General features: G+C 44.2%; 1 protein-coding gene across 1 annotated transcript; it reads right to left on the bottom strand.

Annotated features, from left to right (window-relative positions):
* Positions 1–41,716: 41,716 nt before the first annotated feature.
* Positions 41,717–121,652, bottom strand: EFHB (EF-hand domain family member B). The gene is made up of 13 exons (XM_077268883.1): positions 121,504–121,652; positions 96,898–96,960; positions 93,376–93,519; positions 93,018–93,198; positions 81,274–81,384; positions 75,786–75,915; positions 69,787–69,870; positions 61,923–61,990; positions 51,555–51,709; positions 48,308–48,494; positions 45,415–45,573; positions 45,066–45,247; positions 41,717–42,077 (listed from the first exon to the last, which is right to left on the bottom strand). The coding sequence occupies exons 1-13, from the start codon at positions 121,579–121,581 to the stop codon at positions 41,910–41,912; spliced, it is 1,710 nt and encodes a 569-aa protein (XP_077124998.1). The 5' UTR covers positions 121,582–121,652; the 3' UTR covers positions 41,717–41,909.
* Positions 121,653–137,498: the final 15,846 nt, after the last annotated feature.

The following is a 137,498-nucleotide window of genomic DNA, read 5'->3' on the forward strand; positions in this document are numbered from 1 at the left end:
GCCATCATAAGCATGAGCATCCCACTAATGCATCTGCTGAAGCAAAGTTTGATGCACATTAAGGAGCAGGCGTCTGCAGCCGAAGAGGAGGGAAGCCTTGATGACAGTCAGCCATTGTCAGCTCAGGGAACTCTCCTGGACGAGGTGGCAGATGAAGAGGAGGAGGACGAGGATGATGAGGATGAATATTCTTGGGAGGAGGATGCTTCTCAGGGGGCAATAGAAACTGGTGGCGTTGCAAGGTCAGGTACAGGGTTTTTGCGGGACACAAGTGATGTTGATTTGCAAGAAAGTGCTCCTCAACCCAGCTCAAGCAGTGAATTGAAACCTGGAACATTGGCCCACATGTCTGAGAATGCCTTGTGTATCCTAAAAAGGGACCCTCGCATTATCAAAATGATGACCGATGACGATTACTGGTTGGCCTGCCTCCTGGATCCATGATATAAAGGAAAATTACAAAATATCATGCCACATGAGAACCTTGAGCAAATATTGGCTACCAAACAAGCAACTCTTGTAGACTGTTTGGTTCAGGCATTCCCAGCACACAGCGGCGGTGATGGTTCTCACACGAGCCATAGTGGGCAACATGGCAGAGGTGTTAGAGGTGCACCAATCTGAAGTGGCGTTGGACAGAGGGGTTTTATGACCAGGTTGTGGAGTGATTTTGCAACAACCGCTGACACGACAGGTACTGCTGCATCGATTCAAAGTGACAGGAGACAGCATTTGTCCAGTATGGTTACGAACTACTTTTCCGCCCTTATCGATGTTCTCCCTCACAGGTCATTCCCCTTTGATTACTGGGCATCTAAAATAGACACCTGGCCTGAATTGGCAGAATATGCATTACAGGAGCTTGCATGCCCTGCTGCTAGTGTGCTATCAGAAAGAGTATTCAGTGCTGCTGGTTCAATACTGACCAAAAAAAGGACACGTCTGGCTACTCGAAATGTTGATGATCTAACTTTCATTAAAATGAACCAATCATGGATTTCTAATTATGTAGCCCCACCTTCCCCTGCTGACAAGTAGCTTGCCTGAAAAATGTCTTGCTTTTGGCCTCCTCTTACTGACTTCTCCAATTCATCCATTTGCAGCTGCTGAATGTCCACCATAGGCCATTTTTATACCTCCCTAAATGGGCTGACTCCCCCCACAGGGCTGTGGTCACCACCTGGCGCAAGCACCCGTGCGAGTGAAGTTTGCCTGGACAGGTGGGTGTGCCCACTCTTGGGCGACGGCACTGGCACTGGGTCCCTCATAGTACTATGAAGTGTCTCTGACGGTGGTGGTGCACAACCAACGTCAGACACACCGTCGTAATATGAGGGGCCCTGTGCCAGTACCGCCGCCCACGAGAGAGTGTTACCCCCCAGCTCGAACAGTGCTCTACCACTTGCAATACTTACCTCTCCCTGCTCCACCACTGTGTAGTCGGTGCTGTTAAATCCTTCAATGGCACTGCCAATACAAATTTGTTGAAATGATAGATGATAGTTTAAATATACAGGGGCCCAGGCCTCCATTTAGACCAGTTAATACTTTGCGCCTACTACCACTGTCTGCTAATCAGCAGAGGAGCCCACCCCTGTACCTAGTTATGCCACCTGGTTATTTCTGAAAACATTTTGGCAGACATTTTGCCTATTTTATTATTAGGGCCTACTCACTGTGTCAGCCACTCCTTACAATTGTCCGCTGAACAAAGCAATGCCGCCAGTTTAGTCCTGTTACCAATTTTGAACTGCTTTTAGCCTACTTACTTATTTGGGCCTACTAACTGTGTCAGCCTCTCCTTACAGTTGTCCTCCACTGAACAAAGCAATGCCGCCTGGTTAGTCCTGTTACCAATTTTGAATTGCATTTAGCCTACTTACTTATTTGGGCCTACTCACTGTCAGCCACTCCTTACAATTGTCGTCCGCTGAACAAAGCAACGCCGCCAGTTTAGTCCTGTTACCAATTTTGAACTGCTTTTAGCCTACTTGCTTATTTGGGCCTACTAACTGTGTCAGCCACTCCTTACAATTGTCCGCTGAACAAAGCAACGCTGCCAGTTTAGTCCTGTTACCAATTTTGAATTGCATTTAGCCTACTTACTTATTTTGGCCTACTCACGGTGTCTGCCTCTCCTTACAGTTGTCCTCCACTGAACAAAGCAATGCCGCCTGGTTAGTCCTGTTAACAATTTTGATTTGCATTTAGCCTACTTACTTATTTGGGCCTACTCACTGTGTCAGCCACTCCTTACAATTGTCCTCCGCTGAACAAAGCAATGCAGCCAGTTTAGTCCTGTTACCAATTTTGAACTGCTTTTAGCCTACTTGCTTATTTGGGCCTACTAACTGTGTCAGCCACTCCTTACAATTGTCCTCCGCTGAACAAAGCAACGCCACCAGTTTAGTCCTGTTACCAATTTTGAACTGCTTTTAGCCTAATTACTTATTTGGGCCTACTCACTGTGTCTGCCTCTCCTTACAGTTGTCCTCCGCTGAACAAAGCAATTCCGCCTGGTTAGTCCTGTTACCAATTTTGAATTGCATTTAGCCTACTTACTTATTTGGGCCTACTCACTGTGTCAGCCACTCCTTACAATTGTCCTCCGCTGAAAAAAGCAACGCCGCCAGTTTAGTCCTGTTACCAATTTTGAACTGCTTTTAGCCTACTTACTTATTTGGGCCTACTCACTGTGTCTGCCACTCCTTACAGTTGTTCTCCGCTGAACAAAGCAATGCCACCTGGTTAGTCCTGTTACCAATTTTGAATTGCATTTAGCCTACTTGCTTATTTGGGCCTACTAACTGTCAGCCACTCCTTACAATTGTCCTCCGCTGAACAAAGTAATGCCGCCAGTTTAGTCCTGTTACCAATTTTGAACTGCTTTTAGCCTACTTACTTATTTGGGCCTACTCACTGTGTCAGCCTCTCATTACAGTTGTCCTCCGGAGAACAAAGCAATGCCGTCTGGTTAGTCCTGTTACCAATTTTGAACTGCTTTTAGCCTACCTACTTATTTGGGCCTACTCACTGTGTCAGCCTCTCATTATAGTTGTACTCCGCTGGACAAAGCAATGCCGCCTGTTTAGTCCTGTTACCAATTTTGAACTGCTTTTAGCCTACTTACTTATTTGGGCCTACTCACTGTGTCAGCCACTTCTTACAATTGTCCTCCGCTGAACAAAGCAACGCCACCAGTTTAGTCCTGTTACCACATTTGAACTGCTTTTAGCCTACTTGCTTATTTGGGCCTACTCACTGTGTCAGCCACTCCTTACAATTGTCCACCGCTGAACAAAGCAACGCCGCCAGTTTAGTCCTGTTACCAATTTTGAATTGTATTTAGTCTACTTACTTATTTGGGCCTACTCACTGTGTCAGCCTCTCATTACAGTTGTCCTCCGCTGAACAAAGCAATGCTGCCTGGTTAGTCCTGTTACCAATTTTCAACTGCTTTTAGCCTACTTGCTTATTTGGGCCTACTCACTGTCAGCCTCTCATTACAGTTGTCCTCCCCTGAACAAAGCAACGCCGCCAGTTTAGTCCTGTTACCACATTTGAACTGCATTTAGCTCACTTTATTATTTGGGCCTATATCTGTGTTTCCTCCTCATCCTGCCCATTGCCCAGGCACTGCTAGATGAGTCTGCTGGTACATTGACCCAGACCACTACATTCCCCTTGCACTCTACACAGCCAGAATCTGACCCTGCTGAAAGTCAGGTTCCCCTTCCCACATACTATACCACCTTACACGGGGACAAAGAGGAAGGTGCAGATGAAAGTGCAGGTTCCTTCATCAGGTGGCAGGCATACTCATTGGCGACGTCACTGGCACAGGGCCCCTCATAGTACACAAAAGTGTCTCTGCCGGTGGGAGGCGCCACCCCCCGTCAAACACACCACCATACTATGAGGGGCCCTGTGCCAGTGCCAATGTCAATGAGTGGGCCCCCACTGCTTGCTAAGGATCACAGCACTTCCGAAGTTGAAATACTTACCTCTGCCTGCTCCACCTCCGTGAGGTATTCCGCGTTTCCTGGGCCCACGAAAAACTTGAGCCAGCCCTACGCCCCCACAACTTTAGCCAAATGACCCCACGTTTTCAATGCCTAACTATTATTATAAAGTAAATTAAGATTGACAAGCTTCAGTAATAAGAATTGATGTTTTTGGCATTAAAATGGGCACTGTAGGTATTTTCCTGTCCTCCACTCTCTGCCGACTTTGATTCCCCATTGACTTGCATTGGGTTTCGTGTTTCAGTTGGCCCCCGACTTTACGCAATAATCGGCCGATTTCACCCGACCCGACTTTTGACAAAGTCGGGTTTCGCGAAACCCGGCTCGATCCTAAAAAAGTAAAAGTCGCTCAACTCTAGTTATGATACCTTTTAATGGCTAACAAAAAAAAATAAATGATGTTACAAAGCAAGCTTTCAGGACTTCTTAGGTCCCTTCCTCAGGAAGGGATATCATGCCAGAGGAAGGGACCAAAGAAGTCTTGAAAGCTTGCATTGTAACATCATTTATTTTATTTTTGTTAGCCATTAAAAGGTATCATAACTACAAGATTATCTTGTTTTTCACACTGAGAGCATTATTTTTTCAACTGGCTAATACGGAACCAAACCCCTTTTTTTTCTTTAAGGCGTAATGTAGTGACATTATCGTGCCTGCTGACTCACAGGGGTAGGCTGAATGGTAGATGATGGAGCCCTTGGCTCTCTAATCCATCAATCTACTCAACAGCATCTGCGACCTGAGAATGTAGATACCTCTGAAATTGTGATGACAGGAAGAGGGGAGGGGCCCAGTGCCAAGCGGCAGTGTGGGCTGCTTGCGTATCATGCTGTAAAGCGCTCTCTGTGGTTGACATTTGATTATGCAGTGAGTCTATGAATCTACAGATGGTTCAATCGAAATTCCAAAAAGGCAGGTTTCAGACAGAAATACTGACCAAGCCATGACAAATGTAGTTTAAATGGACATTGTGCTTTTTTTCTGCAGCATCCATCTTTTCAAATGGGAGCAAATACTTTGTAGGCTACATTCTGGTGTCGACCTTACATCGATTGAGGAAAGTTTGACATACAGTGCCTTGTGAAAGTATTCGCCCTCCTGGAACTTTTCAACCTTTTCCCACATATCATGCTTCAAACATATGGATACCAAATGTAAATTTTTGGTGAAAAATCAACAAGTGGAACACAATTGTTAAGTTGAACGAAATTTATTTGTTATTTAAAATTTTTGTGGATATTCAAAAACTGAAAAGTGGGGCGCGCAATATTATTCAGCCCCTTTAACTTAATACTTTGTTGTGCCACCTTTTGCTGCGATTACAGCTGCAAGTCACTTGGGGTATGTCTCTATCAGTTCTGTACATCGAGAGACTGAAATTCGTGCCCATTCTTCCTTGGCATACAGCTAGAGCTCATAGAGATTTGATGGAGATCATTTGTGAACAACAGTTTTCAGCTCTTTTCACAGATTCTTGATTGGATTGAGGTCTGGACTTTAACTTGGCCATTCTAACACCTGGATACATTTGTGAACCATTCCACTGTAGATTTTTCTTTATGCTTGGGATCATTGTCTTGTTGGAAGTCAAATCTCCATCCCAGTCTCAGGTCTTTTGCAGACTCCAACAGGTTTTCTTCAAGAAAGGTCCGGTATTTGGCTCTATCCATCTTCCCATCAATTTTAACCATTTTCCCTGTCCCTGCTGAAGAAAAGCAGGCTCAAACCATGATGCTGCCACCACCATGTGTGACAGTGGGGATGGTGTTCAGGGAGATGAGCTGTGTTGCCTTTATGCCAAACATGTAGTTTGGCATTGTTGCCAAATAGTTCGATTTTGGTTTCATCTGACCAGAGCACCTTCTTCCACATGTTTGGTGTGTCTCCCAGGTGGCTTGTTGCAAACTTTAAATGACACTTTTTATGGATATCTTTGAGAAATGGTTTTCTTCTTGCCACTCTTCCATAAAGGCCAGATTTGTGCATTGTACGACTGATTGTTGTCCAATGGACAGACTGTCCCACCTCATCTGTAGATCTCTGCAGTTCATCCAGAGTGATCATGGGCCTCTTGGCTGCAGCTCTGATCAGTCTTCTCCTTGTTTGAGATAAAAGTTAAGAGGGACGGCTGGGTCTTGGTCGATTTGCAGTGGTATGATACTCCTTCCATTACAATATGATTGCTTGCACAGTGTTCCTTGGGATGTTTAAAGTTTTGGGAATCATTTTGTATCCAAATCCGGCTTTAAACTTCTCCACAACAGTATCACAGACCTGTGTTGTGAAATTGGATTCTGGGCTCCCCCGGTGGCCACTTGTGGAATTGAACTTGTGTGCATCATCCCCTCTGTTCACCTGCTCCTATCAGGATGTGGGAGTCGCTATATAACCTTGCTCCTCTGTCAGTTTCTTGCCGGTCAACAATGTAATCAGAAGCCTTCTGTGCTTGTTCCTGCTACTAGACAACTCCCAGCTAAGTTGGACTTTTGTCCTTGTGTGTTTTTGCATTTTGCTCCTGTTCACAGCTGCTGTTTCGTTACTGTGTCTGGAAAGCTCTTGTGATCGGAAATTGCCACTCTGGTGTTATGAGTTAATGCTAGAGTCTTAAAGGAATTTCTGGATGGTGTTTTGATAGGGTTTTCTGCTGACCATGAAAGTGTCCTTTCTGTCTTCCTGCTATCTAGAAAGCGGACCTCGATTTTGCTAAACCTATTTTCATACTACGTTTGTCATTTCATCTAAAATCACCGCCAATATATGTGGGGGCCTCTGTCTGCCTTTTGGGAAAATTTCTCTAGAGGTGAGCCAGGACTGTCTTTTCCTCTGCTAGGATTAGGTAGTTCTCCGGCTGGCGCTGGGCATCTAGGGTTAAAAAACGTAGGCATGCTACCCGGCCACTTCTAGTTGTGCGGCAGGTTTAGTTCATGGTCAGTATAGTTTCCATCTTCCAAGAGCTAGTTCTCATATATGCTGGGCTATGTTCTCTCGCCATTGAGAATCATGACAGTTTGACCGGCCCAAAAAAGGGTTAAATTTCTGGCTGAGAAAGGAGAGAAAAAAGAAGTCTGCTACAATTTTTTTTTTTTTTTTCCTCTAGTTCTGAGTGTGCTCTTAATTGAATCACTTGCTAGTCTGCCTATACTGCAGCCTTCCTCTCTTTCTCTCCTTCTAATCCTTGAATGGCTCTGTGTTCACCTGTTTCAAATGGATCTTCAGAGTGTAGCTACAGGTTTGAATAATCTCGCCACAAAGGTACAAAATTTGCAAGATTTTGTTGTTCATGCACCTATGTCTGAGCCTAGAATTCCTTTGCCTGAATTCTTCTCGGGGAATAGATCTCACTTTCAAAATTTTAAAAATAATTGCAAATTGTTTTTGTCCCTGAAGTCTCGCTCTGCCGGAGACCCTGCACAGCAGGTCAGGATTGTAATTTCCTTGCTCCGGGGCGACCCTCAAGACTGGGCTTTTGCATTGGCACCAGGGGATCCTGCGTTGCTCAATGTGGATGCGTTTTTTCTGGCCTTGGGGTTGCTTTATGAGGAACCTCATTTAGAGCTTCAGGCGGAAAAGGCCTTGATGTCCTTGTCTCAGGGGCAAGATGAAGCTGAAATATACTGCCAAAAATTCCGCAAATGGTCTGTGCTTACTCAGTGGAATGAGTGCGCCCTGGCGGCGATTTTCAGAGAAGGTCTCTCTGATGCCATTAAGGATGTTATGGTGGGGTTCCCTGTGCCTGCGAGTCTGAATGAGTCCATGACGATGGCTATTCAGATCGATAGGCGTCTGCGGGAGCGCAAACCTGTGCACCATTTGGCGGTGTCTACTGAGAAAACGCCAGAAAATATGCAATGTGATAGAATTCTGTCCAGAAGCGAGCGGCAGAATTTTAGACGAAAAAATGGGTTGTGCTTCTATTGTGGTGATTCAACTCATGTTATATCAGCATGCTTTAAGCGTACTAAGAAGCCTGACAAGTCTGTTTCAATTAGCACTTTACAGTCTAAGTTTATTCTATCTGTGACCCTGATTTGTTCTTTGTCATCTATTACCGCGGACGCCTATGTCGACTCTGGCGCTGCTTTGAGTCTTATGGATTGGTCCTTTGCCAAACGCTGTGGGTATGATTTGGAGCCACTGGAGGCTCCGATACCTCTGAAAGGGATTGACTCCACCCCATTGGCTAGTAATAAACCACAATACTGGACACAAGTGACTATGCGTGTTAATCCGGATCACCAGGAGGTTATTCGCTTTCTGGTGCTGTATAATCTACATGATGTTTTGGTGCTGGGATTGCCATGGCTGCAATCTCATAACCCAGTCCTCGACTGGAGAGCTATGTCTGTGTTAAGCTGGGGATGTAAAGGAACTCATGGGGACGTACCTTTGGTTTCCATTTCATCATCTATTCCCTCTGAGATTCCTGAATTCTTGTCTGACTTTCGTGACGTTTTTGAAGAACCCAAGGTTGGTTCACTACCTCCGCACCGGGAGTGCGATTGTGCCATAGACTTGATTCCGGGTAGTAAATACCCTAAGGGTCGTTTATTTAATCTGTCTGTGCCTGAACACGCTGCTATGCGAGAATATATAAAGGAGTCCTTGGAAAAGGGACATATTCGTCCTTCGTCATCTCCCTTAGGAGCCGGTTTTTTCTTTGTGTCTAAGAAAGACGGCTCTTTGAGGCCGTGTATTGATTATCGACTTTTGAATAAAATCACGGTTAAATATCAATATCCGTTACCACTGCTTACTGATTTGTTTGCTCGTATAAAGGGGGCCAAGTGGTTCTCTAAGATTGATCTCCGTGGGGCGTATAATTTGGTGCGAATCAAGCAGGGGGATGAGTGGAAAACCGCATTTAATACGCCCGAGGGCCATTTTGAGTATTTGGTGATGCCTTTTGGTCTTTAAAATGCCCCTTCAGTCTTCCAGTCCTTTATGCATGACATTTTCCGCGATTATTTGGATAAATTTATGATTGTGTATCTGGATGATATTCTGATTTTTTCGGATGACTGGGACTCTCATGTCCAGCAGGTCAGGAGGGTTTTTCAGGTTTTGCGGTCTAATTCCTTGTGTGTGAAGGGTTCTAAGTGTGTTTTTGGGGTTCAAAAGATTTCTTTCTTGGGATACATTTTTTCCCCCTCTTCCATCGAGATGGATCCTGTCAAGGTTCAGGCTATTGGTGATTGGACGCAACCCTCTTCTCTTAAGAGTCTTCAGAAATTTTTGGGCTTTGCTAACTTTTATCGTCGATTTATTGCTGGTTTTTCTGATGTTGTGAGACCATTGACTGATTTGACTAAGAAGGGTGCTGATGTTGCTGATTGGTCCCCTGATGCTGTGGAGGCCTTTCGGGAGCTCAAGCGCCGCTTTTCTTCCGCCCCAGTGTTGCGTCAGCCTGATGTTGCTCTTCCTTTTCAGGTTGAGGTCGACGCTTCTGAAATCGGAGCTGGGGCGGTGTTGTCGCAGAGAAGTTCCGACTGCTCCGTGATGAGACCTTGTGCTTTTTTTTCCCGTAAATTTTCGCCCGCCGAGCGGAATTATGATATTGGGAATCGGGAGCTTTTGGCCATGAAGTGGGCTTTTGAGGAGTGGCGTCACTGGCTTGAGGGGGCCAGACATCAGGTGGTGGTATTGACTGACCACAAAAATTTAATTTACCTTGAGTCTGCCAGGCGCCTGAATCCTAGACAGGCGCGCTGGTCGTTGTTTTTCTCTCGGTTTAATTTTGTGGTGTCGTACCTACCGGGTTCTAAGAATGTTAAGGCGGATGCCCTTTCTAGGAGTTTTGAGCCTGACTCCCCTGGTAATTCTGAGCCCACAGGTATCCTTAAAGATGGAGTGATATTGTCTGCCGTTTCTCCAGACCTGCGGCGGGCCTTGCAGGAGTTTCAGGCGGATAGACCTGATCGTTGCCCACCTGGTAGACTGTTTGTTCCTGATGATTGGACCAGTAGAGTCATCTCTGAGGTTCATTCTTCTGCGTTGGCAGGTCATCCTGGAATCTTTGGTACCAGGGATTTGGTGGCAAGGTCCTTCTGGTGGCCTTCCCTGTCACGAGATGTGCGAGGCTTTGTGCAGTCTTGTGACGTTTGTGCTCGGGCCAAGCCTTGTTGTTCTCGGGCTAGTGGATTGTTGTTGCCCTTGCCTATCCCGAAGAGGCCTTGGACGCACATCTCGATGGATTTTATTTCGGATCTGCCTGTTTCTCAGAAGATGTCTGTCATCTGGGTGGTGTGTGACCGTTTCTCTAAGATGGTCCATCTGGTTCCCTTGCCTAAGTTGCCTTCTTCTTCCGAGTTGGTTCCTCTGTTTTTTCAAAATGTTGTTCGTTTGCATGGTATTCCTGAGAATATCGTTTCTGACAGAGGGACCCAATTCGTGTCTAGATTTTGGCGGGCATTCTGTGCTAGGATGGGCATAGATTTGTCTTTTTCGTCTGCTTTCCATCCTCAGACTAATGGCCAGACCGAGCGGACTAATCAGACCTTGGAGACATATTTGAGGTGTTTTGTGTCTGCGGATCAGGATGATTGGGTTGCTTTTTTGCCTTTGGCGGAGTTCGCCCTCAATAATCTGGCCAGCTCTGCCACCTTGGTGTCCCCGTTTTTCTGTAATTTGGGGTTTCATCCTCGATTTTCCTCCGGTCAAGTGGAATCTTCGGATTGTCCTGGAGTGGATGCTGTGGTGGAGAGGTTGCATCAGATTTGGGGGCAGGTGGTGGACAATTTGAAGTTGTCCCAGGAGAAGACTCAGCTTTTTGCCAACCGCCGTCGTCGTGTTGGTCCTCGGCTTTGTGTTGGGGACTTGGTGTGGTTGTCTTCTCGTTTTGTCCCTATGAGGGTTTCTTCTCCTAAGTTTAAGCCTCGGTTCATCGGCCCGTACAAGATATTGGAGATTCTTAACCCTGTGTCCTTCCGTTTGGACCTCCCTGCATCCTTTTCTATTCATAATGTTTTTCATCGGTCATTGTTGCGCAGGTATGAGGTACCGGTTGTGCCTTCCGTTGAGCCTCCTGCTCCGGTGTTGGTTGAGGGTGAGTTGGAGTACGTTGTGGAAAAGATCTTAGACTCTCGTGTTTCCAGACGGAGACTCCAGTATCTGGTCAAATGGAAGGGATACGGTCAGGAGGATAATTCTTGGGTCACTGCCTCTGATGTTCATGCCTCCGATCTTGTCCGTGCCTTTCATAGGGCTCATCCTGATCGCCCTGGTGGTTCTGGTGAGGGTTCGGTGCCCCCTCCTTGAGGGGGGGGTACTGTTGTGAAATTGGATTCTGGGCTCCCCCGGTGGCCACTTGTGGAATTGAACTTGTGTGCATCATCCCCTCTGTTCACCTGCTCCTATCAGGATGTGGGAGTCGCTATATAACCTTGCTCCTCTGTCAGTTTCTTGCCGGTCAACAATGTAATCAGAAGCCTTCTGTGCTTGTTCCTGCTACTAGACAACTCCCAGCTAAGTTGGACTTTTGTCCTTGTGTGTTTTTGCATTTTGCTCCTGTTCACAGCTGCTGTTTCGTTACTGTGTCTGGAAAGCTCTTGTGATCGGAAATTGCCACTCTGGTGTTATGAGTTAATGCTAGAGTCTTAAAGGAATTTCTGGATGGTGTTTTGATAGGGTTTTCTGCTGACCATGAAAGTGTCCTTTCTGTCTTCCTGCTATCTAGAAAGCGGACCTCGATTTTGCTAAACCTATTTTCATACTACGTTTGTCATTTCATCTAAAATCACCGCCAATATATGTGGGGGCCTCTGTCTGCCTTTTGGGAAAATTTCTCTAGAGGTGAGCCAGGACTGTCTTTTCCTCTGCTAGGATTAGGTAGTTCTCCGGCTGGCGCTGGGCATCTAGGGTTAAAAAACGTAGGCATGCTACCCGGCCACTTCTAGTTGTGCGGCAGGTTTAGTTCATGGTCAGTATAGTTTCCATCTTCCAAGAGCTAGTTCTCATATATGCTGGGCTATGTTCTCTCGCCATTGAGAATCATGACAGACCTGCCTGTTGTGTTCCTTGATCTTCATGATGCTCTCTGTGCTTCAAACAGAACCCTGAGACTATCACAGAGCAGGTGCATTTATGTGGAGACTTGATTACACACAGGTGGATTATATTTATTATCATTAGGCATTTAGGACAACATTGGATCATTCAGAGATCCACAATGAACTTCTGGAGTGAGTTTGCTGCACTGAAAGTAAAGGGGCCGAATAATATTTAATAATATATAATAATATTGCACGCCCTACTTTTCAGTTTTTGAATTACCACAAAAATTTAAAATAAGCAATACATTTCGTTCAACTTCACAATTGTGTTCCACTTGTGGTTAATTCTTCACCAAAAATTTACATTTGGTATCTTTATGTTTGAAGCATGATATGTGGGAAAAGGTTGAAAAGTTCCAGGGGGCCGAATACTTTCGCAAGGCACTGTAGTTAGATCATAACGGCATACATAAGGGTCTAGTGAGTTTCTATGAAATCAAAACTAGATCTCCATACAACCCAATGCCTCTTGCGTCTATAATTCAAATACTAAGGTACGGATCTGTGATACCAGCATCATTGAAATTGCATTTTCTTTTAAACTGCATGAAAAAGTAACATTTTTCTAATGTTAACAAACTTGGTAAACACAAAAATAAGTAAATTTATGATATGCCTAGATATACTGGTGAGCCATAAATACTCAGCCACAAATTATCCTCATATATAGGTCACAGAAAACTCATGTGCTGTTCTGAGTACTCATGTATTAACCCATGCTGCAGAAATCCGCATTAAATTTCACATAAAGTATTACAGGAAACCGTACGTGGATAATCCATCCACTCAGGTGTGATACATATTCCTGACTTAGTTCTACTAAGTTGCTTTTAAGAATAAACTAAATTATTGATTTCTATGTTATGTATTATACATTACTTATAAAGGTTATGGGACTTTGCAGCTTTTTAAATGAAACAAGAAACTATGAAAGTCAGGAATTGTGTCGTTGGTGGGTTTTTTCCCTTGGATGTCATTATTTATGGCAATTTTGTCAATGTTGTCATTTCAAATTTGGCTTGTCATTAAAAATACATATCTTTTTAATGGCTTCATAAGAACCAGTCATGTGTCACCGATGACGTTATCTGTCTCCGAAAACAATGGCAGTGCAGGTGGTTGGAAAGATCCACCTGCTCTTTATTAAAAACAAACAAGAATTGAATACAGGCGCTTGCTACACGCCGGACAAATATGACTAATATTCCATAGTGTTGACAGGAGAAAAAAGAATGGGGCAAAATAGACACATGCTGCTCTATTATAACCTGTACGATGCCTGCTCTACTCTTTCTGCTCCAAATAAAAGGTATGGTTCCTGGGATTTAGCTATTTCTAGAAAGTATGAATACATTAGTTAAAAGGTTTCCTGGATATATTGCAGCTGTTACAATGCTATCATTGACTATTGTAATCCTTAGGTTCTACATATGGGTTCTGAGTCTGACTTATCCTATAATGAATGTTACTAAATGCATCATCATAATCCTCTGGTGCCCCCATCTGGTCAATATGGAGAACGTACCAACCAGTTCAACATCTATAAATGAATCAATTGGCTGTATAATTTTATAGCCAAAATTATGAAAATATATTTCTTAGAGCACATTGGATTTTACAGTTATTTCAACAGAGCTGCACATTTTTATGCATAGCCCACAAAAGTTCAATTTGTTGTCCTACATAACATAAAGTGGAAGATTAAACATACTGATGCCGAGAAGGAGAAGAAAAGTTAAATATTGTTACCGGACTTGATGGCATTCATTTGTTGCAGCGGCTGAGGAAGATTATCAAAACTTGTTAGTGAGGATGAAGGACACAATTTATGGATTCTTAAAAAAATAAATAAATAAGTTATGCTTTATTACTACGGGGAACCAGTCAGCGGCTACACCCATGCAGTTTTGCCCTGATAATGCTCTCTTATCTCTGTCCTGAGCACAACCCCTACTCAGAGTTCTTGATTGATGGTTGTAGCATTCAGCTAGGAGCCTGCTACAACCATCGAGCAGGAGCAGAAGTGCAGGGTTGTGCAGCGTTCACTACAGAGATGGGAGACGTAGCACTTTTGCAGTTGTGACCACCTCCTGTGCATTTGTGGCCGCCACCTCCTGTGCACTTGTGACCACCTCTTGCGCACTTGTGGCCACCTCCTGCGCACTTGTGACAAGTGACCACCTCCTGTGCACTTGTGGCCACCTCCTGTGCACTTGTGGCCACCTTCTGTGCACTTGTGGCCACCTCCTGTGCACTTGTGGCCACCTCCTGCGCACTTGTGGCCACCTCCTGCGCACTTGTGGCCACCTCCTGTGCACTTGTGGCCACCTCCTGTGCACTTGTGGCCACCTCCTGTGCACTTGTGGCCACCTCCTGCACACTTGTGGCCACCTCCTGCGCACTTGTGGCCACCTCCTGTGCACTTGTGGCCACCTCCTGTGCACTTGTGGCCACCTCCTGCGCACTTGTGGCCACCTCCTGTGCACTTGTGGCCTCCTCCTGTGCACTTGCAGAAACAGAAACACAAGTTCATTGCAAGAGCCATGTTGTGACTATACACAATTATGTGTAGGCAAGTCTCTAAATCTGTAATCTATCCTCGTTATCTCGCATCTACCTTTTATATCCCTTTGTACAACTTATAGGCATATCAAACCTTCCGACTTTAAAGGGTAAGAAAGAGGGACATATATTACAGTGTGCTAAGCCGTAGCAACTTCTTTTGTACATTAGGCCATAACCCTAACCTTGCCCAGTTTCTTAACTAGGGCTTTTCATGGGCACTAGAGAGAGAAAGGGGTGAGATTTAGAGGGAGACAGTGGGTGGCTGTAGTTTTTGGTGGGTATTAGAGACACTGCTGGGAATTAGAGGGAGAACCAGGATAAAAGGGGATCTTGGTGGGGATTAGAGGAATAAACTGGTTGCCAGGGGATCTTGGTGAGGATTAAAGGGGAACATTGGGTGACAGGGCTCTTGAATAGAGGAACGGCCATTCAAAAACTGATTTCCCTGAAGCATCTACGGGAACAAAGCACAGGAAGGCAAGATATTCATGAGGTCCGAAACCTCCCTGTAAAGTTGCTAACAATACAAAACAATTGACCTGTACAGCCAGCTCAGTCCTTCAAAACAGTCAATTTTCAATGACAGCTGAGCTATAAGGACGAAACAAGGACTTTCCACACTTCCTCTGCTTTTTTCCGCTACCTCGGCAGAGCGGTCTAATCTCACTGCTGACACTAGACTGAATTATAACAGGAGGTAAGATGTTGCCACCTGCTGGACAAAATAATTATCTCTCCTGCCAAACAGGCTGATGTTGCTGAAGTTTGCTGTGCCCCACCTCCTCTTCCCTCCATGCTGCCAGGAGCCACATGAATTTGGGACATCCAACCAACCTCACAGGAAAGTGGGACAGCTCACCAAATTCAGGACAGTCCTGCTGGATTAGGGTCAGATGGAAGGTATGGAGAAAACTGAAATGATGTACTATTAATAAGAACTGTGTGGACTGGTGGTGTGGGTGATAAGAGGGAAGCACCAGGGAACAATTAAATAAGCAACACTCCATACTATACTTTAGACTGTGTGCACACATTGCAGATTTGGTGCGTTTTTGTTGCGTTTTTTTCTGAACGGATTTGTAACAAAACCTAAAGCAAAACCCAATGCCAGCAAAGTGAGCGAGAAACCTGGTGTCCTGCACACTGAGTATTTTTAACTTGCTGATTTGGTGCAGAAAATAATATGCAGCATGTCAATTCTTTGTACGTTTTTGCTCTGCGTTTCTCACCCATTGAATGCACTGAACAAAAAGCTGGGAAAATGCACCAAAAAAGCAAAGTTTTTGAGGCTGGGTTTTCCTACTAAGAGATGCAAAAATGGTGCAGAGATTTCTGCAATCAAATACTCAAAGTGTGCACATACCCTAAGGGTTCGATTGGAGATATGTGCATTCGGAAACCCCTACTTCATGCGACAAAAAGGTCTACTCTACCGGTGTTGGGTAGAGCTGTGGCACTGGCGGTCATATGCTTGGTGTGCCTGTCTCAGGCCTTTACATAATCAGGCTTAATGTGGTTAGTATTAAAAGATAGAACCCCTTCACCCCCGGAGCTTTTTTCGTTTTCGTTTTTCCCCTCCTTCCCAGAGCCATAACTTTTTTTAATTTTCCGTCAATATGGCCATGTGAGGGCTTATTTTTTGCGGGACAAGATGTACTTTTGAACAACATCATTGGTTTTACCATGCCGTGTAACAGAAAACGGGGAAAAAAAATTCCAAGTGCGATGAAATTGCAAAAAAGTGCAATCTCACACTTGTTTTTTGTTTGGCTTTTTTGCTAGGTTCATCAAATGCTAAAACTAACCTGCCATTATAATTCTCCAGGTCATTACGAGTTCATAGACACCAAACTTGACTAGGTTCTCTTTTATCTAGGTAGTAAAAAAAAATTCCAAAGTTTGCTAAAAAAAAAAAAAATGCGCCATTTTCCGATACCCGTAGCGTCTCCAATTTTCGTGATCTGGGGTCAGGTGAGGGCTTATTTTTTGTGTGCCGAGCTGACGTTTTTAATGATATAATTTTGGTGCAGATACGTTCTTTTGATCGCCCGTTATTGCATTTTAATGCAATGCTGCGGCGACCAAAAAAACATAATTTTGGCATTTTTATTTTTTTCTTGCTACGCCATTTAGCAATCAGGTTAATCCTTTGTTTTTATTGATAGATTGGCCGATTCTGAATGCGGCGATACCAAATATGTGTAGGTTTGATTTTTTTTTATTGTTTTATTTTGATTGGGGCGAAAGGAGGGTGATTTGAACTTTTATATATTTTTTATTTTTTTTATATTTTTAAACACTTTTTTTTTTATTTTGGCATGCTTCAGAAGCATGCACTACACGATCGCCTCTGCTACATAGAGGTGAAGCACAGATCACCTCTATGTAGCAGAAATGCAGGGTTGCTTTGAATGCCAACCACAGGGTGGCGCTCAAAGCAATCGGCCATCAACAACCATAGAGGTCTCAAGGAGACCTCTGGTTGTTATGGCAATGCACCGATGACCCCCGATCATGTGACGGGTGTCAGCGGTGCGAGCATCTCTGGCCGCGCGGCCGGGAGCGCTAGTTAAATGCCGCTGTCAGTGTTTGACAGCGGCATTTAACTAGTTAATGGGCGCGGGCGGATCGCGATTCCGCTCGCGCTCATTGCGCGCACATGTCAGCTGTACAAAACAGCTGACATGTCGCGGCTTTGGGTGGGCTCACCGCCGGAGCCCACCTCAAAGCGGGGGCTCTGCCAGCTGATGTACTATTCCGTCAGCTGGCAGAAAGGGGTTAAAGGAAAAAGAAAAAGGTCACCTCACCCATTGATCGTCCCATGAATAAGAACCACAAGGTTCGAAACGCGTCTGCTTATTCTTACTGATCCCTGGGCTAGTGACATTTATGCTGTATGCTACTATGCTGTTTTTAAAGAATTTGCTTCAAGAAATTATGGATTTTATTGGACAAAAAGAGATGGAGTACCTCTTTGAGGGGATATTAAGAGTTACAAACATGACCCCTTAAAAAGGAACCGTGTAGTATAGATATGTAATGTTAAGTCAAAGAATTTGTACAGAGTGGTCAGTATAAGATGGATGTAAATGAGACTAAACCAAAAGGGAACACCATACTAGCAAGGAAGAAAAGAAAGTATTAAGCCTATAAATATTAAAATATGCAAAATCTTTATTAGAAAATCCCCAAAAAATATTCAAAGATAAAGGACACATAAATGCAAACAGCAGTAGATAAAGTGAGAGCAGGAGAGGACGATATATACATATATGTTCAAAGTGCAAAGATATTTAAAAAATGGCACAGTCTAAATAAATATATTATGAGGTAATCTAATCCAAAGTAAGTGTAATAAAGGAGCCGTGAAGGAGAAAAGAGGTATAAATGCAAATGCAAAACACTGTATTCAGGGTCGGTCTGGCCCACCAGGACACCGGTGAAATGCCTGGTGGGCCCCAGAGAGAAGGAGGAAGAAGGAAAAAAAATTTAGGGACGTGGGCCCTTTAAAACTGCAGTAGACAGAGGCATGCGCGGGCATGTGCACGCAGTCCTGACCCACCGCAACGACCAGGGCCAGCGGCACCACCCAATGAGCACAGGTAAGCGCTGGGGGCCCCTGGGCGAAAGGGGGGTGGGACACATGCTATGGAGTCTGTGAGTCGGGGGAGCCCGGTGCCAGCGCTGGCATCGGGGGCCCCCCTCTAATGCTCACCTCTCCTAGTTCCCGGCAGCTGTAGTATCTTCAGTGCCCTCTGACTCTCTGTCCTGAGCATTGCAGAGCTGGGAGAGACGCTGAGTGTACAGGTCCTATGGTGGGAACGGCTGAGGTGAGTATTTGATTTTTCTTTTTAATGTATGCAGCATTACATTGGGTGCATAATACTGTACGGAGGAACATGGGGCCCATAATACTGTATCTAGTAGCATGGGGCCCATAATGCTGTATGGAGGGGCATGCAGCCTATAATACTGTATCTAGTAGCATGGGGCCCATAATGCTGTATGGAGGGGCATGCGGCCTATAATACTGTATGGAGGAACATGGGGCCCATAATACTGTATCTAGTAGCATGGGGCCCATAATGCTGTATGGAGGGGCATGCGGCCTATAATACTGTATGGAGGAGCATGGGGCTCATAATACTGTATGGAGGAGCATGAGGCCCATAATACTGTATGGAAGAGCATGGGGCCCATAATACTGTATGGAGGAGCATTACATGGGGCTCATAATACTGTATGGAGGATCATGGGGCCCATGATGTGCTGTATGGAGGGACATTATATGGGGCCCATGATGTACTGTGTGGAGGAACATTACATGGGGCCCATAATGTGCTGTGTGGAGGAGCAACCAGGGACACTGAACCTGATCATTGCTTGAAAAAGACCCTTGGTAGTTCAAAACATAGAGTATTGTTTATTTGAGAGTCACCTTTCTATTATTTGACATTATATGGGGCCCATGATGTACTATATGGAGGGGCTTTAAATGGGGCCCGTGATGTACTGTGTGGAGAAACATTACATGGGGCAAAAGATGCACTGTGTGGAGAAACATTACATGGGGCCCATGATGTCCTGTGTGGAGAAACATTACATGGGGCCCATGACGTACTGTGTGGAGAAACATTACATGGGGCCCATGATGTACTGTGTGGAGAAACATTACATGGGGCCCATGACGTACTGTGTGGAGAAACATTACATGGGGCCCATGATGTACTGTGTGAAGAAACATTACATGGGGCCCATGATGTACTGTGTGGAGAAACATTACATGGGGCCCATGATGTCCTGTGTGGAGAAACATTACATGGGGCCCATGATGTACTGTGTGGAGAAACATTACATGGGGCCCATGATGTACTGTGTGGAAAAACATTACATGGGGCCAATGATGTACTGTGTGGAGAAACACTACATGGGGCCCATGATGTACTGTGTGGAGAAACAATACATGGGGCCCATGATGTACTGTGTGGAGAAACATTACATGGGGCCCATGATGTCCTGTGTGGAGAAACATTACATGGGGCCCATGATGTACTGTGTGGAGAAACATTACATGGGGCCCATGATGTACTGTGTGGAGAAACATTACATGGGGCCCATGATGTACTGTGTGGAGAAACATTACATGGGGCCCAAGATGTCCTGTGTGGAGAAACATTACATGGGGCCCATGATGTCCTGTGTGGAGAAACATTACATGGGGCCCATGATGTACTGTGTGGAGGAGCAACCAGGTGATACTGAACCTGATCATTGCTTGAAAAAGAACCTTAGTTGTTCAAAACATAGAGTATGGTTTATTTGAGAGTCACCTTTCTATTATATGACATATGGGGCCCATGATGTACTATATGGAGGGGCATTAAATGGGGCCCATGATGTACTGTGTGGAGAAACATTACATGGGGGCCCATGATGTCCTGTGTCGAGAAACATTACATGGGGCCCATGATGTACTGTGTGGAGAAACATTACATGGGGCCCATGATGTACTGTGTGGAGGAACATTACATGGGGCCCATGATGTGCTGTATGGAGGGACATTATATGGGGCCCGTGATGTGCTGTATGGAGGGACATTTTATGGGGCCCATGATGTACTGTGTGGAGAAACATTACATGGGGCCCATGATGCCCTGTTTGGAGAAACATTACATGGGACCCATGATGTACTGTGTGGAGAAACATTAGATGGGGCCCATGATGTACTGTGTGGGGGAACATTACATGGGGCCCATGATGTGCTATATGGAGGCACATTATATGGGGCCCGTGATGTGCTCTATGGAGGGACATTTTATGGGGCCCATGATGTACTGTGTGGAGAAGCATTACATGGGGCCCATGATGTACTGTGTGGAGAAACATTACATGGGGCCCATGATGTACTATGTGGAGGAACATTACATGGGGCCCATGATGTGCTGTATGGTGGGACATTATATGGGGCCCGTGATGTGCTGTACAGAGGGACATTACATGGTGCCCATGATGTACTGTGTGGAGAAACATTACATGGGGCCCATGGTGTGCTGTGTGGAGAAACATTTTATGGGGCCCATGGTGTGCTGTGTGGAGGAGCAAACAGGGACACTGAACCTGATCATTGCTTGAAAAAGACCCTTAGTAGTTCAAAAAATAGAGTATTGTTTATTTGGGAGTCACCTTTCTATTATATGATTATTTATGAAGAAATTGAATGCTATTAACACAAGCCATACCCTGAAGAGAGGGTAGTGAACTCTAACACGGACTTTAACATTGTGCTGACCACATTGTGGCATATGACTGTGCTCCTGTTACAAAGTGTGTTGGGTGACATACTGATTGCTTCTTCGCATCCCCTGGTAGTTGGGAGAGTATCCTGCTGAATATTGTGGCCTAGTAGTTACAAAGAGCCCCATTTACTTCAATTTTATAAATTCTGATAAATTGTACTGTATTTTGCCAGGAAAAATGTAGAAATGTGTACCATCTTTATTACAAAATTCCAAGGACTCGAAAGCAATCATGGGGTTAAAGGTTTATAAAAAGTATTAAGCTCTAGATCATTCTTATAAAACTTTTATCAACTGAACATCTGTATTTTCAAGAACTGACTTCTCTGTAATAGGGTCTTGTGGTCTGGTGTAAGTAGCATGGATAAAAAGGAAAATATTGAAAAAGTGTGTTGGAATAAAGATTAAATCAACAGATGACTACATATACTGGCGGAATCAGCCACTTTTCAGTTTATTTATTGTAGACATGTAATGAATCAATCTGAAAGCATTAGATCAGATCTCATAAAAGTTATTGTATCTGTCACCGATCTATTTAACAACCTCAATTCATTAAATGAAATAGCCCATGAAAGTGATTATAATGGAAGAAAACTAGCAAACAAGAAATATACTGACAAAGCACAATGCAAATTTACCATTGAAAAAAATCACAGTGACATTTTTTATATCCTACATTATACAGTATATATACACTAAATCCACATCGTATTGAAGACTCTTCAACCCTACTGTATCCCTGAATGCCTCTAATTAGATATAGAGGTATACAGAGGTTTTCTGTCAGATCCCATACAAATCTGAGAGATAAAATCATATTAGTGATTTTGGATAAGTACTTTCTCATATATAGCACCTTACGGAGCACTTTACATCAGCACACTTATTACACAGTATGGAGCTGTATGGGACTTCATTTGCCAATGCAACCTATTTACATAAGGAATTAAGGAAATATTCTCATTAACGACGGAGTAATCCATACATGTCTGCAATGCAAATAACACTTTAAAGAGTCATTTATTGCAGCAAACTGCAGTAAAAAGAAAAATAACTTATTCTAGAATGTAGGTATGTGTCAGTCCCATTGGCACGGGTTATTCATTCAGTCCTATTGGCACAGGTGTATACAACCCAGCCCCTCACCAGGAAGTCTGCCTTTACTATCATTAGTGAAAGAATGGCTCGTTCTGAAGAGCTCACTGAATTTGAGAGTAGTATTCAGTTCATGAAATTTCTTCCCTCCTAAATATTCCACAATCAATTGTGAGTGGTGTTATTTAGAGGTGAGCGGGTCAATCCAGTTAGAGTCGAATTTAATGAAATTTGCAGTTTCACTCTAATTTGAACATTTTGAGATTCGACTCCTGGTTTCCAAAGAAAACTTGCCCAGCACAATGTCCCACACTGTTGAAGTATGAGAAAGTAGGAAAACATTATTTTGCAATAGTATTCTCGAAGAAATGAAATTACAAAATTGGGAGAGTTCCACAATTTATTTTCTTCTACGATATTATTGGACTTTCTATAAATTCATTGCTGAGCACCATCAAAAGTGAACGGTATAACTTGTTTTTATAGAGTGTCGATATTTTTTCTTTCTATTGGATTTACATCATTTTCTTTTGCCCAGCCAGCCTCCGAATAATGTCCTGCAGCTATGACATCTTAACTGAACCAGCTGTGGTCACCAGTTCTCAGTGGAGAACAATTTGTAGGTCAGTCGTTTTCCATCTTCAGTGTCATTGGGCAAGTCTCTCTCTCCTGTAGAGTGTAAGCTTTTGTGCTTAACGGGTTTCTCTTTTTTATTTCTCCAGTAGAGTGTAAGCCCTTATGGTCAGCAATGTCCTCTCTTTCTCACTCTGTCTTGTAAAGTGTAAGCTCTTATGGTTAGCTGGGTTCTCTCTCTCCTTTCCACCACATGTATTTTCTGAGCAATTCCAAACTTTCCAGTATTTAAATTTGAGAACATTTATTCACAGTAAATTACATTTCTTGGGAAAATTTAGCTGTCAACAAATTCGATTTCAAAAGATCAGCTCATATCTAGTGTTATTGAAAATTGGAAGCATTAAAAAAACACAGAAACTCAGGCATGCAGTGGAAGACCAGTGACCACGTAAAGTTACAGAACAGGGTCATCCACTGCTGAGGCACATAGTGCTTGAAAGTCTCTGCCGACTCTATAACTGCTGTATTCCAAACCTCTGCTGGAAATAACATCAGCTTCTACAACAGAGCTTCATGACGTGTTTTCATGGCCCAGCAGCTGAATGCAAGTCTTCCATCACTAACTTCTACGCCAAGCATTGGATAGAGTATAAAGAATGCCACCACTAGACTCTAGAGCAGAGGAAACATGTTTTGTGCAGTGTCGACAGTCTGATGAATGAATATGGGGTTGGCAAATACCAAGAGAGCTTTAGGTGCTTGACTAAATTGTACCAACTGTAACATTTCGTGGATGAGGAATAATGCTTAGCTGCGAGTGCAGCGTCAGTCACCAGTGGTGACGTCATCGAGGTTACCTCCGGTCACTGAGGCTGCATTCCTGGCTTGGCTAAACTGCCACGACTTCGGTGACATCCTTGCTAGCACCGTGAGAGTTTTTAAAAAATTCAGCATGGGGACCCCTCTATTCTTAATAACTAGCCTTGCTGAAGCTGACAGCTGAGGGTTGCAGCCCCAGCTGTGAGTTTTGCCTGGATGGTTAACAAAAATACAGGGGAACCCACGCTGTTTTTTTTTTATTATTATTTATTTACAGCACAGAAGCCGGCTAGCGAATACTCTCACCATCCGCTCCTGCTCTCACTGTTATTAGCGGCAGCAGGTGTCGCATGATGGGAGCAGTTGTATCAGCAGCTGACACCAGTGACCGGAGGTAAACTTTATACCTCTGATCACAGCTAAGTGCTTGCGCTGTCTTTTGACAGCATGAGAACCGCAGCTCTCTGACCGGCGGGGATGATTTCACCGCCAATCAGAAGCGGTGTTTGCTGCGCTGCCATGCACATAACAGCACAACAAACACCCGGTGTTCGGACAGCCGAGCCCGAACAGTAACACAGACTTCCTGGTGAAGTTCGTGTTCTGTGTCTGTGCCCGAACATTAGGTGTTCGGTACGGACGCCGAACTTTACTGTTTGGGTTCACCCATCTATATCAATTAGGTTATTAATGGTTGTCTGAGGAATGTTCTGCCACACTGTGCACTTAGGCACACAAATCATCAAGTTCCACTGCTGACAGCTCCCTGTGTTTTTACTGTTTCAGTACAATCAATGATTTATCAGCAGGAGGTTATTGCTGCAGGACAAGGTGCCTGTTTGAGTCCTCATTAAACCATGCCCCCACCACTGATTAATAGCTTTCTGTCACTATACAATGTACACAGAAAGCTGGAAATCACTGTGTGGCTGAGGTTACACAGGGCTCAACATTCCAAACTGCTAGATCTGCAGAAAAGAAAACTGTGATTCGATACCAGCTGCACCTAGTAAACTAAGTGATGCATCGCTGAAATCAGTGTCTCTGTCCCTACTTCATGATGCTGTCAGATTACATAACAAAAAACTGCTAACAGATTCCCTCTATTTTTTCAAAGGTCATAATAACTGAAAATATCATAAATTGCTTTTTTATAATGAACTATCTTTTTAACAATTATTTTTTTTTTTTTAGAGGAAAATCTATTTTATTTTATTTTTGGAAGAAGGGTCAACCTATATATTGATCTTTTAGAAAATTAAAAGGAATCTGTTAGTAGGTCTTATAAAGCTGAATAAAATGATACCTTAATATCTGCAATATGATGTCTTATTCCTAGAAATTCACATTTTTATTATATATATAAATGACCACTTCCAGTCTATAGGGAGCATGTTGCCTGGAAGATAACTCTGCCTCCAGAGCTTAGCTAAAATAAAATGGAGAGTTACAAGTGTGAGACATGTAACTAACACAGAAGAGGAGAAATTAAATTTGTCTTCTTGCAAACCCATTTTTTGCAGCTCTTGAGCTCTGCTGTATTGCAACAATATTGCAACCCTGTCTGCTTGTAAGATGGAAGCTGAAGCTGAAAAAGCATAAAGGCATCTGATGTGAGACATACAGGTAGGATTTTTTTTAGCAGCCTGTAACCTCTATGCCCATATTAGTAGTTTAGATAGGTCAAATGTGGTGACAGATTCACTTTAAAGCAATGATCATTTGATCACAAGTGTGTTTTGCAATCAGGGCCGGACTGGCCATCGGGCAGTTCTGGCAAATGCCAGAAGGGCCGGTGGCAGTAGTGGGCCGCTCGAGTGTGCCGCTGTCGGCACACTCTCCCCGCTGTCAGCGCACTCCCGGCCCCGCATTCAACTATACCGGCGTCATAGACGCCGGTACAGTTGAATGCAATGATGGAGGAGAGAGCGTCTGCTGACGCTTCCTCTCCCATCATTCCCCGCTCTGCCTGCCGCTGACACTGCGGGTGCACGATGACGTCATATCATCGCGCACCTGCTGTGTGACCGGGCGGGCAGACTGCGACTGCTGAGACCAGAGCCAGAGCAGCGCGGGGCAGGAGGAAAGGTGAGTAGAGTGTTTTGTTGGTTTTTTTTTCTCAATGAGTAATGACTGGATTGTGGAGCTATTGGGGGGGGGGGGGGCTGTGCTGCATTCCATTCTATGGGCCTCTGCTGCATTACATTCTATGGGGCTGGCTGCATTCCATTCTATGGGCCTCTGCTGCATTACATTCTATGGGGCTGTGCTGCATTCCATTCTATGGGCCTCTGCTGCATTACATTCTATGGGGCTGTGCTGCATTCCATTCTATGGGCCTCTGCTGCATTATATTCTATGGGGCTGGCTGCATTCCATTCTATGGGCCTCTGCTGCATTATATTCTATGGGGCTGGCTGCATTCAATTCTATGGGCCTCTGCTGCATTATATTCTATGGGGCTGGCTGCATTCCATTCTATGGGCCTCTGCTGCATTATATTCTATGGGGCTGTGCTGCATTATATTCTATGGGGCTGTGCTGCATTCCATTCTATGGGCCTGTGCTGCATTATATTGTATGGGGGCGGTGCTGCATTACATTCTATGGGGCTGTGCTGCATTACATTCTATGGGGCTGTGCTGCATTATATTGTATGGGGGCTGTGCTGCATTACATTCTATGGGGCTGTGCTGCATTATATTGTATGGTGGCTGGCTGCATTACATTCTATGGTGGCTGGCTGCATTACATTCTATGGGGGCTGTGCTGCATTACATTCTATGGGGGCTGTGCTGCATTACATTCTATGGGGGCTGTGCTGCATTACATTCTATGGGGGCTGTGCTGCATTACATTCTATGGGGGCTGTGCAGCATTACATTCTATGGGGCTGTGCTGTATTATAGTCTATGGGGGCTGGCTGTATTACATTCTATGGGGGCTGTGCTGTATTACATTCTATGGGGGCTGTGCAGCATTACATTCTATGGGGCTGTGCTGTATTATAGTCTATGGGGGCTGGCTGTATTACATTCTATGGGGGCTGGCTGCATTACATTCTATGGGGGCTGGCTGCATTACATTCTATGGGGGCTGTGCTGTATTACATTCTATGGGGCTGTGCTGCATTACATTCTATGGGGGCTGTGCTGCATTACATTCTATGGGGGCTGTGCTGCATTACATTTCATGGGGGCTGAGCAGCATTACATTCTATGGGGCTGTGCTGTATTATAGTCTATGGGGGCTGGCTGTATTACATTCTATGGGGGCTGTGCTGCATTACATTCTATGGGGCTGTGCAGCATTACATTCTATGGGGCTGTGCTGTATTACATTCTATGGGGGCTGAGCTGTAATGCTGGATACAGCTGTAATTATATGTTATATAGTTGTGTTACACTCCCCTCACTTCTTGTAGCCTACAAGTGTACAAAGATATTATACAGTCACCATGTGACAAGTGGGCCTGTGTGACTTCAAATGCCAGGGCTGAATTTTAGTCCCAGTCCGGCCCTGTTTGCAATGTATAAATCAACATCGTGAGTGTATCACTAAAAGACAATCTATGAAGCCAAAAATGCAGAAAAATAGGGCTAAAACTGCCGCAAACCATGGCAAACCATGGTTCATGGAAACCCAGCTAAAAAGGTAATGTCATTCTTCCATTAGTTTTTTTATGTCTTTGATCATATCATGCAAACTTTGTTGAAGGATACACTTAATCCAAATCGGATTCTCAAACTAGTTACTTATTACATCTCCTTTCATACATTTTGCACATCACTATAAATCTGAAAAATTTTAGGAAACACTGAGAACTGGATTGATTAAACCATGTAAATCATTCATAATCTATTAACGGGAAACTACAGACTCAACTATCTGTTATATTTTCCATAAGTTTTTATGGGAATGAAAAAATTCATCATTTTCCCTACAGTACTGTATGTATCTGGCATTGTGTATTTTGTAGAGGTGAGAAATTTAATTTAAAGCTAACCAAATTTGCTGTAAAGTTTTGCAAAAATTGCATTTCACCAGAATCCAATTTTCTTGCAATTGACAGCTGACAGTATTTTGATATATTATGTAGGGCAGGGAAGGAGTTAAAAAAATTCTTATACTCACTTCTCCTCAGCTCTCCCCATACCTGTTCCTTCATTGGTCCTATGATCGGTTCTTCTATCACCAATGGTTTCTGTTCTCTCTTATATCTGTGACATAACTGCATACGGCATGATGACATGGAGTCTAGTGAACGGAAGATCCGGTTGGAACGAAGATAGAAGATAGAATAGCCGATTGAAGGAGAGAGACATGTAGAAGAGGGCTGAAGAGAGGTTATTTTTTAACCCCTCCCCGATCCATTCAATTTGCATGAAATTTATTTGCCGCAAATTGAATTTCCTACATGAATTGAGCAAATCTGCCTAAATCTTATTTCGGGAGAATGACTTAATAAAAACTGTATGGAGCGCCCCTAGACGCAGGGCCACGGGGTACTCGGTACCGGGCTTCTCTGTCTCAGTTCTGGGGTTGTCACGGTGGCTAGACCCGGTCCGTGACCCTGCTAAGGGGCGTCCAATGAAAGTTGTAAGTGGTGGTGCGTGGTGCAGGTCGTGATGAATAACGAGGACACAGGGTTGCAGTCTCTTTACCTCTTTACTGAAGGCTTCAAGGTCCTCAATCCAGAGTACGATTAACAGGGCTGGCTGAGACCGGCCGGTCCGAAGGCACCTCCAGAGTTCCCTATGCAGGTGGAAATCTGTGCCTACCTTCTAGCACCTGTGTGTTGTAGTCCTTCCCTGCTGAGCACCATGGGATAGTCCTCACAACTGTTGTGTCTGTTTCTGATGTTCTTCTCCCACAACTTATGTCTATTCTGATGTTCTCCTCCGTCCCCCAGATGATATGGATAGGACGCACCCGTATGACGGGTAGGCCTGGAGTTCTTCCGGGACCCTAGTGACGCCCCTCTCCCACAGTTGCCCCCTATGTCTGCTTAGGTGATTTAGGTGAGACAGCCAACCTATAATTAACTGCCCTGCCGTTGGTTTGAAGTAATGCTTGGAGCCCAATACTTCCTCGGCGTTCCGGCCACGCGCCTCAGTACGATGTTGCCTCGGTCTTACAGCACGACTCCTACTGGTGTTATCTCCTTTTTGCTTTGATCTCGTTTCTCACTCTCCACAATAAACCTCACTTCTTGTCCTTTCTTGAGATACCGCCGCGATGTAGTGCAGGCACGGTTCCTTAACGTTCTTTCCTGTTCCCTAGGCCTCTGTCAGGATCCCACCCCTGACAGGGACCCCCCTGAATCTTCCCCCTGCAACACCCTCTGCCACAGGATGTTGCCTGGTTCCAACCCAGTCAGCTTCTGTCTAACTTTCTATCCAACCCCCAGTTTTACCAGACTGTGAGGAGTGGCCTAATACATAGCACCCTTAGCTCCCCCTGGAGGCCAGACTGTGAAGTGTATTGGTGTCTGTGATACCTGGTCAGGTGAACTCCTTCAGTGCCATCAGACGTACCATCACTCCCCTTAGCGGCGGAGCATCAGTACTGCAACGACCAGGACTCTGGGGCGCTGCATGTACTTTTGAGAAACTTTGCATAAATCGATATTACATACAAAGATGAAAAATTTTGTAATAAACCTTAACAGAGAAATCTGCATCTTTTTCCACTTATTGGCCACAGCCCTCTTCTCCCTACATAATATATACTGTATATGCTTTGTCTAGATACATTTGCCAAATAATAATCATAATGGCAACGATCATTTCACAAACTGCATTTTTCGAGACCAAATTATTTCTGACAGTCTTCATATCAATGCTTTTTAAATGGGCTGTCAACTTAAATTAATTAACTTGAAGCATTATACTTGTGTTACAAGATGGAAAGCTTCACATATCGCTTCTAAATATGGACATCTGTTCCACATGAAAACTACAATTAATAATAGGTGATTAAACGGTTTTCTGTAACAAAATCAAAACGTAGATTGGCACTCAAGGTACACCGAGGAAGTGCTCTGTGTGAGAAATGGCAGTAGGTTACTGACCCACTCAATATTTTTTGTTTTGTGTAACTCTCGACCATGCAAAGAAAAGAAACAGCTGCTTTATCACACTATGAGTGAGCTGCAATAATCTCTCAGATACTGTGCACCACATGTGTGAAACAAAGTGTTTATTCTGACTTCGGGAGTAGTGCCAACCTTAGTTTCTACTATATGAACCTGTTTTCTGTGTTGTGATTTAAAGGGTTACCTGAACTTGGGGGTTCAATTCTGCAGTGACTTTATGTGACTGCTGACTTGTGAATCCTCACATCGTGTGCACTGCGCACTGTCAGGATTCTCTGGTGTCGGGAGCAGGCTGGCACAAGACCATAAGTATATGATTTGCAAACATGAAGTCACGTCCTAACTCGATATGTGCAGCCTCACTCAATACAAGTAAATTGAGAGAGACTGGACAAATGTAGTGAGAATATTGCCGGAAATGACTGCCTGCTTCTGGTGACAGCACTGGAGAATCCTGACAGTTAACACTGTGAACGTTATACGGATCACAAGACTGTAGTCATACTGAGTGACTGCAGACTTGAACCCCAAGCCTGGACAACCCCTTTAATGGCACATTAAGGGTATGTTCTCACATAGCATGTGTATTGCGGATTTGCAGGCAGAAGATACACAGTATAATAGTTTGAGCACTGTGGATCACATTTTGCTAGAAATTAGTTAATATTGTGAAATTTATTAGTTTCGATTATTTATCCCCAAAATTTGATTTGCTGCTAATTGATTCACTGCTGATTGAATTTACTGTAAAGACTCAAATTACCTTGAAAAGAACTGTACGCAAGTCTAAGATCTCCTAGGATGCAAAGTAACAAAATCTTAAGCTCCTCAGCACAAACACAGCCTTACTAGTGTCAAAGTGTTATTATTAAAAATTATAAAAAATTCCCATTTTTGGAGAAGCAGTTTCACTTTTCTTATATTTTTCCCTATGCAGAGTAAGGCTCAAGGTAGCAGTACAGTGTAGGTATAAAACACAATGGACAGTTAGGAGATACACCCATAGGCGTCAGCAGCAGCTAAGTATTCCATACAATGGGACTGGCACTGAGATGTCTGGCCATATAGGGACAGTACAGGAAGCCCCAGCAGCAGTACAAGCATATAGAAGCCAATGGCCACACAGGAGATGCGTCAGTAGCAGGAACAGTACAGTGCAGGCAGGAGATGTGCACCTATGCAAGCCCAGTGCTGCCAGCCGAAGCAGCATCACAGCATAGATAGAACTAAGGCTTTTTTCACACTTCCGTTGGTCGGGGTGCGTCATAATGCAGTGAAGTGACGTATCGATGGATGTTGGGAAAATAGTGGAAAACGTGTGCAACGCATCCAGTGTTATGACGGATGCATCGAAGGAGTTCCTGCCATTTTCAGGTATAAAAAAATCCTTCCGGGCATACTCAGAATGAAAAAACGGGATACATCGCTGGAATCCTGTGTTTGACGGTCAGCGACGGATCCTGCGTCCATAGGCTTCCATTATAGCCGACGACGGACAGCGCAGGACCCGTCGCTGAGCGATTTTCCGACGTGCAGAAAAAATGTTCTTCTGAACGTTTTCTCTGCACGATGGACCGCTATTTTCCAACGGATCCAGTGCACGACGGATGAAACGGATGGCAATCCGTCACAATCCGTCGCTAATACAAGTCTATGGGAAAAAAACAGGATCCTGTAGAAAAATTTGCAGGATCCTGTTTTTTCAAAACTCGACGGATTTCGACAGGAGGAAAAAGACGGAAGTGTGAAAGAGGCCTCGATGGACAGGCAGGAAATGTGTAGGGATATCTGCACTAGTAGCAGCAGGACAATATGGGACACAATGGACCGGCAGGCAGATGCTACAGATGATCTTATAATTGTCATCAGCAATAGGTGAATGAAAATCCTCCCTGATCCATGCCTGATTCATTTTGGCAAATGTAATATTTTCCATGAGGACAGTCTGTTCCATATGGGCATGACAATTATCTTTCTAACGTGCAGAACACTGGAGGCTGAACAAGACAGTAAAGACAGTATGTCCATGGTAAAATTGGAAATCATGTGCCAGCACACTGTCAGTGTAAGTGCATTGTGTAGCCAGTTTAAGTGCAATGTGTAGGTTCAAGTTAACATAATGGCCATTAACAGACAAAATCTAGAATAAAAGCAATGAAAAGATACACTGCAGAAATTAAATAAGTAGTAGTAACACGTGAAAAATATAGAGTAGTTAGTTGACTCCAAACTAAGATCAAAAGAATGTAAAAGCCATACATACGCAACAAGATGCACCCAATCAGAATAGTCTCTAGTATCTCACCTCGCTATGTACCAGCAGGCCTCAATATTGACGTGTGGCAAACCTGGACGTGGGCCTGTTTTTGGCACCTGCCTGTATAAAGCTAAATAGACAAGGTGCACAGCCCAAAGAGGAGGAACCCCTTCCCTAAATGTACCTAGTACAAGAAACTAAAGCGCAATCAAAGTCATGGGTCGGCATACCTGCCAATATAAGATATTAGAGGCCACGCCCACTAGACAGGCTTTGTCCGGGCGTATGTATAACGCATACATACCCTCTGTTCTTGGCTCAGAAACCAGTGAATCTTCACAGCGCACAGTGCGTGCACTGGGGGAATTCATAAGTCTGCAGCTGGAGGCCCCCATGGCTGCCATTTTATTCCTTCATTGAAGAATAACCTCGGGCTGCGTCGCACAGGAGAACAGAAGAAAGTCAGTTACAGTATATAGTGCAATCATGTAGTGTTGCGGGTATAGTTTGAGTGATCAAATGTTGGCAAGGTCAAGACCTCTAAGGGGACAAAAAAAGTAAAAATGAAAAAATGTGCATTATAAAAAAACATTAAGATAATAAAAATAAAAACTTTAAAAAAAATCTGTCAAAAGATAAAAATTTATTAAAATTGTATTTTAAATGCGGAAAAGAAAACAAAAATTGAAATGCCAAAATTGCCATTTTTTGTCATGGTACTTTCCATAAAGAAGTCAAATAAAGACACATCTACAGCTCACTACACAAAATAATCAAAGCATCACACAGTTCCATGGGATGAAAATAAAAAAGTCAAGCGGCAATGGCAACACAATTTTTTTTTTACAAAGTTCTAAACTTTTTATTTAACAGCTAAAACAACCTCTAAAATTTGGTACCACTATACTCGTCCAGACAAGGAAAATTATATTGCCAGGTCATTTTTATAGCTCAATAAATGCTGTAAAACAAAAATGTCATGTTTTTTTTCACCCTTTTACTACACACATTACTTTGTCCATTTTACGGCACATTAGTTGTTAAAATTAATGGTGTCAATCAAAACTACAACCAGTCCTTTGAAAATACAAGCCCTCATATGGCTATGTCGATGAAAAAATATACAAGTTATGGCTTGTCAAAAAACAGGAGGAAAAAACAAAAGCAGAAAAACAAAAAAATGCATGGTCTTGAAATGGTTAAATATCCCATTATGTATTTCCTTGACAATTCCCATTCTCCTTATACAGCTCAGTAGGGAGGTGGCCATGCTTGTGTGTGACCTTAACCTTTGAAACCAACGAGAGACGGGGGGGGGGGGGGGAAACAGGTAACTTCCTTTCTAGACTCCCATTCATTGGCCCCAATTACATCCAAATTCCCAGCAAACTGGGATTTGGAAGAATGTGCCAGTTGGGCTATGGATAATAGAGTAAACATGCACTTTGCTGTGTATCATTTTCGGGCATGTATGAGTTACACCTACTGGAGGGGGACACTGAGATGTGGTAGGCTGCATATGGGTGTCCGCCTCCAATAGGTGCATAAGCCTGAAAGTGATGGACGGCAAAGAGCACATTCACTCTGTTGGCACCATCTATGGTCCTGTTGGTGCAGACTTCTAAATCCGGTTTTGCGGGAAAATGGAACATAAGCTCTGACGGGGCCATTGGTCAGTGTGCATCTGAAGCCGAGTTGGCCTGTGCAAACTGGCTATTAAATGATCACCGACTGGCAAGAATGATAATCATACGTTTTAATAGTAGATGTAATTTTAAACCTTAAAATGCTGAAATACTTTTTTGACCAAGACAAATTTGAGTTGAGTAATTAGTTCAATAGACAGAAGAAGACATGGCTCATAAGTGGAGAAAAAAAATTGTAATTCTTTAATAACATATATTACAAAGTTTCTTTTAATCGCTTGTACTATTGATTTATGCAACCATTGGTGAGGCTACAATCACAATTTAAGATGAGCAATCTGTTTTGGAGTTTGTGCTCATTATCTTTCAAATATAATACCCCGTTTGACAGCCTTAACAAGCCTTAACAACCAAGGTTCATTTACAGTGAATTAATTTTTCCTTAATTAACTCGCCTGACTCCAAAATTTGTGAAGAGCTAATCCACTTTTCAGAGTTTTCCATTATAAAACAATTTTCTTGGATCTGGAAATAGAAAGCAAAAGGCTTATGACAAATTTGTTTAGTGTTCCAATTTAGATGCATATATTATGTATTCCAGATTTCTTAGAGCACTTTTCATTTCATAAAGTCTGTTACATTTTGACAATGCTCTCTTATCAATGTGTCGGAGCGATTGCATTTTACAGAAATGTTTAGCGCATATTGTGAGTCAAAGCAAGTCAGAATTCAATAGCCTGTTCTGAGACTTGCCCATAATGGGTTTTAGAAAGATGAAAAGGCTGGGGAAGCATTGATTCAAGTTCACTTCAAATCTGACTTCAACAGGGAACTTCTATTCACTCAGCAATAACAAACTGGCGAAAGGGATGAAGCTCTTTTTATTTAGTCCTCGTTTTGATTTTTTTTCAGACAAACTGTCTGAACAATGTTATTTTTCCCAGCAGCAGAATTTGGAAGGAAATTTTGGCTAAAGGAAAATAAATGAAGGTGCCAATGTCCGCATAGATGAATGAGCTTCACACAATTATAAACAGCAGTGTGCAAAATCAAAATGACAAAACTGAAAAGGTTTGCTCAGATTTGTTCTTCTTGATATATAAACATTTTGAAGTATCCAATACCAATTTATCTTGCATGGTTTACCCTAGACTTGCTCTTCATAAAGATTAACAGAAACGTAAATGTAACAGTTGTCAATGACTAGTGTAGTATTCACAAAGAACTGCCAAACAGGGAACAAGAAGACACAGAAAAAAAATCTAAAAAAAATCAACCTTCATATCAAAAAGTCCGAACTGAATACTGATAAGCCTCTTTACCATTTCTCTCCCCCGATTACTGCCAATTCAGCCTTGAACAGAACACTACTCAATTTATGAACTTACTACTTGTGATTCACTGCCTCACAATATCATTTAAAAGGAACCCAATCCTATAAAAAAAACCAGGCTTAAAACTTGGGCTATGCCTTATACATGTCACAATCTCACTTGATAAGTATAGAGAGAAACAGTTTAAAAGGGTTGTCCGTCTTTCATTTTTTTTAAACCATGTGCTACTTGTATGTGAAAATAACAAAATCAGATATACTTACCCACTGCCGCTTCAGGGCTGTCTCTCTGCTGCCGCCACTATTCTGTATTGAAGCCACGTCAGCATCATGCGACAACTGCAGTCACTAGACTTAGCAGCTTGGTGCTATCTATATCTGCATCATCGTTATGCCAAATGATTAGCTACAGTGGTCACATAATGTTGTGACCGCTGCAGTGGAGAGTTGAAGTGGCAGCAGGTAAGCAATGGCGACAGTGACGTACCGTCAGTGGCCCGCTATGGAGCCTGTGAGTCCGGGAGCCCAATTCTAGCGGTGGGCCTGTCCAGCCTGTCATCACACATTCAACTGTTTTGGCATTATGGATGCCTATACAGTTGAAAGCAATGATGAAAGAGGGAACCGCCGCTCCCTCCTTCATCATTCTCCCTCGGCGTCTAAGATCTGACATCTCAGCGCAGTAGGCACAATGACATCACTACATGCAGCGCTTCAGACCACATGCTGAAGGGATCAGAGGAGTGAAGCACTTGGGGGTTCAAAGTGCTCACTACACATCTAGATAAGTTCCCTTGGGGGTCTAGTTTCCAAAATGGGGTCACTTGTGGGGTGTTTCTACTGTTTAGGCACATCAGGGGCTCTGCAAATGCAATGTGACGCCCGCAGACCATTCCATCAAAGTCTGCATTTCAAATGTCACTACTTCCCTTCCGAGCCCTGACGTGTGCCCAAACAGTGGTTTACCCCCACATATGGGGTATCAGGTACTCACAACAAACTGGGCAACAAATATTGGGGTCCAAATTCTCCTGTTACCCTTAAGAAAATAAAAAATTGCTTGCTAAAACATCTTTTTTGAGGAAAGAAAAATGATTTTTTATTTTCACGGCTCTGCGTTGTAAACTTCTGTGAAGCACTTGGGGGTTGAATGTGCTCACCACACATCTAGATAAGTTCCTTGGGGGTCTAGTTTCCAAAATGGGGTCACTTGTGGGGGGTTTCTACTGTTTAGGCATATCAGGGGCTCTGCAAACGTAACATGATGCCCGCAGACCATTCCATCAAAGTCTGCATTCCAAAACGTCACTACTTCCCTTCCGAGCCCCGGCATGTGCCCAAACAGTGGTTTACCCCCACATATGGGGTATCAGCGTACTCAGGAGAAACTGGACAACAACTTTTGGGGTCCAATTTCTCCTGTTACTCTTGCAAAAATAAAAAAATTCTGGGCTAAAAAAATATTTTTGAGGAAAGGAAACATTTTTTATTTTCACGGCTCTGCGTTATAAACTTCTGTGAAGCACTTGGGGGTTCAAAGTGCTCACTACACATCTAGATAAGTTCCCTTGGGGGTCTAGTTTCCAAAATGGAGTCAATTGTGGGGAGTTCCTACTGTTTAGGCACATCAGGGGCTCTGCAAACGCAACCTGACGTCCGCAGAGCATTCCATCAAAGTCTGCATTTCAAAACGTCACTACTTCCCTTCCGAACCCCGACGTGTGCCAAAACAGTGGTTTACACCCACATATGGGGTATCAGCGTACTCAGGAGAAACTGGACAACAACTTTTGGGGTCCAATTTCTCCTGTTACCCTTGGGAAAATAAAAAATTGTGGGCTAAAAAATCATTTTTGAGAAAAGAAAAATTATTTTTTATTTTCATGGCTCTGCGTTATAAACTTCTGTGATGCACTTGGGGGTTCAAAGTGCTCACCACATATCTAGATTAGTTCCTTGGGAGGTCTAGTTTCCAAAATGGGGTCACTTGTGCGGGAGCTCCAATGTTTAGGCACACAGGGGCTCTCCAAACGCGACATGTTGTCCGCTAATGATTGGAGCTAATTTTCCATTCAAAAAGCCAAATGGCGTGCCTTCCCTTCCGAGCCCTGCCGTGCGCCCAAACAGTGGTTTACCCCCACATATGGGGTATCATCGTACTCAGGACAAACTGGACAACAACATTTGGGGTCCAATTTCTCCTATTACCCTTGGGAAAATAAAAAATTCTGGGCTAAAAATCATTTTTGAGGAAAGAAAAATTATTTTTTTATTTTCACGGCTCTGCGTTATAAACTTCTGTGAAGCACCTGGGGGTTATAAGTGCTCACTATGCATCTAGATAAGTTCCTTGGGGGGTCTAGTTTCCAAAATGGGGTCACTTGTAGGGGAGCTCCAATGTTTAGGCACACAGGGGCTCTCCAAACGCGACATGGTGTCCGCTAACGATTGGAGCTAAATTTCCATTCAAAAAGTCAAATGGCACGCCTCCCCTTCCGAGCCTTGCCGTGCACCCAAACAGTGGTTTACCCCCACATATGAGGTATCGGCATACTCAGGAGAAATTGCCCAACAAATTTTAGGATTCATTTTATCCTGTTGCCCATGTGAAAATGAAAGAATTGAGGCTAAAAGAAATTTTGTGTGAAAAAAAAGTACTTTTCATTTTTGCGGATCAATTTGTGAAGCACCTGGGGGTTTAAAGTGCTCACTATGCCTCTAGATGAGTTCCTTGGGGGGTCTAGTTTCCAAAATGGGGTCACTTGTGGAGGAGCTCCAATGTTTAGGCACACAGGGGCTTTCCAAACGCGACATGGCGTCCGCTAACGATGGAGATAATTTTTCATTCAAAAAGTCAAATGGCGCTCCTTCCGAGCCTTACCATGTGCCCAAACAGTGGTTTACCCCCACATGTGAGGTATTGGTGTACTCAGGAGAAATTGCCCAACAAAATTTAGGATCCATTTTATCCTGTTGCCCATGTGAAAATGAAAAAATTGAGGCTAAAATAATTTTTTTGTGAAAAAAAAGTACTTTTTCATTTTTACGGATCAATTTGTGAAGCACCTGGGGGTTTAAAGTGCTCACTATGCTTCTAGATAAGTTCCTTGGGGGGTCTAGTTTCCAAAATGTGGTCACTTGTGGGGGAGCTCCAATGTTTAGGCACACGGGGGCTCTCCAAACGCGACATGGTGTCCGCTAAAGATTGGAGCCAATTTTTCATTCAAAAAGTCAAATGGCGCTCCTTCCCTTCCGAGCCCTGCCGTGCGCCCAAACAGTGGTTTACCCCCACATATGAGGTATCATCGTACTCAGGACAAATTGGACAACAACGTCCCTGGTCCAGTTTCTCCTTTTACCCTTGGGAAAATAAAAAAATTGTTGCTAAAAGATCATTTTTGTGACTAAAAAGTAAAATGTTCATTTTTTACTTCCATGTTGCTTCTGCTGCTGTGAAACACCTGAAGGGTTAATAAACTTCTTGAATGTGGTTTTGAGCACCTTGAGGGGTGCAGTTTTTAGAATGTTGTCACTTTTGGGTATTTTCAGCCATATAGAACCCTGAAACTGACTTCAAATGTGAGGTGGTCCCTAAAAAAAATGGTTTTGTAAATTTTGTTGTAAAAATGAGAAATCACTGGTCAAATTTTAACCCTTATAACTTCCTAGCAAAAAAAAAAATTGTTTCCAAAATTGTGCTGATGTAAAGTAGACATGTGGGAAACGTTATTTATTAACTATTTTGTGTCACATAACTCTCTGGTTTAACAGAATAAAAATTCAAAATGTGAAAATTGCGAAATTTTCAAAATTTTCACCAAATTTCCGTTTTTTTCACCAATAAACTCAGAAATTATCGACCTAAATTTACCACTAACATGAAGCCCAATATGTCACGAAAAAACAATCTCAGAATCGCTAGGATCCGTTGAAGCGTTCCTGAGTTATTACCTCATAAAGGGACACTGGTCAGAATTGCAAAAAACGGCAAGGTCATTAAGGCCAAAATAGGCTGGGTCATGAAGGGGTTAAAAATGTGCAAAGATAATGATAAATAGATATCCATCATATATATAATTTGTGCCCACTCGGAAAACAAAAATGGACCTTCTCATACGTATGTTTTTTTTAAGTGGATGTGTGAAGGGGGCCTTGAAAAGTACAAAAGCTGCTCATGGACCACTCCCTTGGGAAGTTTTCGAGAAGACCAAAAGATATAGGCCCTCTTATCCATGAGTAGAGTTGAGCAATTTTTCAAAATTCGGTTCCGATTACGAACGGCGGCGAATATTGTATTTGCAATATTCTCTGAACACAGCCGAACGTCATTGGAGCAAATGGGAGCAGAAATGACCAAATATGTTCTGAATCGATCGTCAAACATAAATTTGGTACGAATAGGGTACAAATATGGCACGAATATGGCAAATTCAGATTCGGCGAACAATTCCGCATATATTCGCTCAACTCTATCCATGAGTATTCGGGTACTGCCCTAATATTCAAATTAAAAAAAATGGTCACATACAATTTCCAAAATAAAGAAAAATATCTCTGTGTGTTCCTTCGTGAAAGTTAAGTTGAGGGCTAGTAGCCAATGTCAATGTTTGTCACCAGCCCTTTATTAATAAACAACTGTGAAAAAAATAATAGAGAAAGAACTCCTTTTTGAGTTTTATAACTATACACCAACTTAAAACATTTACTAAGAGTTACTTTGAGAAGCTTCACCACTTGTAATGTACTGCTATGGAAAGGTCAAGACTAGGTGAAGGTTGGCATAAAATAATGGTGATTGCCATGAAATAAACTAAAAAAAAAAGCATGGTGACCAATACTTAACTTTTTAGGACCCGCAGTTTGAAGCATCATCCTATAATAATTGAGGCTGTAAAGCAGCATACAGACTTCACAGGGCTCTGCATTATGGAGCAGTGTATCCTGCATCTTTGCCAAAGATGTCTTTGCTAAAGTGATTTAAGGCATTAAGTCACTTTAACATAGTGCAGATAAGATACAAACTAGGGGAAAAAATCAAAAGCTAGGGAAAAATGAGAGTTAAAAATCTTCCAAGTTCTTTGTACATCGGTGGCTCTCCTGCTTTTGGATTAATAATATAAAAACAAAATACTGATAAAATCTGCACAGTATGAACATGACCCTATGAGTTTTGCTGACTATAAATACAGCTAAAGACTGGAAATTTTGCATGGATTTAAAGGGAATCTGTCACAAGGTTTTTGTAATGTGATCTGAAGCCATTCTATTGTAGTAGTATAGACCCTGATTAGGCTACTTTCACACTAGCGTCGTGCACTGCACGTCGCTATGCGTCGTTTTGTAGAAAAAACGCATCCTGCAAAAGTGCTTGCAGGATGCGTTTTTTCTCCATTGACTTGCATTAGCGACGCATTGCCACACGTCGCAACCGTCGTGCGACGGTTGCGTCGTCTTGCGTCGGACCGTCGCCACCAAAAAACGTTGCTTGTAACGTTTTTTGGTGCGTTGTTCCCGTCTTTTCCGACCGCGCATGCGCGGCCGGAACTCCGCCCCCGCCTCCCCGCACCTCACAATGGGGCAGCAGATGCGTTGAAAAACAGCATCCGCTGCCCCCGTTGTGCGGCGCTTGCACAGTATGCGTCGGTGCGCTGCAACGTCGCATTGCGACGTGCAGTGCATGACGCTAGTGTGAAAGTAGCCTTTCAGTGACATATCATTCACCAGTTTGTGTTTTGCTGTTTTAATTGATTCAGTGTTTTATCAGCAGGAGTGTCACAGATTTGCTGCAACAGAGAGGGGGTAGAAGACTGCGGTGTCTGATTTCTCGTACTCCTCCACTGATTAGAAGCACTTCACCTTCATATTAAACAGTGCAGGTTTCTGCTAGCAGTGCAAGGATTCATCTGTTCCGTTGAGAGCTCCTGGAGCTTTCCTGCTTTGATGGTCTCAGCTGTTCAGTATTAGCAACTCCCCTCTGCTATATATACTTGCCTCTGGCAAGCGGGGGTTTGCCAGTATTAGTTTAATACTGTCTAGTTCTGGAGTTGGAGGTGTTGGTTGATAGGAGGTGTTTGGAGTGTTGTTCTAAAGACTATTGCTTGGTGATTTATCTGTGTGTATATCCTCATCCTCTCTTGTTTAGTTTTTCCTCCCCTTACTTCCCAGTGGAAGTTTGTGAGTGCATATTTGTATGATTGGTATTTTTATTTATCCCTGTATATCTTTCTCAATTAGTCTGATATGTGTATGCATACACATTGCTACTCCCCACTTCCCTGGGTTGGGGAGGGGACAGATAAGTGCTGATTTAAGAGCTCAGTAAGACACGTGCCCCCGGCATCTTCACCATCAGAAGAAATCCAGGAAGCAGGGCTAGCTAGGGCGCCCCTAGCTTTAGAGATAGGGAAAGAGCCCATAGCCCCGGGATCTCTGGCAACTGTACCATGACAAAGAGATTATCACTACAGGACAACTGGCTGCCTGCCTTGTAGTCACACCACACCTCAAGCACTGATTTGCAGCTCTCTCTCTCTCTACAAAAATGCCAATCAGTGCTGTGGGTGGGTTATACACAGCTCAACAACAGAGTTCTGTTAGATCTGCAGCAGGGAAAGCTGTGACTATCATAGCTCCTGGACCCAGTAAACTAAGTGATACATCACTGGAATCAGGGTCTTTTACCCTACCTAATGCTGATGTCAGATTACAAGGCAAAAACTCGCTTACAGATTCCTTTTAACAATGAGATTACCGATTGCGCAAAAACTAAATGGGAAGTCTCATGACCGATGGCCAATCAACTATCAGCCAAAATATTATCATTCAGACGTTAATGATACCCCTTATTTGTATGCCCTCTAGTTGGTTTAACACCCACTGAATATCTGATATGTGTGATAACTTGATTTCACTATGTCATTTCTTGAACTTCCAAAATTAATATTTAAAAAAAAAGCTTTCAAAATACATCAATCATATACTGTAATGAAACAATGCATGTTTCAATAGAATAATGCAACAAAAATTTACTCATACATATCACTTATTTTTCATAAGATTCATGTAGAATACTTTAACAGTACAAAATGTAAGTTCTGATTTGCTCATCAAGGTATTTTGAGACAATGACATGTTTAATAACATTTTGCTTCAAGCAATTGAGTATAATTTGGTGTTTGACTGCAAGTCATCTAAGACAGTCCTCATTGTCTCAACAGAAACTTCTCCCTTTGGATGTCTTTTTTCAGCCAATTTCCAGAGCTCCTCAAATGTGTTATCTGGCATATTAACACCAATAGTATGTAGAATCTGTGCCATCTGAAAAAGAGGAAAATGTTTTCACATTAAGTAAATATTAAAACTTTATTAGAGATTAATAATTCTCATAACAGCATGTATAAAAAGCTGTGCAAGATTCATCACCAGCTCTACAGGACAACTGTTGTGAATTCCGTTCTCGGGCTCCCTCCTGTGGTCATGAGCGGTACTGTGTGAGTTTGTTCTAGGGCTCCCTCTGGTGGCCTTTAGCAATATGGCTGGTCTTGGCTTGGCTCTGCTGATTCATTTCCTGCTATGCTGGGCCTATTTAATTCACCTGGCCCTTCATTTGTTGCCTGCTGTCGGTGTATTCAGTCCTGTTTCTGAGTTCTCCTGAATATTCCTTGTGACCAGTCTCCTGCTGGAGAAGCTAAGTTTGTTTGCTCATTATTTCCTTGAAAACGTTTCTCAGTATATAATGAGTTCAGTCCAGCTTGCTTTTATATGATTTTTTGCTGGCTGGTTAGTTCTGGGGTGCAGAGTGCGCCCCTCACATCGTGAGTCGGTGTGGGGGTTCTTGCATTCTCTGCGTGGTTTATTTTTGATAGTTTTTGTACTGACCGCACAGACTCCTATCTATTTTCTGTCTATCTAGTATTAGCGGGCCTCATTTGCTTAACCTGTTTCATTTCTACGTTTGTCTTTTCCCCTTAACTCACCGTTATTATTTGTGGGGGCTATCTATAACTTTGGGGTTATTTCTCTGAGGCAAGTGAGGTCTTTGCTTTCTCTCTAGGGGTAGTCAGTTTCTCAGGCTGTGAACGTGGCGTCTAGGATTTTAGGAACGCTCCACGGCTGCCTTTAGTGTGTGTGGATAGGATCAGGATTGCGGTCAGTATAGCTGCCACATCCCCAGAACTTGTCCTATATTCTGGTCATATGTGTCAGGTCAGTTTTGAGGTCCTACCACCGGACCATAACAGACAACCCTTAGAGCACCCCTCTTTCCAATGACTTGGCCTCTGGTTCTTCTCTGGCAGCGGTTCTCTCTCTCTCAGAGTACACAGAAATGCTTGCCTAAGCTGAATATTTCTGTGTATAAGGGAGAGAGAAGAGAAAGCTGTCAGCTGAATAACCTTATCTAATGTGTATGGGGGCATTTTTTAAATGAATTAAGAATTTTTGACAAGGGACAAATTGCAAAGTTGCTTGTTTTCACAAGCACTTTGCAATTTTACCAATTTCTAAACTTGAGACAACTTAAAGGGCTTTTCTGATAAACACAAGTTCTGTTCGGACACAGCCAAACGTCAAAGGAGTCAATGGGAGTAGAAATGACCGAATATGTTCGGAATCGATCGTCAAACATAAATTCGTCACGAATAGGGTACCAATATGGCACGAATATGGCAAATTCAGATTCGGAGAACAATTCCGAACATATTCACTCAACTCTATCTATGAGTATTCGGGTACTGCCCTAATGATCAATTTAAAAAAAAAAATGCTCACATACAATTTCTAAAATAAATAAAAGTAACTCTGTGTTCCTTTGCGAAAGTTGAATTGAGGGCTAGTAGCCGATGTCAATGTTTGTCGCCAGCCCTTTATTAATAAACAACTGTGAAAAAAAATAATAGAGACAAGAACTCTTCCTTTTTGGGTTTTGTAACTATACACCAATTTAAAACATTTACCAAAAGGTACTTTGAGAAGCCTAGTCACTTGGATGTACTGCTATGCAAAGATCCAGACTAGGTAAAGGTTGGTATAAAATAATGGTGATTGCCATGAAAAAAATCTAAAAAAAAGCATGGTGACCAAGTGATGTCACCTAGTTTTTTTTTTACTTAATATTTTATATTTAATCAAGCCACGTCCCATAATATAATACACAATCCAATATCTCAAAACACTATTAGCATTATATTGTAAATTTCTGCAGACATTTGGTGCAGAATCCACACTGAAACCTGTGCTTAATATCCGTGGGATGCAATTAGAAACAGTAACGAGCTTATCTACAGACAGAGACTATTGAGGTGGTGCCCAGTCGCCACATGAGCTCTCACCCTTAAGGCCCCGTCTCACATAGCGAGATCGCTAGCGAGATCGCTGCTGAGTCACAAGTTTTGTGACGCAACAGCGACCTCAGTAGCGATCTCGCTATGTGTGACACGTACCAGCGATCAGGCCCCTGCTGCGAGATCGCTGGTCGTGTCGGAATGGCCTGGACCTTTTTTTGGTCGTTGAGGCCCCGCTGACATCGCTGAATCGGTGTGTGTGACACCGATCCAGCGATGTCTTCACTGGTAACCAGGGTAAACATCGGGTTACTAAGCGCAGGGCCGCGCTTAGTAACCCGATGTTTACCCTGGTTACCAAAAAAACCAAACAGTACATACTCGCCTTTCGGTGTCCGGGTCACTTGCCGTCCGCTTCCTGCTCTGACTGCCGGCCGGAAAGTGAGAGCACAGCAGTGACGTCACCGCTGCGCTCTGCTCTCAGTGTACAGCGGCACTGTCAGAGCAGGAAGCAGACGGCAAGGGACCTGGACACCGAAAGGCGAGTATGTACTGTTTGTTTTTTTTGGTAACCAGGGTAAACATCGGGTTACTAAGCGCGGCCCTGCGCTTAGTAACCCGATGTTTACCCTGGTTACCCGGGTGCTGCAGGGGGACTTCGGCATCGTTGATGACAGTTTCAACGATGCCGAAGTCGTTCCCCTGATCGTTGGTCGCTGGAGAGAGCTGTCTGTGTGACAGCTCCCCAGCGACCACACAGCGACAAAACAGCGACGCTGCAGCGATCAGCATCGTTGTCTGTATCGCTGCAGCGTCGCTGTGTGAGACGGGGCCTTTACAAAGAGCAATAAAGGCATAATGGAGAGGCCAGCTTTTTTTCCTAATCTGAGGTAGCTTTATTAGAAATCCTGATGGTAAATGTTGATCATTTTCACTTGTGTGCCTTGTGTACAGGCCTATTGTGTACAGTGATACAAAAGACAATCAGTGACAACAAAACTGCAGTACAACAAACTTCTATTACCTCTTCTTTTGTCCGGGATTTAAAAATATCACGTTCGTAGACCATGTGTTGGGTAAAGATGGAGGGACACAACAAGCCAAAAGCATTTGACTCATCCCCATAGTTAGTTCTGTCACTGATCTTGCGAAATCTAGGTAGAGCAAGATCTGTTCGAATAGAAGGTATGCCATGGGTCCGAAAGCCTGAGCAACAAAACATAAATACATTTTATAAGAAAAACAAGCCGACATCTTACTAGAGTTTTGGTCCTGTTGTTTTCATGTCTTCAAACCCAATAAACAGTCAATAATGACATTTTTGTGCCATCTATTATTGTACCCTATGTGATAGTATGTTAGACTGTACTTACAAGAAGAACTCGGTCCTCCAATGGTGGCATTGATCCTAGAAGATGAGGTTTGGTAGAAATCGGGAGTTTGGTTTCCCTTTGAAAGAGTTCTGAGTGTCTTCTCTGATGCTCCTTCCTCCAAAACGAAATCTTCAGGTTTAAGATGACCTTCAAGTGAGACTAAAGAAAAATCTATACAGTTATCTGTTAAATGTTTAATGCTCACAATGCACATACCAATCATATGAATTGGTGATCACTTGTTTTCACCAGATAGCACCTTTAATAGGACAAACCACATCCTGTGCACTCTCAGAAATACCCATAATTGTGACTTCATGCTGAGATCTATTGGGTCCTATTTGAACAGAATTATTATTTATTTATCTAAGAAAATATCTAGTAGATATCAACAAACCAAGAATCAAAAAATCCCATATTGTCTCCAATCCCTTGATGTGATCCATAAATAAAGAATTTTGTTCAAACCTAACTTGACACCTATGGATATTTACAACACGTTTCTGAGGTATCGTCCTCATAAATGCGTTGGATAGCAGCACTCTTCTTCTTTGCCACACAAGAGAGCCTGTAGTGTAGCGATAACACGCTGACACAGGGTGGCAGCTTTTTTCCTTTCAAGCAGAGGTCAGAATTAGTGTTGCTGGAACAGAACGCTGTGGACACTGCTTCTTTCAGCACAGCATGCCACACAGGTAGGCATCCAACAACCTACTTATCAATGTCATTAAGTGTAATTAGCGCATATCAACAGTGTGAATTTTAACATTAGAGTTTATGACTCTATCCATAGAACCAGTCATTAATGTAAGATTGGTGTGGGTCCAACAACCAACACCCCTTAGGGTATGTTCCCACGGTCAGTAAACGCTACGGGTTGGACATTGTAAACATACATCCGCAGCGTCCAACCCGCAGCAGCCAGATGTTACAGCATAGTGGATAGGATTTCAAGAAATCCCATGTCCACTATGCGTGCACCAGCACACGCGGCTTTTCTGCAGAGACGGACATGCAGCGCGTCTTTCCAGAACGCAGCATGTCTATTTATCTTGCGGAGACGCTCAGTCTCCGCAAGATAAATATCACCAGTCCAATGTATTGGAGCACAGTGATTCCGCATGGTACAATGAACACATGCGGAATCATCTGCGTTCAAAAGCCGGCCGGCAGCGCTTTGGACGAAGCGGACATGTGCTGCATCCAAAGCGCTGCCTAATACTGACTGTGGGGACGTAGCCTTATATATAAGCAATGTACAAGACTGAGCATAGCAGGAGATTATTGCAATTTATATCCCAATCGTTAGGTAACCAGTTGTCGGACCCCCACCGATTTCATACTGATGACCCACCTTTAATTGTTAAGTCTGAGACAACCCTTTTAAATTAGAAAGTGAAAATGTAAAGTTTATACTTAGTAGTTACTTAAAGGGACTTTCTGGTAACAAGAATTTATTACCTATCTACAGGATAGGTAATCCGACTGTGGGTTCCAACTGATGAGACCCCGACAAAGCACTTTGTCTCTCTTCTAAATAGAGCAATAGTGCACAAGCTGAATACTGCTCCATTCATTCTCTATGGGACTGCCAGAGGTAGCGAAATGCTGTACTCCTGCATGGAGATGTAGATGCCACCAACATTACAGCTGTCACACTGTAAGTAAATAGTGGCGCACACCACAGAACTTCACACTATTTGCATAGTGCACCTGTATGTTCGCCACAATCACAACACAAAATCATTGATCCAGCTCAATCACATTTCTTACGTTATTTATATTGACTAGAGTTGAGCAGAAATATTAGCAGGACTTTGGTCCAGATCAGTGTGAACCTTCCCGTACCGGCAGCGTCCTCGATGCCTCTTCTGCTTAGCAGGCTCCTGCGACATCATTTGTACATCCAGCTGAAACTTAAGGACTTTGCGGGGGTCAACTCATAAAAGGCATTGGGAATGCCACAGGTAGTAGAAAGCTTGCAATGCTCTGGTCTGACGGCCATGGATTGCCGACAAAGCTGCTAGTCCAGCATCCTGTGCCCACTCTAAGGGTACTGTCACACAGTGCAATTACGATCGCTACGACGGTACGATTCGTGACGTTCTAGCGATATCGTTACGATATCGCAGTGTCTGACACGCAGCAGCGATCAGGGACCCTGCTGAGAATCGTACGTCGTAGCAGATCGTTTGAAACTTTCTTTCGTCGCTGGATCTCCCGCTGTCATCGCTGGATCGTTGTGTGTGACAGCGATCCAGCGATGCGTTCGCTGGTAACCAGGGTAAACATCGGGTTACTAAGCGCAGGGCCGCGCTTAGTAACCCGATGTTTACCGTGGTTACCAGCGTAAAAGTAAAAAAAAACAAATCGTACATACTCACCATCTGATGTCCGTCAGGTCCCTTGCAGTCTGCTTCCCGCTCTGACTGTGAGCGCCGGCCGGAAAGTGAGAGCAGATCACAGCGGTGACGTCACCGCTGCGCTCTGCTCTCACTGTACGGCTGCACTCAGTCAGAGCGGGAAGCAGACTGCAAGGGACCTGACGGACATCAGATGATCAGTATGTACGGTTTTTTTTTTTTTACTTTTACGCTGGCAACCACGGTAAACATCGGGTTACTAAGCGCGGCCCTGCGCTTAGTAACCCGATGTTTACCCTGGTTACCAGCGAACCTCGGCATCGCTCCAGCGCCGTGATTGCAAAGTGTGACCGCAGTCTACGACGCTGGAGCTATACTCATACGACGCTGCGACGTCACGTATCGTGCCGTCGTAGCGACGAAAATTGCACGGTGTGACGGTACCCTAACATTCACACCTAACTTCATCAAGTTTTGATCACATCATCATCAACATGTGAACAGATAAATATTGAGGACATTACTCTCACCTTGTTTTCCAACTGACAGTTTATCTTTCCAGTTCAGAAAGTTGGCAAACTCTACGAAGTTAATCAATCCATCTTTGTCAACATCACAGTATTCTATTAAGGAGTCCAAGAGAACAGGGTCCAAATCAAGACCAAATTGGTCACAAGTCTTTTGTAAATCATCCTTATCAATTTTTCCATCACTGTTCTATGGAAACAAAAAATAAAATTAAATAGTGATAAAAATCTGCTTATAATTTTTGGTCACTCTGCTTAGTAAAAAGTAACTTCAAAAAACCAGTATCCCAGGATTAGGGTAAGGGATAGATGTAAAGATGGATTGGATTTATAATGCCTATTGATTGTCAGTTAGCAATTTAAAAAAATATAAAAAAAACCCAAAAAGGATTAAATCACCCCCCTTTTCCTCATGAAAAATAAAGATAATAATATCTTCAATATTATTTAATATATATTAAAAAAATGTGGTATCGTATTCAGAAAAGTCTGCTCTATCAAAATGAAAAAATAATTAGCCCAATTCGTAAACACTGTAAACAGAAAAAAATTAAAACCGTCAAAACTGCATTTTTTATGCTTTAATAAGCTATTAAAAAATGTCATATCTATCCCAAAATGGAATCAATAAAACATTGTCTCACCTTGCCCTCACTTGGCTCTATCGACAAAAAAATGTAAATGTTACGGAAAATGGCAACACAACCCTAAAACTTTTTTTTAAAAACTTCTGGGTGTTTTTAACACTAAAAACTGGACAGATTTGGTAATGCCGGAATCATACTGATGTGGTATTTTTTACTACAAAATGTACGCCAAAAAAAACAATTCCTAAAAAAAACAATGTTAGAATTGCAGGCTTTTTTTGCAATTTCACAGCACAAAAAACGTACCACTTCGGGAAGCGGTTAAATTGCCCCTCATTATGATTTTGACTCTTATTATAAAACAATAATATTAAATAATAATACGTTCATTGTGTCATACCAATGCACAGATTTGTGCAATATCAAGTTGTATACAGCTGCTCACTGCAAGCAAATGAAGCCGGACGTCACCGGTGATGCATTTCCTCGCCCAACAAGTGAGAAAAGGAACAGCGTCCAATCCGGGTGAAAAGTTTGAAAAAATCTTTAATCCGCCATCATACAATATGATGGCGGATTAAAGATTTTTTCAAACTTTTCGCCCGGATTGGACGCTGTTCCTTTTTTCACTTTACTGCTGTATTTTCCAAGTGGGTCCCTTGGAATAAAAGCGTGTGTCCCTTTAACGAATTGCTGTCAGATGCCTCTTGTTGTATGCATTTCTCGCCCAGGCTAGGCCGACCTCAGTAGCTGCAGTCACATCCCCCTGGGCATTCTCTAAGCTGCTCACATCATCTCCTCAGTCCCAGGCAGCAAAGACATTGAGGAGAGGGTGCAGAAGTACAGGGAATGTCAGTCAGACTGCAGACATTGAGCGTGGACTAGTCCTGGTAAGTAATTGATCCCCACACTAATATGGGTTATTTTGCATGTGGCAAGTGGCTGTGTATTTCATTTTGAATTGGTTTAAACAATACACTCATTATTTTAAGGGGTCAGCCACTTTCTCTTTTTAGTGAAGCTTTCCTCACAAACGGAGCAGCACTTCTATCCATAAAATGGCTGCTGGTGGAGGAGCACGTGACCAGCCCTGTCCATCAGCCTCCAACAATTAGAAAAAAAACTCACAAAGAAAGCTTCTCTTCTATTGGAGACAACGGTCTAGTCACTGCTCCTCCACCAGTTGCCATTTTATAGACAGTACAGATGTTCAGTGCTCGAGACAATAAAAGACAGCCCCAACCCCTGTAAAAGGGTCTAAAAGACAATGGAGGCAGTTTATAAGGTTGGGGTCACACTTGTGAGTGCAATGCGAGAAACTCGCGCATCAATACCCAGCACAGCACCGGAGCGTTCAGCTGCATAGAAATACATGAAGCCACATGCTCTGGTCCCGAGTGCCGGCAGCAGTGCCGGGTATTGATGCGAGAGACTCGCGTGAGTTTCTCGCATTGCACTCGCAAGTGTGACCCCGGCCTAATAGTTAGGAACCTGAAAGGTTCCCTATAAGGCCACGTTCATACATTCAGTATTTAGTCAGTTTTTTACCTCAGTATTTGTAAGTCAAAACCAGGAAAGGAACAATCAGAGGAAAAGCATAATAGAAACACATCACCACGTCTACATTTTTTCACCCACTCCAGGTTTTTGGCTTACAAACACAAATGCAAAATACTGAATGTGGCCTAACAAGGAAATGTTCAGTCCACTTTAAAGAGTATTCTCATCTTTTTGGACTTTATAATTTACATGTAAAATGAATCTAATATGAAAAGTTGAAGTTTAAAAGAAAAAAAAGTTAAAACCAGTGCAATACAAAGCAAAACATTTACTAAGCTACATAGCTGCCCAATGCTGAATTTATGGAGGTATCTTCTCTAAAAAGCATTCATTATACAGGAAAATGCCCTGGACACGATGGCACAGGGAGTCATCATATACCTCTGTATGATCAGCACTCGGACTACTGTTATTCAGTGGGACAGCCCAGAGGAGTGATTTTTTTACTCTGACCAAATGTGCGTTTGAAAAAAATCACAGCATGCACTAGTTTCTTCTATAAACTGGATGAGACTCACCCACTGAAGTCTATGGCTCATCTGTGTTCAGTCCATATGTAATCTGTTTTTTATAGCATCAGCTATTAACGTGGCTGTCTAGGACTTTAACATTGATGGCCTATCCTTAGTATTGAATCACACCCACCAATCAGCTGTTTCCAGTGTCAGCAGTGGCCGGAACTACTCAGTTGCGGAGGTGCACAGCTCTTTTTGACAGTATAGTGGTCGCGGCTGGGCACTACACATTCACCTCCTATTGATTTGAATAAAGTAGGCAGCGCTGTGCTTTGCAGCTAAGTAACTGAGCAGTTCCGATTGCCGCCGACATCGGGAACAGCTGATAAGCGGGGGGGGGGGGCGGATGTCGCATCTCTGCCGATCAGGCATTGATGAGCTATCCTGATGCTGTATAAAAACAGTTTGACCATGGACTGCACACAGATGACAAGTGAGTGAGAAAATCCACTTGTCTGGATGTGAATCTATCCTTATTATCACTCACTTCTGCCATCTAATACTATAGGCAATATAGAATTCTAATTCTGTACATACATTATGCCATAACACATGACAAATATTATTGCATTGCAATAAGCAGACAACCTTGTCATAATGCCTAAAAGCGTCCAGTAATGTGGAAAAACTATGATGGTTTGCTTTCTTTAGGTGTTGCTGAACAGCTGCCAATACTGCTTTTTGTTTTTCTTTACCCCGTAGAAAATCTTTGGAGGCTCGGCAGTGAAGAAGATCTCCAACTCCTGAAACAAGAAAAGACAGACACTGTTAGGTCCACTTCACATGTACGTGTCTTCGGTACATGTAGCATCCATTTTACATATACCGGAGACACGTATCCACGCATACCTATTAAATCCTATGGTGATGTTTCGGTAGTAAAGATGACAATTTGAGATGGGCGGACTCATGGATGTTCGGGTCCGGCGGGTTTGGACAAACAGTTAAAAAAAAGAAGTTCGGGTTCAGCTACCAAAACAGTACCCGGACCCGAACCCGGACCCCATTCATGTGCATGACAGCATGGCAAACACTGCTTCTGATCGACGGTAAAATCATTACCTCTGGTCAGAGCATCACGGTTCCCACGCTGTCAAATGACAGCATGAGCCCGCAGCTGTGATCGGAGGTATAAAGTTTACATCTAGTCACTGGCGTCAGCTGATGGGACTACTGCTCCCATCAGCCTAAGCCTGCTGCCACTAATAAAAGTGAGTGCAGGTGGCAGCTGGTGGGAGTATTCATCAGCGGGTGCCTGCGATCTAAATAAATAATTTTTAAAAAATGGGGTGGGTTCTCCCGTATTTATGATCACCAGCCAGGCAAAATTGACAACTTGGGGCTGCAACCCTGAGCTGTAAGCGTTAGCAAGGCTGGTTATCAAGAACTAGATGGTGGCCCGATTCTAACACATCGGGTATTCTAGAATATGTATGTATGTATGTACGTCGCGCTTAGCACAGCCACGTAGTATATAGCACAGCCACATAGTACATAACACAGCCATGTAGTATATAACACAGCCACGTAGTATATAACACAGACAGCCACGTAGTATATAGCACAGCCACGTAGTATATAGCACAGCCACATAGTATATAGCAGCCACGTAGTATATAGCAGCCACGTAGTATATAACACAGCCCACGTAATATACACTGTGTTCCAAATTATTATGCACAAAGAGTTTAGGAGTGATAAGGTTAGAATTTTTTTGTTTGTAATTTAAACTAATTGATGGTGATGTGTGTCAGGGCTCTTTATATCACTGAAAGCAATTGCAGATAACTGTGCAAATTAGTTTGGCAGGTGTGTCCAAATAAAGGCAAGACTACTTAAAGGGCCACTGTCACCCCCCCCCCAGCCGTTATAAACTAAAAGAGCCACCTTGTGCAGCAGTAATGCTGCAGTCTAACAAGGTGGCTCTTTTAGTTTTTGATTCATTTATTACCTCAATAAAGCGTTTTAAAAATTGGCCACAAATACCAGATATTGTACCTGGAGGCGGTCCGAATCGTCCTCTATCAATCTCCCAACTGCCGTCACTCTTCTCTTCTGCGGTGCTGGTCGCCGCCCCCTGAGCGCTGTTGCTTCTTAGATCCGGCGCCTGCGCTGTGCGTGCCTGCCTGGGGCCTGCGCAGTCTTCATTGTCAGTCACAGCTCAGACGCAGGGTGCCTGACTGCGCAGGTGCGGGCAGTGCGGCCACCCTGTTCCTGAATCCCTGCCCCGCACTGTGTTATTCATTATGCACAGTGCAGGGCTGGGGTTCCTGGGCATGCGCACTGCGCTTGTCAGACACTCGCCCGGTCCCCCGCCTTCCAGCGTTGTTCTTTGTGGCTGTACAAAACGTCGGCAATGAAACCTGTATATTCCAGCAATGCTGGAAGGCGGGGGACCGGGTGTTATGACCCCAATGGCAGAGGGTCTCAGAAATAGTTACTAAGTCTGCAAACACAAAAAAACCAGCTCATAGGGCAGTGGTAACTGAGCTGACCATATATCTAATCCTAGCACCACAAATAGCAGCAGCCGGGGAACGTGCCTACGTTGGTTCTAGACGTCTCGCGCCAGCCGGAGAACTAACTAACCCTAGAAGGGGAAAGAAAGACCTTTCTTGCCTCCAGAGAAAAGACCCCAAAAGTTGGATACAAGCCCCCAACAAATAATATCGGTGAGGTAAGAGGAAAAGACAAACGTAAGAATGAGCTAGGTATTTAGCAAAGAGAGGCCCACTAGCTAATAGCAGAATATAGTAAGATGACTTATATGGTCAGCAAAAACCCTATCAAAATATCCACGCTGGATATTCAAGAACCCCCGAACCGTCTAACGGCCCGGGGGGAGAACACCAGCCCCCTAGAGCTTCCAGCAAAGTCAGGAATCACATTTGGTACAAGCTGGACAAAAATAAGAACTAGCAAATAACCAAAAAACAAAGAAGCAGGACTTAGCTTAATTTTGCACGAACCGGGACCAGCAGACAGGAGCAAACAGAAAGGATCTGATTACAACGATGCCAGGCACTGGACTAAGGATCCAGGAAGTTTATATAGCAACACCCCTGGGCTAACGACCCAGGTGGGTGCCAAACTGAGGAAAGACAATCCCAGAGTCATATCACTAGTAACCACAAGAGGGAGCCAAAAAGTCTAATTCACAACAGTACCCCCCCCTTAAGGAGGGGTCACCGAACCCTCACCAAGACCACCAGAGCGATCAGGATGAGCAGCGTGAAAGGCACGAACCAAATCGGCCGCATGCACATCAGAAGCAACCACCCAGGAATTATCCTCCTGACCATAGCCCTTCCACTTGACCAGATACTGAAGCCTCCGTCTGGAGAGACGAGAATCCAAGATCTTCTCCACCACGTACTCCAACTCGCCCTCAACCAACACCGGGGCAGGAGGCTCAACAGAAGGAACCACAGGTACAACGTACCTCCGCAACAAAGACCTATGGAACACGTTGTGAATGGCAAACGACACCGGAAGATCCAAGCGAAAGGACACAGGATTAAGGATTTCCAGTATCTTGTAAGGACCGATGAAGCGAGGCTTAAATTTAGGAGAGGAGACCTTCATAGGAACAAATCGAGAAGACAGCCATACCAAATCCCCAACACGAAGTCGGGGACCCACACCGCGGCGGCGGTTGGCAAAACGCTGAGCCTTCTCCTGTGACAACTTTAAGTTGTCCACCACATGATTCCAGATCTGCTGCAACCTATCCACCACAGAATCTACCCCAGGACAGTCAAGACCACGACACGATGCTTAGCACCCTCGAGCCAATGACGCCACTCCTCAAATGCCCACTTCATGGCCAGCAACTCCCGATTGCCAACATCATAATTCCGCTCAGCAGGCGAAAACTTCCTAGAGAAGAAAGCACATGGTCTCATTACCGAGCAACCAGGGCCTCTCTGCGACAAAACAGCCCCTGCCCCAATCTCAGAAGCATCCACTTCGACCTGAAAGGGAAGTGAGACATCAGGCTGGCACAAAACAGGCGCCGAAGTAAACCGGCGCTTCAACTCTTGGAACGCCTCCACGGCTGCAGGAGCCCAGTTAGCAACATCAGAACCTTTCTTGGTCATATCCGTCAAAGGTTTAACAACGCTAGAAAAATTAGCGATAAAACGACGGTAGAAGTTAGCAAAACCCAAGAACTTCTGAAGACTCTTAACTGACGTGGGTTGAGTCCAATCATGAATAGCTCGGACCTTGACTGGGTCTATCTCCACAGCAGAAGGGGAAAAAATAAACCCCAAAAAGGGAACCTTCTGTACTCCAAAGAGACACTTTGAGCCCTTAACAAACAAAGCATTCTCACGCAAAACCTGAAACACCATCCTGACCTGCTCCACATGTGAGTCCCAATCTTCAGAGAAAACCAGAATATCATCCAGATAAACAATCATAAATTTATCCAGATACTTCCGGAAAATATCATGCATAAAGGACTGAAACACTGAGGGAGCATTAGAGAGCCCAAAAGGCATCACCAAGTACTCAAAATGACCTTCGGGCGTATTAAATGCTGTCTTCCATTCATCTCCTTGCTTAATGCGCACAAGGTTGTATGCACCACGAAGATCTATCTTGGTGAACCACTTGGCACCTTTAATCCGGGCAAACAAGTCCGACAACAGAGGCAAAGGATACTGAAATTTAACAGTGATTTTATTCAGAAGCCGATAGTCAATACAAGGTCTCAAAGATCCGTCCTTCTTGGCCACAAAAAAGAATCCCGCACCAAGAGGGGAAGAGGATGGACGGATATGCCCCTTCTCCAGAGACTCCTTGATATACGAACGCATTGCGGCATGCTCAGGTACAGACAGATTAAATAGTCTTCTCTTAGGAAATTTACTACCTGGAATCAAATCTATGGCGCAGTCACAGTCCCTATGAGGAGGCAGAGCACTGGACCTGGACTCGCTGAATACATCCTGATAATCAGACAAATACTCAGGAACTTCCGAAGGAGTAGAGGAAGCAATAGACACCGGCGGGGAATCAGCATGAATTCCCTGACAGCCCCAACTTGACACAGACATTGCCTTCCAATCCAAGACTGGATTGTGGGTCTGTAACCATGGCAGACCCAAAACGACCAAATCATGCATTTTATGCAGAACAAGAAAACGAATCACCTCCCGATGTTCAGGAGTCATGCACATGGTTACCTGCGTCCAAAACTGCGGTTCATTTTCCGCCAATGGCGTAGCATCAATACCTCTAAGAGGAATAGGATTTACCAACGGTTCAAGAACAAAACCACAGCGCTTGGCAAATGACAGATCCATAAGACTCAGGGCAGCACCTGAATCCACAAACGCCATAACAGGGTAAGAAGACAATGAGCAAATTAAAGTCACAGACAAAATAAATTTAGGTTGCAAATTACCAATGGCGACCGGACTAACAACCCTTGTTAGGCGTTTAGAGCATGCTGATATAACATGTGTAGAATTAGCACAGTAAAAACACAAACCATTCTGACGTCTATGATTTTTCCGCTCATTTCTAGTCTGATTTCTATCACATTGCATTAAATCAGGTGTTTGTTCAGACAACACCACCAGAGGATTAGCGGTTTTGCGCTCCCGCAAACGCCGGTCAATTTGAATAGCCAGAGCCATGGAATCATTCAGACTTGTAGGAATGGGGAAACCCACCATCACATTCTTAATGGCTTCAGAAAGGCCATTTCTGAAATTTGCGGCCAGAGCACACTCATTCCACTGAGTAAGCACGGACCATTTCCGAAATTTTTGGCAATACACTTCAGCTTCATCCTGGCCCTGACAAATAGCCAGCAAGGCTTTTTCTGCCTGAACTTCAAGATTGGGTTGCTCGTAAAGCAATCCGAGCGCCAGAAAAAACGCATCAATATTTGCCAATGCCGGATCTCCTGGCGCTAGCGAGAAAGCCCAATCCTGAGGGTCGCCCCGTAAAAAAGAGATAACAATTTTAACTTGCTGAGCTGAATCTCCAGATGAACGGGGTCTCAGAGATAGAAACAATTTACAATTATTCCTGAAATTCCTAAACTTAAATCGGTCTCCAGAAAACAGTTCAGGAATAGGTATTTTAGGTTCAGACATTGGACTACTGGTAACAAAATCTTGTATGCCCTGCACACGAGCAGCAAGCTGGTCTACACTTGTAATCAAGGTCTGGACATTCATGTCTGCAGCAAGCACAAGCCACTCAGAGGTAAAGGGGAGGAAGAGAGGATAAAAAAAAAAAAACTCAGAATTTCCTTTCTTATTATCCCACTTCTGCAATGCATTAAACATTCAATGTTGGCCTGGCATACTGTTATGACCCCAATGGCAGAGGGTCTCAGAAATAGTTACTAAGTCTGCAAACACAAAAAAACCAGCTCATAGGGCAGTGGTAACTGAGCTGACCATATATCTAATCCTAGCACCACAAATAGCAGCAGCCGGGGAACGTGCCTACGTTGGTTCTAGACGTCTCGCGCCAGCCGGAGAACTAACTAACCCTAGAAGGGGAAAGAAAGACCTTTCTTGCCTCCAGAGAAAAGACCCCAAAAGTTGGATACAAGCCCCCAACAAATAATATCGGTGAGGTAAGAGGAAAAGACAAACGTAAGAATGAGCTAGGTATTTAGCAAAGAGAGGCCCACTAGCTAATAGCAGAATATAGTAAGATGACTTATATGGTCAGCAAAAACCCTATCAAAATATCCACGCTGGATATTCAAGAACCCCCGAACCGTCTAACGGCCCGGGGGGAGAACACCAGCCCCCTAGAGCTTCCAGCAAAGTCAGGAATCACATTTGGTACAAGCTGGACAAAAATAAGAACTAGCAAATAACCAAAAAACAAAGAAGCAGGACTTAGCTTAATTTTGCACGAACCGGGACAAGCAGACAGGAGCAAACAGAAAGGATCTGATTACAACGATGCCAGGCACTGGACTAAGGATCCAGGAAGTTTATATAGCAACACCCCTGGGTTAACGACCCAGGTGGGTGCCAAACTGAGGAAAGACAATCCCAGAGTCATATCACTAGTAACCACAAGAGGGAGCCAAAAAGTCTAATTCACAACACCGGGGGAGCGTCTGACAAGCGCAGTGCGCATGCCCAGGAACCCCAGCCCCGCACTGTGCATAATGAATAACACAGTGCGGGCCCCAGGCAGGCACGCACAGCGCAGGCGCCGGATTTAAGAAGCAACAGCGCGAAGGGGGCGGCGACCATCGCCCCTGAAGAGAAGAGTGACGGCAGTTGGGAGATTGATAGAGGACGATTCGGACCGCCTCCAGGTACAATATCTGGTATTTGTGGCCAATTTTTAAAACGCTTTATTGAGGTAATAAATGAATCAAAAACTAAAAGAGCCACCTTGTTAGACTGCAGCATTACTGCTGCACAAGGTGGCTCTTTTAGTTTATAACGGCTGGGGGGGGTGACAGTGGCACTTTAAGAAGGCTGTTCCACATTATTAAGCAGCCTACATTTTTTGCCAAAATGGGAAAGAAAAAAGATGTGTCGGCTGCTGAGAAGCAACAAATTGTGGAGTATTTAGGTCAAGGCATGACTACAATCAACATTGCCAAGACACTTCATCGTGATCATTGCACAATCAAAAATCATCTTCAGGATGGAAGAGCTGACCAGTTGGGATTCACATACGCATGACAAATTCTTTTGTGTATGGCTGCCCTGGCAGCTAGCATCTCAAACTACCCCTTAGTTTCCCATTCACTATCCTCCTTACACAACATATGGTTGTGCTAACTTGTTTCTCCTAAGGTTCTTTTATTACACTGTGATGGACCCAGATAAAGCTCAATTACCTAATTGATTGAGTCATGCTCGATATTCGCCCTGTTCTCTGCTTCCTAATCAGTCAAAATGATCTGTTCTGCTCCCCGTATGTTTATGGTTTTATTCTGACCGTTTTCTATCTTTGACGGGGTATTTTTGTATAAGGAGCTCTGCTTTGACTGCTTCTATCCCCCCTCACCTTGAGCCCCTCCCCCGGTACTCCCCCCACCCCCTCTCCCCTTCTTATTTTTCATTTTTCTTTGAATGTCTTATTGTTATTGTTGGTTTTAATTTCTGAACGATATCTTCTTGAGACTCAGGTTACGGATTGCGTAGCCTACTATTTGGATCGCATATCGGCTCTGCCACACCCAGAACTGCGGACACTTCCGGCTATCAATCTGCATTGAGGGTTCGGGCGAAATGCGACAGTATTTTCCATTTTACATATGTATCCACCCTCATCTGATTCATGTAACCTGTATGACTGTTTGCTTGTTTATATGTGTTGAAAAGTTTGAAAATTAAAAATTAAAAAAAAAAAAAAAAGAAGAATGTGCGTGCTGATAAGGAAAAATTATAGATAGATAGAGGAGTCCCTATACTGTTTTTTTAGATATTTAAATATATAATTGGAAAAAATGGTGTGGGGTCCCCCCTATTTTTGACAACCAGCCTTGCTTAAGCAGACAGCTGAGGCTGATATTCTCAGGCTGGTAAGAGGCCTTGGATATTTTCCCCCAGCCTAAAAATAGCAGCCCACAGCTGCCCAGAAAAGACACATCTATTAGATGTGCCAATTCTGGCACTTTGCCCGCCTCTTCCAACTTGCCCTGTAGAAGTGGCAAGTGGGGTTCATAATTGTGGGGTTGATGTCACCTTTGCATTGTCTGGTGACAACAAACCCATGGCTTAGTAATGGAGAGGCGTCTATAAGACACCTATCCATTAATCCTATATTTGTATTGTAAATAAACACACAGCAAAAATAAAGTATTTTATTTGAAATAAAAACAAAACATACTTTTCCATTTTTTATTTAAAAATAACAAATATAGTTATACTCACCTAATGCCCATTCCACTGAATCCCTCGTCTCCTGTAATAAAACAAAAACAAAAAACAACAATATCCCTCATCTGTCTATCATTCTGTTCGACACCGTAATCCATGTCTGGGGATTACCAGTTTTCAACCTGGACAGTGCCAAGATTCAACCGTCCAGGCTGAGAACCACTGATGAATGAGCTGCTGGGAGCGCAGCATCATTGACCAGCTGTGACATCATCGAGGTTACCGTAGGTCACTGAGGCTGCATTCTCAGTCGAGTCAATGAACTGCGGTGACCTCCCTCCAGTAAGATCACCACTAATACAGTGAGAAAAAGTCTCAAGGTGCAGAGGACAGTTCACAGCAGTTCAAATGAAAGTGAAATTCTACTGGTGAACTGCGGTGAATTCACCTCAGCATTACCGCGACTGTTTGACTGGCTGTAATGATTTTACAACCGATCAGAAGCAGTGTTCGTGGTGGCCGAACCCAAACAGTAACACAGACTTCCTGGTAAAGTCTATATTTGGTGTTCATGCTTGAAAAGTAGATGTTCGGTACAAACGCCAAACATTACTTTTCGGATTCGCCCATCTCTAATGACAAGGGCCAATACAAGTCAATGGGTCTATGTAAATACGTACAGCACACAAAAACCCAGAGTCTGCAGGAGACTCCTGTAGTTGTCATTGTAGATCTGCAATGAGCTTCACCCCATGGCCAGCATTCATAGCAGATGATCAATTCTGCTGTGTAGCACAATCAGAAGATTGCAGTTTCAAGACTCCTAAGGGGACTATTGAAGCAAGTGAAAAGTAAAAAAAAAAGTTTTAAGAAATATTAAAAAAAAAAAAAAAAAAAAAAAAAAAAAATATATATATATATATATATATATATATATATATATATATATATATATATATATATATTTATATATAAAAGTTCAAATCAACACTCTTTTGCCCTTTCAAAATAAAATTTAAAAAAATGAAAAATGCGCATATTTTGTATTGATGGGTTCAGAAACGCCCAATCTATCAAAATCTAAAAATAATTTATCCGATTGGCAAACGGCGTGATGAAAAAAGAAATCAAAAAGCCAGAATTACGGGGGTTTTTTGGTCACAGCAACATTGCAATAAAATGGAATAACAGGCGATCAAAACATCGTATGTATCCCAAAATGGTATCCATAAAAACGTCAGCTCGGCGCGCAAAACGTAAGCCTTCATCCAGCCCCAGACCTTGAAAAATGTAGCCACTAAAGGTCTCGGAATTTTGCGCTTTGGATTTTTTTTCACCACTTAAATAAAAAGGAACCTATACATGTTTGGTATCTACAAACTCGTAATATCCTGGAGAATTATAATGGCAGGTCAGTTTTAGCATTTAGTGAACATGGTAAGAAAAAAAAATGTGGAATTGCACTTTTTGGCAGTTTCACAGCACTTGGAATTTTCTCCTGTTTTCTAATATACTATATGGTAAAATCAAAAAGCAAGCCTCATACGGCCATATTGGCAGAAAAGTAAAAGAGTTATGGCTCTGGGAAGAAGGGGAGCAAAAAATGAAAACGCAAAAAAGGAAAATCCCAAGGTCGTGAAGGGGTTAAGTGGACGTGTGAAGGGGGCCTTTTGTGGACTTAAAGAGGACCTATCAATTCTCAGGGAGCTGCAAAAAAAGTGATAGTAGATGAAATGGTAAGACTTTTCTCAAATATGTCATTATCAAATGAGAAGATTGACATCAGTATTACAGGGTAGCAGGTTTTACTTTCACTTAACTGGAGCAAGTGCAAAATCTGGTAAATTCTCTTCTCTTGTAGATACCAAGTGCGAGGGGAAAGCTGGTTCTATACAGCTCCAGCTTTGTGCTGAGATTATGGAATTTAGGGAGCACTCCTAGGGTAGAGTCACTGGTCCACAGAATACAATAAAATAATCGATTAATCTAATTTTCTGATAAATTTTAATCAATGAATTACTAAACATAGCAGATTATTTCACTAATGCATCCCAATGGTCAGTAAAAAAAATATGAAAACATGTAAAATGGAAAAGTACTGTATATTTTTACATTCAAATAGAAATCTTACCATATGCTTCAGGTTGACGTAGCATCCCAAACGTATGATCAGCAGGAACCTTCAACGTGTCTGCAATCCTGTGAGGTATATAAAATATGTCCACATAACGGGAAATATCACAGATGTAACAACATTTTGGAGTTTGATATTTGTCTCTGTATTATTATATCAATTGATAACAAAAGTATAGCTGCTGACTGTGAGACCAAACAACCTGTAGACAGAATGCAGCCATGTTTCCTAATGCAATACACATCCTTTATTAAACTCTTCATCACCTTGCATTTTTGCGTTTTTTGCTGCCCTTCTTCCCAGAACCAATAACCTTTTTATTTTTTTATTTTTCCATCAATGTAGTCGTATGAGGGCTTGTTTTTTTTTTTTGCGGGACGAGTTGTACAGTACTTTGAATGACACCATCGATTTTACCCTAGCCCTGCTATGTGTAGCATAAATCAGGATCTCCTATGAACACCGGTCTCGAGCCCACATTTATAGGAAATTTACAATGACAGGCACGGGGTCTTCTGCATATGACACACCCATCGGTGCCCCTGTCACGTGATCGCAAAGCACCGATGGGTGTGTCTTTTGGTTACGCTTGTTAGATGTCGCTGTCAGAGATTGACAGCAGCATTTAACATGTTAACATCCACGCGTGGATCGCGGATCCACCTGCAGAGATTAGAGGCACATGACAGCTGATGAGCTGTCATGTGCAGGGAAAGATGCAGGCTCAGCAGCGGAGCCCGCATCAAATGCAGGGAGATGACCTTGGATGTACCTATGCGTCCAAGGTTGCAAACAGGTTATTTTTTTTATTGATAGATCATCAAAAAACTCAATTAAGCATAATTAAATCAATGCAGTGCTGGGCATATACAGGTGAATACAGCTCAAATTGCAGCTTGGGATACATGTAAGATACATACCCCTGGTAAATAACAGCTTTAGCTAGGGCTGAGCTGGGACTAAAAAGAATCCCCTAATTATCTCTACAAATATTCTTTATTTGATGATGTCACTCACTCAAACCCCTTCTTGACAAATCAGGTCCTGATATATGAAGCTGAGAATCTCATCCCACTTTATACATGGCTGCGGTCGGCTGTGTTATACAGCCGCCACCCGCTCTAACTGCAGTGTCCATAAAAGCAAAAATAAAAACCTGGTTTTGTTGTGTCTGTAAAAATCTGAAGTTTACAAATATATTATGCATCTCGCAATGTAGACATAAAATAAAAAATAAAAATACTCAAATTGCAGATTTTGGCTCATCTTGTGATTAAAACATCCCATGTACCTCAAATGTTATAAATTAAAAACTATCTCTATTTATGGAAAAAAAAACTTACACACTGTTTATTCAACAGAAAAAATAGAACGGTTTGAGCCTAGAAAAATAGCCGATTTATTTTTTCAAACATTTTCTATGACTGTATGTCTGCAAGTGGTCACATATGTAAAAAGCGACACCATAAACTTTCAGTTAGGGCCCAGTGTACGCTACCATTATACAAGCACAAAAATAGCCAATATTACTGTTAGGCAATGTTCTCACTATCAGTATTTGGTCAGTACAAAAACAGGAGTGGAACAATCAGTGGCAAAATATAATAGAAACATGTCACCCAATCCTAGTTTTGGCGTACAAATACTGATGAGAAATACTGACCAAATACTGAACGTGTGAACATGGCTTTATACAGATACAAGTTCTAAAAAGTCATCCTGCAGAGTATTCTTACCTTGCAGAATACTGCACTGATCAGACACAGTTACAAGCAAAATATACAGGGTTGGTCATATATGGGGATAAACCTGGGTGGGCCATGTATATGGATACACCTAAATAAAATGGGAATGGTTGGTGATATCAACTTCATGTTTGTGGCACATTAGTACATTGGATGGAGAAACTTTTCAAGATGGGTGGTGACAATGGCGGCCATTTTGCAGTTAGTAATTTTGGATGTATCTTTATAAATGGCCCACCCAGGTGTATCCATATAAATGGCCCACCCTGTAGATCAAATGAAGAGGATCTGTCATGAATCCTGGCAAGTCTGTTTTGGAAAATAACTCTATCCCCCAACTATTCTGCAACATTGTGTCTTAGAACTCAGCATTGCCCAGTTCCTGCCATTGCTCCTGTAAATGAATGAATACAATGACAACTGACTGTTACCATTCTCCTTCTCAAAGGGTTGTGTCCCTACTCTGACAGTATCTGACCATGTAGGACTGTGTTACACGAATAAATGGAAAGGGAACTGAACTTTCAGCAAACTCTGCATAAATCAATAGAATATATGAATGAAGAAACTGTGTAATATTATTTTAGAGAAATTTGTTTTTCACCATTTATGAACCACATCTTCCCTTCCCCCTGAGCCTCCTGCACTTATCAACCCCTTTAAGCTGTTAAGCGGATATCTGGGACTATTTTAGTTTTTAACTATTGTCCTAAGAACTAACAGGCAGGAACTAATTACCTGCCTGTTCTACTCAGTGCCGGCTCTGAGCGATCACTGATCGGTTCTGCCAGCGTATCTCCTGCTTCACGTCAACAAAGCAGCTTTTCTTCTTCTGAGTTGCTCTACCGACATCATGTTGACTGACAGCTGGCTCCTCGGAGCTAGGCAGCAGGGAGCAGGTTGTCAATAAGAATGACATTGGCAGTCACGTCCCATCAACAGAGCAGTGCAGAAGAGAAGCAACTGCTCTGTCAATGTGACATCAGCGAAAGTAGCAGAATAGTTGGCAGGAGCTGTGTATTACTGTTCTGTACCGGCAGAGATTGGTACCAGGTAGAAGAGACCTCCCTGTTAGTTCTTAGGGACATAGTAAAAAACTAAAATAGTCCCAGATAATCCCTTTAAAGAGGACCTGTGACAATTTTTTTTAAAAATCCACTTTTTGCTATTATTTTATTCTTGCTGTTCCTCTGAGTATTCTGATTCTTTCTTTTTTTAAAAAAATTGTCCTACAGTTCAAGAGATATGGGGGTTTTTTTACTGATAATTTTTATGGTCTTGACCAGGTGGCGTGGTTGAAAGCATTCACTGTGGGCATCTTTAGGGTAGTCTGCATTACTGCATTAGGAATTACGCCATCCGCCCCTTGGCAATGACCATAAAAATTAGCACTAAATGAAAAGACTTCTGGAATTTCTAGCGCATGGGTGGGGAATCTTTATCAGAAAAGAGCCATTTGGATATCTATACCATCCTTCGGGGCCGTACAAACTGCCGCCAAATCTGCCCACAAAGTACGTCCTGATGCTGACATTGGTGTCAAGGCATAATCTTTCATTGCACACGCATCAGCATTTAGTAGTGAGCACTGCGTGTGTGTGGTCACACAGCAAAAAGAAATTAATGGGCTGACGGCCGTCAAAATACATCTGCCGTACCAAGCACTGCAGTCCCTGGGAATCTGCCCAGGGCCTGTATAATGTTCATCGAGGGCTGTAAACGTCCCGTGGGCCTGAATGAGGTTCCCCATCCCTGCTCTAGCAAATTTAAAAAAAATAAAACTGAATATTCAGGGGACCAGTGGGAATAAAATGAGAGAAAATGCTGGCCACTTTTCTTTGGGTGACAGGTCCTCTTTAAGACAAAACGGACTGCCCACTCACTGTGGTGTCAGGTTACACCTCCTGTTATGCTTTATGGAGAGTGAGAGGGGAGGAGGCAGGAGGAGCAGAATGAGAAAACTGGCAGAGGGAGACACAAAATGATTGTGCGGAACTTTCTAACAAGATCAGCCAAGATCCTGATTTACATCCATAGAGCTCAGTTCTCCCGAGCTCTACCTCAGTGCATGACTTTGTACTGCAGTATTAGCCACATTCTTAAAATCTGGTCACAATTAACACTATTAACCTCAATCTGGCCCAGACTTTAGTGTGGGTATCCAGTAGCTTCCTTGTAGCGTGATCACAGGGAGAATGATGATTTAATATGACAGCTGAGGCTGCTTTAACGGCCTGTGCCTGTCATGTGATTTGTCCTGTGACGTCCAGCCAGTGTCTGGGCATCATAGAAGACTGTGATTTTTACTATATACAGAAAACTTTGTATATAAAATAAGTTTTTAAAAATGTAAAAAAATAAGAGATATACAAATTTGAATTACACCTTTTATCCCAGTTAAGCCCTTTCCAACCTTAGACGTATAGGTACATCTAAGGTTGCCTCCCCCGGTTTGCTGCGGGCTCCGGCGCTGAGCCTGCAACTTTTCTGGCACATGTAAGCTGATTTCATTAGCTAATATGTGCCACTAATAGCCGCAGGTGGAATTGCGCTTCACTAATGCCACCCATCGGCGCCCGTGACACATGACCGTGGGTCGCCGATGGGTTGGCATAACAACGCGGGGTCTGCAGGAGACCACTGTGGTTGTCATTGCCGGATAGCTATAAGTGCAGTCAAGTGGTTGGCGCTCATAGACTCATAGCAAGTGAGCAATTCTGCTGAAACCCTGCTATGTGCAGCACAGGCGATCAGATGCCATGGAGACTACTGAAATATTATTGATTCCACACTTGTCCCTACTGACAAATTTGGCTAACTCTCCAGAAGTAATTCAGAAAAACATGGCCCTCTTAACTCAAGTGTTGCTGGTGCCCAAGTAAGGTATCCAACCTGTCAATATACGTTAATAAACATGGCACTCGTTATCAGAAAAATAGAAGTTCCCTTTTATTGTGCATCCAGACAAAATGATTGAATTTGAATGTTTTCGGTCCGTCACAGGACCGTCATCAGAACATTCTTATACATGAGCTGGATATGAAGGAACACTCCTGTGAGCTAAAACAGTGTCAGAGTTGTGGAAGCCTGCTATAAAGGATATGTGCTGAGAGCACTACTGGGGTACCGCAAGGCGAGAGAGCGCATGAGAATGGGCAACACAGTTGCAAATGGAAAGCGCTTAGTGCCCAGGTCCGTGGTGCAAGGCTGCCGAATGGCTTTCGGAATGGCAAGGTTTTTTTTAGGCTGGGGTCTGCCCGTCCCCCCTCTCAACCCTCCCCACCCACCTCCTCCCCACCTCCTTGAAGACGATATATCCTCCTCCAGCGGTGCCTGGTCTCAGCGCCGGCAGCAAGTCCTGTGCTCATAGCGGTCACGTGGTACCGCTCATTAAGGTGATGAATATGGGCGCATATTCATTACCTTAATGAGCGGTACCATGTGACTGCTCACACAGGAAGAAGCTTCAGCGCCGGGAGTCAGGACAGAAGAGCAGGAGCAAGAGTCCGTACAGCGCGCTGTGAGGAGGGTGAGTATGATGGGCGGGGAAGGAAAAGGAGGACGGGGGAGCAACGCATACAAGGATGGGAGGAGGGGGGACGGAGCCACGTATACAAGGATGGGAGGAGGGGGGGAACAGAGCCACGCATACAAGGATGGGAGGAGGGGGGAGCAGAGCCACGCATACAAGGATGGGAGGAGGTGGGGGGAACGGAGCCACGCATACATGGATGGGAGAAGAGGAGGGGGCAAACGGAGCCACGCATACAAGGATGGGAGGGGGGGAACGGAGCCACGCGTACAAGGATGGGAGGAGGGGGGAACCATGCATGCTACAACAATACTGTTGGAGTTTAGGAGATCATTATATACTGTCTTAAAGGGAGTCCATCACCCCCAAAATGCATTTTAAACAGGCTATTTGCAGCGCCCCAGGGTCCTGGTCATTGCAGCGGTATTGCTTTCCTCTCGGGGAGAGTGATGCTACGTTTGGAGGCAAAGAAGGATAACTGCATCCAGGTATCACAAACATGCAACACATTTCACACTCCAGGTCACCAGGGGGAGCTTCTGCTCCTATTTATTAGGTCACTCCCCATATATATGTATAATTGGTAGTCTGTAGGGAAAGTTAGAACGTTCCAGACTTCGGTCTGAGGTGGACAGAGGGTCCAAGGAGCTGTGCATGCCCTCAGAGCTGCAGCTCCCAGAAAGAGACATTCAGAAGGCAGAACTGTATTGCACAGAGTGTGCAAGGAAAGCAATGCAAATGAGAGGATACCAGAAGGGGACCAGCCCTACACAGGCTGCCTCCTTCTGAGGCGCAGAAGCCTGGTAGCCAGAACACCGAGGGAGTAAGGACCTTAATGCTTTGCTCCAGAGATATCGGCAGGACAGCTAATTGCTAGTTACCTGTCCACACCTATACCCAGGAGGCACGGTGGCACTCCTCAGAGGCCGGAGCATGATAGAGTCCCTATAAATAGCCTCAAGCCACCAGTCATAAGGGTTTTGTCCTATCCTATATGGGGGGAAGAAAGAGCTAAACATCGCAACTGTGAGACCCTTATGTGAAGCCATAGGCAGTAAGGGACTACACCACTACAGCGCAAAGGAAGGCTATTGATTTCCACCTGGATAAGGGGACTCTGGACTTGCCTCCAAACCGGCTGGATTCTGCCTGCCCTGTGATCTGGTGCCCTGGACTGTGGATGCTGAAGTCTTCAGTAAAGGTAAAGAGACTGCAACCTTTTGTCCTCGTTCTTCTCTGCGCCTCGCACCATCCACCATCTACCATCTACACACCGGGAAGCCCTGGGGACATACTTCACCTGTGGGAAGGTATACCATCTAGCTGCCATAACATCACCCCAGCGGACCTCTTAAAGCAGCATCGGTCACCCTGACCAAACACCACAGGTGGCGCCATGAACATTCCCCTTAAAGACCTTTCCCTTTTACACGGACGTCCCAGGGCCACGGACCAGGTCAGCCACCGTGACTTGCCCTTGTGAACCACAGGACCCGGTACCGAGTACCCCACGGCCCCATGGGGGCGCTCCATATACAGTGTTGGAGGGGAATTAGCTCCTTCAACAACCATACTAACACTATCTTTGTTACTGGTACAAGGCCTGAGAAAATAACTTTTTATTGCTAGGCAAATGTGGCGTGGCTAAGATTTTGGTGCACCATTACATTACCATGCTTAACTGCATATCGGAGCCCTTCCCTTGTTTCTGAATGACTGACAGAGCTCACTTCCTAGACCGAGCACTGTGAGAATGCTGACAACGTATGTACGGCCCCTCGCGTTGTCCTCTCTGTCCCCATTTTTCTGACGCTGCTCGCTTCACTAATACACCTGGAAGTGCAGCGAGCAACATCAGAAGAAAGAAAGGGAGGAAAGGGAGGAAAATGTGAACAGCCACTGCCTGCAAGTACGGCCAAGCACACTCTGGCAATAATCAGACAGTGCTTGTTCTGGGAAGTGAGAACTGTCAATCAGAAGGGACCCAATATTCAAAGAGGAGGCATAAAGGTTATTTTCTCAAACACTGTACCAGTAACAGGGGCATTGCTAGTATGGTTCTTGTAGGGGCTAACTAACCTACAGCACTGTATAGCCCTTTTAAAATGCATTTAGGGGATGATGAACTCCCTTTAATGTAGATTACAACATACACTGCAATTCCACCAAGCTCCTTCCCATGGCAGTCGCAGCTAGCTAGTATGTAATCTTATAAATCAATGTTTCTACGTTGATTCGGAAGACAGTATTTGAAAAACAAAGCTCTAAATATTGTAAAGATATATGAAGAAAAGCATAGCCACATCAATGTCAAACTAGAAGTTGCAAACAAATCAAACAAGTGTTCAATGATGCTCAGATTCATAAAAGTATAATATATTCCGTGTGTTTCAAGTATGATAGCACATAAGCAGTCAGGGCTCTCTCATGACTTTAGAATAATATCTGCGTTTAGTGTGAGTTTAACATTAAAATTAAATCTCATCTATATGTTTTGTTAATCTAAGTCATCTGCCTTTTGAATCAAAAAGTTATTCTTGATGTAAGTATGTGTAGGATCATTTCAATAGTTGATGGTACTTACGGATCCAGAACCTTCCCAAGCTGATACTGTGAACGCTCTCGGAAATCATCAACTCTTTTTGAAACTATATTAGCTTCTTCTTTCCTAAAATATTAATGTTTAAAAGTCATATATTCTAATACATCATGTATTCATAAAAATGAAAAAAAAAAAATCAGTGATATTCATAGAAAAAAGAGACATCTAATTTTTATATTGTGACGCTGCTGAATACTTAATGGGCAATGGGAGCCTGTTGTGATTCGGTTATTTGGCTCCCCCAGTGGTCGCTTGTGGTACTGGTGTCTTTGAGCTTTTCACCTGTTTCTATCAGGATGTGGGAGTTTCCTATTTAGCCTTGTTCCTCAGTCATTCCAATGCCGGCCATCAATGTAACCAGAGTCTTTCTGTTGCATGTACCTGCTCCCAGTCTGCTTACCAGCTAAGTTGGACATTTCTGTCCTTTGTCTATTTTTGTATCTTTTGTCCAGTTTGCACTTATGTGATTCTCTGCAGCTGGAAGCTCTTGTGGGCTGAAATTGCCACTCCGGTGCTATGAGTTGGCACATGAGTTTAAGGTAATTTCAGGATGGTATTTGATAGGGTTTTGTAGCTGACTGCGAAGTCCACTATTGTATCCTTCTGCTATCTAGTTAGTGGGCCTCGCTGTGCTAAATCTGCTTTCATACTACGTTTGTCTTTTCATCTTAACTCACCGTTATTATATGTGGGGGGCTACTATCTCCTGTGGGGAATTTTCCTCTGGAGGCAAGCCAGGACTGTGTTTCATCTACTAGGGGTAGTTAGCTCTCCGGCTGGTGCGAGACGTCTAGCGAAAACGTAGGTACGTTCCCTGGCTACTATTAGTTGTGTGTATAGGTTTAGCATCGCGGTCAGCTCTAGTTTCCATCACCCAAGAGCTTGTCCGTTTTTTCTATGCTTCTGATGTTCCCCTGCCATTGGGAACCATAACAGGAGCCCAAGCAAGAAAAAGGGTGTTCAAAGAACACTTTCCATTATCTTCAAATCTGCAGATTTCATAGTACAAATTGTACACATTATTAAATAGATCCCTTAGACCTGATCAGAGTGCTGCACTTTGAAAACTCATTTCAGAATAGCTGTACAAACCTTAATGACAATTTAACCCCTTCATGCCGCAGCCCTTCTTCGTTTTTGCATTTCTGTTTTTTGCTCCCCTTTTTCCCAGAGACATAACTTTTTACTTTTTCATCAACATGGCCATGTGAGGTCTTGTTTTTTGTGAGACGAGTTGTACTGTTGAACTACACCATTGGTTTTACCATATCGTGTACTCGAAAACGGGAAAAAAATTCCAAGTGCGGTGAAATCGCAAAAAAGTGCAATTCCACAACAGTTTTTGGGATTTTTTTTTACCATGATCACCAAATGCTAAAATTGACCTGCCATTATGATTCTCTGGGTCATTATGAGTTCATCGATACCAAACATGTATAGGTTCTTTTTTATTTAAATGGTGAAAAAAAATACAAAGTTTGTTAAAAAAAATAAATAAATTTGTGTAATTTTCCGAGACCCTCAGCATCTCCATTTTTCATGATCTGGGGCTGGGTGGGGACTTTTTAGCGTGCTGAGCTGACGTTTCTAATGAAATCATTTTTGTGTGGATACGATCTTTTGATCTCCCGTTATTGCATTTTAATGCAATGTTGCGGTGACCAAAAAAATGTAATTCGTTTTTACTTTGTTTTACGCTGCGCCGTTTACTGATCGGATTAATTATTTTTATAGCTTGATAGATCGGGCAATTCTGAATGCAACGATACCAAATATGTGTATATTTTAATTTTTTTTAATTTTTTTTTACTTTTTGCATGAGTCAATAGTCTCCATGGGAGAGACTAGAAGCTGTGAGAACCCGATCGCCTCTGCTACGCACAGGCAATAATCAGATCGCCTGTATGTAGCAGAAATGCTCACTTGCTATGAGCGCCAACCACCAGGCGGTGCTCATAGCAATAGCATAGAAATGACAACCATAGAGGTCTGCTGGAGACCTCTGGTTGTAATGCCGACCAATCGGTGACCCGCGATCATGTAATGGGGTCACCGATGGGCGGGATTAGTGACCTGTTTCCTACGCGAGCACATTAAGTGCCGCTGTCAGCGGCATTTAATGGGTTAACAGCCGCGGGTGGATCGCGATTCCACCCGTGGCAAATGTCAGCTATTCAAAACAGCTGACGTGTCAGGAAAGATGTGGGCTCAGCAACGGTGCTTCTGGTCTTGTGTGCATGTAGCAATCCATAATGTGCTTCATGGCTATGATACAATTTAAAAATCCTCAAACTTAGAGATTTGACAATATGAGAAGGATTTTTCGAGTTTCTGTTGTAAAAACTCAGTTTACGTTAGTGTGTGTTCATACTGATTTTTTTTTTTAAGCAGAAACTCTCCAAATCGTCTTCAAATACTGAAAGCTTGGTTCTGATGATGTATTAACGTTCTGATGGTGGTTCTAGTGATGCATTTATATAAGTACCCCTTTAAATTTGTTTGCGGCCCTTGGAATTGATTCAGCATGACAATGTCTCCCTAGGACCAAAAAATATTGTGCACCCCTGCATTATCCAGTACGCATAACCTGACAGTATGACACATCAGGTCAGTATAAATATGGCAACACCAACTTCATGAGGTTTTCTAAATATTATTGTAGTAAAAAACAATTAAGCCCTTTGTAAACAATATTTCTGGTTTGTTGCCACTTTCTGAGAACCGTAACATTTTTATTTTTTTCATTGAAGCAGTATGAGGGCTTGTTTTTTGTTCCCTGAGTTTACATTTTTATTGATGCCATTTTTTATCTCTTAGTATTTTTTGAGTTGAGTTCAGCGAGTGAAAAAAAGCTGCTCTTGCAATTTGACTCTTTTTAGCCTTTTGTGTTTAGCATAACTTTGTATCTTGTGATACCAACCTGTTAATGACTCGGGCATTTAGTACGTCCATGACTCATCGGTTCTCTGTAATCGTTTTGTGGGGTGCGATGGGAGTCAATCAGCAATAATGGCAAACCAAAAAAAGGAATTCACTTGTGATGAGCACACCTGTAAAAGTCTAAATTCATTGAGCCCCTGATGAAGCTGCCATATGCAGCGATACGCATGGGGTTTGTCTCACTTTCATTTTGGGCTTCTCTATTTTGACTGCATTGTATGGTGCCATGTATTTTATGATTACAACTGAGGGCTTGACTGAGTGATCTCTGGGTCATGTATTTTCCTTGATTGCATTACTCTTATATTCCTAACCATCATTATATCATATAGTTGTTAGGTTACATATTTACAGGCTTGTGTGGCTTTCCTGTATCTCTATTTTTGATTCACCATATCTTTATATACATCGACTCTGTCATTCATATTGATTATCTGCAGGTTACCATGAGTCTCCCTATGCTTACTCTTACACAGCGCTTTCTTGGTCAGGCTCAGCTTTATTAATATTCATTATATTCTATTATTTACGGTATGTGGGCATTGTAAAGCCGGTCTTTGGTTTTCACACTTTGGATGGCTATGTGTTTATTTTTCTTGATTATGGTATATACCCTTTACCACTTTACTTAGTGACTTGTAGTGTGTTTATATGTTTAGAATATTTCCATGGTTGTGTGTTGCATTTGTGCTCAATGAATTTAGACTTTTACAGGTTTGCTCGTCATCACTAGTTTATTGCTTTTTGTATGGCCATGTTTTCCTTTCTTACGTGATGCAGCACCCTCTTTTATAGCATTGGCTATGCACCCTCTCTCCTTTTTGTTCCACTCAATCAGCAATAATTAATGACATATACTGTAAATGCTGCTGTTACCGATTGAAAGCGACATTTAAAAGGCCACTGATGTTACAGGCATATGCCGGGTATACAACACAGCTGTCATCTGTCGGGTACGGTGCTGGATCAGCTCCTGAGCCTGCTCAATAAACCCACCATGACACTGTAAAATTACAGTATGTGGTCGCTAAGGGGTTAAAGGAGTTATCCATAAACCATATCTATTACCTACACACAGGATGGGTGATAAATGTATGATTGTTGAACATCTGAATGCTCGTATACCCACCGGTCATGAGAATGGGAATTTCAAAGTTTCCTACATGAAATTTTACTGAATACTGCTCAGTTAACCATCTATTAAGCATCTACAGTAATTACAGAACAGTTTATAGCATGAAATCATTAAAGCTTCATTCACACAGGGGGCACAAAGTGGGACCAAAAGTACATATATCATCTATCCTGCGGGTAGGTGATAACTGATAAACATTGTTTAAGGATAAAACCTTTTAATAAATTAATTACCGTATATACTCGTGTATAAGCCGAGTCTTTCAGCACTTTTTTTGTGCTGAAAACGCCCCTCTCGGCTTATACAAGAGTCACGGTCACAGAAAGCCGGTGGGGGATGGGGACGGGCGGAGCAGCGGGTCACAAAAGCCGGAGCCGGCAGCTGTGGCTAAAGCCTGTGCCGCTGCTGTAATAGCGCACAGTGCCAGCCACAGCCGCCGGCTTCCAGCACACATCATACTCACCTACCTGCATCTTGTTCCGGACGCCGGTGCCTGCAGCTCTTCCAGCCGAGAGAACACGTGGCACCGCTCATTAAGGTAATGAATATGCACGCGTCTCCACTGGGGAGCCATGCACACCAGGACAGGGACTGGGGAGCCATGCACGCGTCTCCACTTCCATAGGCGTGGCGCATATATTCTTTATTTTAATGAGCGGGGCCACGTGATCTCTTGGCAGGAAGAGCTGCTGGAAGCTGGAACAAGATGCAGTGCCACTGAGGGAGCGCAAGCCGGTAAATAGGATGTTTTTTTTTTTTTTTTTATAACAGGAATCATAGATAGGGATAAGGGGAGCCATGCACACCAGGACAGGGACTGGAGAGCCATGCATACAATGACAGGGACTGGGGAGCCATGCATACAATGACAGGGACTGGGGAGCCATGCAGTCCAGGACAGGGAATGGGGAGCCATGCACACCAGGACAGGGACTGGAGAGCCATGCATACAATGACAGGGACTGGGGAGCCATGCAGTCCAAGACAGGGAATGGGGAGCCATGCAGTTCAGGACAGGGAATGGGGAGCCATGCATACAATGACAGGGACTGGGGAGCTATGCATACAATGACAGGGACTGGGGAGCTATGCATACAATGACAGGGACTGGGGAGCTATGCATACAATAACAGGGACTAGGGAGCTATGCATACAATGACAGGGACTGGGGAGCCATGCATACAATGACAGGGACTGGGGAGCCATGCAGTCCAGGACAGGGAATGGTGAGCCATGCACACCAGGACAGGGACTGGGGAGCCATGCATACAATGACAGGGACTGGGGAGCTATGCATACAATGACAGGGACTGGGGAGCTATGCATACAATGACAGGGACTGGAGAGCCATGCATACAATGACAGGGACTGGGGAGTCATGCATACAATGACAGGGACTGGGGAGCTATGCATACAATGACAGGGACTGGGGAGCTATGCATACAATGACAGGGACTGGAGAGCCATGCATACAATGACAGGGACTGGGGAGCTATGCATACAATGACAGGGACTGGGGAGCTATGCATACAATGACAGGGACTGGGGAGCAATGCATACAATCACAGGGACAGGGGTCCATGCATACCATGATAGGGAATAGGGGACAATGCATACCCAGCTTATACTCGAGTCAATAAGCTTACCCAGTTTTTTGTGGCAAAAGTAGGTGTCTCAGCTTATACTCGGGTCAGCTTATACTCAAGTATATATGGTACTTATATTTATAGAGACTCGGTACTTATATTTATAGAGACTATAGAGCACAAAGTGACAAAAAATAAATGACATTTCAGTTTACCATACACAAGCCCTTAATAAATATTTTACATTAAATGAATTGTGCCCACACATGATAATGAGTCTCCCTAAAGATGAACACACAGTTAAGTGTTGGAGAACCTACATTTTCATTTCCTGAAGCCACCTTAAACTTCGTGCCACATTTCTTCCATCATTAAAGTGGGGTGTCTCGATTCCAAATTTATTCCCTTTTCTATATTTTGTCCAGTCGTATTTTCTGTTTCTTATCTCGCCTACAATGTAAAAAACATATTACTATCTTAGCACATCACTTACAAAATACAATAATAAACAAATCTGTCATAATACACTAATTTTAATCTGAAATCTATATCTTGTCCTTTGTGTTTTATTTTGGGAAATGCTCATATCACAATTGTGATCTGTATTTGGTATACACACCTGACCAATTCCTGACATACTTCAAGGTGCCAATAGACTAATATTAGCCAAAGGTTTGAAAAAAAGAGTATCATAGAAAATGTAGATCTTGCAAAAAAAGTAAAAAACTAAAATAAAATACACATGTGTGTTACGCATCTCATTTTAGTTTTATTAATTAACTTTTTTTAATATTGTTTTTATTTTTTTTAAAAAATTTCGGAGCAGTCATATTGGTGACAGACACCCTTTCAAAGCAGGGTATATTTATGTATGTGTGAGTGTGTCGAGTATGTTTTTGTGTATGTGTGTTTTGTGTGTAGGGGGGGTGTATGTGTGAATGTGTTGTATGTGTAAATGTGTTGTGAGGTGTGTGAGTACGTTGTGTGTGGAGTATGTATGAGCGTGTATGTTTGTAGTGTATGTGTGTGAGTGTGTTATGTATGTGTGCAGTGTATGTGTGAGTGTGGTGTGTGTGGTATATGTATGAGTGTGTTGTTTGTAGTGTATGTGTGTGAGTGTGTGGTGTATGTGTGCAGTGTGGTGTGTGTGTGTGCGTGTGTGTGTGTGTGTGTGTGGTATATGTGTGAGTGTGTTTGTGTTTGTAGTGTATGTGTGCAGAGTATGTGTGTGTGGTGTATGTGTGAGTGTGGTGTGTGTGTGGTATATGAATGAGTGTGTTGTTTGTGTTTGTAGTGTATGTGTGTGAGTATGTTGTGTATGTGTGCAGTGTATGTGTGTGTGGTGTATGTGTGAGTGTGGTGTGTGTGTGGTATATGAATGAGTGTGTTGTGTGAGTGTGTATGTGTGCAGTGTATGTGTGTGTGGTGTATGTGTGAGTGTGTGGTCTTGGGGGCTGAGGGTGAGGGGGAGTCAAATGTGAGGAATTATGACAGTTTTCAGGAAGAGTGTGAATATGGTCCCTTGCCTCAGAGACAGGGGAGTGATAGTGTAGATGTATGCATGGCTTTATTTGCATTTAGTGTCGTTACCCTGCATATGTTTTACTATCTTGTAAGTGATGGCAGGATCCATCCTCTGGGACACCCACTGTTCCTAAAAATGAAGTTGCTGTTTTTTTACCTGGACGAACCACTCTAGACACTCATTGTGCAGGAAACTGGAGTGGCTGCATTTTTCTCTACAGCCCTTTTAATCTCAGGATCGATGAGGGTCAAATAATCAAATGTAATGATTTTTCTAATCCTGGTGTAGTTTATACAGTAAAAGTTTACACAGTAAAATGCGATAAATACAGAAAATAGGAAGTATCAGCCTATTGTGACAAGGCCAGTGTGAAAACTGGAATATTTAGGGTATGTGCACACGTTGCAGATTTCCTGCAGATCTGAAGCTTTTTTTTCCGCTCAGAAACGCTGCAGATCTGCAAGTGATATACAATGTAAATCAATGGCTGAAAAAAAATGCTGTGTAAGGGTATGTTTCCACGGTACGTAAACGCTGCTTGTTTGACGCTGCAGCGTCAAACAAGCAGCGTCCAGATGTTCCAGCATAGTGGAGGGGATTTTATGAAATCCCGTCTCCACTATGCGTGGAAACCCGCACGCGGCGGCCCTGCGACTCCGGACATGCTGCGCGTCTTTTCAGAACGCAGCATGTCCGTACACCTTGTGGGGACGCAGCGTCCCCGCAAGGCATATCACAGGGCCCTATGGCGAGGGGTGCGATGATCCCGGATGTGTACTGTACACATCCGGCACCATCGCGTCCCAGAAAGGGGGCGGGGCTTAGCGCCGAGCGGCTTCGCCGCTGCGGCGAACCCGCCGGCAAGCCGTACCGTGGAGCCATACCCTTAGGGTACGTTCACACAGGACTTTTTTGCTGCTTTTTTTTATGCTAATTTAGGTGCGTTATTTTGGTGCGTTTTTTGGGTACGTTCACACAGGACTTTTTTGCTGCAGATTTTTGCTGCTTTTTTTATGCCAATTTTCAGCTGCTAGGACACCTCACAATGGCTCTTCACACCTCACAATGGCTCTTCACACCTTACTACCAGGAACTCCCTCACAATAGATCACAATCAGGACACCTCACAATGGCTCTTCACACCTCACAATGGCTCACAATGGCTCTTCACACCTCACTAACCACACCCCTAAGCTCTTGGCTGTGAGATCCCTTCCTGCTGGCCATGATTTTCTGCACAAAAAACGCAGCAAATAATGCTACATGCGTTTTTTCAGCGTTTTTGCAGCGTTTTTTTCATCACCCATTCAAGTCAACGGGTGAAAAAACGCTGCAAAAACGCAGCAAAAACGCTGAAAGAAGTGACATGCCCTATGTCCAAAAAAAGCAGCAAAGCAGAAAATACTGATCAAACAAAAAACCAACGTGTGTGCATGAGATTTCTGAAATCTCATAGGCTTTACTGGTACTGTAAAAAGCAGCTGAAAATTAGCATAAAAAAGCAGCAAAAAAGTCCTGTGTGAACGTACCCTTAATGGTGCAGAAAAATCTGCACGGAAAACGCAGCAGATTCAAAAAAGGACTTCTTTTGTGCAGATCTGCTGCATTTCTGCACCCATTCCATAAGGGTATGTGTCCACGTTCAGGATTGCATCAGGATTTGGTCAGGGTTTCATGCAGGTAAAATCCTGACCAAATCTGCACCTGAGGTCACTGGCCGGTCACCTGCGTTGTCCTTGCGATGTTTCAGCCAGGCAAGGACATGCTGCGTTCTTAAAAGACCCGCCGCATGTCTGTTTTCGCGGGTGTGCCGCATGCGTCTTTTAATGCATAGTGGAGACGGGAATTTCATAAAATCAGCGTCAAACACGCAGCGTTTCCTTTAGGGTATGTGTCCACTATCAGGATGGCCGGCGGTTTGGACGGAGTGGCAAACTTGCTCCGCCCAAAGCCCCGCCCCCTTCTGGAGACGCGATTATGCCGGATGTGTTCAATGCACACATCCGGCATCATCGCATCCCACACATATGGCCCTGTGATTTACCTTGCGGCGGCGCAGCGTCGCCGCAAGGTACACGGACATGCTGCGATCTAAAAAGACGCGCAGCATGTCCGGAATCGCAGGGCTGACGGATGCGTGTTACCACGCATAGTGGAGACAGGATTTCATAAAATCTCCTCCACTATACTGTAACATCTGGACGCTGCGGATTGAACGCTGCGACTCCACGCAGCGTTCAATCCGCTGCTATTCCGGATGTAAAACGGCACGTGGACACATACCCTGATAGAAATCTGAAGGGGTGAAAAAAGGAAGAAATCTGCACAAAAATCCAGAACACACCAAAGAAAGGCGCAGATTCTGACCTGCGTTTTCTGCCTAGAAATTCAGAATCTGCACAGAACATTCCACAGTCAAATCTGCAACGTGTGCACATAGCCTTAGAAAGATTTTTTCATGAATAGTCACATAAAAGATTTAAAAAAAAACACAAGCTTAAAAAAAGGATGGTCAAAATATGTTAATTTGAATGCAACTCTCTGAGTTCACATGTACTTGATCTTTATTTCTCTAGAACAAAAAATATTTTCTCAAAAATGTTTGACCTAAGAGAGGCGGCTAACCTAAAAGTCAGTGTCCAAACCTTTACCAGGTCTTGCAACATGAGCAGAGGTAAATTCTGCAAAAGAGCTACTTCATATACTTTTCTTCCATGGAAAATTGCATGTAAGACTCTGTACCCAGCTGGTCTTTTATGGCTGGGGCTACTCAGCGACTTTGCCTGCAACATCTGTCACGTGACCAAAGTTCGCTAGGTGTCAGTGCTACATTGTAGTGCTGTACAAGTGAATGAGGTTGCATTGTGACACAGGGTTCTGCGAGCACGACAAGCAAGTCACAAGAAGTCCAACTGCGTTGAATATTTTACAACTTGCTTGTGACAGCTGCATATTCTCCGGGTTGCAATTCGGAACCATTCACTTGTATGTTGCTAAAATGTAGCAACATGTGTCGTGGCCATAGTCTCTGTGTAGCTCCAGCCTTAAAGGGAACCTGTCACCTGAATTTGTTGGGACCAGTTTTGGGTCATATGGGCGGGGTTTTCGGGTGTTTGATTCACCCTTTCCTTACCCGCTGGCTGCATGCTGGCCGCAATATTGGATTGAAGTTCATTCTCTGTCCTCCGGAGTACACACCAGCGCAAGGCAATATTGTGTGTGTACTCCGGAGGGCAGAGAATGAACTTCAATCGAATATTGCGGCCAGCATGCAGCCAGCGGGTAAGGAAAGGGTGAATCAAACACCCGAAAACCCCGCCCATATGACCCAAAACTGGTCCCGCCAAATTCAGGTGACAGGTTCCCTTTAAGGAGAACCAATACTTTCCCTATGTTGACCCTTTTGTTCTAGAAATGTAAACTGTGAATTGTTATACATAAGAGAAATAACACTGGAATTACACACGGTGCAGGTATTTCACTTCTACCTAAGGGTACCGTCACACAGTACCATTTACATCGCTACGACGGCACGATTCGTGACGTCGCAGCGTCGTATGATTATCGCTCCAGCGTCGTAGACTGCGGTCACACGTTGCAATCACGGCGCTGGAGCGATGCCGAAGTCCCCAGGTAACCAGGGTAAACATCGGGTTACTAAGCGCAGGGCCGTGCTTAGTAACCCGATGTTTACCGTGGTTACCAGCGTAAAAGTAAAAAAAAACAAACCGTACATGCTCACCATCTGATGTCCGTCAGGTCCCTTGCCGTCCGCTTCCCGCTCTGACTGAGATCCGGCCGTACAGTGAGAGCAGAGCGCAGCGGCGACGTCACCGCTGTGATCTGCTCTCACTTTCCGGCCGGCAGACAGTCAGAGCGGGAAGCAGACGGCAAGGGACCTGACGGACATCAGATGGTGAGCATGTACGGTTTGTTTGTTTTTACTTTTACGCTGGTAACCACGGTAAACATCGGGTTCCTAAGCACGGCCCTGCGCTTAGTAACCCGATGTTTACCCTGGTTACCAGCGAACGCATCGCTGGATCGCTGTCACACACAACGATCCAGCGATGACAGCGGGAGATCCAGCGACGAAAGAAAGTTTCAAACGATGTGCTACGACGTACGATTCTCAGCTGGGTGCCTGATCGCAGTAGCGTGTCAGACACTGCGATATCGTATGGATATCGCTGGAACGTCACGAATCGTGCCGTCGTAGCGATGAAAATGGCACTGTGTGACGGTACCCTAAGTTGTCATTGTGAGATGTATTAAGTACTCACCAACGTCAAAATCATTATGTGTAACCACATAAAGATCATGCCCTCTGTGCGATTCTTCCTCTATTTCTTGAAAGCTTTTTAAAGGATTAATAAGAACACCCGCTGATGAACCTTAATGCAGAACAAAGGAAAGATTTTCTACCACTAATTAGGAATTTCTTACCACTACAACACATTGGACTGGGTTAAATAAATACAACAGATTAATCCTGGCTGTATAATTACATTTCTAAAAACAGCAACACATTGAGCTCCAAAGTTTTTAAATAATTTGATAAGTTAGCAAACTTTCTGTGGATACATTGTCCCTGTGATGGTACAGTGTGATATACCCTACAGCAGAGGTGTTAAACTGCATTCCTCGAGGGCCGCCAACAGGTCATGTTTTCAGGATTTCCTTAGCATTCCACAAGGTGCTGGAATCATTCGGTGCAGGTGATTAAATTATCACCTGTGCAATACAAGGAAATCCTGAAAACATGACCTGTTGGCGTCCCTCGAGGAATGCAGTTTAACACCTCTGCCCTACAGCATGCTCTGAATACTTGTAGATTGTGAGCCCTCGCGGGCAGGGTCATCTCTCCTCCTGTACCAGTCGTGTCTTGTATTGTTTAAGATTATTGTACTTGTTTTTTACCATGCATACCCCTCCTCACATGTAAAGCGCCATGGAATAAATGGCGCTATAATAATAAAAAATATAATGAATATAATGAACATTGTATATGGTACTTTAACTCCTTAAAGGCATTGTGGCATCAGAAAATGACCTGTTCTTAAATCACATTTTTATGTTAAATGCACATTGATAATTAGTGATGAGCGAACGTGTTTGGATAAGGTGTTACTGAGCATATTCGTGTGCTATCCAAGTGACTTCAGTGTGCTCGAAACATATGTTACAGTCCCAGCGGCCGCATGTCTCGTGATTGTTCGACAGCCGCAACACATGCGGGCATTGCCTAACAAACAAGCAATCCACGCATGTGTTGCGGCTGTCGAACAATCATGAGACATGCGGCCACTGGGACTGTAACATATTTTTAGAGCACACCAAAGACACTCAGCACATGAGCATGCTTGGATAACACCTTATCCAAGCACGGTCGCTCATAACTATTCAGAGTTTTTTTTCATACCACCCACTAAGCCTAAGGCAAGGGTTACACGAGCGTATATTCTCTCGTCCATGAGAATCGGGTTAATTAGGCTAATCACACTGATCACACTCTGATCATAGTGTGATCCGATTCTCTTGGATGAGAAGATGGAGAAAAATATTCTTCTCTCATTCCGTGAAAATTGTATTACACTCATAGGTCATCCGAATGCAGTCCGATGGTTTCCGCAGGATCAGTAACTTACACAGCAGAGTGCAACCCAAATTTCGGAACAAACTCGGACATGCAGCGATTGTTTCACCAGACCAGCTCTGTCCAAGGAAAAAAATCAGACAAGTGCATGGCAGTTGATGAATAAGAAATATCACTTTGAAATGTGTCAACTAGGACTTTGAATCCTCTTGTTTGGGACTTTTTCCTCGGATGATATAGCTACCTATTTGATTATGTTGATCATCCTTTGAACAATGTTTTAATTGATGGAGTAAACTTTGCATTTTATCTAAAGTGCTGGATTAATCCATCTCTTTTGTGGACTGCATGGCCCCATAGCGCAACACTGATGCAGGTGCAATCAGCATCAGAATATCAAAATACAGAGCATAGCGTAAACAAACCACTTAGCTGAAGCTACAACTGGCAATGATCTCAAATTACCAGTCAGTTAAATAGCCTGGCCTGACAAGTATTTGGAAAGGAAAACACCTAGAGGAAAACCAAACTCAACACTGATAGCCCAAACTGCCCCTGCTATCCATAAGGCGGTTCAAGCAGTCACTCACAGCACTGACAGCCCAACACGCCCCTGCTATCTATAGGGCAGCTGAGCTGTCACTCACAGCCCTGACAGCTTGACACACCCCTGCTATCTATAGGGCAGCTGAGCTGTCACTCACAGCCCTGACAGCTTGACACACCCCTGCTATCTATAGGGCAGCTGAGCTGTCACTCACAACACTGACAGCTCGACATGCCTCTAGAACACAATGAGTGGTGGAATCATGACAGATACTTAATGGAAGATTAAAAATTAAACATCAACAACTTTTGAAAAATACAAACATAAGTGGCATGTACAAGTCATAAGTACTGTTAGTGTGAACAGTTAAACAAGTTGAAGATTTAGTGATCTCTAAAAGGCCTAAAGTTAAACATGGCATTTCTTTAGTTTTTTTTTTTTGGGGGGGTGTCATGATCTCTGCAGGCAGAGATCATAGCAAGCCTATAGAAGGACAAGCTCTCGGAAGATGGAACTATACTGACCATGAACTAAGCCTGCCGCGCAACTAGAAATAGCCAGGTAGCATTTCCTATTAATCGCTAGATGCCCAGCTCTGGCCTAAGACCTAAATAGCTAGCAGAGGGAAATATAAGACCTGGCTCACCTCTAGAGAAATATTCCAAAGAAGACAGTAGCCCCCCACATATAATGACGGTGAGTTCAGATGAAACAACAAACGCAGCAGGAAAATAGTCTTAGCAAATTTGAGGTCCGCTTACTAGATAGCAGAAGACAGATAGTATACTTTCATGGCCAGCAGAAAAATACTAACAAAACACCATCCAGAGATTACCTTAAACTCTGGCATTAACTCATAACGCCAGAGTAGCAATCCCTGATCGACGAGAGCTTTCCAGACACAGTAACAAAACTTCAGCTGCGAACTGGAACAAATAGGCAAAACAAAACATGGACAAAAGTCCAACTTATCAGTAGTTGTCTAGAAGCAGGAACAAGCACTGAGAGGCATCAGATAACATTGTTGACCGGCAAGAAACCACCAGAGAAATGAGCTTAAATAGCGACACCCACTACTGATGGAATCAGGTGAAACAGGAAAGAGGATGACAAGTCCAATTCCACAAGCGGCCACCGGGGGAGCCCAGAATCCAAATTCACAACAGTACCCCCCCCTCAAGGAGGGGGCACCGAACCCTCACCAGATCCACCAGGGCGACCAGGATGAGCCCTATGGAAGGCACGAACAAGATCAGAAGCATGAACATCAGATGCATTGACCCAAGAATTATCCTCCTGGCCGTAACCCTTCCAGTTGACCAGATACTGGAGTTTCCGTCTGGAAACACGAGAGTCCAAAATTTTCTCCACAACGTACTCCAACTCACCCTCAACCAACACCGGAGCAGGAGGCTCAACAGAAGGTACAACAGGTACCTCATACCTGCGCAATAACGACCGATGAAAAACGTTATGAATGGAAAAGGACGCAGGGAGGTCCAAACGGAAAGAAACAGGATTAAGAATCTCCAATATTCTATAAGGGCCGATGAACCGAGGTTTAAACTTAGGAGAAGAGACCCTCATAGGGACAAAACGAGAAGACAGCCACACTAAATCTCCAACACAAAGCCGAGAACCAACACGACGATGACGGTTGGCAAAACGCTGAGTCTTCTCCTGTGACAACTTCAAATTGTCCATAACCTGCCCCCAGATGTGATGCAATCTCTCCACCACCGCATCCACTCCAGGACAATCCGAGGATTCCACCTGACCGGAGGAAAATCGAGGGTGAAACCCCGAATTACAGAAAAACGGGGACACCAAGGTGGAAGAACTGGCCCGATTATTGAGGGCGAACTCTGCCAATGGCAAAAAAGCAACCCAATCATCCTGGTCAGCAGAGACAAAACACCTCAGATATGTCTCAAGGGTCTGATTAGTCCGCTCGGTCTGGCCATTAGTCTGAGGGTGAAAAGCAGATGAAAAAGACAAATCTATGCCCATCCTAGCACAGAATGCCCGCCAAAATCTAGACACAAATTGGGTACCTCTGTCAGAAACAATATTCTCAGGAATACCGTGCAATCGGACAACATTCTGAAAAAACAGAGGAACCAACTCAGAAGAAGAAGGCAACTTGGGCAGAGGAACCAAATGGACCATTTTAGAGAAACGGTCACAGACCACCCAGATGACAGACATCTTCTGGGAAACAGGCAGATCTGAAATAAAATCCATCGAGATGTGTGTCCAAGGCCTCTTAGGAATAGGCAAGGGCAACAGCAGTCCGCTAGCCCGAGAACTACAAGACTTGGCCCGAGCACAAACGTCACATGACTGCACAAAGACTCGCACATCTCGTGACAGAGAAGGCCACCAGAAGGATCTTGCCACCAAATCCCTGGTACCAAAAATTCCGGGATGACCTGCCAATGCAGAAGAATGTACCTCAGAGATGACTCTGCTGGTCCAATCATCCGGAACAAACAGTCTATCAGGCGGACAACGATCCGGTCTATCCGCCTGAAACTCTTGCAAGGACCGCCGCAGATCAGGAGAAACGGCCGACAAAATTACTCCCTCCCTAAGGATACCTGTGGGTTCAGAATTACCAGGAGAGTCCGGGTCGAAACTCCTAGAAAGGGCATCTGCCTTAACATTCTTAGAACCCGGTAGGTATGACACCACAAAATTAAAGCGAGAAAAAAATAAAGACCAGCGCGCCTGTCTAGGATTCAGGCGTCTGGCAGTCTCAAGATAAATCAAATTTTTGTGGTCAGTCAATACCACCACCTGATGCCTAGCCCCCTCGAGCCAATGGCGCCACTCCTCAAACGCCCACTTCATGGCCAAAAGCTCCCGATTCCCAACATCATAATTCCGCTCTGCGGGCGAAAATTTGCGAGAAAAGAAGGCACAAGGCCTAATGACGGAGCAGTCGGAACCTTTCTGCGACAACACTGCCCCAGCACCGATCTCCGAAGCGTCAACCTCAACCTGAAAAGGCAGATTCACATCAGGCTGACGCAACACAGGGGCAGAGGCAAAACGGCGCTTAAGCTCCTGAAAGGCCTCTACAGCATGAGGGGACCAATTAGCAACATCAGCGCCTTGTCTGGTCAAATCAGTCAGTGGTTTAACGACATCCGAAAAACCAACAATAAATCGGCGGTAAAAGTTGGCAAAGCCCAAAAATCTCTGAAGACCCTTAAGAGAGGAGGGCTGAGTCCAGTCACAAATAGCTTGCACCTTGACGGGATCCATCTCAATGGAAGAGGGAGAAAAAATATACCCCAAAAAGGAAATTTTCTGGACCCCAAAAACGCACTTAGACCCCTTCACACATAAAGAATTAGACCGCAGAACCTGAAAAACTCTCCTGACCTGCTGGACATGAGAGTCCCAGTCATCAGAAAAAATCAGAATATCATCCAGATATATTATCATAAATCTATCCAGAAAATCGCGGAAAATATCATGCATAAAAGACTGGAAAACTGAAGGGGCATTAGAAAGACCAAAAGGCATGACCAAATACTCAAAGTGGCCCTCGGGCGTATTAAATGCGGTCTTCCACTCATCCCCCTGCCTGATCCGCACCAAATTATACGCCCCACGAAGATCAATTTTAGAGAACCACTTAGCACCCTCTATACGAGCAAACAAATCAGTAAGCAATGGCAATGGGTATTGATACTTAACAGTGATCTTATTCAGAAGCCGATAATCAATACATGGTCTCAAAGAGCCGTCTTTTTTTGAGACAAAGAAAAACCCAGCTCCCAAGGGAGAAGAAGATGGACGAATATGTCCCTTTTCCAAAGACTCCTTTATATATTCCCGCATAGCAGCATGTTCCGGCACAGACAAATTAAACAAACGACCCTTTGGATATTTACAACCCGGTATCAAATCTATGGCACAATCGCACTCACGGTGCGGAGGTAACGACCCAAGCTTGGGTTCGTCAAAGACGTCTTGATAATCAGAGAGGAACTCAGGGACTTCAGAGGGAATGGACGACGAAATAGAAACCAAAGGTACGTCCCCATGAATACCCTTACATCCCCAGCTCAACACAGAAATAGCTCTCCAGTCCAAGACTGGGTTGTGAGACTGCAACCATGGCAATCCCAGTACCAAATCGTCATGTAAATTATACAGCACCAGGAAACGAATAATCTCCTGGTGATCCGGATTGATACGCATGGTTACTTGTGTCCAGTATTGTGGTTTATTATTAGCCAATGGGGTGGAGTCAATCCCCTTCAGAGGAATAAGAGTCTCCAAAGGCTCTAAATCAAAACCACAACGATTGGCAAAGGACCAATCCATAAGACTCAGAGCGGCGCCAGAGTCAACATAGGCGTCCGTGGCAATGGATGACAAAGAGCAAATCAGGGTTACAGACAAAATAAACTTAGACTGAATGGTGCCAATGGAAACAGACTTATCAAGCTTCTTTGTACGCCTAGAGCATGCCGATATAACATGAGTAGAATCCCCACAATAGAAACACAATCCATTCTTCCGTCTAAAATTCTGTCGCTCGCTCCTGGACAGAATTCTATCACACTGCATACTTTCTGGCGTCTTTTCCATAGACACCGCCAGATGGTGCATCGGTTTGCGCTCCCGCAGACGCCTATCAATCTGAATAGCCATTGTCATGGACTCATTCAGACCTGCAGGCAAAGGGAACCCCACCATAACATCCTTAACGGCATCAGAGAGACCTTCTCTGAAAGTTGCCGCCAAGGCGCACTCATTCCACTGAGTAAGCACAGACCATTTACGGAATTTTTGGCAGAAAACTTCAGCTTCGTCTTGCCCCTGAGATAGTGCCATCAAAGTTTTTTCTGCCTGAAGTTCCAAATGAGGTTCCTCATAAAGCAAGCCCAAGGCCAGAAAAAACGCATCCACATCGCGTAACGCAGGATCCCCTGCTGGCAATGAGAAGGCCCAATCTTGAGGGTCACCCCTGAGCAAGGAAATCACAATCCTAACCTGCTGAGCAGGGTCTCCAGCTGAACGAGACTTCAGGGACAAATAAAGCTTACAATTATTTCGGAAATTCTGGAAGCTAGCTCTATTCCCTGTGAAGAACTCCGGCAAAGGAATTCTCGGCTCAGATACCGGAGCATGTACTACAAAATCTTGTAAATTTTGTACTTTCGTGATGAGATTATTCAAACCCGCAGTTACACTCTGGAGATCCATTATTGTCAGGTGCACACAGAGCATACAGAGATTAGGAGGAGAGAGAGAAAAAAGACTGCAGCAAGGCAGACTGGAGGAAAAAAAAAAAAAAAAAAAAAAATTCCAGCAGACTTCTTATAACTCTCCTTTCTCAACCTGGGTCTTTAACACTTTATGGGCCGGTCAAACTGTCATGATCTCTGCAGGCAGAGATCATAGCAAGCCTATAGAAGGACAAGCTCTCGGAAGATGGAACTATACTGACCATGAACTAAGCCTGCCGCGCAACTAGAAATAGCCAGGTAGCATTTCCTATTAATCGCTAGATGCCCAGCTCTGGCCTAAGACCTAAATAGCTAGCAGAGGGAAATATAAGACCTGGCTCACCTCTAGAGAAATATTCCAAAGAAGACAGTAGCCCCCCACATATAATGACGGTGAGTTCAGATGAAACAACAAACGCAGCAGGAAAATAGTCTTAGCAAATTTGAGGTCCGCTTACTAGATAGCAGAAGACAGATAGTATACTTTCATGGCCAGCAGAAAAATACTAACAAAACACCATCCAGAGATTACCTTAAACTCTGGCATTAACTCATAACGCCAGAGTAGCAATCCCTGATCGACGAGAGCTTTCCAGACACAGTAACAAAACTTCAGCTGCGAACTGGAACAAATAGGCAAAACAAAACATGGACAAAAGTCCAACTTATCAGTAGTTGTCTAGAAGCAGGAACAAGCACTGAGAGGCATCAGATAACATTGTTGACCGGCAAGAAACCACCAGAGAAATGAGCTTAAATAGCGACACCCACTACTGATGGAATCAGGTGAAACAGGAAAGAGGATGACAAGTCCAATTCCACAAGCGGCCACCGGGGGAGCCCAGAATCCAAATTCACAACAGGGGGGGCAGGAAATTATATATGTATATTCATCTTTCTCATTTTAAACATTAAAAAAGGAAGACTCCATTCTTCTCTCTACCCATGAAATGTAACCCGTGTCATTGGCTTTAACATAACCCCAAAGCAAGATTGATCCACCTCCATGCTGAATGGATGGAGAGATCTTCTTTTCTTGAAATTCTGTGCCTTGTTTACTCCACACATACAGTACTTTTGATTATTGTGGCCAAAGATATCTAGTTTAACCTCATCGGTCCACAGGACTTGTTTCCAAAAAGCATCAGGCTTGTTTAGATGTTCTTTTGCATACTTCTGATGCTGAATTTTATGCCGAGGATGCATGAGAGGTTTTCTTCTGATGACTCTTCCATGAAAGACATATTTGTGCAAATTTGTGTGAGCAGTAGAAAAATGTACCTCAACTCCAGAGCCTGCTATATCTTTCTGAAGGTCTTTTGCAGTCAGACCAGACCTTATCTTGACTTCCACTGTTCCTGTTAAGTGCAATTTCTTAATTACATTCTGAACTGAGGAAAAGGCAACCTGAAAATGCTTTGCCATCTTCGTATAGCCATGTCCTGCTTTTGTGGGCCTCCACCATTTTCATTTTCAGAGTACTAGGCAGATGCTTAGAAGAACCCATGGCTGATGCTTTTTGGCACAAGGTTAGAGGAGCCTGGTTTTTATAAAGCTGGGAAATTTACATCACCTGGCCTTTCCTAACGATTAAAGTGAACAAGCCATAACCCTAAAAGGCTAATTAAGGTCTGAAACCTTGGTCAAAGTTATCTGAGAACACAAATCTACAAGGATGCCCAAACTTTTGCATTGGCCTATTTCCTTTTTGTAATTTTTAAAATGTAAAAAATGACAATATTTTTTTTGCCTAAAACACAAAGGAAATGTGTCATCTTTAACTTCAGGCCTTCTAGAGATCATACATCTTCAACTTGCTTAACTGTTCGCAATACAAGCAATTCTGATAAGGGGTGCCCAAACTTTTACATGCCACTGTATGTAATTTTCCGATTCTCCTATTTTGTCCTTTTAGTAACGTATTGCATAATAAAAGAGGCATAACTGTATTTTTCATCAACATAGCTTTATAGCGACTTGTTTTTTGCAGTACAAGTTAAACTTTTCAGCAGTATAATTTTGCAGTTCATATAACTCTTTTATTATTAGCTCTTTTTAGAATGGAGAGATTTGTTTTAGGGCTGTCCCACACGTCCAGATAATTCCGGTACCGGAAAAAATCGGTACCGGAATTATCCGTGTCCGTGTGCCCCTGCGTTTCTGGTGAACATCAGTGTGGCACACGTGTGCCACCCGTGTGCCCACTGGGTACCACACGCACCGTGCTGGGTACCACACGTACTACCAGCATCTGGTGCTGAATCCGCGATTCATATGTTCCCTGCAGCAGCGTTTGCTGCAGAGAAAATATGAACAATCGTGTTTAAAATAAAGATCTATGTGTCCGCCGCCCCCCCCACCCCCTGTGCGCCCCCCCCCCCCCCCGCTGTTCTGAAAATACTCACCCGCTCCCTCGTTGGCTGTCGCTGCTTCCTGGTCTGGCCCCATCTTCTCCTGTATGCGGTCACGTGGGGCCGCTCATTTACAGTCATGAATAGGCGGCTCCACCCCTATGGGAGGTGGAGCCACCGATTCATGACTCTAATCGGCGGCCCCACGTGACCGCATACAGTAGAAGGGGCGGCCAGCACAGAACACTGCGAGGGAGGCGGGTGAGTATTTTCAGAACAGCGGGGGGGCGCACAGGGGGTGGGAGGGTGGCGGACACATAGATCTTTCTTTTAAACACTATTATTCATATCTTCTATGCAGCAAACGCTGCTGCAGGGAAGATATGAATGGCGGCTTCAGCACCATGTGGGGGGGACAGCGCTTACTGTAGCGCTGTCTCCTGCACGCCACAAGGACTGCACACGGAGAAGGTCCGTGTGTGGTCCGTGTTTTACACGGACCCATTGACTTTAATGGGTCCGTGTAATACGTGCGCTCCCACGAACACTGACATGTCTCCGTGTTTGGCACACGGAGACACAGTCCGCAAAAAATCAATGACATCTGCACAGATGCATTGATTTTTATGGGTCTACGTGTGTCAGTGTCTCCGGTACGTGAGGAAACTGTCACCTCACGTACCGGAGCCACTGACGTGTGAAACCGGCCTTATGCTATTCTCCATGATGTAAAAAAAAATCAATACCAAATACGGTATATAAATATATATTTTTTTACTGTTTTAATGGTGAAAAAATAGAACTTTTTTAAATTAGACTATTTAAATAGGCATTCCCAGGCACTTAGTAATAGTATGTCGCTACGATATGCGATTACTTAATGATGGCCGTGGTATGACTTCTGGGACCAATACAAGTGAATTAAGCGAGGCCGCGCACGTCTAGTCATAGGCATATCACATTCGGTCTCGGAGCCGGCACTGGAGAATCCTGACGGCACACAGTGCACGTGATGTGAGGATTCACACGTCCGCAGTCACTAAGAGTGACTGCACACTTTTATGATAAATCTGGACAATGCCATTAAGGGGTTTCAGTGCTGAATCATTCTCAGGATTGGTGAGGGTCACAAGGGGTCTCTCACTAAGATCACAATATCAATTAAGGGGAATCTATCAGCAGGGTTTTGCTAAGTAGTCTGAGGTCAGCATGAGGTAGGGGTTAAAAACAAAGAATTCAGCTGTGTCACTTATTTACAGTGAAGGTTTTATCACCTGGTGATTACCATTGTCTAGACACACTTGCTAGTCCAACTTTGCCACCTCCTACAATAAGCAGCTCACTTTCAATAGACTGTGTACATGTGGGCCGGGTTAGCTTTCTCAGCTCTGCTTCATGCTTAATGTAAGAACTCTGAATGTGTCACAACTGCAGCACCAAGTAAACAAAGTGATACATAATTAGATTCAGGGTATCTTTGCCTACATTATGTTGCTCTCAGATGAGGTAGCAAAAACCTGCTGACAGATTCCCTTTAATTCCCACTAGGAAATCCAAATTGCTTATATAATACAAATGCTAAGATGTTTCAGAGAAAAACATAGTTCAATAGCTGTCGGGGACCAAGCTACATGGGAGACTATGGGCCAGGTGGGACCTCTGGGGCTTCTCTCCACCTGTTGTCTTGGAGTAACAGGTCTCTACCTATAGATGCTTTTCAGGGAGAGATCTGTCAGTCTCTGGCAATAAGTGGGGAGAAGCCACCAGGGACTAAGCCAATGGGAAGACTAGTCTGACAGGTGGGTCCCCGGTCCGACTAGTCTTCCTAGCGGTTCTTTCCCTGGAGGCTATTAGACTATGTTTTCTTCTGAAACACCGCAGCACGTCAGAATTAAACATATATAGCTGAAATCATACAATCAGTGCCTGATACATGCTGCCTGTGGCTCGGGCAGAATGTATCAGCTGTCAGGTTCCTTTTAGATGGTTCACACTGGGTATTGCTTATAACACTGAATAAAATCTTATTTTTCTGAGTGTATTTTTCTTTTAAGGTATTTTTCATTTTGATGGTATTGTTTAAACAACTAGTAGAAATTGAATCAGAAGAGATTTAAGCATTTTCACAACTCCACTGATAATAACTTCCAGTATATCTGGTGTAAATGAGTGGTAAATTGTTTCACATCATCCGAAAGAGAAACATAACTTAATTAGAAAGAGAGAAATTGTATGATATAATTTTTCAGATAAAATGACAAAGCTGAATAGAACGGTTACTAACTGCGTTGATACTTTCGCCCGAATGTAGTTTCATTGAAGTTGATGTTGGCTGGGAACGCTGCTGCTTGATCGTAAGATTTCCCGAGAGGAGTTCGCGTGGCGCTAGCATATATTGATTCTTTCTTCTCCAATATTTTTTGTTGGAACAGTGTTTTTAAGGGCGCATTTATTAAGGAGCCAGCCTAAATGGTGCAAGAAATGGAAGAATAATCTTATCACAGAACTATATAACCAATGAAGAAGGATACAAACAAAATGAAAATGTAGGATTACAATTGAATATCAAGACAATTAAATTATTACGCATAGAGAAAAATAAAAAAAACAAACAAAAATGAATAGATAGAGCAGCTACTCACACTCAGTGAAGGGCGGGTGCTCACGCCATGAATGATAGCATTTTCCTTCCTAGGGTCATTGGCTTTGCCATAAAATACAGTTGGCACACCAGGATTGGGGCGTCTTGAGTTAAGAAACTTCAGTACAACAGGAGGAGTAGTAGGCTAAAACCAAACAAGTATTTAACAGAAGATCTAGTAAAACAAAACAATACTAAAAAGACAACAACAAAACCAACAATAACACTGAGATAGTAATGCGCTTCCCCGCTATGTTGACTGTTGCACAATGCTTTGTTATAATCCACCATTTTGCATTTTAATTTTTCTATGAAGATTTACACATCTCCATGGTAACAGATGACAAACAAATTGTTACCCACCTGCTTCAGCTCCAGCTTTGGATTTTTTCTCCGTCCCCGGCGGCCAGCTCCGTCTGCTGCAGGGCGCATGGAGTTACCATGTTAACCTGGCATGCAGCTCTCGTGTCAAAAAGACCTTATAGGCCGGCCATGAATATTCGGGTAAGTCGGTGTCCTCACTGCTACAATGTTCCAGGACTCACAAGACAAATCAGCACTGCTTAAGGCTACTTTCACACTAGCGTTTTTTGCAATACGTCGCAATGCGTCGTTTTGGCGAAAAAACGCATCCTGCAAAAGTGCTTGCAGGATGCGTTTTTTCACCATTGACTAACATTAGCGACGCATTTGCGACGCATTGCCACACGTCGCAACCGTCGTGCGACGGTTGCGCTGTGTTGTGGCGGACCGTTGGCTGCAAAAAACGTTACATGTAACGTTTTTTGCTGCCGACGGAAAACCATTTCCGACCGCGCATGCGCGGCCAGAACTCCGCCCCCACCTTCCCGCACCTCACAATGGGGCGGCGGATGCGCTGGAAAAATGCATCCGCTGCCCCCGTTGTGCGGCGTTTACAACGCTAGTGTCGGTACGTCGGCCCGACGCACTGCGACGGGCAGAGTACGACGCTAGTGTGAAAGTAGCCTAACTGGTGGGGTCTGCTGTATAACTACCAAAGTAAGTCTCCTGGTAAAGTCATCTCACAAGACAAAGGAAGCACTGCTTAACTCATCTCTGCTGTCCATATAATTAGCTCTGCTGTTCTAATAGGCCCATTCATCATACACAGCCATTCCTCCACCATGTTGCCGCCCTGCATGCCCAGTTCTGCTATTCCATGCCTAAAATGCCATTCAGTCAATCCAGCTCTGCTGTTCTAAATTCAAAGTGCCATCCGCACATTCATCTCTGCTATTCCTTTTCCTAAGGTGCCGTCCAAACTGTTCTGCTATGCTGTTCCATGTAACTCAAGGGACTGTCCAACATATCCAGCCCGGTTGATTTTCAGAAGTCAACGCTTCTGGCCTGTGCTGCTCCTCCAAACCCACAACATTGAGAAGCCACCTCACCAGGTAAACCATAACGACTATATAGTCTAGTGGTGCAGACATACTCTCTTCAATCTCTCCCTTACTTGTTACTAACATACATTTGGTAGGAGGGCAAGATAGACACAGCTGGAAGGGTTTACGACTGCAGAATTAGAATACATAAGGTTTGCTTCTAGTCTCTAACACTTGAGGCACGCAGGTCAGCATAGGAGCAAAAGTTGCCTCCTTTTTTATTTTTTTTAGAAACATGGTACTACTACATGGGCAGTGCTGATCTTAGAAAAAATCTAGACATTCCAGCAGCATTCTTATAGAGGAGGTGTGCTGCATGTGGGAATAATGAAGAGGGGCTTCTGTTGATTAATTTAACAATAAGAACTAGTTTGCGTTGTTATGCACAGTTTAAGGCTATGTGCACACGTCTGGAAAGTATGCAGAAATTTCCTGAAAAAATCCTGAGGTTTTCCGCAGGAATTCTGCACTCGTTTTTGTCTCGTTTTTATCGTGTATTTTGCGCGTTTTTGTGCGGATTTTTCGCATTTTTTTCCGGAGGTTCCCAATGCAACAATATAGTGGGAAATCCGCATAAAATCCGCAAAATTAATGAACATGCTGGGTATTTTTCCGCATGCGTTTTTTTGCGGAAAAAAACGCAAAGTGCACAAAAATTGCGGAAACCATTAAAAATGATGGGATGCTTAATGTATGCGTTAAGCGTTTTTGCCACGGAAAGCCGCCAAAAAAACGCGCAAAAAATCAGCGAATAATCTGGAACATGTGCACATAGGCTAAAGGCTGGGAGGAGAGCACGAGGCCAGGTATGAAGACTATAGGAAGGATATCAGAGAAGTTTTCAGTTTCCAGAACATTAAAAAAATGCCTGAGCATGGGCAAAAAAAAATATATATATTCACCAGTCAATCCCCTCCATTCAGCTGTCGAGTCACCACTAGTCTCCGAGACTTTTCTTCTGGCGTAGACAATATGTCAAGCTTTCAACCAATCAAAGCCAGTCGGCAGTGAATAACACATCACATTTATGAATAAACACATCTGATTCTGTTTGAATGAACACAGCCAATAACACATCCAATTCTGGTCATAAGGACGTGTGACCGCTGCAGCCAGTGACTAACTGCACAGGTCAGAAAAGAATGTTGGAAACGGGCAGGGTGCCCAGAAGCAGTTCAGAGGGAAATCAGTAGGTGTGTGTGTGTGTGTATGTATTTTTTAAATTATGCTGGGGTATTTATTTAAAAAAAAAGTGTTGGACAAGTCCGGTAAGTCATTACTGTCTCTTTATTCAGAGTTCTACATTATATACTGTACAAAGCAATTAATAAAAGCTGTCATTCAAGATCACATTATTAATGACTAATTGTACATCCATGGCTACATTGAAAACATTGTGCATCATAGCACCCCTCTCTGAAATCTGACATCAGGTATGGAGAGAAGCTGGAGTATGTTAGGTGGAACAGTTCGCGAGACAAGCGTTTGATGCGCAGAAATTTTTCCATTCTTATTAATAGGATATGCGCATGGATGTTCATCATCTCATCTACCCGTCTATCATGTCTCATGTCAGATTAGTTAGAAGAGAAGAGCAGAGCATAATCCCTTTAAGTCATTGAGTCTTGTAGCTATAGCACCATGTAAACTGAGAACTACACAGTGAACTCAGCACATAAATATTAAGAGGAAATGCAGCCAGAAAAGTTTATTAAAGGTTTTTTTGGGGAGGGACTGACTTAATTATTGATATGCTAGGAATGGGCACTTGAAGTTTGAATAGAGAGGGTCTGACCTCCTGAACCACTCCAATCAGTACAATCAAGGGGTTCAAAGTAGTCTTGCAAGCACCATGTTCCCACTCATACAAGTGGCTGTACACCAAACTAGAGCTCAGAACCATTCAAGTAAATGGCTACTTTATTAGAAGCCACAGTCATTATGGGTAGGCTGTTTTGCCCATCTAACAATGAAGGGGGACAGTGATTGCAGGAGAGATGGAGAAATGGTGCCCCCTTTTTATGTGCGGATTTGGGGAGGGGTTCACAAGGTCGCCCCCACTGATCCAAAACTGATTGTTTATACTATATATGAAATGATTACTGGTTATTTCTTACCCTAGTGTTAACTTCAGTTAGACAGTTTGACACTCTTTCTCCAGTAGGGAACAGCTTTCCAGCCTAAAAGACGAAGAACAAGACTGTAGGTATAAAAAGGTCAAAATGTTATGATCTCCCAGTTATTATGTAACAGAATATTGAACGGTATCCCTTCTCATTAAGATAGGGGAAAAACTATTGATCCCGGGTTCTCCTTGCGATCCTGATATTAGGGTTAATGAACCCGGGAAACAGGCCCTGCAGATGCCCGTCTTGAATGGAGCAGAGATGTGAATGCTCAGCCTCCGCTCTATTTATTGTCTATGTGACTGCTGGAAATAGTTGAGGGCAGTGGATAACTTACTACATTTTGAATAACCCTTTTGGTGTCACATATAGACTATTGAAAAAAATAACGTGGAAATGAGCGCTGAGAGCTGATATGGAGACGAGTATGCAGTGGACGAGTACTGGCGAGGACTTGGAGCATTTTGCCTGCCATGTGGTTGTGATAACAACAAAATAGTTCAGGAAATACCACCGTTACCAATTATTATGGCTCAACCTGAAGTGACACTCAGTGTTCACAGCTTGGAGGATCGGAGAGTCTGTAACCATCGTAGAGTACCAAGCAAAGGCTAAGGCCACTACAGAAGGTATGCAGGCCGTAAGGCATAAAGTTGCAAAAGACCAGGCCTCAGCTCCAACCTGTCTGGTCAGGCTGGACACAGACCAAAATTATCTCATTGTGCCCAGTTATCAACCTAAAGAAGCTGCGGTGAATTTCTCAGAAGCATTGAGCAGTGTTATGCTGAGGGACGGTAAAGGATTTAGGGCATTCACTTCATTCTGGGAGCCTAATGCAGGCATACAAGTAGCCTCAGTGATGACTTCGTCTGGGAGTTGCTTGACCCAGGCATAAGGAGGTCTGGAAGAAGAGGAAGGAATTCCGAGGATACTTGAGAAATCTAAGTGAGCCGGAATCTGGAGAAGCTACAAAGTTGTGCTTGTTGCACCATCAGTTGAAAAATACCATAAGTAGTTTGAAACTCCTTAAACAGCTACTTTCAGCAAACACCTAAGGTCCAATAATCCAGGAATCTTTAAAAATAGATAAGGACTTTATAGTCTACAGATGACCAAGCCTATTGTTCAGGACAAGAAGGATGCCTCTATCTACTGTAGCTGAATGTCTGAACTGTTGTCTTGTATTGTTATGTCCTTTTCTGCTAGATTACAGGCGCTAAAGTAGCTGGAGGGTCCTACACCTTCAGCTATGGACTGAGCCGTTTCCAGAACTAACACTGCACTTTATGGACTGTGCTTCTGTCCAATGGCAATATGGGGGTCTTGAACATCATATTCCTCCAAATTAATATCAAGTGAATTCTTGAACACGACTGAGAATGTCTTAAGAATGAAATAAATCAATGCACGATATGAAGCTGGTTTTTATAAAATTACTACTTTAAATTGAACATAATAAAGTAAATTTGGATAAGGCTTCCCCTTTAAATACAAAATTACAAGAGTAAGTGTCAGAAAATCACAGATTTGATGTTTTAGTGCAAATGGATATAACACAAATATCACAAAAAGAAAAGAATCTCCATTTTTCTTTGTCTCTTTTTCTACTGGTATAGATAGTTTACAGTGAGTAGGTATGAAAGGTTTTTCAGTCTGCACAGCAGTGTACGCCCCAGGCGCATACAACTCAAAATAGTAACACTCTATAAATGATTCATCAATTAAATGTAACAGAGAAAGTGACCGCTGATGGGTGACATTTATCAACCTTATCTCCTTTGCTTTGTCTGCAGCAGGGACTGAATTTTCAGAGTCATTTGCTCGTTTTGTGACTTTTGCTTTGTTCTGGTGTTGAAGGCAATGTCTTGTTGCTTCAGTTTCATAAAACAAAACGATGTCCTTTCAAGTGGAATATGTATACAAGCAGGATCAGCACCAGTACAGACTTGGATAATGGCAGTATATTAGGAAAGTTATATTGGGCTTATAAGGGCTTGTTCACACGCTGTTTATTGGCCCTGTGTTTTCAAGGGAAAAAAAACTGTAGTTTACAATAGAAAAAAAAATTATAACTAGTGTTGGGCGATACCGTCCGATACTTGAAAGTATCGGTATCGGAAAGTATCGGCCGATACCGGCAAAGTATCGGATCTAATCCGATACCGATACCCGATACCAATACAAGTCAATGGGACTCATGTATCGGACGGTATTCCTGATGGTTCCCAGGGTCTGAAGGAGAGGAAACTCTCCTTCAGGCCCTGGGAACCATATTAATGTGTAAAATAAAGAATTAAAATAAAAAATATTGCTATACTCACCTCTCCGACACAGCCTGCACCTTACCGAGGGAACCGGCAGCGTTGTTTGCTTAAAATTCGCGCTTTAACTTCCTTACGCGAAGTCCCGGCTTGTGATTGGTCGCGCGCCGCCCATGTGACCGCGACGCAACCAATCACAGCAAGCCGTGACGTAATTTCAGGTCCTTCAGGATTTTAAAATTACGTTCCGGCGTTGTGATTGGTCGCGTCGCAGTCACATGGGCATTTTAAAATGCGCGCGTCTCCTGCCTCCCGTGACGTCACGGCTTGTGATTGGTCGCGTCGCCCATGTGACTGCGACGCGACCAATCACAACGCCGGAACGTAATTTTAAAATCCTGAAGGACCTGAAATTATGTCACGGCTTGCTGTGATTGGTTGCGTTCTGGTGATACATTCATGTAGTGATGATTGTTCTGGCGCTGTATTCATGTGATGATGATTCTAGTGATATAATCACAACCAGAACCATCATCAGTACATGAATACGAAGCCAAAATCATCATCAGTACATAATTAGAGCACCAAAGCCATCAATAATACAAGAATATGGCAGCAGAAATATCATCAGTAAATACATCACCAGAACCACCATCAGTATATGAATATCACCAGAACCACCATCAGTACATGAATAGGTCACCAGAACCATCATTAGTACATAAATGCATCAGTAGATCCACCATAAGTACATGAACACATGACCAGAACCAAGAGTACAAGAACCAAGCATAGGACAACAATCTGTTGTAATATCAAGTCAGCCCCATAAACAATTGTATTGCATGAACCTACAACCCTACAACTCCCTGTATATCCTTAACCCCTTTCTGACATCTGACGTACTATCCCGTCGAGGTGGTATGGACCCGTATGACCACTGATGGGATAGTACATCATCACCGATCAGCCGCGCTCACGGGGGGAGCACCGCCGATCGGGGCCGGGCATCAGCTGACTATCACAGCTGACATCCGGCACTATGTGCCAGGAGGGTCACGGACCGCTCCTGGCACATTAACCCCTGGAACACTGCGATCAAACATGATCAAAGCATTACGGCAGCATAGGGAAGCATCGCGCAGGGAGGGTGCTCTCTGCGTGCTTCCCTGAGACCCTCGGAGCAACGCGATGTCATCGCGTTGATCTGAGAGTCCGAGCGTCTCCTCCCTGCAGGCCCCGGATCCAAAATGGCCACGGGGTTCCTTCCGGCTCCTGCAGGGAGGCGGCTTGCAAGCGCCTGCTCAGAGCAGGCGCCAGCAAGCCTCCTGCAGTGCTTGTCAGATCGCTGGGACAAAAGTAAAATAGTAAAAAAAAAAATATTTACATGAGTTATAAAAAAAAATCCTAAATAAAGAAAAAATATATATATTGTTCCAATAAATACATTTCTTTATCTAAAATTTAAAAAAAACTATAAAAAAACACATATTTAGTATCGCCGCGTCCGTAACGACCCGACCTATAAAACTGTCCCACTAGTTAACCCCTTCAGTGAACATCGTAAAAAAAAACCCGAGGCAAAAACCAACTCTTTATTATCATACCGCCGAACAAAATGTGTAATAACACGCGATCAAAAAGAGGGATATGAAAAAGCATGGTACCGCTGAAAATGTCATCTTGTTCCACAAAAAACGAGCTGTGATACAACGTCATCAACGAAAAAATAAAAAAGTTATAGTCTTCAGAATAAAGCGATGCAAAAATAATTATTTTTTCTATAAAATAGTTTTTATCATATAAAAGTGCCAAAACAAAAAAAAAAAATGATATAAATGAGGTATCGCTGTAATCGTACTGACCTGAAAAACAAAACTGCTTTATCAATTTTACCAAACGTGGAACGGTGTAAACGTCCCCCCAAAAGAAATTCATGAATTGCTGGTTTTTGGTCATTCTGCCTCAGAAAAATCGGAATAAAAAGCAATCAAAAAATGTCACGTGCCCGAAAATGGTACCAATAAAAACATCAACTCGTCCCACAAAAAACAAGACCTCATATGACTCTGTGGACCAAAATTTGAAAAAATTATAGCTCTCAAAATGTGGAGACGCAAAAACAATTTTTTGCCATTAAAAACCGTCTTTTAGTATGTGACAGCTGCCAATCATAAAAATCCGCTAAAAAACCCACTATAAATGTATGAATCAAACCCCTCTTCATCACCCCCTTAGTTAGGGAAAAATAATAAAATAAAAAAAATGTATTTATTTCCATTTTCCCTTTAGGGTTAGGGTTAGGGTTGTGGTTAGGGTTATGGTTAGGGTTGGGATTAGGGTTAGGGGTGTGTTTGGGTTAGGTTTTCAGTTAGAATTGGGGGGTTTCCACTGTTTAGGCACATCAGGGGCTCTCCAAATGCGACATGGCGTCCGATCTCAATTCCAGCCAATTTTGTATTGAAAAGTCAAATGGTGCTCCTTCCCTTCTGAGCTCTGCCATGCGCACAAACAGTGGTTTACCCCCACATATGGGGTATCAGCGTACTCGGGACAAATTGCGCAACAACGTTTGGGGTGCAATTTCTCCTGTTACCCTTGGTAAAATAAAACAAATTGGAGCTGAAGTAAATTTTCATTTTTTGTTAAACATTCCAAAAATTCCTGTGAAACACCTGAAGGGTTAATAAACTTCTTGAATGTGGTTTTGAGCACCTTGAGGGGTGCAGTTTTTATATTGTTGTCACACTTGGGTATTTTCTATCATATAGACCCCTCAAAGTGACTTCAAATGAGATGTGGTCCCTAAAAAAAAAATGGTGTTGTAAAAATGAGAAATTGTTGGTCAACTTTTATCCCTTATAACTCCCTAACAAAAAAAAATTTGGTTCCAAAACTGTGCTTATGTAAAGTAGACATGTGGGAAATTGTTATGGCCTGGTGGTTACGGAGCAGTACTGAGATGACCTGGTGGGTAAGACCAATCATGGACAAGCTCAGCGGAGGTGGCAGCTCCACCGACAGTAATCACTGTTATGACCTAGTGATTACGGAGCAGAACTGAAATGACCTGGTGGGTAAAACAAATAAAGTACTAGCTCTGGGGAGGTGGTAGCTTTACTGACCACAATCCCTACTCCTAACACCATCACTAGAAATAGCCATGGAGCGTGCCTATCTCTGCCTAGATGCCTCTTCACAGCCTAAGAACTAGCTACCCCTGAAGATGGAAACGGAAAACTATCTCGCCTCAGAGAAACCCCCAAAGGAAAGATAGCCCCCCACAAATATTGACGGTGAGTGGAGAGGGAAATGACAAACTCAGAAATGAAACTAGATTTAGCAAAGGAGGCCAAAACTATCTAAATAGACAGAGATAGAAAAGGCTACTGTGCGGTCAGTATAAATACTAAAAGTCCACGCAGAGTTTACAAAAAATAACCTCCACACCGACTCACGGTGTGGAGGAGCAAATCTGCGACCCCAGAGCTTCCAACTAGCCGGAATAATTCATAATGACAAGCTGGACAAATGAGACATAACTTAAACTGAACAGAAGGTCATAAGCAGGGAAACACCCAAAAACTAGCAGAACTTATCTTAAGCTGAAATGGACTGGCCAACAGAGAACTTCCAGGAAAGGACTGAATCCACAGGAAGAAACATTGACAGCTGGCATCAACTACAGCCTAAAGCCCAGTTAAATAACAAGGCCAGGGCACCGATTAGTGAAAGCAGCTGCTAAGTTCCACTTGAAACCATCAGAGGGAGCCCAAGGGCAGAACTCCCAAAAATACCATTCATGACCACAGGATGGAGCCCAAGAACGGAATTCACAACAGTACCCCCCCCCCCTTGAGGAGGGGTCACCGAACCCTCACCAGAGCCCCCAGGCCGATCGGGACGAGCAAAATGAAAAGCACGTACCAAATCGGCAGCATGGACATCGGAGGCAAAAACCCAAGAGTTATCCTCCTGGCCATAACCCTTCCACTTGACCAGATACTGAAGTTTCCGCCTTGAAAGATGAGAATCCAAAATCTTCTCCACCACATATTCCAGCTCCCCCTCAACAAACACCAGAGCAGGAGGGTCAACAGAGGGAACCATGGGCACCACATATCTCCGCAACAAAGATCTATGGAACACATTATGAATGGAAAAAGAAGCTGGAAGGGCCAAACGAAAAGACACCAGATTGATAATTTCCGAAATCCTATAAGAACCGATAAAACGAGGCTTTGAACTTAGGGGAAGAGACCTTCATAGGAACATGACGAGAAGACAACCAGACCAAATCCCCAACCCGAAGCCGGGGACCAACGCACCGACGGCGGTTAGCAAAACGTTGAGCCTTTTCCTGAGACAATGTTAAATTGTCCACCACATGAGTCCAAATCCGCTGCAACCTGTCCACCACAGAATCTACCCCAGGACAGTCCGAAGGCTCAACCTGCCCTGAAGAAAAACGAGGATGAAAACCGAAGTTACAAAAGAAAGGCGAAACCAAAGTAGCCGAACTAGCCCGATTATTAAGGGCAAACTCAGCCAACGGCAAGAAGGTAACCCAATCATCCTGATCAGCAGACACAAAGCATCTCAAATAGGTTTCCAAGGTCTGATTGGTTCGCTCCGTCTGTCCATTAGTCTGAGGGTGAAATGCCGAAGAAAAAGACAAATTGATGCCCATTCTAGCACAAAAGGACCGCCAAAATCTAGAAACAAACTGGGTACCTCTGTCAGACACAATATTCTCCGGAATACCATGCAAACGAACCACATGCTGGAAAAACAAAGGAACCAAATCAGAGGAGGAAGGCAACTTAGGCAAAGGTACCAAGTGGACCATTTTAGAAAACCGGTCACAAACCACCCAGATGACAGACATCTTCTGAGAAACAGGAAGATCAGAAATAAAATCCATGGAAATATGCGTCCAGGGCCTCTCAGGGATAGGCAAAGGCAAAAGCAACCCACTAGCACAAGAACAGCAGGGCTTAGCCCGGGCACAGGTCCCACAGGACTGCACGAAGGAACGCACATCCCGTGACAAAGAAGGCCACCAAAAGGACCTGGCAACCAAATCTCTGGTACCAAAGATCCCAGGATGACCGGCCAACACCGAACAATGAATCTCAGAAATCACCTTACTAGTCCATCTATCAGGAACAAACAATTTCCCCACAGGACAGCAGTCGGGTCTATCAGCCTGAAACTCCTGAAGCACCCGCCGCAAATCAGGGGAGATAGCAGAAAGAATCACCCCCTCCTTGAGAATACCAGCCGGCTCACGGACTCCCGGAGAATCAGGCAAAAAACTCCTAGACAGGGCATCAGCCTTCACATTCTTAGATCCCGGAAGATACGAGACCACAAAATCAAAACGGGAGAAAAACAAAGACCACCGAGCCTGTCTAGGATTCAACCGCTTGGCAGACTCAAGGTAAATCAGATTCTTATGATCGGTCAAGACCACAACACGATGCTTAGCTCCCTCAAGCCAATGTCGCCACTCCTCAAATGCCCACTTCATAGCCAACAACTTCCGATTGCCGACATCATAATTACGCTCAGCAGGCGAAAACTTTCTGGAGAAGAAAGCACATGGTTTCAACACAGAGCCATCAGAACTTCTCTGAGACAGAACAGCTCCTGCCCCAATCTCAGAAGCGTCAACCTCAACCTGAAAAGGGAGAGAGACATCTGGCTGATGCTACACAGGGGAAGAAGTAAAACGACGCTTAAGCTCCTGAAAGGCCTCCACAGCCGCGGAGGACCAATTCACCACATCAGCACCTTTCTTGGTCAAATCGGTCAGAGGTTTAACCACAGTAGAAAAATTAGCAATGAAGCGGCGATAAAAATTAGCAAAGCCCAAAAATTTCTGAAGGCTCTTCACAGATGTGGGTTGAGTCCAATCATAAATAAATGGACCCGTTGAAGCACACTTTGTGCGAAACGGCCATCGTCCACACTCCCGCACCCTCTCGTTCATCTGTAGTCCAAATGGACGTCTGTAACTAATTGTATTCTTATCCAATAAAGAACACGCAAGCACAGCAACTAAAGGGTGAGTGCCGCATATTTCTTCTTCTTCGTATGATTATCCAATCATAAATAGCCTGGACCTTAACAGGGTCCATTTCAATAGCCGAGGGAGAAAAAATGAACCCCAGAAAAGAAACCTTCTGAACTCCAAAAAGGCACTTAGACCCCTTCACAAACAGTGTATTAGCACGGAGAATCTGAAATACCATCCTGACCTGCTTCACATGAGACTCCCAATCATCGGAAAAAAACAAAATGTCATCCAAATATACAATCATGAATTTATCCAGATACTCCCGGAAAATATCATGCATAAAGGACTGAAACACAGATGGAGCATTAGAGAGCCCGAAAGGCATCACAAGATATTCAAAATGGCCTTCGGGCGTATTAAATGCTGTTTTCCATTCATCACCCTGTTTGATGCGAACAAGATTATACGCCCCTCGAAGGTCAATCTTGGTAAACCAGCTAGCCCCTTTAATCCGAGCAAACAAATCAGAGAGCAAAGGCAAAGGGTACTGGAATTTGACTGTGATCTTATTGAGAAGGCGATAATCTATACAGGGCCTCAAGGAGCCATCCTTCTTGGCAACAAAAAAGAACCCCGCTCCCAACGGTGACGAAGACGGGCGAATATGCCCCTTCTCCAAGGACTCCTTTACATAACTCCGCATAGCGGCATGCTCTGGCACAGACAGATTGAAAAGTCGACCCTTAGGGAACTTACAGCCAGGAATCAAATTAATAGCGCAATCACAGTCCCTATGAGGAGAGGAGGCAGAGGACTGGATTTAGGCTCCTCAAATATATCCTGGAAATCCAACAAAAACTCAGGAACTTCAGAAGAAGGGGACGAGGAAATTGACATCAGGGGGATGTCACTATGTATCCCCTGACAACCCCAACTAGTCACAGACATAGATTTCCAATCCAGCACTGGATTATGTACCTGTAACCATGGAAACCCCAGCACAACCACATCATGCAAATTATGCAACACCAAAAAGCGAATATTTTCCTGATGTGCTGGAGCCATGTTCATGGCTAACTGTGTCCAGTACTGAGGTTTATTCTTGGCCAATGGCGTAGCATCAATCCCCCTCAAGGGAATAGGGTTCCGCAAAGGCTCCAAGGAAAAACCACAGCGCTTGGCAAATTCTAGGTCCATTAAGTTCAGGGCAGCGCCAGAATCCACAAATGCCATTACAGAAAAGGACGACAATGAGCAAATCAGGGTAATAGACAAGAGAAATTTAGGCTGTACAGTACTGATGGTAACCGACCTAGCAACCCTCTTAGTTCGCTTCGGGCAGTCAGAGATAGCATGAGTAGCGTCACCACAGTAAAAACACAACCCATTCTGACGTCTGAACTCCTGCCGTTCTGCTCTCGTCAAAATCCTATCACATTGCATAGTCTCAGAACTCTGCCCAGAGGACACTGCCATATGGTGCACCATCTTACGTTCACGTAGGCGCCGATCAATCTGAATGGCCAGAGACATTGATTCATTCAAACCAGCAGGCGTGGGAAACCCCACCATAACATCTTTAAGGGCTTCAGAAAGACCCTTTCTGAAAATAGCTGCCAGGGCATCCTCATTCCATTTTGTAAGCACAGACCACTTTCTAAATTTCTGACAATATATCTCTGCTGCTTCCTGATCCTGACACAGAGCCAGTAAAATTTTTTCTGCCTGATCCACAGAATTAGGTTCGTCATAAAGAAGTCCAAGTGCTTGAAAAAATGAATCTACATTGAGCAATGCAGGATTCCCTGGCTCAAGGGAGAATGCCCAGTCCTGCGGGTCGCCACGCAGCAGAGAAATAACAATCTTCACCTGCTGAATGGGGTCACCAGAGGAACGGGGTCTCAGAGCAAAAAACAATCTGCAATTATTTTTAAAGTTCAAAAACTTAGATCTATCCCCAGAAAACAAATCAGGGATAGGAATTCTAGGCTCAGAAACAGGAGTTTGAACAACATAGTCTTGGATACTCTGTACCCTTGCAGCGAGATGATCAACACGCGCAGACAGACCCTGAACCTCCATATCAGCACCAAGCTCCTGCACCATCCAAAAATCAAGGGGAAAAAAAAAGACAAAACAGGCAACAAGAAAAAAAAAACAATGACTCAGAACTTTCTTTTCCCTCTTTTGAGATGCATTTAACACATTGTGGGCCAGCTGTACTGTTATGGCCTGGTGGTTACGGAGCAGTACTGAGATGACCTGGTGGGTAAGGCCAATCATGGACAAGCTCAGCGGAGGTGGCAGCTCCACCGACAGTAATCACTGTTATGACCTAGTGATTACGGAGCAGAACTGAAATGACCTGGTGGGTAAAACAAATAAAGTACTAGCTCTGGGGAGGTGGTAGCTTTACTGACCGCAATCCCTACTCCTAACACCAACACTAGAAATAGCCATGGAGCGTGCCTATCTCTGCCTAGACGCCTCTTCACAGCCTAAGAACTAGCTACCCCTGAAGATGGAAACGGAAAACTATCTCGCCTCAGAGAAACCCCCAAAGGAAAGATAGCCCCCCACAAATATTGACGGTGAGTGGAGAGGGAAATGACAAACTCAGAAATGAAACTAGATTTAGCAAAGGAGGCCAAAACTATCTAAATAGACAGAGATAGAAAAGGCTACTGTGCGGTCAGTATAAATACTAAAAGTCCACGCAGAGTTTACAAAAAATAACCTCCACACCGACTCACGGTGTGGAGGAGCAAATCTGCGACCCCAGAGCTTCCAACTAGCCGGAATAATTCATAATGACAAGCTGGACAAAAGAGACATAACTTAAACTGAACAGAAGGTCATAAGCAGGGAAACACCCAAAAACTAGCAGAACTTATCTTAAGCTGAAATGGACTGGCCAACAGAGAACTTCCAGGAAAGGACTGAATCCACAGGAAGAAACATTGACAGCTGGCATCAACTACAGCCTAAAGCCCAGTTAAATAACAAGGCCAGGGCACCGATTAGTGAAAGCAGCTGCTAAGTTCCACTTGAAACCACCAGAGGGAGCCCAAGGGCAGAACTCCCAAAAATACCATTCATGACCACAGGATGGAGCCCAAGAACGGAATTCACAACAGGAAATGTTACTTATTAAGTATTTTGTGTGCTATATCTCTGTGATTTAAGGGCATAAAAATTCAAAGTTGGAAAATTGGGAATTTTTTTCACAAATAAACGCAGGTAATATCAAATAAATTTTACTACTATCATGAAGTTCAATATATCACGAGAAAAAATGTCAGAATCATCAGGATCCGTTGAAGCGTTCCAGAGTTATAACCTCATAAAGTGACAGTGGTCAGAATTGTAAAAATTGGCCCGTCATTAACGTGCAAACCACCCTTGGGGGTAAAGGGGTTAATAATGGAAAAGAGATACTGGGAGTAGTTATTAACAGTCGTCATTAAACTACAGACCATAGAGGAACCACAGTACTTATGAGAAATAGTCAGTATCACAAAAAAACATTTAGGCCATGTGCACACGTTCAGTATTTTTCGAGTTTTTTTCGCGTTTTTTCGCTATAAAAACGTGATAAAAACACCAAAAAAACACTTACATATGCCTCCCATTATTTTCAGTGTATTCCGCATTTCTTGTGCAAATGTTGCATTTTTTTCCGCGAAAAAAATCGCATCGCGGAAAAAAAAGCAACATATTCATTAAATTTGCGGAATTTTGGGGATTCCGCACACCTAGGAGTGCATTGATCTGCTTACTTCCCGCACGGGGCTGTGCCCACCATGCGGGAAGTAAGCAGATTATGTGCGGTTGGTACCCAGGGTGGAGGAGAGGAGACTCTCCTCCACGGACTGGGCACCATATAATTGGTAAAAAAAAAAAAGAATTAAAATAAAAAATAGTCATATACTCACCTTCGATGGCCCCCGGAGTCTTCCCGCCTCTCAGCAGTGCACGTGGCCGCTTCCGTTCCTATAGCTGGTGTGTGTGAAGGACCTGCGATGACGTCGCGGTCACATGACCGCGATGACGTCGCGGTCACGTGACCACGACGTCATCGAAGGTCCTGCACACACACACCATCTATAGGAACGGAAGCCGCTGAGGAGATCAGCTGTCTGCAGGTGATTATAACCATTTTTTTTATTATTTTTAAACATTCTATCTTTTACTATTGATGCTGCATAGGCTGCATCTATAATAAAAAGTTGGTCACACTTGTCAAACACTATGTTTGACAAGTGTGACCAACCTGTCAATCAGTTTTCCAAGCGATGCTACAGATCGCTTGGAAAACTTTAGCATTCTGCAAGCTAATTACGCTTGCAAAATGCTAAAAAAAAATGCGAAAAAAACGCGAAAAAAAAATAATGCGGATTTCTTGTAGAAAATTTCTGGTTTTCTTCAGGAAATTTCTGCAAGAAATCCTGACGTGTGCACATACCCTTACAGTACACCCAGGTATCTTATAGATTACATCCTCTCTGGAGTCATCTCTTTCTTTTCATCTCCATCTTGTCTAGATGCCATGATGACTTTTCAGATCCACAACTCTTCTCTGCAGGTTCCCTCAGCCCCTGGCCTCATTTTATTCGCCTTATCAGCACAGTTCCTCCCCTTATTTTATGCCCCCTCCATCAGTACAGCCCCTCCCCTCACTTTAGGCATCCCTGCACAGTAATATAAGAATAAAGAAAAGCTCATATTTACCTAATCCCGGCTACCGGTCCACTGTTTCCTCTGTGCTGTGCAACAGTAAACGCTGGATGGCGCAATGATGTCACTGCACAGCGCCATCCAACGTCCCCTGAGTGATCCTTTTCCAACAAGGCACAGGCTGGAAGTGGCAAGTGTCTTGCTGTAGATCCCGGTGGAGCAGGGAAATGAAAGCTCCTCTGCCCCTGTGCCGGCTGCGAACACAGCAAATGAGTTTGCATCTCATAGACTGAAATGCAATTGAGAGCAGTGAGGGAGGGATGGCAGGACAAAGAGAGGGGTGAGAGGTGTCAGTGACTGACATCGCCCACCTCCGTACCTGTGCCCCCCTCAGGTAGGCAGGAGATAGCATCCTAGGCAGGTGTTTCCTGGCCCTGCCACCAACCTCCCCGTACTAAGCATTTGTGAAACACGTGTATTGGATGTGTTTGGTTGTTGAACTGACATATCTTTCTACTTCAGCATCTACTACATTTTACTCTTGGTTTCAGTGAATCATTTGTTTGGTACTCCATTGTGATCTGCTTCTCTTCTCATGTTTACTTAGCCTCAAACTTGGACAACCCCATTAATTCTGTACTATCGTTACATATTTTGTCTCATTTTTACAACACCATTTTTTTTTAGGGACCACATCACATGAAGTCACTTTGAGAGGTCTATATAATAGAAGATACCCAAATGTGATGTCATTCTAAAAACCGCACCTCTCAAGGTGCTCAAAACCACATTCAAGAAGTTTATTAACCCTTCAGGTGCTTCGCAGGAATTTTTGGAATGTGGATAAAAATTAACATTTCACTTTCTTTCCCAAAAAATGTACTTCAGATCCCAAATTTTTTATTTTGACAAGGGTAACAGGAAAATATGGACCCCAAAATTTGTTGACCAATTTCTCCCGAGTATGCCGATATCCCATATGACAGAGAAAATTACTGTTTGGGCACACGGCAGGGTTCGGAAGAGAAGGAGCGCCATTTGACTTTTTGAATGCAAAATTTGCTGCAACAATTAGCAGATGCCATGTCGCATTTGGAGAGCTTCTGATGTGCCTGAACAGTGAAAATCCCCCACAAGTGAAACCATTTTGGAATTTAGACCCCCTCAGGGAACTGATCTAGATGAGTGGTGAGCACATTGAACCCTCAGGTCCTTCACAGAAGTTTATAACGTTGAGATGTAAAAATTAAAAAAAAAATAGAATTTTCCCCACAAATATGTTTTCAGCACAAAATATTGCATTTTCATAAGGGTAACAGGAGAACTTGAACCATTCAATTTGTTATGCTTTTTTTCCTGAGTAAGTCAATACACCATATGAGGGAGAAAAACACTGTTTGTTGAGCAATTTCTCCCGAGTATGCCGATATCCCATATGACAGAGAAAACTACTGTTTGGGCGCACGACAAGGGCTAGGAAGGGAAGGTGTGATGATGGTGCGTGGTGCAAGATGCGATGAATAACGAGGACACAGGGTTGCAGTCTCTTTACCTCTTTACTGAAGGCTTCAAGATCCGCAATCCAGAGCACTGCTAACAGGGCTGGCTGAGACCGGCCGGTCCGAAGGCACATCCAGAGTTCCCTTTGCAGGTGGAAATCAGTGCCTACCTTCTAGCGCCTGTGTGTTGTAGTACCTCCCTGCTGAGCACCACGGGATAGTCCTCACAACTGTTGTGTCTGTTTCTGATGTTCTTTCTCTCTCCGTCCCCCAGATCATTTGGCTAGGATGCACCCGTATGACGGGGTAGGCCTGGAGTTATTCTGGGACCCTAGAGACGCCCCTCTCCCACAATTGCCTCCGTTGTCTGCTTAGGTGATTTAGGTGAGACAGCCAACCTAAAGTTAACTGTCCTGCCGCTGTTTGAAGTAATGCTTGGAGCCCAATACTTCCTCGGCGTTCCGGCCACCGGCTACGCGCCTCAGTAGGATGTTGCCACGATCTTAAGGCACGACTCCTACTGGTTTTACTCTCCTTTGTGCTGTGATCTCGTTTCTCACTTCTCCACAATAAACCTCGCTTCGTGTCCTTTCTTAAGATGCCACCGCAACGGGTGCAGGCGCGGCTCCGTAACGTTCTGACCTTTTCGCTAGGCCACTGTCAGGATCCCACCCCTGACAGACACCCCCCTGAATCTTCCCAGGAACTCCCTCTCTCACAGGATGTTGCCTGGACAAAACCCAGTCAGCTTCTGTCTAACTTCCTATCCGACCCCCAGTTTTACCAGAGTGTGAGGAGTGGCCTAATACATAGAACCCTTTGCTCCCCCTGGTGGCCAGAGTATGAAGTGTAATGTGTGACTGTGATACCTGGTCAGGTGAACTCCTTTAGTGCCATCAGACGTACCATCACTCCCCTTAGTGGCGGAGCATCAGTACTGCAACGACCAGGACTCTGGGGCGCTGCACTCCCCCCGGTTAAATCCAGTACTCCCGGACTGGGAAGAAGAACAACAATACATGTTAGTAAAAGACATACAAAATTTTGAAATGCAATGAACAAGTAAATTTAACAGTGCTTCCCTTAATGGGAGGTAAGGATGCTTGAACGTTACAAACAGAAACATATTTACATTTTTACTCAAGGTTATAAATAACACTTATGACTAACTCGACTATAAATAACCATCATTACCCAGCCGGGTATTCTATCTGCTAAGTGAAAATTTTTGAACAATAATTTAACTTTTCCTTTAAGGGCATATAAGCTGAACCCACTAAAGGCCTACTATAAAACTCTAAGATATAAATTAACTTTGTCTTTATTTTCTAAATACAACATTTTTATTTTTACTTTGAACATGCAGGACCGCCTGGCTACTCGTCCGGGCCTGCTGCCTCTCTTTCTTCTATAAGCTCAATTTTTATTCACAGTATAAGATCAATCAACCATCTCTGTATGGTTTCCAGGAGGACTCACTAACCCCTACGGGTTCTCTTTATTGAAATTCGGCTTTCAACTCTTTCCTGTCCTCAATCTTTAGTAACATCATTAAACAATTCCTATTGCTACCTAACTAACTACATACTATTCCTATGTAAACATTATTACAATCCAACTTTTTCTTAAGGCAACATCATACTTAAGTGCAACACGTGAACATTCCCTTTAAGAGGGACTCAAGTGTCTTTGAGGTAGTGCAGACTCTCTATCTGCAAGTTCGTTTAAAGGCAAGAACGTCTGTGCTGTATTCAAGAACAGTCTCTTCAAAAAGTTCTCCTTTTTGTAAAACCAGTGGGGGGCACCTTTAAGAAGGTGCGAACTATTTACAACACAGTTTGTGAACCATTCACCATCCATGATTCGGCAGTCTTTGTAAATAACGATGAACAAAAGCAAAAACAATAGGTATCCCGGGTAAACAAAGGGATCCCTTTAAGAATAACCCTGGTCGGGTTTAAAGCAGCAAAACATCAAGAAGACAAACAAGTAACTATTTACAGTTTCAGAGTATCGAAGCTTACTCTGGTTCTGGCGACAGCGGCTTCACCTCACCGACCACCCTTCTCAGCCGAGAATGGGTGGGACCCATAGTCACACGATGGGCCTGGGCAGCCTGGTGGTCCATAGCAGTGGCTTCTATCATCTTTCCCGCAACGGGTATGGTCCCCTGAGCCTCAGTAGTGGCCTGAAGGGTTGCGCACCGCTGGACGCCCCGGGCCGTCCAACCGGTCCCTCTTTGCCACCGGGTGTAGGTCACGGCCTCCCCGGGTTCCAGGTCGCGATCCGCATCGATCTCTCCATAGCAAAGCTCCACCTCGCTCCGGGTGACGTGGACCTTTAGTGGCTCCCCAATCTCCTGGATGACTCCCCTTCCTTCCTGGGAGTTAAAGATGACTACCACACCCCACTTCGATGGTGGGACCTCCACATCACCCGTTAGGTCGATCGTGGCCACAGGTCGGGGCTGTTTCCTCCACGCCGCCACCAGGTGTCGTCGGCATCCTGTCACCGGCAGGATCCTCAGGTCCGGCTCCCGTGGCTCACGATTCGCTGGCAGGGTTCGTGGGTCTGCCGCGGTCGGAGCGGGTAGAGTGGGGGACACGGGGGACAGGCGGATCTCCGTCGGATGGCCCAACCGAGAACTCACACGAGCGTGGGCTTCTCGGCAGCGCGCCAGCTGCCGGGCTTCAGCTGCGGCTTCCCAGTCATCAGGCGACTGTCTGCTGGGCCTTCCCATCGGCAGCTCCGCGATGGTCAGTCCCTGCAGCAATGGTGAATCCGGGACTGCTGCAGGTGATGCAGCGCTGCGCTGAGCCGGGTCGTCCCCAGGCGGTGTCCTGGAAGTCACCATCTTTGTCCCCTCCTCTGGATCTTCTTCCCGCGCTCTTTTTCTGGGGCGGCCCCATCTCCATGGTCTCCACCCTCCATAGAGAATGAGGAGGCGGACCTCAGCCGCTGACGGACACGTCCTCAGGATACAGCAATACTTAGACTGGGCGGCCATTGTCTTTCGCGCTCTTCAGCTTGTTTACGCCCACTTCCACGCCCTTCTTCTGCGCTCCGCGTAGTGCTGTAATGGCGGTGGTTTTGGCGGGAATCTTGCAATACACAGTCTTTGTAATAAGTCACAGTTCAAGCACAATTCAGACACAGTTCCAAGGCACACATGACCTGATTCTTCAGGCTTAAGTAGATCCTGTTCGTGACGCCAAGTTGGAGCGCCCCCAGACGCAGGGCCGCGGGTGACTCGGTACTGGGCCTCTCTGTCTCGGTCCTGGGGTTGTCACGGTGGCTAGACCCGGTCTGTGACCCTGCTAAGGGGCGTCCAATGAAAGGTGTGATGATGGTGCGTGGTGCAAGGTGCGATGAATAATGAGGACACAGGGTTGCAGTCTCTTTACCTCTTTACTGAAGGCTTCAGGATCCGCAATCCAGAGCACTGCTAACAGGGCTGGCTGAGACCGGCCGGTCCGAAGGCACATCCAGAGTTCCCTTTGCAGGTGGAAATCAGTGCCTACCTTCTAGCGCCTGTGTGTTGTAGTACCTCCCTGCTGAGCACCACGGGATAGTCCTCACAACTGTTGTGTCTGTTTCTGATGTTCTTTCTCTCTCCGTCCCCCAGATCATTTGGCTAGGATGCACCCGTATGACGGGGTAGGCCTGGAGTTATTCTGGGACCCTAGAGACGCCCCTCTCCCACAATTGCCTCCGTTGTCTGCTTAGGTGATTTAGGTGAGACAGCCAACCTAAAGTTATATGTCCTGCCGCTGTTTGAAGTAATGCTTGGAGCCCAATACTTCCTCGGCGTTCCGGCCACCGGCTACGCGCCTCAGTAGGATGTTGCCACGATCTTAAGGCACGACTCCTACTGGTTCTATTCTCCTTTGTGCTGTGATCTCGTTTCTCACTTCTCCACAATAAACCTCGCTTCGTGTCCTTTCTTAAAATGCCACCGCAACGGGTGCAGGCGCGGCTCCGTAACGTTCTGTCCTTTTCGCTAGGCCACTGTCAGGATCCCACCCCTGACAGAGACCCCCCTGAATCTTCCCAGGAACTCCCTCTCTCACAGGATGTTGCCTGGGCAAAACCCAGTCAGCTTCTGTCTAACTTCCTATCCGACCCCCAGTTTTACCAGAGTGTGAGGAGTGGCCTAATACATAGAACCCTTTGCTCCCCCTGGTGGCCAGAGTGTGAAGTGTAATGTGTGACTGTGATACCTGGTCAGGTGAACTCCTTTAGTGCCATCAGACGTACCATCACTCCCCTTAGTGGCGGAGCGTCAGTACTGCAACGACCAGGACTCTGGGGCGCTGCAATAGTCCCAAGTTTTTAATTTTTCTAAGGGCTAATAAGAATTTTTTACAACAAACTGAGGTCCATTTTTTCCTAAGTGCACCAACATGTAATCGAGAAATATTTTTTAGGCACAGTGCAAAGCTCAGAAGTCAAGGAGCGCCAAATTTTACTGTTATGGTTTGCAGGTACCATGACCCTCTGGGAGAGCCCATGATGTGTCAGAGCAGCAGAACCCCACATAAATGACCCCATTTTACAAACTATACCTCTCACTGAATTCATATACTGGAGCAGTGATCATATTGACACCACAGGTGTGGCACATAGTTTTATACCATTAAGCAGTGAAGAAAAAATAACTACATTTTTACCAGCAAAATTAAGTTTTAGCCCCAGATTTTACATTTTCACACAAGAAGTGGATAAAAATGGCACCAAAATTTGTCTCACAATTTCTACTGAACGTGGCAATATGTGGCTGTACAGTACAACTTAGTCATAAGGAGAGACCCGGGAGGAACGGAGCGCTATTTGCCTCCTGGAGCACACATTTTCCTAAAATAATTTCCAGACTCCATATACAGAGTCCCCAATTGCTGGAAGAGTAGAATCACCCTCAAGTGACCCCATTTTTGAAATTATACCCCTTTGGGAATTTACAGTGGGTACGGAAAGTATTCATACCCCTTTAAATTTTTCAGTCTTTGTTTCATTGCAGCCATTTGGTAAATTCAAAAAGTTCATTTTTGTTCTCATTAATGTACACTCTGCACCCCACCTTGACTGAAAAAAACAAAAATGTAGAAATTTTTGCAAATGTATTAAAAAAGAAAAACTGAAATGTCACATGGTCATAAGCAATCAGACCCTTTGCTCAGTATTCAGTAGAAGCAGCCTTTTGAGCTAGTACAGTAGTCATGAGTCTTCTTGGGAATGATGCAACAAGTGTTTCACACCTAGATTTGGGGATCCTCTGCCATTCTTCCTTGCAGATCCTCTCCAGTTCCGTCAGGTTGGATGGTGATCATTGGTGGACAGCCATTTTCAGGTCTCTCCAGAGATGCTCAATTGGGTTTAGGTCAGGGCTCTGGCTGGGCCAGTCAAGAATGGCTGCAGAGTTGTTCTGAAGCTACACCTTTATTTTAGCTGTGTGCTTAGTGTCATTGCCTTGTTGGAAGGTGAACCTTTGGCCAAGTCTGAGGTCCAGAGCACTCTGGAAGAGGTTTTCATCCAGAATATCTCTATACTTGGCCGCATTCATGTTTCCTTTAATGACAACCAGTCGTCCTGTCCCTGCAGCTGAAAAACACCCCCAGAGCATGATGCTGCCACCACCATGTTTCACTGTTGGGATTGTATTGGGCAGGTGATGAGCAGTGCCTGGTTTTCTCCACACATACCACTTAGAATTATCACCAAAAATGTCTATCTTCATCTCATCAGAACAGAGAATCTTATTTCTAATAGTCTGGGAGTCCTTCATGTGTTTTTTAGCAAACTCTATTTGGGCTTTCATATGCCTTCACTGAGGAGAGGCTTTCATCGGGCCACTCTGCCATAAAGGTCTGACTGGTGAACTGGTGGAGTGATAGTTGACTTTGTGGAACCTTCTCCCATCTCCCTACTGCATCTCTGGAGCTCAGCCACAATGATCTTGGGGTTCTTCTTTACCTCTCTCACCAAGGCTCTTCTCTCATAATTGCTCAGTTTGGCTGGACGGCCAGGTCTAGGAAGACATCTGGTGGTCCCAAATGTCTTCCATTTAAGGATTAAGGAGGCCGCTGTGCTCTTAGGAACCTTGAGTACTGCAGAAATACTGTTGTAACCTTGGCCAGATCTGTGTCTTGCCACAATTCTGTCTCTGAGCTACTTGGCCAGTTCCTTTGACCTCATGATTCTCATTTGGTCTGACATGCACTGTGAGCTGTGAGGTCTTATATAGACAGGTGTTTGCCTTTCCAAATCAAGTCCTATCAGTTTAATTAAACACAGCTGGACTCCAATGAAGGAATAGAACCATCTCAAGGAGGATCACAAGGAAATGGACAGCATGTGATGTAAATATGAGTGTCTGAGCAAAGGGACTGAATACTTATGACCATGTGATATTTCAGTTTTTCTTTTTTATTACATTTTCCAAAATGTCTACATTTCTGTTTTTTTAAGTCAAGATGGGGTGCAGAGTGTAAATGATTGTGAAAAATATGAACTTTTTTTAATTTACCAAATGGCTGCAATGAAACAAAGACTGAAAAATGTATAGGGGTCTGAATACTTTCCGTACCCACTGTATATACAGGTGTAGTGCTGATTTTGACTCCATGGGTATTTTCCAGAAACAAGAAGCAATAAATGTTAGCAAGTGAAAATTGCAAACTGCTGTTGTAGTGACCAGTACGCTGTAGTGACCAGTACGTTGCAGTGACCAGTATACAGGTCCTTCTCAAAAAATTAGCATATAGTGTTAAATTTCATTATTTACCATAATGTAATGATTACAATTAAACTTTCATATATTATAGATTCATTATCCACCAACTGAAATTTGTCAGGTCTTTTATTGTTTTAATACTGATGATTTTGGCATACAACTCCTGATAACCCAAAAAACCTGTCTCAATAAATTAGCATATCAAGAAAAGGTTCTCTAAATGACCTATTACCCTAATCTTCTGAATCAACTAATTAACTCTAAACACATGCAAAAGATACCTGAGGCTTTTAAAAACTCCCTGCCTGGTTCATTACTCAAAACCCCCATCATGGGTAAGACTAGCGACCTGACAGATGTCAAGAAGGCCATCATTGACACCCTCAAGCAAGAGGGTAAGACCCAGAAAGAAATTTCTCAACAAATAGGCTGTTCCCAGAGTGCTGTATCAAGGCACCTCAATGGTAAGTCTGTTGGAAGGAAACAATGTGGCAGAAAACGCTGTACAACGAGAAGAGGTGACCGGACCCTGAGGAAGATTGTGGAGAAGGACCGATTCCAGACCTTTGGGAACCTGAGGAAGCAGTGGACTGAGTCTGGTGTGGAAACATCCAGAGCCACCGTGCACAGGCGTGTGCAGGAAATGGGCTACAGGTGCCGCATTCCCCAGGTAAAGCCACTTTTGAACCATAAACAGCGGCAGAAGCGCTTGACCTGGGCTACAGAGAAGCAGCACTGGACTGTTGCTAAGTGGTCCCAAGTACTTTTTTCTGATGAAAGCAAATTTTGCATGTCATTCGGAAATCAAGGTGCCAGAGTCTGGAGGAAGACTGGGGAGAAGGAAATGCCAAAATGCCTGAAGTCCAGTGTCAATTACCCACAGTCAGTGATGGTGTGGGGTGCCATGTCAGCTGCTGGTGTTGGTCCACTGTGTTTCATCAAGGGCAGGGTCAATGCAGCTAGCTATCAGGAGATTTTGGAGCACTTCATGCTTCCATCGGCTGAAATGCTTTATGGAGATGAAGATTTCATTTTTCAGCACGACCTGGCACCTGCTCACAGTGCCAAAACCACTGGTAAATGGTTTACTGACCATGGTATTACTGTGCTCAATTGGCCTGCCAACTCTCCTGACCTGAACCCCATAGAGAATCTGTGGGATATTGTGAAGAGAAAGTTGAGAGACGCAAGACCCAACACTCTGGATGAGCTTAAGGCCACTATTGAAGCATCCTGGGCCTCCATAACATCTCAGCAGTGTCACAGGCTGATTGCCTCCATGCCACGCCGCATTGAAGCAGTCATTTCTGCCAAAGGATTCCCGACCAAGTATTGAGTGCATAACTGAACATTATTATTTGATGGTTTTTTTGTTTGGTATTAAAAAACACTTTTATTTGATTGGTCGGGTGAAATATGCTAATTTATTGAGACAGGTTTTTTGGGTTATCAGGAGTTGTATGCCAAAATCATCAGTATTAAAACAATAAAAGACCTGACAAATTTCAGTTGGTGGATAATGAATCTATAATATATGAAAGTTTAATTGTAATCATTACATTATGGTAAATAATGAAATTTAACACTATATGCTAATTTTTTGAGAAGGACCTGTATTATGCCCAGCCCGTGCTTCTGGAGACATGCCCCCATAAGTTAGGCGGGATTTCATTATTTCAGAAATGACAAACGTGGATGCTATATGTGGTTTAGGTATACTGTGGGGCTCAGAAGGGTGGGAGGCATTTGGATTTGGGATTTGTAAAATACTGACCAAATGCGGCTAGTGTGACGGCAGCCTTACTTTGAGGTTTCCATCTAAATCTGAGAGATGTGATTCAGATGAAACCCCCAAGGGATCTATTCACTATAATGAGGCAGCAGAGTTACTCTGGACTCCGTCTGGCCTCTGTTCAGCTCTGTCCTTCTTTTCAGAAGTGCACAAAACTGTGGCCGATGGCACTTTTATGCACGGCAAAAAAGACGGACACCACTGGATCACAGGTCAGATGACGTCCACAGTGCCTCCATCTGCCTCATTATAGGGAATCTCCGAGGGTTCCGTCTGAATCACGTATTTCAGAGATTTACACTGAAATCACGGTGTAAGCGCTCAACGCAGAGCTCAGGATAAATGTGCGCCGAACCTTACTGCAGTTTTTGTGAGGCAGAATGAAAAAATGAACAGTAGGTGAAGAATTGTTTTTATTTATTTTTTATGCCGTTGCTTGTGCGGTATAAGTGATAGGGCGACTTTTTGATTACAGAGATACCAGATTTATAACAGGATTTTATGTTTGGCAGCTGTCACACACTAAAAGATGCTTTTTATTGTAAAAAATAGTTTTTGCGTCACCACATTTTGAGAACTATTAATTTTTCCATAGTTTGGCCAACAAAGTCATGTGATGGCTTGTTTTTTGCTGGACGATTTCGCATTATTATTAGTACCATTTTCGGGCACGGCATTTTTTGATCGCTTTCTATTCTGATTTTTGTGAGGCAGAACTAACAAAAAACAGCAAATCAGGAATTTCTTTTGTGGGGGGTTTATGCCATTCCGTGTGTGGTAAAATTGATAAAGCAGTTTTATTTTTTGAGTCAGTGCGATTACAGCGGTACCTCATTTATATAGTTTTTTTACGTTTTGGCGCTTTTATACAATAAAGACCATTTTATAGAAAAAATAATTATTTTTGAATCACTTTATTGTGAGAGCCATACATTTTTTATTTTTTTGCTGATGGAGCATTATGGCAGCTTGTTTTCTGCAGGACAAAATGACGTTTTCAGCGGTACCATGTTTATTTATAGCCGTCTTTTTTATCTCGTTTTAATTCACTTTTTGTTCGGCGGTTTGATGATAAAGCGTTGTTTTAAGTACCAACCAACCATGATGTACTGAGTATGTCCAAGGTCGGAAAGGGGTTAAAATGTGCATAAAAAAATGCAGCAACAATGCAACTTGTGAACATAGGCTTATATTCCAGACAGCATCCTCCCTTGAGCCCGGAAGAGGTAATTTATAGTGATAAAAGATGATTTCTCAGCAACAAGACATCTGATATGAGGCACACAGGAATGACTTTTTCAGCAGTCTATAACTGTATGCCCATATTAATAGTTTAGATAGGTGAAATGTGGTGAGGTACTACTCTTTAAAAAAAAAACAGAATGCTGATTTTGCAGTCACATCTCCGGTCACTACATGACAAGCCTGTCACTGAGGCTGAATGATGACATGGTGCGTTTTACTAAACAGCTTGTAGCTCATCTGTACTGTAGTGATGTAAGAAATTAAACAGAACAGTCCTATTGATTGCAGCCACATTTTATGAGACGTCCCTCTACTAACAGAACATTGCCCCCCATAATTGTGCAGAGAGCAGATGACAGGGTGCTACTCACACTGCGGATGTGGGGGTAGCGGTCTATAAATCTCCCCTGATAGATCAGGCTCGGCTCCTCATTCCTCTCGGCTCCCATTATCCCTCCTGGTGGAACTGAGAATTTCACTCTGGTAACTCCAGCAAAGATTCTGTTGGTGCCCGGCAACACTGAATGTGTACAGTCCGTTACCTGGCAACACTCAGTTCTGGAGTTCTATGCTGTTCACACATCTATGTACATGGAACCTGAGCTTCCTGCCTGGTCACACTGCCCTAATCACAGGGCATGTGCACTGCACACTACTTACCAGGGGGATTGTAACCTAATAACAATGAGGGTACAGCCGGCGCTGTTGAGTTCAGCCCTGGACTGAGCTCCCACTCAGATTCCCCTTAAAAGCAACACTGAGCATCCCCCCAACAGCTTTTAGCTTCAATATGTGTCTGTAAATATTGCTACAGGGACTGTTTATCCCTCTTCCAAAATTATAGTTCTGCTTTAAGTCACTTGTCTCATCTATTGCATTATTCCTGTGCTGTGTTGTGTATAACTATGTGGCTCTTCAGATTTTGTGTTATTCTATGCCTGATGAAGAGACCTGTGTAGTCTCGAAAGCTTGCAATTTGTTACCATCTTTTCAGTTAGCCATTAAGGTATCAACCATTGAGGACTCTCAATTCTAAATATTTTTGTAAATATTGCTAAAGACCTCCAGTACACGTTGTGGCCAATGTGATGTAGCGATCACTAAGGCTTCTTTCACACTAGCATCGGCACGGGGCCGCCGCTATGCGACGGCCCGACGAGCCGACGCGAGTTGTGAAAGTAATGCCCGACGTGGGCAGCGGAAGCAGTCTTACGACGCTTCCGCTGCCCCATTGTTATGTCCAGGGAGGAGGGGACGGAGTTTTGGCCACGCATCCGCGGTCGAAAATGGCGGACACGACGCGCAAAAAAAGTTACATGTAACTTTTTTTGTGCCGATTGCGACGTGTGGCACTCTGTCGCAATGCGTCGCTAATGAAAGTCTATGGAGAAAAAACGCATCCTGTGGGCAACTTTGCAGGATGCGTTTTTTCTACATAACGACGCATTGCGACGTGCATCAAACGACGCTAATGTGAAAGTAGCCTAAGCCAGTTGGGGTACACTCAATTGGCGGCAATGTTTAAACCAACAACAACCATTTCTCATTTACATAAGTCTATTTCTGGTTTATTACACCACCATAAACCACAATAGGCCATGTGTACCATCACAGAACCGACATATAGCCCATTCTCTTTATCGGATACATCTGTACACTTTACAGACACGTATCTGACAATTTAGTCCATTTAATTTGCGATTACGTTCACACAGATCAATACCTGTCACCCGTCAGTTCACAATTCCCCAGGCTCTGGGTTACCTGCTTAGCAGATTCTCAGGTTTCCCAGCCTGGCTTCATATAGGTCCTGTCAGTAGTCCAGACTCTCAGTATCTTCCTGGACTTTCAGGAGTTCCAGCCAGCTCCAGTCTCACACATGGCCATCCTCTCTCCATGTGGTGCAACCAAGAAGCATATATGACCTTTCTGAGGTCACAGGAGCACACCCCTAGGAGGTATGTGGTTAACCAGTCCCACCCATCACTTCCTGGTTAACCCTTAAAGGGGTTGTCCACTACTTTCAATTAACCCCCCAATGTATCCCCCCGTGGCCCCTGATGAATTGTGCAAATACCTTCCGTTGCCGTTTTCGCCTGTGAGCGGCGCTATTCCTGCGGCTGAGTCCGGGTCACGTGACCCCCAGGCTGCAGCCGCCGCTTATTTCCGCCGACGTCATGTCAATTTCCAGACTCTGGAAATTGACGTGACGTCAGCAGCAGGCGTGATCCAGCCTCACAGTCAGCAGTCACTCATCAAGAGTGACTGGGCTGTGGGCGGGGCTGGGGGCTGACTGCGGGGCTGTGCTGGGGGCGGGCGGGGCTGTGCTGGGGCGGGCGGGGCTAGGCAGGGCTGATTGACTGTGCAGGCGCCGGTGTCTCCATGCGGGCGCCGGTGTCTGCGTGCCGGCGCCGGTATGTGCGTGCCGGCGCCGGGGCTCTGCATGCCGACGCCGGTATGTGCGTGCCGGTGCCGGGGCTCTGCATGCCGGCGCCGATATGTGCGTGCCGGCGCCGGGGCTCTGCATGCCGACGCCGGTATGTGCGTGCCGGTGCCGGGGCTCTGCATGCCGGCGCCGGTATGTGGGGGCCGACGCCGGTATGTGCGTGCCGGTGCCGGGGCTCTGCATGCCGATGCCGGTATGTGGGGGCCGGCGCCGGTATGTGCGTGCCGACACCGGTATGTGCTGGGTCTGCTGCGGGGGGGTGGTCTTTGGGGTGTGTGTGTGTGTGTGTGTCTCTCTCTGTGTGCAGGCATTGTCCGATGGGACTACAAGTCCCATCGGGCTCTGCCTGCTACAGTGACAGTCAGTGACACATTAGCCAATGATGGGACAGTAGTAGTCCCATCATCCAGCTAATGTGTTGAATGTAAAAAAAAACCAACACACACATATACAGTTCATACATAGAACACACATACAGGACATGCGATGACATGCACCATGCGGCGCCATGTGATGACATGCACCATGCGACAACATGCAGCATGCAAAATGTGACATGCACCATGCGACGTGAGGCAACATGCGGCGACATGCAACAACATGCGCCATGCGACGAAATGTGCCTTGTGACATCATGCAACATGCAGCATGCGACATGTGACATGCTACATGTGACAACATGCGACGACATGCACCATGCGACGACATGCAGCAAGCGACATGTGACAACATGCGACGACATGCACCATGCGACATGCACCATGCGACAACATGCACCATGCGACAACATGCAACATGAGACATGCGGCGACATGCGCCATGCGATGACATGTGCCATGCGACGAAATGCGACATGCGACATCATGTGACATGCACCATGCGACATGCTACATGTGACAACATGTGACGACATGCAGAATGTGACGACATGCTGCATGCGCCGTGCGACGAAATGCGCCATGCTACATGTGACATCATGTGACATGCAGCATGCGACATGCACCATGCGACATGCTACATGTGACAACATGCGACGACATGCAGCATGCGACGACATGCAGCATGCACTATGCAGCATGCGCCATGCGACGGCATGCGCCATGCGACGACATGCAGCATGCGATGACATGCAGCATGTGACATCATGCAACATGCCACATACAGTACATACATACAGTACATACATACATACAACATACATATAGACATACAGTACATGTAACATAGAGTGCATACTCACCATCACTTGTCACTTTGTTCCCCGAAGCCAGTGTCACCTGTAAAAAATATTAAAATAATAAACAAACAATATACTCCCTGATCCGCAGAAATCCAATTAAAACAAGTGTCCCTCGACGATCTCCCATGGAGAGCAGGAGCATCAGTGGATGCGACCGCTCTCCAGGGGCTCCAGAAACACAATGAGGGGAGGAAGGTATCCTTCCACAATGTAGTCCCCACAATGTATTCCTACGCCCCTGTGAAAAAATAGTCCCAAGTCTCACTTTATGGCATTGCTGTGTGAGAAAGTTCCCATGCAGCTTTTTGCCATAAAGTGAGACCAGTGAACTATAGTAACCTCAGTGATGCACTGCAGGAGCCATTATCTCCTGTCAGTGTGTCACTGAGGGTCCTATAGAGCAGTGACATCACCCGATGTCACTGTTCTATAGGGGAGATCATCGTGGGACACTCGTTATTAATTGGACTACGGCGGACAGGTAGTATACAGTTTATTATTTTACGCTGAAATATGGTAAGTATGGTTAAATGAAGAATAATAAAATACTTTTTTCCTAATGTGTGTTTTATTAACCCTTTATTACTATTGGATTAATAACGGATAGGTGTCTTATTGACGCCACTCCGTTATTAACCCGGCTTAATGTCACCTTACGATAGCAAGGTGACATTAACCCCTTATTACCCCATATCCCACCGCTACACGGGAGTGGGAAGAGAGGGGCTAAGTGCCAGAATTGGTGCATCTTACAGATGCGCCATTTCTGGGGCGGCTGCGGACTGGTATTTGTAGCCGGGGGGGGGGGACCAATATCCATGGCCCCTCTCTAGGCTATGAATATCAGCCCGCAGCTGTCTGCGTAGCCTTTCTGGCTATAAAATATAGGGGGACCCCACGTCTTTTTTTGGGATCCCCCTATTTTAATAGCCAGTAAAGGCTACGCAGACAGCTGGGGGCTGATATTCATAGCAGGCTACAAATATTGGCCCCCGGCCGTCGGCTTTCCCCCTCTGGTACAGAAAATTTCGTGGGAGCCCACGCCATTTTTTTTTTCTTTTTTAACTGAAACATATTGTTCATTAACCCCTTTCCGCCAGCTGACAAAATAGTACGTCAGCTGGCAGTATCCCCCGCTTTGAGGTGGGCTTCCCGGTGAGCCCACTTCAAAGCCGCAACATGTCAGCTGTTTTCAATACAAAAAAAAAAATGTACATGATCGCTAAACGGCATAGCGAGAAAAAAAAATCAAAAGACAAAATTACGTTTTTTTGGTCGCCGCGACACTGCATTAAAATGCAATAATGGGCAATTAAAAGAACGTATCTGCACAAAGGTGGTATCATTAAAAACGTCAGCTCGGCGCGCAAAAAATTAGCCCTCACTCGACCCGATATCTCAGAACATATAGACGCTACGGGTATCGGAAAATGGCACAATTATTTTATTTCTTTTTAGCAAACTTTGGAATTTTTTTTCACCACTTAGATAAAAAATAACCTAGACGTGTTTGGTGTCTATGAACTCGTAATGACCTGGAGAATCATAATGGCATTGGCAGGTCAGTTTTAGGCTGTGTGCACACGTTGCAGATTTGGGTGCAGAATTTTCTGCACAAAATCTGCATCTCCTTGCAGAAAACGCCGCTGCGTTTTGGATGCATTTTTTTCACGTTTTTTTCATGTTTTTTTTGCGCGGTTTTAATGCGGGTTTTTTGTGTGGTTTTGATGCAGTTCTTGGTGCGGTTTTTGTTGCGGTTTTTGCGTGTTTTTTGTGCGTTTTTGTATGCATTTTTGAAAACTAAATAAAGATGTATTATTGAGCAAAAAAAGATTTGTGATGTCATTATTGTCCAACCCACACTCAATTACACACAGATAGATAGACATATAGATGATAGATGAAATGGATAGACAGATCTACATATAGATAGATCTATAGATGCATACATCTACCTATTCCTATATCTATCTATAGATATATCTGTATGTATCTATCTATCCATCCCATATCTATCTATCTATCTATCTATCTATCTATCTATCTATCTATCTATCTATCTATCTATCTATCTATCTATCTATCTATCTATCCGTGTGTAATGGAGTGTGGGTTGGACAAATGTAAAAGAGGAGGTTGGACAGAAATGACATCACAAATCTTTTTGAAGATAGAGGGGGGAGAGGAGGGAGGGGTTGGGGTGTGTTTTGGAGTGGGTGTGCCAGGTGCAGAGTTACAGGCGAGTGCAATGCATCATGGAACTTGTAGTATTAGAGCACAGTAAGTCAGGAGAAAGGAAGTTGTCGATTAACCCCATGAGAGCTGGATCCAGCACTGAAGATGTGCTGCTACACCATGATAAAAGGTAATATTGCTAAAATAAAGACAGTGGATGTTTTCAGTGGCACATAATAGCAAGATTTATGAAAAAAAAAAAATGTTTATTGTAGTGGACAACTTCTTTAAATCCAGCCCTTTACTAATATACAGGTTTGTGGGACTACAAGACCCAGCAACCTGTCCTGGATTCAGATCGCAGCAGACCTCTGCCTGTGCGATACATACCTGTCTCTCAGTATACCACTAGTTGGTACATCACACCAGCTACAATGCCAAAATCAGAGAGAAAGTAGGAGATAGAACTGGAGAAGAAAACGTTCAAACCTCGTAAAGATGGCACTCATCCTAAGGACGCACCCCTGATACCTGAACCCTGAGGCCACATTCGTGGTCAGGGCCGCCATCAGGACATTACTGCCCTTACTGCTGTATGGGGCTTGGTCAGCAGCAGTACACAGAGGGGCCCGCAGATCCGGGGCCCCACTGTTGTGCTTCTACTGATCGGGCCCCTTCGTGCACTAAAATACTGTGCACTGCGGTGCAAACGTCGGTGCTGGGGCCCGGGAGCCTTTTTGGAGCTGTCCACGGCCGTCTTACCTAGTCGGCTGCGCAGCTCCTGCTCGGCTGTAGCTAGAATGTATGGGCTCCCTGCAGGTCCTGACTATAGCCCATACATTCTAGCAATCTCAGTAGTGAATGTGCTAGAATGTATGGACTCCTTTCCTCTCAGCAGCCCATACATTCTAGCTGCTGCTTCACTGCTGGAAACACTAGACGCCCCGGGAACGACTGACGTAAGTATAAAAAACATTTTTGTTTTTTTAAATGGGTGAGGTGGAGGGGTGAGACTGCAGATGATGAAGTGTGTTTAAGGGGGTACTGTACATGATGAAATGATAGGGGTCTGCAAATGATGAAGTAAGGGGGACTGCAGATGAAGTGAAGGGCGGATAGGGGACTGCAAATGATGAAGTGGGGGTGTTGGGAACTGCAAATGATGTGGGGGTGATGGGGACTGCAAATGATGATGTGGGGGTGATGGGGACTGCAAATGATGAAGTGGGGGTGATGTGGACAGCAAGTTATGATGCAGGGGTGATGGGGACTGCAAATGATGATGTGTGGGGTGATGGGGATTGCAAATGATGGGGACTGCAAATGATGAAGTGGAGGTGATGGGGACTGCAAATGATGATGTGGGGGTAATGTGGATTGCAAATGATGCAGGGGTGATGGGGACTGGAAATGATGAGGTGGGGGTGATGGGGATTGCAAATGATGGGGACTGCAAATGATGAAGTGAGCTGATGGGGACTGCAAATGATGATGTGGGAATGATGGAGATTGCAGATGATGAATTGTGTTTGAGGGGGTACTGCACATGATGAAATGATAAGGGGCTGCAAATGATGAAGTAAGGGGGACTGCAGATGAAGTGAAGGGGGATAGGGGACTAAATGATGAAGTTAAGGGGACTGCAGGTTAAGTGAAGGGGGGATAGGGGACTAAATGATGAAGTAAGGTGGACTGCAAATGATGAAGTGGGGGTGATGGGGACTGCACATCAAGTGAGTGTGAGGGACGGTGGACAGCAATTGAATTGAAGGTGGGGGTGGGGAGAGCAAATAATGAATTTTGAGAGTGGGGAAGAGCAGTTGATAATGAATAGAGGGTGGGAGAGAGAGAAGACATGACAATGAATTGAGGGGGCATGTAACTATAATGAATCGGGGTAAGGGTTAGGGTACTGTCACACAGTGCAATTTTGATCGCTACGACGGTACGATTCGTGACGTTCTAGCGATATCGTTACGATATCGCAGAGTCTGACACGCAGCAGCGATCAGGGACCCTGCTGAGAATCGTACGTCGTAGCAGATCGTTTGGAACTTTCTTTCGTCGCTTGATCTCCCGCTGACATCGCTGGATCGTTGTGTGTGACAGCGATCCAGCGATGTGTTCGCTTGTAACCAGGGTAAACATCGGGTAACTAAGCGCAGGGCCGCGCTTAGTAACCCGATGTTTACCGTGGTTACCAGCGTAAACGTAAAAAAAACAAACAGTACATACTCACATTCCGGTGTCTGTCCTCCGGCGTCTCAGCTTCTCTGCACTGTGAGCGCCGGCCAGCCAGAAAGCGAGCACAGCGGTGACGTCTGACGTCACCGCTCTGCTTTCCGGCCGCTGTGCTTACACAGTGCAGAGAAGCTGAGACGCCGGGGGACAGACACCGGAATGTGAGTATGTACTGTTTGTTTTTTTTACGTTTACGCTGGTAACCAGGGTAAACATCGGGTTACTAAGCGCGGCCCTGCGCTTAGTAACCCGATGTTTACCCTGGCTACCCGGGGACTTCGGCATCGCTCCAGCGCCGTGATTGCAACGTGTGACCGCAGTCTACGACGCTGGAGCGATAATCATACGATCGCTGCGACGTCACGGATCGTGCCGTCGTAGCGATCAAAATGGCACTGTGTGACGGTACCCTTAGAGCGGGAGGTACATAGTGAGGTCGTTGAGGATAATGTGACTGGAAATAAATTGGGGGAAAGAGTACAGGTGCTAATTTATATATTAAATAGGGAAAGTGACTATTTATAGTTAGTGGGTGTACAGTGGCGGATTATAATTTATATTTGGAATGGTGGGTTGCATAATAACCAATTATATATTAATGGTGGGTGAACGTCTGTATTCAGATATGTAGTGTAGAAGAAAGGGAAAAATCGGGGAATGTGCTCTGGAAGCGGTGCTTAGATAAATGTGTTATTTTATGCAGAGACGAGTCCTGGCTGGAAGTGATGGCGGTCTGCGCTGGATTAAAAAGAAACGCAAAGATGAAGGACTTCAGCTGGAGACGTCACTGGTGAGTCAGTATGTTACCTGTACACTGACACCATACACTGTATACTGTATACAGAGCTCCTGTGTATAATGTCACTAATGATCACTATATTATCTGTACACTGACACTATATACAGAGCTCCTGTGTATAATGTCACTAGTGATCACTGTACCCTCTATACAGAGCTCCTGTGTATAATGTCACTGGTGATCCCTGTATTATCTGTACACTGACACTATATACAGAGCTCCTGTGTATAATGTCACTAGTGATCACTGTACCCTCTATACAGAGCTCCTGTGTATAATGTCACTGGTGATCCCTGTATTACCTGTACACTGACACTATATATAGAGCTCATGTGTATAATGGCACCGGTGACCACTGTATTACCTGTACACAGACACTGCATACTAAGTACAGATTTCCTGTGCATAATGGCACTTATGGTGATAGTATTTTTTTTTATTAATGATCAGTATTGTACTATTCGGTCACAATGTGGTGGTAATATGTTGTCCGGCCATGGCGTGGCGGTGTTTGTTCCTTGTATGTGCTATTATTTGGTCACTATGTGGTGGTAATATTTGGTCTGGTCATGGTGTGGTGGTATTTGTTCCTGGTATGTGCTATTATTCGGCCACTGTGTGGTGGTAATATGTGGTCTGGTCATGTTGTGTTGGTATTTGTTCCTTGTATGCAGTTGGTCACCATGTGGTGCTAATATGTGGTCTGTACATGATGCGGTGGTATTTGTCCCTTGTATGTGATATTGTTCGGTCACTGTGGTGATAATATGTGGTCTGCACACGGTGTGGCGGTATTTGTTCCTTGTAGATAGCATTACAGGTCACTATGTGTTGATAATATGGTATCTGGTCATGGTATTGTGTATTTGTCCCTTGAATGTGGTATTATTGGTCATTTGAAAAATTGAAAAATACATAAATACCTAAATTGTATTGCATATTTTAACAAATGTTTAATAAGCTAGAGTAGAGTAGGGCCCGGCCAAAAGAGTCTACCTTGTCGTAGTGGCAGATTAAAAAACCTTTTGGCCAAAACAAAATCTGCTGGCTATGTGTGTGATCTGGTGATGGGAACTGTTAATGTGTGATTGGTGAGAAGTGGAGTTTTTCTAAGAGACAGAGGTGGGGCTGTGGATAGTTCGAGGGGTGGAGGCGGGGCTGGGGTGGAGCCTGGGCAGAGTCTTAAGGGGGCCAAAAAATTTTTGCCAGTATGGGGCCCCAAAACTCCTAGTGGCAGCCCTGCCAACAGATGACATGGCTCCCCAAACCATCACTGATTGTGGAAACTTCACACTAGACCTTGAAAATCAAGGTCCCAGGTCTGGAGGAAGAGTGGAGAGACAGACAATCCAAGCTGCTTGAGGTAAAACTTGCTATGAACAATCTGGCAATGACAACCTGCAGACCCCTAGTTGTCATGCCAATCCATCGGAGACACGCGGTCTTGTGATACAGGCGTCGATGGGCAGGATTAGTGACACGCTTCCGGCGCAATCACATTAAATGCCGCTGTCAGAGATTGACAGCGGCATTTAACAGGTACGGGCAAATGTCAGCTGTTCAAAACAAGTGATATGTGCCAGGAAAGATGTGGGCTCAGCGACGAAGCACACATCAAAGGGAGGGACACGACATGCGCTGTACATGTATGGCGCATGTTGTGAAGGGATTAAAAACACTTAAAAAGCACAAATGGCCATAGTAATGTCGGACCCCAACACTATAGTGTTGGAGTCTAATCCACCTGTCTGTAAGAAGGTACATAAGGAACCAATAAATTATGAGCCATAATATTGTAAGTGTATAATGATACCAATTAGCGCCAAAAAGATGTAGGGTCTGTGTTTAAACCCCCCCAAAAGGTAGCAAATGTTAAAGGGAACCTGTCACCAGGAATAATGCTGTTAACCTGCAGATATGTGTTTAATCTGCATATTTACAACATTATGATGCTGTCCGGTGCCTGCATGCAGTAGAATGCAGCAGGGAGAAAATTATCTTTATTCTCCCCTCGAGCATTTGGCTTCGGTCACCACTCTGAGAATACAGCGCGGCCTCTGTAACCGCCCCTGACACTGGCTCTACATTGTGTTCGGATGTCAGTGAGCAGAGTCTCGATGCAAATCGCAGCATGCTGCCGAATCAGCATGAGAACATAATCGCAGATCTGAGCCGCCCCGTAGAGTAACACTGGGCCGAGTGCTAGGCGATGTTATAACCATAGCACTCGACCATGTTATACAGTACTGTGACTTCGGCCTTAGAAGAAGTCTATTGGCTATTTTGAAGAGTTTAAAGCAGTTCAGCTCTAAAAACTTCCTCAAAAGTTACATCAAATACACTACCGTTCAAAAGTTTAGGGTCACTTAGAAATGTCCTATTTTTGAAAGAAAAGCACAGTTTTTTCTAATGAAGCTACGATTAAATGATTCAGAGTTACATTGTTGATGTGGTAAATAACTATTCTAGCTGCAAACATCTGGTTTGTAATTCAACATCTTCATAGGTGTATAGAGGCCCATTTCCAACAACCATCACTCCAGTGTTCTTATGGTACTTTGTGTTTGCTGTGTAAGAAGGCTAATGGATGGTTAGAATACCCTTGAAAACCCTTGTGCAAGTATGTTAGCACAGCTGAAAACAGTTTGACTGATAGAGAACCTATAAACCTGACCTTCCTTTGAGCTAGTTTAGAATCTGGAGCATTACATTTGTTGGTTCCATTAAATTCTCAAAATGGCCAGAAAAAAAAAGAACTTTCATATGAAACTCGACAGTCTATTCTTGTTCTTAGAAATGAAGGCTATTCCATGCGAGAAATTGCCAAGAAACTGAAGATTTTCTACAACGGTGTGTACTACTCCCTTCAGAGGAGAGCACAAACAGGCTCTAACCAGAGTAGAAAGAAAAGTGGGAGCCCCCGCTGCACAACTGAGCAACAAGGCAAGTACATTAGAGTCTGTAGTTTGAGAAATCGACGCCTCACAGATCCTCAACTGGCAGCTTCATTAAATAGTACACGCAAAGCACCAGTGTCAATGTCTACAGTGAAGAGGCGACTCCGGGATGCTGGCCTTCAGGGCAGAGTGGCAAAGAAAAAAACATATCTGAGACTGGCTAATAAAAGGAAAAGATTAACATGGGCAAAAGAACACAGACATTGGACAGAGGAAGATGGGAAAAAAGTGTTATGGACAGACGAATCCAAGTTTGAGGTGTTTGGATCACACAGAACCTTTGTGAGACGCAGAACAACTGAAAAGATGCTGGTAGAGTGCCTGACGCCATCTGTCAAGCATGGTGGAGGTTTGCAACGCCATGCTATACCCTATGGACAGCGCTTGATTGGAGCCAATTTCATCCTGCAGTAGGACAATGACCCAAAGCACACCTCCAAATTATGCAAGAACTATTTAGGGAAGAAGCAGGGAGCTGGTATTCTATCTGTAATGGAGTGGCCAGTGCAGTCACCAGATCTCAACCCCATTGAGCAGTTGTGGGAGCAGCTTCACAGTATGGTACGCAAAAAAGTGCCCATCAAGTCAAACCAACTTGTGGGAGGGTCTTCTGGAAGCACGGGGTGAAATTTCTCCAGATTACCTCAGCAAATTAACTGCTAGAATGCCAAAGGTCTGCAATGCTGTAATTGCTGCAAAGGGAACATTCTTTGAGGAAAGCCAAGTTTGAAGGAGAAAATTATTATTTCAAATAAAAATCTTTTTTTCGAACCTTGTCAATGTCTGGACTAGATTTTCAACTCATTTGATTAATAAAAGTATGAGTTTTCATGGAAAATACAAAATTGTCTGGGTGAACTGTAGTGTACATCCTGAATACTTTGTGTTCATGCGAAAAGGGTTTTTTTTTAGCATTTTTTTCCATCAAGTCTATAAAGAATCAAAGAAGTGGCGTGTTACTTCTGAGGGGGATTCCTCCTAGTCTGCGCCTGACACTGTCAAGGCGAAAGGCTGCAAAATACAGTGTGGGGGACAAAGAATCTTCCCCAAAAAAGCAGCGTTTACTGAGGCAGATTGTGCTTGAAAAACTTGTTAGATTTTTCAGCCACAGAAAAACTAGGAGTCAATAATGTAATAACGCTCGGGGGACAGGCGAAAGCGCGGCCCTTGTTTTATAGGTACTGCTATAGGACAGCACTATTTAAGTACTAAGGCCACGCTCACACGTTCAGTATGTGGTCAGTATTTTACCTCAGTATTTGTAAGCCAAACCCAGGAGTGGAACAATCAGAGGAAAAGAAACACGTCACCACTTCTGTATTTATCACCCACTCCTGGGTTAGGCTATGTGCCCATGTTGCAGAATAGAAGCAGATTTCTCCTCATCAAAACTGCACACCCTTGTCAAGGAAAGTGCATGCGGATTTTCATGCATTTTTATGTGGATTTTCATGCGTTTTTTCCAATAGAAGTCTATGGCGGCGGAATCACCGCGATTCCGCAAAATAAATGCACATGCTGCGTATTTTACCGCGATGTGATTCCGCTGTGCAAAAATACGCAGCATGGGCACAGCAATTGCGGAATACAATTAAAATTAATGGGATGCGTTTTTTAAGTGTTTCCATAGGGGGAAAACGTGGCAGAAACGCTTAAAAAATGCAACGTGGGCACACAGCCTTAGGATTTTTCCGCACCTGTTTTGAGAAATCCGCAGGTAAAAAGCACTGCGTTTTACCTGCGGATTTTATGCAGTTTTTGTGCAGATTCCACCTTCGGTTTTACACCTGTGGATTCCTATAATGGAGCAGGTGTAAACCGCTGCGGAATCCGCACAAAGAATGAACATGCTACGGAATAAACAACCAGTAGCGTAGCTACTGGGAGGGCAGAGGGGGCCATCTCACATGAAGGGGCCCACCGGGAGCCAGGGCCACTTCAATGACGAGGCAGAACACAGCACAGGAGCAGAGCAGTATAATGTCTGCTCTTATCTGACGGAGACTCTGCAAGCAGGCTATTAGCACAATGGCCGGCTGCAGTCTCCCTCCTGCAGTGAATGGTTTCGCCCCTCTGACCTGATCATGAAGCTTTTCCCTGGCTGCAGTTTTCTTCACTCTGTGCACGCTGGGATTGGCTCAGGCAGGCTGGGTCCTAGTGCCCACAACTTGCATGAATTTCACCTAGACACTTCCTGGTCCTGCCTGCAAACTTTATCAGTAAGTGGGGATGGAAGATTTTAGGTTTATTAAATTCAGGTATGTCACTGAGATGTGAATGTGAGACCATGGGGGTATTGTGGGTGAGGGGGGACAGGGTACTGAGGGGGTGGATGTGAGAGCATGGGGATATTGTGGGGGGAGGGGAGACAGGGCACTGGGGGTGAATGTAAGACCATGGGGGTGTTGTGGGTGAGGGGGGACAGGGCACTGGGGGGTGAATGTAAGACCATGGGGGTGTTGTGGGGGCTGAAGGTGGGTGAGGTGGGACAGGGCGCTGAGGGGGTGGATGTGAGTTGATGGGGGCATTGGGGCTGAAGTGGGGGAGGAGGGGCAGGGCACTGGGGGCTGAATATTATAATGTTTTGTTATGATATTATATGTGCTCCATAATGTAATATTTGCTGTCTGGGGAGGCTGGAGATGGGGGAGGGTAGGGAGCTTTTGATACGTACCACCTGGGCCTTTTATGAGTATTAGTATAAGGAGCCGCAGACAGTAACCAAGAGCTGCATCACATTTACAGCACCACTCCAGCATTATTTTTATATTTCATTGCTGGAGCGGTGCTGACAATCCACGTCCCCTGCCCCCTGTCTGATACTCACCTTCTGGCTTTTTCATCTGTTTTTATCTCCCCTCAGCTCCGTCTCCTGCAGTTTGTGGCCTGTCCGCTGCTCGAGTGTTTCATGGAGCAGCGCAGAGGTCACTAATCGATGTGAGTCTATGGGAGCCTCGTTCTGGCCTCTTTCTCACTCTCAGGCTATGTGCACACGGTGCGGATTGGCCGCTGCAGATTTGCAGCAGTTTTCCATGCGGTGTACAGTACCATGTAAACCTATGGAAAACCAAATCCGCAGTGCCCATGGTGCGGAACATACCATGTGGAAATGCTGCGTTGTATTTTCCGCAGCATGTCAATTCTTTGTGCGGATTCCGCAGCATTTTACACCTGCTCCTGTATAGGAATCCGCAGGTGTAAAAACGCAGGCGAAATCTTCACAAAAAACGCAGGAAATCCCCGGTAAATCCACAGGTAAAACGCAGCACGTTTTACCTGTGGATTTTGCAAAAACGGTGCGAAAAAATCCGCACACGAATCCGCAGCGTGTGCACATAGCCTCATAGTCTTACATTGAGCGCTTGTGACATAGCTTCTCACTTCTGGCCAGTCAGAAGCTGCGCTCACAAGTTTGAGCTGTGGGACTGCAGCAGTGCCACAAAATAGTGACTACGCCGGAGGATGAGTAAATGACCGGGGACGGGGACTTGCACTTAACAACACCACTCCAGCGGTGGAAAACCTGCTAGAGTGGTGCTTTAATAATTTAATAATAAGCAATTTATTACTATAAAGTTGATAAAGGCTTGGAATAAATGTCTGCAGTCACTTTATGTGACTGCAGACTGCCAAATCACGACAGGGAGCTGCGGTCCCATCATACTGTGTATAAGGGAGCTGCGGGCCCATCATACTGTGTATAAGGGAGCTGCGGGCCCATCATACTGTGTATAAGAGAGCTGCAGGCTCATCATACTGTGTATAAGGGAGCTGCGGGCCCATCATACTGTGCATAAGGGAGCTGCGGGTCCATCATACTGTGTATAAGGGAGCTGCGGGCCCATCATACTGTGTATAAGGGAGCTGCGGGCCCATCATACTGTGTATAAGGGAGCTGCGGGCCCATCATACTGTGTATAAGGGAGCTGCTGGCCCACCATACTGTGTATAAGGGAGCTGCGGGCTCATCATACTGTGTATAAGGGAGCTGCGGGCCCATCATACTGTGTATAAGAGAGCTGCGGGCTCATCATACTGTGTATAAGAGAGCTGCGGGCCCATCATACTGTGTATAAGAGAGCTGCGGGCCCATCACTCTATGTATAAGGGAGCTGCGGGCCCATCATACTGTGTATAAGGGAGCTGCGGGCTCATCATACTGTGTATAAGGGAGCTGTGGGCCCATACTGTGTATAAGGGAGCTGCGGGCCCATCATACTGTGTATAAGAGAGCTGCGGGCCCATCATACTGTGTATAAGGGAGCTGCGGGCCCATCATACTGTGTATAAGGGAGCTGCGGGTCCATCACTCTGTGTATAAGGGAGCTGCGGGCCCATCATACTGTGTATAAGGGAGCTGCGGGCCCATCATACTGTGTATAAGGGAGCTGCGGGCCCATCATACTGTGTATAAGAGAGCTGCGGGCCCATCACTCTGTGTATAAGGGAGCTGCGGGCCCATCACTCTGTGTATAAGGGAGCTGCGGGCCCATCATACTGTGTATAAG

Source organism: Ranitomeya variabilis, chromosome 6, assembly GCF_051348905.1.
Source record: "Ranitomeya variabilis isolate aRanVar5 chromosome 6, aRanVar5.hap1, whole genome shotgun sequence".
NCBI classification, from domain to species: Eukaryota; Metazoa; Chordata; class Amphibia; order Anura; family Dendrobatidae; genus Ranitomeya; species Ranitomeya variabilis.

Coding starts and splice junctions, on each gene's coding strand:
- EFHB (XM_077268883.1), bottom strand. CDS start 121,581: ATGGGAGCCGAGAGGAATGAGGAGCCGAGCCTGATCTATCAGGGGAGA. Junction 93,520..96,897: donor TAACTGAAGTTAACACTAGG/GTAAGAAATAAC, acceptor GTTTGGTTTTAG/CCTACTACTCCTCCTGTTGT. Junction 45,248..45,414: donor TGGAGGACCGAGTTCTTCTT/GTAAGTACAGTC, acceptor TTTGTTGCTCAG/GCTTTCGGACCCATGGCATA.